The sequence below is a fragment of the Cicer arietinum genome, chromosome 8 (genome assembly GCF_000331145.2).
Source record: "Cicer arietinum cultivar CDC Frontier isolate Library 1 chromosome 8, Cicar.CDCFrontier_v2.0, whole genome shotgun sequence".
Lineage (NCBI taxonomy): Eukaryota > Viridiplantae > Streptophyta > Magnoliopsida > Fabales > Fabaceae > Cicer > Cicer arietinum.
In genome coordinates, this window is record NC_021167.2 from 2,496,908 (window position 1) to 2,637,214 (window position 140,307).

The window sequence follows — 140,307 nt, forward strand, 5'->3', positions numbered from 1 at the left end:
ATTTTGATATATTACTTTTTATCTCTTCGTACTTTCGTTTTTGGAGCTCTGCCCTGCTTTTCCTCCTTTATCATGTACTTTCTTTCCTTTCCTTCTAATAGTACTTTTTTTCATACATTAAATGTTTATTTGTATTTCTTCATTAGGTTTCTTATAGCTACATTATTTCCAATATTGTTTCTCTGAGCAATACACGGGGAACACAATTGCAAACAAAAAATAAAACAGCTTAATGGATATGTGTTAAAGAAGGGTATTCAAAGACTGAGTTGACTTCTTACCATGCTAGTCAAATGTCCCCAGCATCTAGAAATTGATCGTAGCGGCAGTAATCTAAAAAATGAAGCCTAGTTTTGACAAGGACATAACACAAAGGTCTGAATAAGTTTAAAGATAAACACTTTAGGGAGGAGAAATAATTTTGGGGCGAGTAAAAATCATACCTTCACATCAGGTTGGAACTCCAACTCAATTCCTTTTTCCCGCATATCTTCAGTCTGCCACAAAGGATAAACAAGTTTTCTTATAGAGATTATCAAATATTAAAATATAAAGCGGCAATCAAGCAAGAGATAACATGAGAAGGAAATCCAATAAGTGAAGCTAAACACCCTAAAAAATTCCAGAATCATGATTGAAAACACAGTTCAATGTGTAGCACAAAAAGAAGGCCTAGCACATAGCATTTTTGTTTTTCTTAATATATGCTCTAATGTTATAGCGTCCTAGAACAATCTATGTATAAGAAAAAGGAATGACCTAATGGCAATGATTAATCACCGTCATAGAAGACTACAAATCGATAAACCAGCAAATAAAATAAACCTCAAGTAGCATGTGAGACTTGTTTAATTTAAGCATAAAAATAGATATTTTGTAGAAGCTGCACCTTCTTATCATCATACATTCGTCTGGCATGGAGAGCACCAAGCATAAGTATCGTAGCAACTGTTGCACCAGGTAAAAGAAAAGAAGAATCCCCTGCACACACTCACATCAATAAGCTCAAAGCTTCTCAAAATCGATAATACATACATATATATTGCATGTTTGAACTAAGGTGAGTTTGGCAGAATCATAGTATGTAACTTCCACAAGATATCATCGTCACCCTAATTTTGTCAAACTCAAACTCACTGTGAATCGAAACACGCACATAAAATATAAGAATCACAAATTATATATTCCAATCAGGTTTAGTAGTAGTATTTTGAAAATCGAGTTGAATTTGTAGAGTAGAAGATTGGTTGATAATTAATTGTTTAGCATTGAATGGGATTAAGGGAGTGTTGAGTGGAGAAGCAGTGAAGTTAAAATAACTAACCTTGAGAGTTTCCGTTACCGCCATTGATAGAAGGACGAGCTTGAGGGGCTAGAAACTTTTTGGCGAAGGAAGTGAAGGGTTTAGTGTGGGTTAGGAAACGAATTTGGTAACGGAGTATAAGAAACCTGTGCGAAACCCTTGGTTTCATTTTCACAATTTGCAGAGTAAGAGGACAACGCTCAATTGCTTGCGTTGCGATGGTCTGAAACGTATACTATACCTGCTACGCTTCGGCGCTCTCTTCAATTGCAAATCTCAAGTACCTGTAAATTACTGGAGTAGTATTTTTTTTCTTTTTTGGAGATAAATTAGTATGTTTTTTAATCTTTAGATTCATTTTAAGTTTTGTCTAATGTGTAAAAATTTCACACATAAAGTTGACATCTTAATTTATCTAACTAAACAATACCAAAACGTAAAATCTAACAAATTTTGTAATTAGGAAAACTTGATCTAATTTTAAAGAAATCAAAAGCAATAAACTCATAAATAGTATTTCATCACATAAATCCAACATTAAGAGTAATATAATTGACAAGCTGATTAGCACATGCTTTATCCTCCCACTAAATCTGAGAACAATAAAAGTGCATTCGACATGTAAAGAAAACATAATTCAACTATTTATTATGGAATTTTCGAAGAATGAGTTTCACATTAAAAAAATCTATAATAACCAAACAAGAATTACACTGCAGCCAAATACAAAACTTAATAGTTTTTATAGGTGATTTCAGTTGCAATAATAGAAGCATAAGTATCGTAGCAACTGTTGCACCAGGTAAAAGAAAAGAAGAATCCCCTGCACACACTCACATCAATAAGCTCAAAGCTTCTCAAAATCGATAATACATACATATATATTGCATGTTTGAACTAAGGTGAGTTTGGCAGAATCATAGTATGTAACTTCCACAAGATATCATCGTCACCCTAATTTTGTCAAACTCAAACTCACTGTGAATCGAAACACGCACATAAAATATAAGAATCACAAATTATATATTCCAATCAGGTTTAGTAGTAGTATTTTGAAAATCGAGTTGAATTTGTAGAGTAGAAGATTGGTTGATAATTAATTGTTTAGCATTGAATGGGATTAAGGGAGTGTTGAGTGGAGAAGCAGTGAAGTTAAAATAACTAACCTTGAGAGTTTCCGTTACCGCCATTGATAGAAGGACGAGCTTGAGGGGCTAGAAACTTTTTGGCGAAGGAAGTGAAGGGTTTAGTGTGGGTTAGGAAACGAATTTGGTAACGGAGTATAAGAAACCTGTGCGAAACCCTTGGTTTCATTTTCACAATTTGCAGAGTAAGAGGACAACGCTCAATTGCTTGCGTTGCGATGGTCTGAAACGTATACTATACCTGCTACGCTTCGGCGCTCTCTTCAATTGCAAATCTCAAGTACCTGTAAATTACTGGAGTAGTATTTTTTTTCTTTTTTGGAGATAAATTAGTATGTTTTTTAATCTTTAGATTCATTTTAAGTTTTGTCTAATGTGTAAAAATTTCACACATAAAGTTGACATCTTAATTTATCTAACTAAACAATACCAAAACGTAAAATCTAACAAATTTTGTAATTAGGAAAACTTGATCTAATTTTAAAGAAATCAAAAGCAATAAACTCATAAATAGTATTTCATCACATAAATCCAACATTAAGAGTAATATAATTGACAAGCTGATTAGCACATGCTTTATCCTCCCACTAAATCTGAGAACAATAAAAGTGCATTCGACATGTAAAGAAAACATAATTCAACTATTTATTATGGAATTTTCGAAGAATGAGTTTCACATTAAAAAAATCTATAATAACCAAACAAGAATTACACTGCAGCCAAATACAAAACTTAATAGTTTTTATAGGTGATTTCAGTTGCAATAATAGCACCTATAATTTATGCATAAAAAGCATTAGTCATACCAATATGAAGAGAAAAACAAAGTCAAAAGTTGTTGCATTACCGTCACGAAAAATACAATAGAAAACAAACTCAAAGTTGTTGCATTACTATCACTAAAAATACAATAGCAGCAACAATGTGTACTTTAGTGATCCCATCTCACAACTAGTATTTTTAATTTTAATAGTAATTATGGTTAAAGTTAACAAATGTTTTTAATTATCTAATAATTATAATTAACTGTTTTTGTAACAATATGATCCCTGGCTTGATTGTATATGAACATTTACACTGTGTGTGTAAAATAAATCCATCTATATGCATTAAACTTTTAATTTTTTTAGTAAAAGAACTTTTAATTTATATATATATATTCAATCAAGTTATATTGTATTAGAATGATATATAAATTTTAAATATCTTTTAATATTTTTGTTTAATAAATGTTATTTTTTAAAACAAGTTATATTAGAAGGACATCTTATAACATCCCAACTAGACATGTCAAAACGGACTACTCAACCTATTTACTGTCGGTCTTACGAGTTGCAGACTTTTTTGGACCGGATAAAAAAGTCATGTTTTAATATAGGATGTTATTTAAAAATAATAATTATTATTATGCGAGTTATCCGATACTCATACGGACTAACCATAATGGGTAACGGGTTTATTCAGACCGGACTCAAAAGCTCTAAAAAAATTTGGATTGAAATTACTAGACTCAAACCCTGTGTTTTAGCGAGCTGGACGGGCGGATCCATTCGGGCTAGCTCATTTTGAGAGCTCTAATCCCAACAGTAAAAATGATCATTTACAACAATTCAAAATTATTATTGTTATAAAATGACAAAAAGAAAAAAGGGATAAAAGTCAAAATCCTAGAAAAACATAAAAAAATTATGAACTTGATAAACGTCACTCTATTATAAATAAACTTATCACAAATAATATCAGAAATAGTGTAACATTATAAGTCTCTTCGACCCAAATGTGACATTGTTAGCTCCCTTCGACCCACACCCAAAACAAAATTAATTATATATATATATATATATTTTAACGATATTTGTCTTTTAAAAAACATAAATTTTCACTATAACTATATTTAATTACACAAATATATAGTGTTTTAAGATACAACCCAACCCTAAACTATTTCCATACCAACATAATTGGTCTTTGAGCAACTAAAATAAACGAGTATTTTTATTTATTTATTTGATAAAAAACGAGTAGAAATATTTAAAATTCCATTCAAAAGCCTTGTGCAGCGCTGCCTCTCCGTGCGCTCTTGCAAATTGCATTTAGCTAGCTGGTATATCCCGTGCTTCAAATCAACTACGAATAATGTTTTTACTCGAAAACTGTTTTTAGAAATTATTTTTTATTTTACTCTTTTTAAAATAAAAAAATCAAAACAATTCGAAATATATTTTGCTTTTCATTTGTACTCCAAACAATCAATACTAAAAAAAGAGGCGGAAAACATGTCAGCATTCTTTGTAATTATTGTAAAGTTTATTGTATGTTTTTTTCAACCGAATATTTTACATGCATTTCACATTTCACGTTAACCTTCTATTATAATAGATACAAGTGTTTTGGAATAATAATGGGATTTAGTTCAATTTATTTATTTTTTTCCTTTTAAAATCTCATTTGCTTTTTAATTATTAAAACAGTTTTGTTTAAAAAAATTTCAAATATTTAATATAATAATTAACAAGTATACGATTTTTGATAAAATAGTAAAAATATTAAATCTGCGATAGTTGTAATTTATTAGTCAATTAATTTAAAACAAATTAAATTAAAAAAAGAGTTTAGTTAATTTTAATTAGATTATAAAAAACTTATGTTGTAGTGTATTTGCACTGTTTAAACATTTTTTCTCAATGAATCAATTGTGTATTAGTTAAATTATTATATTTCAAAAAATATATCTTTTTTTTTACTTTTTATTGTTAAATATAAAAAATAGATTAGATTCAAATTAGTTTTTTTTTATTCTAATCTTTAAAATTATTTAGTATTTCATCACATAAATCCAACATTAAGAGTAATATAATTGACAAGCTGATTAGCACATGCTTTATCCTCCCACTAAATCTGAGAACAATAAAAGTGCATTCGACATGTAAAGAAAACATAATTCAACTATTTATTATGGAATTTTCGAAGAATGAGTTTCACATTAAAAAAATCTATAATAACCAAACAAGAATTACACTGCAGCCAAATACAAAACTTAATAGTTTTTATAGGTGATTTCAGTTGCAATAATAGCACCTATAATTTATGCATAAAAAGCATTAGTCATACCAATATGAAGAGAAAAACAAAGTCAAAGTTGTTGCATTGCCATCACGAAAAATACAATACAAAACAAACTCAAAGTTGTTGCATTACTATCACGAAAAATACAATAGCAGCACCAATGTGTACTTTAGTCATCCCATCTCACAACTAGTATTTTTAATTTTAATAGTAATTATGGTTAATGTTAACAAATGTTTTTAATTATCTAATAATTATAATTAACTGTTTTTGTAACAATATGATCCCTGGCTTGATTGTATATGAACATTTACACTGTGTGTGTAAAATAAATCCATCTATATGCATTAAACTTTTAATTTTTTTAGTAAAAGAACTTTTAATTTATATATATATATTCAATCAAGTTATATTGTATTAGAATGATATATAAATTTTAAATATCTTTTAATATTTTTGTTTAATAAATGTTATTTTTTAAAGCAAGTTATATTAGAAGGACATCTTATAGCATCCCAACTAGACATGTCAAAACGGACTACTCAACCTATTTACTATCGGTCTTACGGGTTGCAGACTTTTTTGGACCGGATAAAAAAGTCCTGTTTTAATATAAGATGTTAAAATAATATCCGAGTTCGGGTCTAGACAGGCTGTGGGTTTGGCGGGGTAGCTCACATATTTTTTATTTTTTATTTAATTATATTTTTAATTTTTTTGCAACTCTTTTAATTTAAAAATTTTCTTCATGCCCATTTAAAAATAAATTAGTTCAGAATTTCTTCATGTCATATGCTGTGCCCATAGAGTCAGATGAGTGAGACCGTGAGTCTATATGTGAGAGTGCCGTCACATTTCTTTTCAAACTAGGGTTTGTTATGTCTTTGTGAATTCTTTAAAAAAAAATAAAAACTGGATCAAGTTAATTTTTGTTTGATCGAACCTTTTTTTAAGACCAATTTTACTATTTTTTTAGGATTCTACACTGCACCTCCAAGTCTAAATTTGTCACCTCTCAATAAACGTGAAAAGACAATTTTATCCTTTATAAACCTTCAATTTTTTTAACTTCTCATTTTTTCACCCTTCTTTTCAAAATATTCAAAAGTTTCTAAAGTTTCGAAATGACAATTTCCATAATTTTCAAAACTTTCAAACAATTAAAAACTTTCGAAATAGGAAAATTTCGAAACTTTACAAATTTTCGAAATGTAATTCTTGTTTCGAAAATTTCCAAATTTGGAAAATTTCAAAAGTTTCCAGATTTGAAAACATTCGAAACTTTGCAGTTTTGAAATTTTTCGAAACTTTCCAAATTTTTGAAATGTAATCCTTATTTCAAAAATTTTAAACTTCCGAAACTATCATTTTTGAAACTTATTATAAATGGTTAAAAATGTGAAAATGTGTTTTCAGGTGTCTTGAGGGGCGATAGGTTTAGTTGTGGGGGTGCATGGTGTAATCCTTATTTAAAAATAATAATTATTATTATGCGAGTTATCCGATACTCATACGGACTAACCATAATGGGTAACGAGTTTATTCGGACTGGAATCAAAAGCTCTAAAAAAATTTGGATTGAAATTATTAGACCTAAACCCTGTGTTTTAGCGAGCTGGACGGGATGACCCATTCGGGCTAGCCCATTTTGATAGCTCTAATCCCAACAGTAAAAATAATCTTTTACAACAATTCAAAACTATTATTATTATTATTATTATTATTATTATTATTATTATTATTATTATTATTATTATTATTATTATTATTGTTATAAAAGGACAAAAAGAAAAAAAGGGATAAAAGTCGAAATCCTAGAAAAACATAAAAAAAATTATGAACTTGATAAACATCACTCTATTATAAATAAACTTATCACAAATAAGATCAGAAATAGTGTAACACTATAAGTCTCTATTTTACATTACATTTTACACATGTGACATTGTTAGTTCCCTTCAACCCACACCCCAAGCAAAATTAATTATATATATATATATATATATTTTAATTATATATATATTTGTCTTTTAAAAAACATAAATTTTCACTATAACTATATTTAATTACACAATACACAAATATATAGTATTTTAAGATAAGACCCAACCTTGAACTATTTCCATACCAATATAATTGGTCTTTGAGCAACTAAAATAAACTGAGTATTTTTTATTTATTTATTTATTTAATAAAAAATGAGTAAAAATATTTAAAATGACATAAAAAAATGAGTGAAAAATATAAAAGCATTTAACCAATATTATTTATTTTTTAAAAAATTACAGACTGCAGTATATTACTACATAGTATTAATAGGAAAAGTAGGGTTTAATTTTCCATTCGAAACCTTGTGCAGCACTGCCTCTCCGTCCGCCTGCAAATCGCATTTAGCTGGTATATTCCGGACCTCTCTTCTCAACATATTTATAACCTACCTCTCTTTCATCCTCTCTCACTCTTTCGTTTCTCTTTCTGTTTTTCAGATCCCGTGCTTCAAATCAACGACGAAAAATGTCAGGGTATGCTAATTTTTCCTTTCGTTCCTTAACTCACTACTTACACACACAAATTGTTTCACGATTCAATATTAGCAAGATTCCTTAATTATTAAAGTATGTTGAGTATCTAAGGTAGTACGATATTCTATTACAGTTCAGGATAATGTTAAATAACCCATCCATGTAATTTTTTTCCTTCTCTTGCATTTATCGTCGTGCTTAAAATTGATTTTAAACGAATTCGTTTTGTAAATTTTATTCTGACGGTCTTAAATTGTGTTGAATGTAAAGTAATTTATGTTTTAGGAAAATATGAATTGAATGATAAATTTGAGGTTAGAAATCAATTATAGAGGCAAAAACTTTAAATTCTAGAAGTGTTAGAGTTGTTGTGGAGGCAAAATCAATTCTACTTAAACATGTCAAAATCAATTATAGATCTTTAGAATCAATTTTGCTACTCCAAGAGTGAAAGCAAAATAAACTTTATCTCTTAAGCAGTGCTTTTGAAAATAGGGTTAATCAATTTAACTTGATTGTTTTGATAATTGGATCTGATAGCCTCGCATTAGTAATAACTAGATGTAATTAAGAAAACAATTGAACCAAACTTATGTATTAGTACATTTTAGCATGAAAATGATTCTTCTTAAGGTTTAAGCTGCTGATAAAAAGTCTCCATACATTATTCGAGTTCTAAGCTTTTGTCCTTGTGTGTCTCATGAATAGAGTTTCCTTCACAAGTTTAAGAATCTTTGATAAGTTGCTCACTATAGAAAACTCTTTGTTCTGCAGCGAAGAAGAGGTTGTTGCAGTTGAGCCTGTTGCTGCCGCTGCTGCTGTAATTCCAGGTGAACCAATGGACATCATGACTGCTGTACAGCTTGTGCTTAGGAAGTCACGTGCTTATGGAGGTCTTGCACGAGGTCTCCATGAAGGTGCAAAAGTGATTGAGAAGCATGCTGCCCAGCTCTGTGTTCTAGCTGAAGATTGCGACCAACCGGATTATGTAAAACTGGTGAAAGCTCTCTGTGCTGAACACAATGTTAGCCTGTTGACAGTTCCAAGTGCAAAGACCCTTGGAGAGTGGGCTGGTGTAAGTGCCCTTGACCCTTTTAGTGCGTCCATTTGCTCCCAATTCCCAATTTTAGATTTGAATTTTGATTTGCTTATTGTTCTTTATTCATGCTGGCACATTCTTGTTGCATCATTTTATTTTATTGATTTTTGGAAGTTGTTTTGATGCAGTTATGCAAAATTGATTCAGAAGGAAAAGCTAGGAAGGTAACTGGCTGTTCTTGTGTTGTTGTGAAGGTATGTATTACATTTGAAATGCAAATGTTTTTGGAGTCTTGTTTCATCCTATATGTATAATTAACTAAGTATGTGCACCTCTGCAGGATTTTGGGGAGGAACACGAAGCCTATAATGTTGTTCTGCAACATGTGAAAGCTAACTGAGTTGCAATATTCATAGAGTTGTGTGTTTCAATTTGAAGTTTTTTGTATGAGTTTTGAGATTTTTGCCCCTCTTAACTATCTGCCAAGGGATTTTGATGGTTTTATGAATTAGGATGATTTAATACTTTATTCATCTTATTGCTGCTGTTACTCAAATTTGACTACATGCTCTAATTTTTCTCGAATTTGACTACATGCTCTAATTTTTCTTTGTTGTTGAGATTAATCTGCCGAGTGAATTGTCTATGCCAATCAAGTTCCAACCTAGAAGCGTAACGAGTGTACAAAATGTATGCTTAGGGGTCAACTGTTAAGCTACATATATATTGAAATGGAACCCGCACTGTAACAAGTCCAATACCAACTACGGTGGAGTACTACTACTGTTACAGCTTTTAATTGAGGAATACCTCACATTGTCCAATATTTGTGCTATAACATCTTTCTGCCACAGACCTTCAAGAATAACCTAACAGTTTCTATGTTTTAGTAAACGAATTTAACGAGTGTCGAATCTAATCCACTAAAATTTGTAAAAGTTAAACATCCACGGCAAAGTAAAGGTTTTATTATAAAAATAACAGTATGAACTTATTTTCCAAATGATCTATCAACCACTTAGCTGTTTTGTTCTGTTATAAAGTGGCAAATAATATATATAGTTAAGTAAATAATATTTACAATGTCAAGTTTGAGACAATTTAGTCATTTTGGATTTATGAAGTAAAATTTTAGTTTCTTTAGTTGAAAAAGATAAACTAGTTTAGTTCTTCAACCAAAATATTTTGTAACGATGAAAAATATTATTATAGAATAAAATATAAATAAAAAGAGTATTTAAAATTTTGATTTATTAATCTTAATTTTTAATTAGACACATCAGCTATTTTTATATCATTTTTGTTTATATTTTATTTTGAAGATAGTATCCATGAAATAAAATTAATGAAATGTTGTCAATACCCTAAAAAAAGAAAGATTTATGTTTCCTTTTAGTCTCTTGAATTAATGAAATGTTGTCAATACCCTAAAAAAAATTAACTTAAGCTTTTAGTCTCTTAAGTTAATTTTATGTTTCCTTTTAGTCTCTTGAATTTTATTTGTTTAATTTTAATTCCTTAAATTACAAATATTATATCTATTTTAATTTTTTAAGTTACAAAAATAAAATATTTTGGTCTCTTAAATTACATACGTTATGTACTTTGGTAATATATAATAGTATATAACATTATAGCTTAAAAATTCAGGTGTCTAATTTTTATAATTTTAGGGACTAAAATCTTTAATGTTTATAACTTATGAGACTAAAATGAAACACAAACTACTTAAGTTACTAAATTGTCTAATGTTTGTAACTTAAAGGACTTAAAATGAAACAAACAGACTTAAGATATCAAAGTGAAATTTAAAAATAATTTAAATGACTAAAAGTATAATTTAGCCGAAGAAAAATACTCAATAACATTTTCAAAATATATGCCACATCAATTTTCATATTTTTCATTGAAAAATGTCGTAAAGTTTTCTAAAAAGGGTTTAATCACAGTATAACGACTTTTTACAATAATATATAATATTGATAATTAAGCATATAGTTATTGATGGATTAAAATTACAATCATGAGGTAATAAAATCAATAATCTATATTAATCTGATTGTGGTTCTTTTTCTCTTTTTATAAATTATTATTGAAAAATAGTAACAAGTGCTTTCAGAGTACTTGTAAAAAAAAAAGAAAAATATTTGAAAATTAAGTGCCTTAAAATACTTATTAGCATCATTCATTATTATTTTACAAATTTGAAATTATTTACTGGAATCCGGTCTTCATTCACCAAATAACTTTGCTTTTGGAATAGTTGGTTCACGAAATAACCAAATGGTTTGCTTTGGAGTAGGAGTATATATTCTTAAGTTTAACCATCCTCAATCACTTGCTCAAAAGTGCAACCTCGCGCGCGATATAAATTACAGAAGCTCTTATTATAAGTATCACTCAAAGTGGCGCGAAAATCAAAATCTGCTGAAAATTGTAACCACACGACGCAACAATGGAAAATGACGGTGGAGAGGGTTCGAGCTTCATAGTCAGCATCATCGAAAATAGAGCGAAAGAGGTTTCGATCTTTGATTCTTTCACAAACATTCTTCCATGCAATAAAGGAATCTTTATCTTCACGTTATCTTTTTTCTCTCTTCAGTTATTTATCATACTAATTTTGCTTCAAGTTTTCAATTCGATCAAGCAAATTATCAAGTCCTTTTTCATAGTAGTTAATTGTTTGCTTTTTCAAATCTATATGATTCGTGTAGTTGAATGATCGAAACGAAATTCACACAACTTCCAGAATTAAACTGTGGTTTTAATTGTTCTTAATGATCGATATGTCCTCGGAATTTCAATAAGAGTTAGAAATGGGGAAACCTAGATTTGATTTCAAAATTGCAATATCACAAACTTCAGCATAGCTTTTGTAGTAATCTACCAATCAACTAATAATTCTGTAAAGTTAGTTCTTGCCTTGTATCCCTTATACTCTTCTAATAGTCATGAAGAAATTTGAACTGGAATCTAATGCATCCTTTATTACTATTATGATCCTAACTACAAACATGTCAGATGGTAAACCCAACCTAAACAGTGAAAACATGTCTTCCACTAATTTAAGAACATTACAAAGGGACTTTTTTGCTGGTAAGGATTTCAGTGGAGTGCCGAGAAACCTCGTACATGTTCAAAGGAGTATTAAAAGAATTTGGACATCAGTTGAAATTCCCATGTTATTTATATTTGTAACTTGAAAAAGAATGGGTCAGTAAAATTTGTAGAGTTTGAAAACAATTTTTATGACTTCTAACGTATTAAGGAACTGGTTCAAGTTAGATAAATGAAATTTATAGTCTCTAACTAGATCAAATCAATCAATCATCTGACAGGTTGGATTAGCTGCTTTTGATTTGAGGTCTGCTTCACTACATCTTTCACAATATATTGAAACCAGCAGTTCATATCAAAACACAAAGACATTGCTTCATTTCTATGATCCTATTGTGATAATTGTTCCTCCAAACAAGTCAGCCTCCAATTCTACAAGTACAGTTGCAGAATTGGTTGATAGATTTTATGGATCGGTCAAGAAGGTAAAGTCACCATGTCTCTTTGTCTTTACATCCCTTCTCATGGTTGTGTTTTTGAGTGCAAAACTCTTGTGCACGATGTCTGTTAATGAAGTACATTTCATGTGGAGTCCTTTTATACGCAGGCAGTGTTGGCCCGCGGTTGTTTTGATGACACAAAGGTTTTATCACATGTTCTTTGTCTTTCAATTGATTTCAAGGTCTATGATGCTATAACAATTTTTTTCCTCAAAAGTGCACTGAAGTTTGGTGCTTTAGGGTGCTATCTTAATAAAAAACCTAGCTGCTAAGGATCCTTCAGCGCTTGGTTTGGACACTTACTACAAGCAGTATTATCTGTGCTTGGCTGCTGCTGCTGCTGCTTTAAAGTGGTACTACCTCCGTCTCAATTTATTTGTCCTTTAAGGTAATGCACATATCTTAAGAAAATCATTAATTACAATTAGATTGGTAGAAGGACTAACTAATAGTACAACATAGATTGAGTTACCAATAAATAAGGATATTATTGAAAACAAGTAGTTAATACTCTATTGATATTTTAGAATGAAAAATAATTTTTGACACATCAATATTCCAAATAGGTCAGATAAAATGAGATGGAGAAAGCATTTCTAATGCCCAATTACATGTCAAGAATATCTTGAGTGTTTAACTTTGATTTATTCCATTACAGTATCTGATGCAGTTAATAGTGGATTATATCTCTCTGATTATACCAATTACATCCGAAACTAATAAATAGATATCTCTTCATTTAACTGCAATGTTGTCTTTTCCATGTGTGTTTGTGTTTGTATTTGTATTTTATATATTAGGATCTGCTCCAAATGACATGACCTTCCTCATTAAGTAACCAAACAGTCGAATGGCATGTTCTATTTCATTCAATTCCATTATGAGGCCTTTCTTCCATCCAAAGATACCTTAAGGTATCTTATTAATAAGGGTCTTGCCAGTCAATTCCCTAAAAGTACTGGTTAAGGATATAAATATTTAGAAAGTTTTTATTGGAAATCACAAATTGAATACACTAGTAATTTCAAAAGATGGGCAGTTGAATTGTTTATACTGTTCTATTGCATCAAAACATGGTGATTTTGATACTCATTTTCTTACAATTCTATTCCCTAAAATTAATTTTTGACTGTGCTTGCCAGGACAGAAGCAGAAAAAGGGGTTGTTGTTACCAATCACTCATTGTCGGTATGTGCTGCATAATTGTTCCTTCGTTGATTTTTTTTGAAGTTATATTAGCTAGCTGTAATTTTAAGTCAATATTGCTTATCTTGTCAGCATCCCACGTATCTTAATGAAAATAAGGTTGTATATACAAGAAACCTTTCACAACTTCTGTATTTACAACTCTGCACAACATATATGTGGCTCCATTTTAGCTTTAAGTGTGGAAAGCTTTTGTGAAGTTGTGCTATCTTATGACTGTAAGAATCATGCAAGTAGCATTATAGGATTGTATGCAGGAGCGTCATGCATACCTCCACACATTTCCATGGATACAAATGCAAATTTTAAAATAGTAAATGAAATAATCTCTTTCTTGGGTATTGGGGATTACTTATGACACAAACATACTGTGATGCTATATTAGAAATAGATAGCATTGTTATTATATGTTAGTAGTAAGAGTATTTTAGAATTTTCTATTCTCTAGTATATATACCTTTGTAACACTACAAACACAAGCTTTGTTCATTTGTTTATGAAACCCTAACCAATGGTTCCTTCTTTTCTCTCTCTCTCTCTCTCTTCTTCCTCTCCTATGTTTATGTAAGATTATCATTGTTAACAAGAAAAAACCCAAGATGCACTATATCTTTTTCGAATGTGCAAACAATTTGAAGTTGAAGAAGGGAGTTAAAAATTTACTTTTTGCACGATTCATTATGCAAATCAAAATAAGCTTTAGGGTGCTTACTGCTTAGTAGTTTACAAACAATGTCCATATGCAGTATACTCTCCCATCCCGTTGCCATATCTTTCAAATTTTTCAGTACAAAACTTCAAATATATTGTTTTGTGCAAGTAAACTTGAAGTATTCCCTCCAGATATTTACCATTCACTGGGTTATTAATGTTCTTTAGGAGTTAGGATAGTGGTCCTTGGACAATGCCCAGACTCTGTGTACTTTTAAGTCTTATATTGGACATTGCTTCACTACATCTCTCATGTCTATTCTTATATGAAGTTCAATCTGCACTTAGTGTACGTAAGATTGAATTCCTCATTTTTGCGGTGCATTACTTTATTTCAGGTCACCTTTAATGGATCATTTGATCACATGAATATTGATGCAACCAGGTAAGCTTTCTTGGTTTTTTGAGCTGAAAGCCGTTCTTTACGGGTGACACATTCTCTAACCTTTTACCGATTTAATCTCTCCTGATTCCCTAACCTTACTATTGTGGTACATTCTTAGTAATAAAATTTGGATACTAAGTTCATTTTACATTTCATGTACCATCTGTTTAGTCTAGATAATGGATTTCGATGTTCAATTTTAAATGCAGCGTCCAAAATTTGGAAATTATTGAGCCATTTCATTCTGCCCTACTGGGAACAAGCAACAAAAAGAGAAGTCTGTTTCACATGCTCAAGACAACTAAAACTATTGGAGGGTATGTGATGATTCACATGAGTTTCCAGACGCAGCATTAGTTGATTGACATTTTATTTGTTTCCTCCAGGACTAGGCTCCTTCGTGCCAATTTATTGCAGCCTCTAAAAGACATTGAAACAATCAATGCTCGTCTTGATTGCCTAGTCAGTGTCATTCACATATACTCAAGTTTGACTTTATTTTCTTTGTTTTGCAACCTTTCAATTTTACTATTTCCACCTTTTTTTACAAGTCTACTCTTATTATCGAGTTTAGTCCTGGTGTACTCTATAAACTTTAGAGCTCTGGTCTGAAACTCCACTCATAATTGTGGTTTGAATTTTTTAAGCTCGTTTGACTTCCTGACAGAGGTTTTACTTTATTCCTTTATTTATCATGACATGTCCTCTAATATTTCATTATAGGATGAACTGACGAACAATGAACAGCTATTTTTTGCCCTGTGTCAGGTTTTGCGTAAATTTCCAAAAGAGACTGGTAACTAAGAGCAGTAATTGAACTGACATTAGTCTGTAAGAAGTTTATACACCTTTGGTAGTAATACATACAGACTGTATGGTTTCAGATAGAGTATTATGCCACTTCTGCTTTAAGTCAAAGAAAGTTAAGATTGAGGCCTTGTCGGCTGATCGTGCTAAAAAGAGTCAAGTGCTAGTATCAAGTGTAATCCTCCTTAAAACTGCTTTAGATGCCCTTCCATTACTGTCTAAGGTACCTCTCTGTCTCTCTTTCTCACCCACCCACCCACCGTCATTAGAGTCAGGTATTCCTGAGTTATCAGATATTGAAAATTTGTTACAGATCATTTCTTCTGATAAACATAACAGGCGCTTAAGGATGCAAAAAGCTCACTTCTTTCAAATATCTACAAGTCTGTTTGTGAAAATGAAAAATATGATCTTATTAAGAAAAGGTATGCTAAAGTTTTCTTGCGCCAATGGGTACATGCAACTGTTACATGTATAAGATAATGAAAACATTATTACTTGAGTTAGTAAAGTTTTGAAGCTATAATGAGGGAAAAACTGACTAGAATATTCGGAGCCAAATATTTCTTAATCAATAATCAACAAATCTCTGGTTGCCATATCACAAGTGCATGGCAAAGTTAATATATGTGATGTAGTTCTTGATTAATACGAATGGCTCCATCCTAGTTCACTGTATTCACACAGCGCACAATAGGTTAAACCTTATCCATAGGATCAAAAAAATTATTTTCCTACCAAGTACCAATTGATAGAAAGCTTCATAGTATAGATGGTCACATTCCACTGCAATGTAAACTATTTGGGAATTATGATAAAAAAAATCTTTAAACTGTTTAATAGTAATAGGACCAACCAGATCACGTCTTTGGGAATTGTGTTACAGGATAGAGGAAATTATTGATGAAGATGTGCTTCATGCGCGGGTTCCTTTTGTTGCATGCACTCAGCAATGCTTTGCTGTTAAGGCTGGAATTGACGGTCTTTTGGATATTTCACGAAGATCATTTTGTGAAACCAGTGAAGGTTTATAAATATGATTGTTTAAGTTTTCTTTCCTGTTAACAGTGTAATACGAGGCTTTCCTAAAGCATTTGGTGTTTCTTGCACAGCTATCCACAATCTTGCAAACAATTATCGAGAGGATTTCAAGTTGCCAAATTTAAAGCTTACATTCAAAAACAGGCAGGGATTCCACTTTGTTATACCACAGAAGAATATTCAAGGAAAGCTTCCAAGCAAGTTCATTCAGGTTAGAGATTTGATTTTTGTTGCTATATTTTTAAGAATATCCTTTTAAAGTTATCTTTTCCTTGAACCTAGTATTTCTTTTGGCTTGTACTAGGTTGTAAAACACGGGAACAGCATTCATTGCTCAACTTTGGAACTAGCATCTGTGAGTAAGTTGATCATTTGGATTTTACAGACATATGATTTCTATTTGACTTGCAACAATACAGATAAATATGACCTATTTAAATACATTAATTATACTTGTTTGACAACACATTTAGTTAGAGTCTACTAACGTAAAGGCTTTAATTTAGTGCATTGAAGTTGAATAAGATCTTTGTCAAGCTAACTTCATTATTCCCAATAATGACATTCAATGGATATATACCACAAAAGGAATTGACCTTCTGTTCCATCTACCTCCTGCTAGTAGCGGAGATTCTTTATAATGTATGATGGACTGATGGCCCATTTGAGAATGACGTTTATATATTAAAAGTCTCACATTTGATTACTAATTAACATTTAGGCTTTTCGGTGGTGAAATTATATTTGTTTTGTAAATTGTTGACCCAATAATACTTTTTAACTTACAAAATGGTAAGCAAAATCCAAGCCTCTGATTTAAAATGACACATAAAATGCCTCTGCATTTGTTTGATTTGTCACCACACTATTAGATGTTTCTTTCCTTAGAAGCATGTTTGGGCTCTTGAAAACTTCAATATTCTTTTAAATTAATGAAACTTGCAGTTGAATGCTAGGAATAAATCGGCAGCTGCAGAATGCTATACAAGAACCGAAGTTTGTCTGGAAGGTACTAGTACTGCCACGTGCCACATGTCAAAACAAACTTACATGGGCTTGGGCATGTTTGCTTTTCTGTTCATTTTTGCATGAGTTACACAACTCGCGTCGACTCGACTTTGGCAAATGCCAAGAAAGGAAACTATTGAAAGATAATTTTGAGTTGGAAAGTTCAGTTACTACATGCAGACAACAAGGTTACACTCAATTGCTATAAGTTTTTGAAAAGAGAATTGACATATTTTAAAGGAATATTGGTTGTGAACTGACAGTGCTTCCAATAAAAGAACATTTGGAAGAGAAGATAGTAAAAAACAATCCATTATTTTTCTTTTCTTCCCTCCATCCCTTTTACTTGCCTTTTTCGTGTTTCACCCTCTTAATTAAATATTTTTAGTATGTGATATGGTGATTTTTTATTGGCAGTACCTAATGCAAGCTTACAAGGCTAAATCGATCTAGTTTAGCTTCCAAATATTGTCCCTCAAATGAATTGTGTTTAATAAATATTAAAACTGTATATATATTAAAGCCATAAATTTAATAATTACAAATTGATATCGTAATACAGATCCTATATTATTACTTCCTTGAGTTTGCAATATCTCATATTTTCAGGTATTGTATTTCCCTGTTATAAATGTATTTATCGTAATAGAAAATAATTACAGAACTGATGGATGCGATTCGTGAGAATGTCTCTGCGTTGACACTGCTAGCTGAGATCTTGTGCTTGTTAGATATGATTGTGAACTCATTTGCTCATATGATTTCAACTAAGCCCGTGGATCAATATACAAGACCAGAATTTACGGGTAAGAAAAGTGGTAATTTCTGTAACATTTTTGTACTGCGATGGACAAAACTCTTGTTGATATTTTATTTTATTTGCTAGAGAATGGGCCGATGGCAATTGATTCTGGTAGACACCCAATCTTGGAGAGCATACACAATGATTTTGTTGTACGTAATGAGCATATCCAGTAACCGTTGTAACTTCCCCAACATTTTGACACTTTTTCATGTTGAAGGATCTCTGCACTTCTTTTATTGAGTAAATTAATCTTTCGCATTTCAGGCCAACAACCTATTTCTGTCTGAAGCCTCAAACATGGTGATTGTGACAGGCCCCAATATGTAAGAAAATATCTGTTTCACATTCAAGGATGACTGTTATATAAAGGAGGATTGGTGACAGTAAAACTCCATAAGAGCTTTAACTGACCTAGACAATGGCTATCCATGAGGCATGACTAAATGCTGTTAGTAAGAATATGGAAGCATGTCTGGCTTATTAGTGATGAGAAAACAAAGTATGGAGGATATAAAACAATTTTTTCAGATATGAGGTTGTCACTTTTAAAATTCCAATAAACAATAAGTGTTGAAATTAGAGTTAGTTAAGCATGTCTGGTGCATTTTCCTTCAAACAATACCTTAAACACCCGACATCAATGTTTAACATTATTATGTGTTCTTACAGTTTAAATCTGAATTATATGTGAACTACACTATGCCATATTTACTTTGTTTAGGTGAAGGATATATTCTTGAGATTTATTTATATATTCCTTTTTCCCAGGAGCGGAAAGAGTACTTACCTTCAACAAGTGTGTCTCATAGTTATTCTTGCTCAAGTTGGGTGTTATGTTCCTGTCCGCTTCTCCACTCTGAGGGTAGTTGATCGTGTTTTCACAAGGATGGGTGCAGTTGATAATCTTGAATCAAACTCAAGCACGGTACAATTTCTAGATGCCTGCATTCTGAAGCTATTTGATCCTGGTCACATGTTTAGAATTATATATGAAGTTATCTGGATGTGTAGTTCATGACAGAGATGAAAGAGACAGCTTTTATCATGCAGAATGTTTCACACAGGTAACTAGCAACTTCCTTTTGATTTTCTTCAATCTTGGTATGCATGACAGCTTTAAATATTTTGTTTTATGCAGGAGTTTGATTGTTATGGATGAACTTGGTAGGGCTACTTCTTCATCTGATGGACTTGCAATTGCATGGAGTTGCTGCGAGCATCTTTTGTCACTTAAAGCGTAACTTTTGCTTATTTTTTGCTGTCATAAAGCATTTTTAGTAAACTCCAATGGCGTTGATTTCTGATAACTAATAAATCAAAGGTCTTGGTTAGCTTTTCGATCTACAAATATTTCATCGTTGTAGTTTTAAAAAAAAGTTGCAAATGCTAAAACCCTTAAAATCTTGGAGCTAAAATTTACTGCTTTGGTATTGAATTGCTTATTGTAAGACAACTGGAGACTGCAAAAAAATTCCCCACCAAGGGAACATATTTATTTGATTGACCTTTCTGTCTTCTGAGTCATATTTTTAATCTTCCTTCAGGTATACCATATTTGCCACTCATATGGAGAACATATCAGAATTAGCAACAATGTATCCCAACGTGAAAATTCTTCACTTTCATGTCGACTTAAAAAACAATCATTTGGAGTTTAAGGTGGTGTCTCTATATATTTTTTTCTCTCGCTGGATAACTATCTGCAAACTAATATTTTGCTTTACTTAGTTTCAACTTAAGGAAGGACCAAAACATATCCCCCATTATGGCCTTCTCTTAGCAGAAGTGGCAGGATTACCAAGTTCGGTTATTGAGACTGCAAGAATGATCACAGCAAGGATTTCGGAAAAGGTGATTATATTAATGCTTGCAAAAAGTGGATGTTAATTTAAATGAGGCACACTTCAATTCTCCATAATAGAAAAGATAATCAAGCTTGATTCCTTAAATAATAAATACACTTACTGGAATTTTCAGTGCAAAGAGCAGATACTCAAGTGCTTAAATTTTTATATGAAAACACACACATGAATGCATGTAAAATGTGTAGTGAAGCACACTGGCAAAGTCATTCTTAAGTAGCATGTCTACTTCTACTAGTTTCATACTAACTGTTGTCTTAACAGAGTAATTGGCTTCTTTTTTTCTTTCTATTTCATTAAGCTGTGATCCCTATGATTGTGCCATCTACGAATACATTTAAATTGCACAAAATTGTGTGCTTCTTGTATGACTTTTATTTCCTTTGACATGCTGAGTAAGTACAAAGAGCAAGTGTTAAAACATAAACTGACACTAAGCACTAACACTAACATGTAATATGGACTCTATTGTCATTAGGAAAAGAAAAGGATGGAAGTCAACTGCTTGCAGAATCACTCAATACAGAGGGCTTATCATGTTGCACAACGGTTGTTATGCCTGAAATATTCCAATCAAGATGAGGATACAATTCGGCAAGCTTTGCAGAATCTCAAGGAATACTGCGTCAAGCAAAAGCTTTAAAAATGGCATATGGACAGTCTTTTCTATAGGCTGATTCTTTTTAGCATATGCAACTGTCATTAGATTGAATAATTTTGGAAAAAACTGTTCAAGTGTAACGTTCTTTTTTCAGGACAAAAATTTATCTATGTTTAGAATTGCAAGCCAGGAATTTGGATTAAACAGATCGATTAAAAATTCCATGTTGTATAATATGAAGTAGTTTTGTGATTAAATATTTAATTTATTACAATTATGAAAATAATTGTTAACCGAAAAACTTAATAGTGATAGATGTCAAACCGAAATGAGAACTTCACTTGGGAACTAGTGCTAAAACAGAGCAGTAGTCAACTTTTATTTTAATCTTTTTTTAATTGTCCAGGTACCAGGAATAAGAAGCTTTATTGATCATCCTTTGAGTACATGTAAGTTCCGAACTAGCATCAGTAATCATTAATAAACTTTTAAAGAACCAAAGGTCAACAATTGTTGGAGGAAATATATTTAAAGCGTTTGAAACTCATTTTCACCCTACTGAATAACTACTTATTTTGTCGTACTATATTTCTTTGACGAATAATAAATAGGACAGACAATAATCTAAGATTTACAAACATATCACTTACGGGATATACTATATAATATCATATTATAATATATACTCTCTTAAATATAACTATAGATGAATGTTAAATGAGTATTAAAAAAAGTTTATGGTTAAAAATTCCCTCTCCCTAAACAAAGTAGCCGTAGTTAATATTCGTCTATTAAAAAAGGAGTCCGTACCAGTGACTGAGTCATGACGTTATTATGCACCAATTTGGGTAGAGGACAAAAATGAATGATATGGGTGGGACTTACTTTTCTCCTAAAGTTGCCAAATCTGAGATGACGAAGGGAGGACACAAATCACGTGGCGCTTAGCTTGTGCACGTAATGCCAATGTCAATAAATAAAAGAGTCATTTAATTTGAGCCATCGGAGTCAGACTCAGACTCATTATTCATCTTCGTAAATAATATAACGGTATGGAGCCAAATTTGGGATGTGCCCACAACTTTTCTCGTTAAACTGTCATTGTAATCTTTCCTAATAAAGTAAAGCGCATAATAATATATTATCATGCACATAAAGATCATCGATTCCTCCAATGGATATCAAATGAGTATTGGGAATTAGATAAATAATTTCATCCTTACTGCTAATATTTTTTCCTCGCCATTAACAAATTAACCAATAATATTCTTCTATAAAAAAACAATTCAATCCGTCCATATTCCATGAAATTTCTACCGTGCACATCATGAAACTCACAGTCACCAATGGTAACAAACATGGAGAGGAATTGGTCAAATCACTAGTTTGAAGCTTGTGACCAATGGGGAGGTTTTCATTAATTACAACTAGAAAGAAATTAAAAATAACATTGACCTTTTAAAAAAAAATTGATAAAACTGATTTTTTTTGGGTAGTTTCATTAAAATTGTAAGTAATTTATCATATGATTTAAATGTTTTCAATAGTTTTTACATTTTCATTTTCTAAGAATTGTTATTTTTTGACGTAAATATTTTTTTTTAATACATCTAAGAATTGTTATTTATTAACAAAAATAATTAAACTGTTTTTTTTTTATCAAACCAAATTAACTCATCAATGTCAATAAAATTCAAAATTCAATCTAATGCCAAATGAAAGTCACTGAGACTAGCATAAGAGATATATAATATTGTCGAGACATAAACATTATTATTTGTTTGTAGCAAGAGACATAAACATTATTATTTGTTTGTAGCAAAAGTAGAAAATCTAAATCCTATTTGATAAAAATTGGATGTAATATTTTTGTTCGAACATGAAATTTCACAATTATGTGAGTTAAATATGATAATATTTATTTCAAAATTATTATTTAATTAAATAATCTTACGATATTCAATAATAGAATATTGTTTGTCTTGTAAAGTTAACTCAATTGACAAATTAAACGACGTACATGAAATTTAAAATATAATGTTTCATTTTCAATCCTAGAAACTAACACAATTTAAATAATAAATATGAATACTTTATCAATAACCATTAGCTTGTTAGCCATCAAATTCAAATATGACGTTTCTAACCAAACGTTAAATTTGATGGATTATTTTGCTTAGAGTTGCATCTACCACCAAATTTATCATTGCCATGACAAATCTCTCTTGTTGGAATGTAGCGCCATTTATGTTACATTTATTGAATCATAATTAAACTTAAAAATTAATAAATATAATATAACATAATATGAAACCCACTCAATTGCTGTAATGGAGAATAGATTTTTATAAGAAACTTGAATTTTTATTTATTAATAAATATAATGAATTTTTTTAGGGGATATTTTTTTGGGAAATAGTGAAGTTGTAATAATAAATAATTTAAACCTTAATCATAAGAAATAATAATAATTTAACCTTTAACAAATTAGTAAGGTTCCCCCGGGAAAGTCTCATTAAGACCAAAACCTGAGTCAGGATGTTCAGCTCCGGCGACGACCCACGGCATGGAGGTAGAGGCGTTATTAAATTCACGTGAACTGTTATTTAAGTCGACTAAGAGATCAGGGAGGTCGAAGAATGTGTCATCCTCGTCACGTAAACATGAATTTGACGTTTTTTTGTTGTCGTGGGCTTGGGCTTGGTAGTAATTTTGAGTTTCATGAAGATAGCCCATTGTAGCTGCCTTGGCGGCGGCGGCTTGAATGTCCTTAGGAGAAGTGGTGGCTGGGCGCGGAAGGTGATCGGCTAATTCGGGGAAATTGAGGTAAGCCGAACTACCTTTGATGGCTTGGGCTGCAACGTCATGAGCTCGAGCTGCCATTTCTGGAGTTGGAAAAGTACCGAGCCAAATTCTGGACTTTTTTTTGGGCTCTCTAATTTCCGAAACCCATTTTCCCCATTGACGCATGCGTACGCCACGATACAATGGATGAATATTCCCATCATTACATGATTTCTTCATGTTTTTCACCTTGTTATTATTACTATTACTATTATTATTATTATTATTATCATGCAACACTTCTTCCCCTTTGGATTTGGAGGAAGAGATTGAAGTGGTTAGTGCAATTTCGTTGTCAAAGGGGACAACAATCTGTTCCATGTCTTTGGATATGAGACAAGAGGGAAATTGAGAGTGATTAGAATAGTATAGTGGATAGAGGGAGTGAATGAAAAGTGTGGTGGGTATGGTGGAGGTTCAAATAGTAGCAGCTTCAGCTATTATGTGATTGTGAGCTACAAAGGTGTGTTGTGTATAACAAATAAGGAAATTAGTATTGGGTCGACACATAATCAAAAGGAAAACGTCATGTATGCAAATCAATTGACTGAGAAATAAATAATAAAAAATTTGTTGATATATTTTTTTTAGAGTAAACGATTAAAAGAATTTGCATTCACTATATATATAACTAATGATGTAATAGGAAGAGAGAGAAATAAAATATTAGATATGAATTAAAAAATTAAAAAAATTCGAATATAAGACTTATGGTGAAAAGAATGTTATTAACAATAATTAAACATAGAATCCTTTAAATTATTCACGCACAAACGAGGTCAGTAAGTCATATACAATCAATCACATTTTTTTTCAATTTCAAAATAATTAAAGATGTATATTATTTTTTATTAAAAAAAACTAGATTAAGGCAAACACACCCTCATGTAAGGTTAAGAAGAATTTAACAAGATTTACATAAACACACCTTCACTTCATACAAGAGTTTCCATTAATCTTTCATATATATTTTTTATATATTTTATTTTAGAGAGAGTATATATATTAACCACTAGAGTAGAAATAGACTAGATTCTTAGATTTTGTAAGACATGAGTGTGTCAAAAAAATATTGATGGAAGTCAATTTAATATGATTTATTAATTTATTTAAAAGTTTATTTATTTGATCACATATATTTTTAAATAGATTAAAGAATTAATATATTGATAAAATTAAATTATAATTTAATATTTAACATACGTTTTAAAGAATTTAACTTTATATGACATCCTACTCATTTCTATTTTATAATAATATATTTAAATATGTTAAAAATAAAATAAGGTTAATATGTATAAATTATTAAATTTTAATATCTAACAAATTAAAATTTAATATAATACTTATAATAACAATAAAAAGTATTATTTATATTTATTTAAATAACTCGATGTAATAAACATAAAAGACAGATAATTTTTTAGAATGCCATATTCCCACCCCTAACATAGCATAGTGGTAATAAATCTTCATTATAATTATTCAATGCTATCATATCATACTTGAAACTAATTTTATCCTAAAAAATATCATAAATGTCTCTTTTATAACCAGAAGTGAAGTTTGGCAAGGAACCATACACGTATTAGAAGGAAACTGACTTATCTACTTTTTTTAATGAAAAACTTGACTTATCTACTTTTTTTTAATGAAAAACTTGACTTATCTACTATAAGAGACATATAATTGCATATTTTCTTTGTTTTATTTGAGAATTTGGATAGTTTTTTTTCTTCATTATTGCAAGGCTAATAATTACCGCTAAATCATAAATAAAATCAAATTATTCTCTTTTTTCTGAATTATTTTTTTGATTATTGCAAGCAATTTGAGAAATACTTGAATATTATACATTTAACAAATAACAATAATAATAACAACTTCAAAATAACATGTTGGAAATAAGTGTAGGTGTGAGCATAAAAGCCTGTGATGTTAGGCTTAATGTAAATGCCACAAGAAACAATATCAATGAAACATAAGGAATCAAGTATCAATAAATAAATAATGATTTTTTTCTAGTTCCATGCCAGATACACCGAATTGTTACTTATTCTCATGAATGCTATTAACCATGAAAATAAACTTATGATCAAAATTCCTCTCGTATGTATTCATCTACATTTATTTATCCATCCATGCAACTTTATTGACAATTTTCAATAAAAATAGTACTACCAGCCGAATTATAAAATACTACTCTAGAGTCTAGCATTACGTATTTGTTGCCTGAGAATTGGTTGAACATACTCTTTAAAGCCATCAGGAACAACTGAATCGTTCAAAGGATCTTTCCAAGCTTCTTCATACAACTTAGGATAAACATTTCCATCATAGCGCCCGAGAACCGAACCAAGCAAGTGATCGGTGTAATTAAATGCATCAACAAGCGCAATCGCATTAGGACGAACCTAATTAACCACACCAAAAATCACGAACCTTAATTACAATACAGTTATATAGAGCAGAAAATGCTTATTACTATATTGTTTAGGACAAACCTGAGAATACAAGGACCTCAATAGGTCATTCGCGAGTGATCCTTGTTTTTGATTGATACAGCCAGTGGAAAGAAAATCTCCCAGATGCTTATGAAGAAGATATAAAGCATAAATGCTGCAAAGAACTTCTAACTGCTGTTTCACTCCCTTTCCAGGTATATCTTGCTGCAACTTCTCTATAAATCTGAAAAGCACAAGGTTTTGATCAACTTAAATGTATAATATTCAAGTATCTTTCAAATTTACCACCAAACCATAAAATCAAATTTTGGCTCTGCATGAAAAGTAATTGAGGAAATTTGACTACTCGCTCTTTCTAGGAGACAATTCAGTATTATGGTAAATCGAGAGATGCAATAATGAAGCTCACAAAGATGACAATTACCAACACAATAATTACAAACAACTGACATGTAAATACAGTAGGAACTTACTTGGAAACAACGATTAACTGACAATGAGCAGCTGCTGCCTCAACTAAATCAGCTGAGAGTTCTTGAAATCCTACAGCCAGAAAAACAATTAGCAAATAACAATAATATCCGGTCATGTTTCACAAATTTCAGTAATTTTTAAAAAATAAGCAAATGTTAGTTGTTAGTAATTTTCACAAAGTTTGAACACTGGTCTCCAATAACACTTCAGTCAAGACATATCAACTACACAGACAGGTTAATATAGCTTGCGATTCAAACAAAATATAAACCATTTACCCTCTTCAGGATTAGCAAACTTGCTAAGATTTTGAGCAACAGCAACAGACATCCTGGCAGCCCTAGCTTCAAATGCTCCAATCACTACATTAGGCTTCAACCAATCCTCAGCTGAAAGGAATAAAAAATAATATATAAAATCAGTAATCAAAGGACACATGAACAATTAGTGATATTAAACAAAACCATATTTGGCTAGGATATCAAAAGATTACAATACCTGTTTTAACATCAGAGCGATATTGTATCAATTGTTCCACTCGACCCAAATAAGCTGTGGTACCAACAGGTTTATTTCCAGATGCCAACTGAGAAATAGTCTTCATAAGAAACCTTGCCACCTACATGAGATTTTCTAGTTGTTAAAAACATCCCCATATAATTCCTATAAAACATCCGAAATCAGACCGCTATAAAATGGGCTAGCTTTCACCACCAAGTACATATCCTAATTAGAGATGAGGCAAGACTTGGTCAAAAGAAGATTAAATAACGGAAAAGGAGTGATGTAAAAGATATTAAAAATTAAAAAACCTGTAAAAGCATCACAGTGTTGTCTCCTTCATATGTGCAGGCAGGAACATAAACTGCAAATAACTCGGGAAGACCACTGCTACAAAGATAACCATGACCGCCGCATAGCTTACGGCATTCTTCAATGCCATCCTACAAATGAAAGTTAATTAGTTTGAAAGTTAATTAGTTTTATTTCGACATAAAAAAAGTTTACAGTTACAAAGTGATGACCACATATATGACACGGTACAATTACAGGGTTTATAACTTACAAGTAAGCTTTTCAAGATGGAAATCCAGACTAGTAAAATAAATACGGTTTATAACTTACAAAATATACAACTCACACCATGCTATGATCTGTAGGGTTGGTTTTTACTATTAATTTCAAACTGACAACAAGAAGAATATGGGATTATATGCTTGTATAATCACATCTATAAACCTGCAGGCAGTGCACATGTTTCAAATAACAAAATGAACTGCATAAGGTGGCACTGGAAATGAGCTTCAACATATAGAGATAGATTAAGGGAGGAGACCTTTCGTTAACATTTGTCGAATCTCACTAAAGGATAACACAGCAAAAACGAAAAAGAAAATCCCACATATATGAATCGGTAGCAGAACAATGTTTTAAATGCTATCTAAAGAAGATAAAAAAAAATTGAACAGCTAAGTCCAACCAGCATAGAATTGAACAAAAGTACTATCAAGTAGTAACATACAGCAGTTGCGGAAGTAGTCAAGGATTTCAACCCTGCAGTGCATGCATGGGCCTCGGGCAATGTTGAAAAATCATTGGCTTGTAATCTTTGAGTTACATCCGTGTAAAGCCATTTCAGCCATTCACCAACAAATCTAAAAGCATAAGCAGAAGCTAGCAATGGAAAGAGTCTAGCCTGTTGTGTTTTGTAATCAATCACCTAGATCAAAACAGATAGAAGAGAGTAAGACACGCATCAAACTTAAAAAGACAACCCTAACCATTGAATTTTATTGGGGCCGGTCAATATTAAAATAAATAATGCAAAGATGAGGAAGAATCCAATCAACCTACTTGCTACAAAATGAATTGCCTTATATTTTATTTGGAATTTGTAATATTAGATTGAACCTTTTTTTTGCCACTTTCCCCAAATTTACTTGTACCAGTAGAAGGTTTTTTCAAAGCTTACCTGTGTTTCCAGACCTCCATTATGAGATCCAAACTGTCTTCGAACAGCGCTATATCTTGTAGCAATGCAAACTGCTCGTGACAAAGCAGTTGATGCATCAGCTACAATTGCCTGTCTCACAAATACCATAGTACCGTAAACTAATTGTCTTGGAACATTGGATTGTACAAATTTTCCTTCTCTTGTGACCTGTGAAACCCTGGTAGATTAAAAAAAATAAACAAAGAGATCGTTACAATAATCTGTTGACAAAACTGAAAAGCAGGCTGATATTGAAAATGATTGGAAAATAAGGGACAATTGAATTACCTCATTAACATTTGATTCCTTGGAATTCGTACGTTGTCAAACCTTAGAACTCCATTATCCATGCTGTTATATGCTGCATTTCCGAATTTCATTCCAATATCTCCAACAGTTATGCCTGGAAGAGGCAAGTGATCGTTCAAGCTCCGCAGCTGGACAATGAAACCTTCAAATTGAACATATTAGTTAATAAATTTATGTCTGTGTCTAACACAAGAAATTTAGATGATTAACTTCAGTAATTACCATGCACTCCATGGTATTGACCGTCAGTAATAAGACGTGCATAAACAACAGCATGTGTCGATATTTTACCCAACCCACCAGGCCACCACTGTTTAAATCAACAATAAGGAGTCATGATATATCCAAATACAGAAAACTATGCTCGGCGAATTCATTAGAGATGCACAACTGTTTTCCCTGATTGTACTTGCTAATACACTTAATAACATCGTAAGATTCTAGAATCTCAAACAAAAAAATATTGTAGAAAGGGCATTTCACTCACTTTGCTGGAAGTCAATGTGGGACTGTGAATAATGAACTCATCTGTTTTGGGATCAAATGTTGCAGTTGTTTCTAGCCCTTGAACATTGGATCCATGACCAAGTTCAGTTTGGGCATAGCAACCAATAATTTGCATCTTATAAGCTAGAGGCAACCACTTTTCTTGTTGCTCATCAGTGCCTTGACCTTTGATAGCAGGCACAAACATTCCCTGCAAAACAATATGAATCCTTAGATTAGTATTGCACACCAAAAATATAGTCCCATTCATCCACATATTTATTTGTTTGTTTGTCTCTTGTTACAATATATTTATTATGTAGGAAACATGACAAAAATTTGAATCATACCCAATGAAGATCAGTAAAAGCAGGCTCATCCACAAAAGATCTAAACTTAGTAGCTTCCTGTTCTGTAAGAATACAACGCACAAGATTATAAAGAGTGAAAAATATCAAATGTATTAGGTAGCTAATTGGGTGCCATAGAAGAAAACAACAATAAACCAAATACAAACTACACTAATTCCAGAAGACTCACCATTAAGACCAAGCTCGTTGATCCTTTTCCATGCATGAGCTGTTTTTCTCAACGTGTTTTTAAATAACTCCTTCCTGTCAAGACTGGTTCTGTTATCCTTTCGGAATTCCTAGAAATGACAAACAACCAAGCAAGGTTTGAAATTATTAAAAAAGCCACGGTCATCATTATCACCAAACTAAAAAGTGAGGTGCCATAAACATAAGCTAGTTACACTACATGTTAAAGTTGAATGGTGACTTGAGAAACATTAACAAATCACAAGGATAAACAACTTGATTGAGTTCTTATAGGATCAAGATAACCTCTTATATATAAGCTATAAAATAAGCTATCATACATAGCTTATCGAAATAGCCAAAAACGCCTTATTGATAGATATGCCATAAGTTGTTTTCACAAGTTCTATCAAACTACTAAGACCTATTTGAATTGCCTTATTTAAATTTATTTATTGGTATAAACAGTTGCGAGACTATTTGAGAGAGCTTATAATAACAGCATATGACATGTCTATAATCCATTTTAGAATTTGAGCTTATTTTCATAAGCTCTCCATTAAAAGAGTTTGATTTTCATTATATAATAATAGCTTATACTAATATATAAACACTTATATAATAAGTGTTAATGATATAATAACTTATTTAAATTATTAATCCATATAAGACACCTTGTAAAGTGATTTTGTCAATAGATAAGTCCATATAATAAACTTTTAATAGATTACAAGTAACAACATCAATTTCACGACGGAAATTTTTTAATATATGATGAAATGAATCACAAAAAATAATAACGAATCACAAAATTATCGCTTCGAATTGTAAAATCTATCAATTTATTTGTCTTTAAAATTAATATTCTAGAATAACATTGAAAGTAAAGTAAAAGTAGCATTGCTGACATATATACGAAAGTGACGGAAGAAAATAAGTTGAAACTTATAGTTAAAAACAGTCCAAATTTATTTATCTTTTCATAAATAAATAAAAACGGTTAAATTTTGAAGAAACCATAATTGCAGGCATATATATATATATAAAAGTATAAAGTGAAGAAAAATTTGGAGAAGTATGAGAGAGAAAATAAACCGGATCGCTAGCAACGAGGCGAGAAATTCGATCGGAAAGCTCGAATTCTTGACGAGAACCAGCCCAAACGATCTTCATGTCTGCCACATCGAATTGCGCTTTGTTCCTCTCGAAATCCAAATGATCAACGCCTGCCATTTCTCTTTTCTGTTTTGGTTGCGACAGGAACTATGTGAGCTCTGATTTTTTATTTTGAAGTATTTAAAGAATAGAGAAAGTGTGTTGTGTTGAACCTCCTTTTGTAAAGTGTGATGACGATGCCAATTTATTTATCGTGTATTTCCCATTCTTTCTTTCTGTTTTCAACGTTTTCTCAAATATGAATATTTATGATATCGTAGACTACTCGAGTATTGGTCGGTGACTTTGGAAATAGCTTCTTTTCATTTTTCTTTTCCTTTTATCGCACGTGTATTACTCTCAATGACATCATTTTTCAAGGAATTCGTTATTACATAACATATACAAAATTATTCTTTATATAACTATTTTTATATTAAGTAAAAATTAATATCTTAAAATAATTAATATAATAATAATTGGATTGTAAAATGGCATCATTATAAAACGGAGTAACTTTTTTTTTCAAATATAAAGAAACACAAGATTTATTCAGAAAAGCTAGTGAACCCACAAAACTCAATTATAGGGACAACATAAAAAAGTGTCAAAAATATATATGTTGTATTTAAAATTTGACTCGTTTATTGGATTGTTATTTTAAGTTTTTTTTTGCTACATTCATCATTTTATTTAGCTTCTATGTTTTTTTTCTCTAGATTCATCATTTAATTTAGCTTATGTGTGCATCATTAATAATTTGTCTCACTTTCAATATCAATAAATGTTAAATATTTCATCATTAAAAATTACCAAATGTTGCAACAATATGTCTAATATTGTAATCTTTTAGAAGATATTATCAAATTTTATAAATAGTCTAAATTTTATGATTTTCTTTACTATTAATTAGATACATGTATACTTTCTAAAAATTTGGTATTATCGATTTATCCACGTAAGCAATATTAATAATTTTCTTCATTTGTAATATCGCTTGAAAAGTTAACTCATTAAGTTATTTGTATTAAATATTACTTTCTCCGTCCTAAAATAATTATCATTTTTGCAAAAGATATTTGTTCCAAACTAATTGTTACTTTCGATTATTAATACAATTTTAATTATTTTATTTCAATTGTACTCTCTAATTAATATTGTATATATCACTTTCAAGTTATAATCATTTGTGTTTATGAAAATAAAAATAAATCAATAGTTGATATGGGTAGTTTGGTAAAATCAATGTATTTATGAGTCATGCTAACAAGTGCCCTAAAGATAGTTGTTAAGGATACAAAATTATAAAATTTGCATTGAAAATAAGAAATTTTGATCTTTTAAAAGTTAAATGTACTATTTCTAATGCACTTTACAATATAGTATTTATATATTTAGATGTTTAATGAATACCTATTTGAGACATTGTTAATATTTTCTTTTATTTATTAATTATATTTTCTTAATCGTGTGAATGATCAACTACGATGATTATATTAAGATTGAAAAAGTAACATATTTTTGAGAAAAAATTTAATATTTTATTACAATAATTTGATAAAATTGTTAGATTTAAAGGACTGTGTACATAATTTAATATTATTTAAAAGATATTAGTGCAAATTAAATATAACATAAGAACCAATTTAAGGGAAAAAAAGAAAGAAGCTTGAAGGAACAATTCAGAATCACATGTTCCAACTATTAACACATACACGTCTATGAATCTTTGAAGAATAAACGTAGCAAACGATAAAAAAAAAAAAAATTAATACATAATACATAAAAATTTACGTGGTTCAGTTATGTAACACCTTAATTTTTAACAGCACAAGTGTATCTTTTTTTTAAAAAAACAAATTCATAAAATACTTTTAGATAAAATATTTAAGTCGCAACACAAAGACAAAAGTCAACAATATTTACAAGTAGCGGAAATAGTTTTTGAAACAAAAATCCAAAGTATCTAAACAGCAAAATACACCGGGGCTATGAAACCTATAAGACATAGCTCATATCCCTGGAGTATTCTCGGCAGACACCTGTACAAAAGCACTGCCTCGAGAATTTTAACTTTCCCACGTCGCATCAAAAAGTGGTACAAGGACCCATCAAAATAAAAGTCAAGCTGACAATATGAGGTATATGTGCAGTTTTCCAAATTGAAATAAATACATCAACAAAAGAAAGACACATAGCCCCTATACAACCATTTATTCTGATCATGCTACAAAAACTGTACAACTCGGGTGATCTCCACGCTCCCCGCAAAATCCTCCTGACACAGCTTTGGTCAGGTATGTATAACTACCTTCCCATCTCCAGGGTACTAACCGGTAGGATGATCCTGATTCTCATATGAGGGCAAAGTACAGATTTCCACAATAATTGTAAAGGGTCACCAATCAAAATTAACAAATATCACATAGCATTTAAATTTCAAATGCACAAAATAACCTTTCAACTTAGCATACTCCTTGAAAGAGTTTTCATATGCCAAACATGCATAATCAAAGTTGAAAAATGAAGTTTTTAACAAAACTGCACTGTCGTATTTGAATACAGCATCCTTGTATTCGAATACTAATTCATAAGTCAGTAGCAAAATCAGCACAAATGTAATCGAATACGAGACAAGATGTAGTCGGATACGAGACAAGGTAAGTCAGTAGCAAAAACAGCACAATTGTATTCGACTACAGCATCCTTGTAGCCGAATACAAGTGTGAAATCAGTGAAAAATCCGGCACAACTGTATTCGACTACCACATGGCGTAGCCGAATACAAGTGTTAAGTCAGTAGCAAAACTCACTTAAATGTATTCGAATACAAACACCTCGTATTCGAATACAACTACGAAATAATGCAGATTTCAGTTTCGAAAATGTTTCGCAATCAATCAACACTTACACACAAATCCAAACAATCAAACTTAGCAATTACGGCACAAAATCACAACAATCGAGTATGTATGTACAATCATCACATTATATCAAACATGACTCACGTGCCAAGCACCCTAATGCAATGCGCATATGCCAAAATGCATGATTCCGGAAATTCCAAACCAAAGCTCTCCTCGAGAGGCATAAATCGTAATTGTACAGTCTCTCACAGACCAGTACTAATTACCAAGGTGCCACTTATCACAGGCTCACACAATTTATTAAAGCGTAGCCTATCACAGGTCTTACACTACAATTCCAAACAAAAACCCTTCGCGAGGGGCGTAAATCCTAAACGTACAGTTCCTCATGAACAAACACGAGTGCAGTCTCTCACATACCATCGCGATTTACAGGAGTGCAGTCTCTCACAAACCAACACGATTTACAAGAGTGCAGTCTCTCACAGACCACCATGATGTAAAAGAGTGCAGTCTCTCACAGACCAACACGATTATCAAGAGTGTAGTCTCTCACAGACCAACATGATTAACAAGAGTGTAGTCTCTCACATACCAGCACGATTTACTAGGGTATAGTCTCTCACGGACAAACACCAGTGCAGTCTCTCACGGACAAACACGATTACTGTGGTGTAGTCTCTCACGGATAAACACCAGTGCAGTCTCTCACGGACAAACACGATTTACTAAGGTGTAGTCTCTCACGGACAAATATGATTTACTATGGTGTAGTCTCTCACAGACAAACACGATTTACTAGGGTATAGTCTCTCACGGACAAGCACCAGTGCAGTCTCTCACGGACAAACACAATTTACTATGGTGTAGTCTCTCACGAACAAACACCAGTTAAATCTTTGTAAGGATAAGATGAACCACTCAACTCATGGAACCATCCTATGGCCCATCGCGATCACCACTTAACATCATGGCCCATCGTGGTCACCACTTAAACACCGTGGCCCATCGCGGTCACCACTTAATCGCACATCAACGCACCTTAAACATACATATAGCAGTTTTGAACACATAATCACATCAAAACTTAATCACCGCAACATCACACATAATCACACCACAATCATTCATAATATTAATTATGAGCACATAATCACATCCAAATTAATCTCTACAAATTCACTCATTAACCACCTCAAATTTAATTCAACAATTCACCCATCAATTTCAATTTTCTCAATTCCCACAAAGTTTAATCCGCAAATCACCCATATTACAACTTCACATATTTCAACCATCATTCACCCATTAATTTCCACAATTTCAAACATAATTTTACACCAAATTAATTTCCACAAATCACCCCCCAAACACATCAAAACAATTTCCTCAACCACACTTAAATCACCTTAAATTCATCTTTCACAAATCAACACATAAAACACATCTCCAAAAATTCATAATATTAATTATGAACACATGAATCACCACAAACCACACCTCAAACACACCAAATTCAAATTCCACTAATCCACTCATAAATCAAATTCAATTCATTTTTCCACAAATATACCTCAAACACATAAAACTTATTTTTCATAAATTCACATATAAGGTCCTAGATGCAAACTAAAAGTTTGGAAGGAACCCTTACCTTAACGGTAGCTTTAACATCCGATTACAACATCGCGATTAATTCCAATAAAATTTTCGCTCACGTCGTCGCTTCAAAAACTAGCTCACTAGCACCGCACCATGGCAAAGAGCAACTTTTCCTTCTGTCACTTCTCGCAAGGGAGCTTAGATCTAGAAGGAAAGTGAGGATTTGTATTTGACGGTTTTCAAAAGAAAACAAACAAAGCTTGATTTTGGAAACAGAGAAGGAAGAAGATGAAACTCGCGAGGTAGGAGAAATGTTTTAATTTCTTTTTTCTTCCAACACTTGATTTTTTTTCTTGAAGAACAAGAAAGCAACAAAGAAGAAGAAAGATGGAGTAGGCGTGAAAAGGGAAACAAGTTTCTAACCTTTCTTTCCAAAAACCTATATATATAATAAATAACAAAAATATCTAAATAAAAATTTAGATATTTTAGAAAAATCATTATTTCACTCATCACCTAACATCACTTCTCAAACCACTTTTTTTTAGAAAAATATCTTCTCTCGCCGCAATTCAATCGACAGATGAATTTTTCTGAAAAACACTGCATCTCAAAAAAAAATTCTTTCGATAAAAGATTCACCGTAAATAAGTAAAATTATTCATCAACGAATAATTTTAATCGGGGCTCCCAAAAAGATATTTTTGACATATAACACACAAAATACCAATAAACTTGGTTAAAAAGCCTCAGAATTTCAACACAAAATTCTCCAAAAATACATAAATTAGAAATTAAAACTCAGGGTCTTACAAGTTACATCTTGCTTACATACACGAAAATATTTCAAAATAATTATAGTTATTATCTCAAATAAAATTATAATAATTTATAACTCAACTCAATATGTATATCACTCTATAATATTATATCACATATGAGAGTTACAAGAAACAATGACACTCACGTCTCATAACAACAAATATTCACCCACACTCTCCTCACACAAGAACATAGTGGGGAAATCTCAATCATAATGTAATTACCTAAAATGGAGATTCTACAACTATTTTTCTGATCACTAAAATTTGAGAATTCTTCACCTCTTTATTAGTCTCATTATTTTTAGGATAGATTATTTGACTTCATCCAAAAAGAGATAATATTTCATAATTCCAATGAGTTTTAGAAACTCGTAATTCATTTTTCTAAGATGAATGTTCAAGTCTTAATGGTCAAATTCAAAGACGTTAAAATATTCATCCCCTTTTTTCACGTATTGAAATTTCACACTTTGAAATTTGAATTAATTCTAAACAAATCTTCTCTCAATTAAAATTTTCAAACTTCTCTATCATCTTTTTTTGTCTTTCATTTTTGCCAACATTATTTGCCCTTCTCATTTCTTGACTATAATGAGTAGCAAATTCTTATCCCATACAAGAATAAGCAATCTTCCGCTTCGACTCCTTGTAAGCTTACTTCAAACAAACTTGAGTGTGTTCTCCACCATAGTTTTTTTTATCTCTACATTCATATGAGTATTGAAAATGGTGATGTTTCATACGTGCTTATACCACCGTTAGTGACAATTAACAAAACATGTCGCTTAAACTCAATTGTTAGAAAAACTTTCGGTATAAGCATCTCACGTGGATCCACTTTCAACTTCATTATGATTCGATACTCGTATGTGCCAACTATATAGTCTTGCTAATGGCTTTGAGCTGGTTTCTGAAAACCATGATACCATTGTTGGGAAAATTCAATTCACACACCTATGATCTTATACATAAATACACACCACAAATAAAGGAACAAAGAAACACACAACAATTTGCGTGGTTTGACACGTTTTGCCTACATCTACGAGAATATCTCAATATAATTATGTTCACCATCTCAAATAAATTTACAACGATTTGTAACTTAACTTTATATGTATATCAATCTACAATACACTCTCACGTCTAAGAATTACAAGGAATGTTAACACTCACATCTCACGACAACAAATAATCACCCACACCCTCTTCTCATCAGGTCATATTTGAGGATACCTCAACTCTCTACATAATCATCCAAAATTGAGATTCTACAATTTTTTTCGTGATCATCCAAATTTGAGAATACTTCACTTCTTTACTAGTCTCTCTATTTATATAACAGAGAATTTAGTTTTATCCAAAAAAGTACTCTACAATTCCAATAAATTCTAAAAACTCTTAATTCATTCTTTTAAGTTGAATGTGAAAGTATCCATTGTTAAATTGAAAAACCTTAAAATATTTATCTATTTTTCAATACATTGAAATTTCACTCATTAAAATTTAAACTAACTCCGAACTGTAAACAATTACAACCTTAATTTGTTACCAATATTTAGTATTGTAATAGTTATTTTTGAATTATTTTATTGACATTGGAAATGATTAATTACTTATTCAATATTGATATGATTATGAATTAAATTTTGTATTATAGATTTATAGTTGGGTTCAAAAAATATTCTAAAAGCTGTAATATATAATCAATTCAAATGAAATTGTGGTGTGATTTAATTCCTTATTTTTTTTATTTTGATATAATTTTTTATTTGAAATTAGGTCATAATTCAAAATTAAAATTATAGAGGCCGACTTTAATGTTAAAATAAATTTTCAAAATAGTTTATTAATATTCTAAAATTTAATATACTCATTTTGTTTATTTATTCAAAAAAAATTTTTTTGATAAAAAAGCAATATCAGAATACATTTTATCAAAAATTTCAATTAATATTTTATGTTTAAATTATTCAGAAATTGCTGTGAAATATCTGTAATTTGCTCAAATTTAATTGTATATGAACTATAAAGTGACAGCAAACACTCATCTATCATTAAGTTAAGCTAGATTTAAGTCATACAAATTAGTTCTGCTTCAAAGTACAAATCGTAATCATCAACAAATATAATAATAATGGTTAATGTCCTACAACAAATATATTAGTCAAAATTTAGTCAGTTAATTTTCTTATAGTCAATGGAAGTATTTCACTTTAATCTGTAAAGTGTAAAAAAAATGTCGATAGACACAATAGCATAAAACTAGCACATTGTCTTATTCTGGCAAATTTCTTACCAAAAAATCAACGAACTAATATTTTTGAGATATATTTATACAAGCCAGATACAATCTATTTAAGCATTTGAGTGTCTGAAGTTAATTATTATTCATCATCAACATCATCGTTACAATATAAAGCTAGCTGCCAAAACTCTTGACCCCAGGAAGTGCGAATTTTTTTATACCAAACTTAGAAACGCCAGCCTGTGAACTCAACCTTCCACGCTTCACAATAGAGAATATCAATACATCAATACATTCCCTACTACTACTACTAGCTGCCTGAAATTTGCTTAAAATCTAATTATGTTTTAAATAAATCTGTCTCCAAGAGAAGAAAATATAACTCGGATAAACAATGAAGGAAAAGGACATAAAAAATACACCTTTCAATTAATATTTTCCTTCGTTAAATATTAGTTGCAATACCGAGACCAGTGTAAATGTGCAAGTAAAAGCTCGAAGTTCCATAAAAGCAAAGCTCTCATCCTAAAAAATTACTGTTTCATATGCACTTTCCCGTTTCTTCTCAAAGAAATTCCCAGAACTGTATTACCAAAAAAGTGGTGCTTCATCTCTTGGCAACTCTGCTTCGTCTAGTTGTCCTGGATGGAGTGGCATGATTAGCAATATCCATCACTTTTTCCAGACCCTGCTCTGCTTCCTCATCACTAGTTTCATCAGATCTCCATCTCAGTCCACCATTGATGTTTCCTTCGTTATTTACTTTCTTCTCCGTATGGCTAAAGAAATGAAGTTCACAGAAGCAATCAGTATACACTATCAATCACTTCTCAATGAATATTAAAAAGCATTATTGTATATAACAGTTGGTATCAAAAAAAAGCGTAGATTCTTACCTCTGAGAAACATCCATTGGATCATTAGTGGACACTATATTCCAATCATTATCATCTTTATGTGATTGTACGTTTCTACTATACATATTTGGGAGGTCATTTGCAAATTCTTTAGGAGAGCTGAGTGTCGATCTAGTAACAGGATTAGCTGTAGTCTTCCAGGAGTACATGGGACTGGTAATTTGATCGTGGCCAAAAAGCAGGTTCCGTTCAAATCCAGGCAATATTTTGTCTTGCACGTTTTCCTGGGAATTGCTTTGTGATCTGCTAAATCCTTTAAGAGGTGGTGAACCATTGGTGAGACGGATCCTATGATTCCTTGGAGTTGGCGTGCTATCATATCTAAGACTTTTGCCAATTTTACCTTTACGACTTGAAACCCTCTCATTATTGGTAAATAACCCCTCGTGGGGATATGATGGGTTAATGAAATTACCAAGATCAGGGCCAGTAGTGGGGAAAGGTGTGCCTATTTTAGTTGAAGTTGTTAAAGTTGATGAACCCAACAATCCGGTAGTATGATCTTTATGCAGCATGGGGGTAGGATTGTCAGATGAAGGAATCAATAAACTGGTTGACGTTGAATCTTGAATCTGATGAACATCAACTTTATTAGGACTTTCAGCTACCCCATGAGAAGTAGCAGCACCCTCTTCCAAGTTTCCATTTCTCAGCTGTTGCTGCTCAACTTCTGGCAACAACTCCAGGCATCTATTCTGTTATATTCAAATGTATAACTATTTCATAAGCTCAATGTAACAATGAAAGAATTGTCTAAACATGATCATTATTTACAGAACGAGCACAAGAAAAATTAACAAATGCCTGTCTCGGTTTGAGGATAAGAAGTCTGGCAGAAAATGTTTGCTTCAAAAAACATATATTTTAAATTACTTACAACCAAATTGGCTCTCCATTGAATAGCTGTTCCTAATCTTGGTAATGATTCTTCACTTATAGAACCTTTTGAAATTAAGCCTTGCTCCACCTTTTCAAGTTTAATATGAACTTGATATGCTTCAGAATATCTGTAGCGCTGAAACACAGATAAATTTATAAGCCATAATTCTGCCTCATGCTAGTCAAAATATTACTGTCAGAGTTATGCTAAAGCAAAACAAAGTTAAACATGTTTATGCCAAGAATTATAACCTTATATCAAAGTTAGGTACATAAAGTCCACATCGATACCGAGGTTAACAGCACACATTATGATCCATGGATCAGGCTTTAAAGAACATGTTTATCAATCATATCCACAAAAGATATCACTTAACTGGCCATAAATAAAATATTAAAGAGGATCACATCAAGAAAATCCGGGAAGCAAGTTGGATATTAAGCCCATACAAGCTACGGATTCGGTGAGGAAAATGCAGACAATTTTGGGAGGCAAAAAACCCTTTCTCTAACAATAATGGATCTGGAAGGACAAGCCAGAGGGAACTATACTAGCACCGGGATGGGATATAGGTAATGCCAAGCAAAGACTTGGTGATAGTAGATACTAAGATATTGTTCTGTTACCAAGAATATGCAAACCCAAATAGGTGCATAATAGTGACATGTGTGATATTGACCATAATTAAACATGGGGATTGGGAAGCAAAGTGACATTCCCGAGATTTCAAAATTACAACTGCAAAAACCACCCAAAGCAACAAGAATGATGGACTAACAAGATCAAAAAATTAATAACACCAATGTTATGAACAAGATCCTGAAGTGGATTACCTGGATATAAAACACAACCAATAGACTTCCAGTTGTCCTTGTGGGGTCTTCAATAGCATAATCCAAAAGACACTTGTGTATATATTTCTCTTCATCAGAATTCCATGGCAATTCTAGCATTCGGTCCACCAAATTTCTCCGAATACAGAGGCAACAAATCTCGGTTACAAGGACGTCCACCCACTCAACCCCATTAATATATTTGCCTTTTTGTTTCTCCTTAGTATCACCAGAAGATCCTTTATTGAAAGTCTTTTCTTTGGCTTTGGTGCAGAGAACTCTCTGATGCATAAATGCCTCGGTCAGAAGCCCACACTCAACCCTTACCCGCACTGCAGTGACAGCATCCCTAAGTGAAGTCATCTGTAGTCCACCATCCCGCCCAGACCATCTCAAAACCATGAGAGCTGTATCAGGACTATCCCTTTCTAACAGTACTTCGGCAATTTTAGGATGGGAAGTTGGGCCAGATATTTCAGGAAGAAGGCGACACGCTTCCTAACAGAATAATAAATCACATTACTACTCTAAATGGAAAATGAACAGGTCCACATTAGGAACTAATATTATGACATGCAACAAATTTTTACACAACTATTCCGAGATCAGTATTTTGGCTTCTTTTAATATTGGGAAGGGTGGATTCAATTTCTGTGATATTATTCGATGCCACTGGTAAACAATGCAACTATATTCTTACCAGCTAGCACTTTATATCAAGCCCAACTACATTTTTACCAGCTCATGCTTTATATTAAGGATCAAATATAAGATTCCAATATGATTGATGGAAATATAGATTCAGTGCCTAGATTATTTTCCCTAGTTGAATATATTGCATATTATAAGTTAGTAGTTGAAAAAAAAATGTAAAGCAATCTTGACACAAATAGTTTATCATTTTTTGTTTTGACTAAGGTAAAGAAGCATGGAAACTCGTCAAGCATAATATTATGTCAAAGTTACCTGTAAAGCCTCCTCCGTGTGATCATCGAGAAGGTAAAAAGTCAAAGACTCAAGTAATGAGTGCCTGCTAACATTAAATGTAGCTGCAAAGTCTTCTAATATGTCTCTCCATTCTTCATCAGGAATAGTCCAGAAGCGATCGTACAAATAATACAGAAACTACAGAAGTTTAGGAAAGAAAGTAATATTGACCAAAATAATAATCATTACCAACAATAACATCCAGAGTTCCAAACCCGCAATAAAAGGTGAGAATAGTAAAAGGATACAATTGCTTGTTTTGCAATCACTACATCAGAACTTCCACGCAAAAACAGTAAGTCTGCAGCTGCTCGAAGATTTTTGAAGGGATAGTAACCCAGAACCTGATTAGTATTAGACCTGAAAATTGATGCTCCATCTTTCTGCAAGGCTGCAACTTCTAATCCATCTCCAATTCCAGGCATCGTCTCCTCCTCCAAATCAAGATTATTCAATGCATCTTCAATAAATAGAGAACCGTCATGTCCTTTTGACTCCACGGATTCATTTGTTGCATCAGGCCAAGCACGTCTAACTGCTTCTGATTTCCGTTTGCGGACAACGGAAGCCCAGGATGAAGTGTCGGAAAAACGAGATCTCACATTCTCCAAAAATTGATGCCTCGTACACCAAATAATAATCTCCATATGCTGGGTAGAACAATCAAATAAATTATTCATCAGAATGAGGATTGCGACGAACTATTTTATACTTTTAACTTATAAGAACTTCATTTGTCTAGGATAGAGCGAGATAGATAGAGATTGAAGTAAGGGTATACAAAGGCCACCAACTGACACTACACACTTTTTAAGATTAGGGTATGAATCACATACAGCAAAAACATTACATCATTTAAACTTAAAACACATAGCATAAAGGAAATAGCTTGAAATGCCATAAAAAATAGATATCTACAAATTTATCAAGGTGATTTTACAGCACATAATCTGAGAAAGAAACATGTCAAATCAAATATCAACGCAAAATTGTAAAATTTATAGGATTCTCCATTGAACACAAAATCTTGCAAAACTAAACCTGCTTTGTCTTTAATATGCTCTCTTGAAGATGGTGTAGATCATGAAGTTGCGCTGAAAGAGTACCCTTAAAAGATGATTCCAAAATGTCTAGCACATTTGATATGCCCTTCAAGTATAATGAAAATTTCAGAAGTAAACTTAATCTCTCTTTCATTCCTAAGATGTCAAGATTATCTAGTAAACAGTGTTAGGAAGGCAAATATATGAACGAGTCCGAAAAATAGGTCATAATACTAGTTAGCTTTAGAAGCCAACAATTAAAAAAGGTTTGAGGATACAAATTCCATGCAGTTCAGTCATGATATTTTTGAATGTCCTCTTGCACCAATCCTTCACTACCACTTCATCCAACAAAAATGCTATGACAGGATCACTGGAAACAGCAGTTTCATCCATACATACATCTGTAATGTCTGTAGAATTACTGGTCAAGAAAATGCAACGTAGAGATAATAGGGGGCATAACAAGAAAATATAACCAAATCGAAACACGGGAAGGGGAGAAGAAAAACAAACATTGAGTTTTACATAGCTCTAATATGTCACACCAAATTTTCTAGCATACATTTCCATACCAATTAGTAGGTGTTTTCATTAAAATTGAAAAAAAAATGTGCCATAAAATGAGTGACTGAAAGGATACAATGGCAAATTAAGGAAACCAAGTTATTCTCAAGTGCGACGTCAAATAAAGAATAAAGGCGTTGGACGTCAGCAGTTAGTTGTTTCTCCCCATCTTCTATTTCTTGAAATCTTTCATCACACCTTTTGGAAATAAGGCCAGCTTCCAAGCACTCGTAATAAAGTCGGTGACGCAGTTTAGTACCACTCTTTGGAATTGGGATTCTACAAATTGGACAGATATCACACCGCTGACTACATTCTTCGCATAATGAGGCATGCCCACATGAATTCAACACATGGTGGACGTAGCGACCACAGCTGCTCAAGTCTCTAGTAGCCCGGCAGCGTTCAACTTTAGCTTCTTTGCACAAGTCAATCAGATCAATGGAAGCCAAGTGCTCCAATGTTTCCTGAAATAAAACATCAAAAGGCCATATTTTTCCTTTTCTTAAAACAGTCATTTTTTTATTTGAAAAATATGAAATGCTAACCTCAAATCTGTATCTTGAACATGAAAATTAACTCATTTACAGAAACATACAATTTTTTTCTGCAGCTAAGTGTGCTTAGTTAAATTTCATTTACAACTAAATTAAGCATTGAACCTGGGTAACAACTATGCACTATCCATAAAAATAAATATTACCAGCTATGTTGTCAATAGCGCACTACAGATTATAGCAGCATAGCGGAGTAGAGCAGCCAGTGGCAGCTGTTCGAAGTATTTAGCAGAGAGGTCTGCTGTAGCACCTGCTACAGCGGCTTTGCAGCCGTGATGGCCTCTAAATGCCACAGAAAATAAAATTTGTTTTATTTGCCATTTTAATTATGATGTTTAGCTATTTTAACCCGTAGATGCTTAAACTTGTCTGCTTACTTGACTTTGATGGTATTTACATTTAGGTTTTTCTCAAGACTTGAGATATTTAATTGTAATTGATGAATATGAATATTTTATGAATTTTGAGTATTATTTTATTAGTTTTTTGGCATTTATATGGTATCAATTATTTAATATGTATACATAAACTCAGATTAGCAGTCAAAGTCATCCCAATTCCCAATAGTGGTTTTTAGGTCTGATATACATGCTTGATAATTATGACGCAGTGATTATAAATATGTTCCACAAATGACATGTGCTCACTTTCTATGATCAATTCATAACTCGTTACCTCAACCTACAAAATTTCTATGCCACAAGACCATGACATATAGCACAGACAAAGTACTAAGAAGCATGAAATTTGTAAAATAATTAATTATTAATATGTTCAAGAATGGACAAGGATTCAATTTCTTCGTAGGTTTAAAGTGCACAAGAACCTCAAATAGTGCTTTAAAACACTTGTTACAGTACTCATCCTAATTTCCAATATAAATTCTACATTTCAAAAATGGCACCAGGGTGTAACCCATTGAGTTGTATTGGAATCCTATGTAACACCAACACTTCTGAACAAGATGTGTCCTATTGTCCGACACCGACACAAAACCGTCACCTTGATTCTATTCAATTAATTCATTTTCTCAAATTATTACGGGTGTCCACGACAGTATCCTGTCAAGTGGATGTGCCAATATTCGTCTTCATAGTTGGAATCATATTTGAGGTAAATTGGATAGCATAACTAAGGAGTTCATGATTCCACTCAGAGAATCAGGCTAATCAAACTTGAATGGTAAGTACACAGATTAGAGCAAACTAATGCAACACACAAATCACCAACAGCGGCAGAAGAACGAGAAGCTTATCATCATCATTCAAATAATTTAAACACTAACAGAACAAGCAGTTATAATGAGAAAGAGAAAAAAAAGTTAGGGTACAAAATTTCGAACCAAACGGTGCGTTAACGATTAGAAGCTAGGGTTTACGAAGGAACTCAATGACGATAAAACGCAGCAACTAAAATTGAGACTGAACTGAGAGTACCTGAACTAATCGGCTACTGTAATTAGGTTGTAGTGTTGGTGAAAAAGATCTTGTAATGGCGGCGCCACCGCTGGAGCTCGACGAAACGGTGGTGCCTCCGTTGAGCTTCCTATCCATTATTACAGCGATGATAAAGAAACGGTGAAGTCCGAGAGATTTTCACGAATGCAAGAATAAGGTGCGAGATTGGAAAATGATGGTGATTACAGTTCACGGAACGAACACATCGATGCTTAGAACGGAATGATTCTCTATTTCGGAGAGGGAAACTTTTCACGGATTGGAGTTGGAGGGTTTTTGAAACACTTTTTTTTTTTCTTGTCAATTGAATTGGGCCTCCTTGTACAACTAATTTGGGCCGAATAGACCAGAAATTACATCAGAAATTAACGTTTTTTAAGAAGTATATGTTTAGAAGGTAAAAATTGTATTATTGTCTGGAATTACACATTTCGACAAAAAAAAAAATGTGTATATATGGATGTATTTCTGAAAAGTATGTAGGGTAAAAAATAAGCTCTCAAATGTAAGGGCTGAGAAAGTACCGCATATTATTTCATAAAATACATACGAATAGCATAAAAATATGTCTTTTTTTTAGAAGTTTACATAGAAAAGTTTATTTTCAATTAGAATGCATCTTTGGCCTAAGTTTCCTATTTTTTTAGGAAAAAAAAGCCTTCTCCAAGTGTTATGTTAATAATGCCACCTTCAATTACACTTTAAGTAGTTAGGATTTAGTAGTATGTTTTATTTAATTTTATATTATCGATGACTAAAATTCAATAAAAAATATAACAAACAAAAAGTTAAATGAATAATTATAAAATGATTAAAATTCAATAAAAAAATAACAAACAAAAAGTTAAATGAACAATTACAAAATTATTTGAACTCAAAAAAATAGTGAAATTCTTAGTAACCTCCTAATATTTACACATGTATCTTTTTAGGGGTACTTTTAAAAAATCATTCAACTCAACGACTTATTTGTATTGCGATTGTTAATATAATATTGGCTGCCATAAATTTTAAGATTCATTTTTTTTTTTTCTCAAAATTTTAAAACTCTTTCTATTATATACTTATAAATATTCTAAATTAACTTTAAGATACTTTAATTTTATATTTTATTGCATTGTTTTTATAACAATGAATGTGTTTAAAAACTTTTTCATTGAAATAGTTTCTTTTAAAATATTTTATCATGCTTGATCAAACTTTTCAGAAATTCGATGATTTTAAGACTTTATATAATCATTGATTTGTTGATATTTTTTACGAATTTGAATTTGATGCACTCAACGTGTCTATAAAATGGTCCAAATATAATATATTTTAATTTTAATTTTATAATTAAAATATCAAATTTAAGTTTGAACTATTCCATATTTGATTAAACGATTATTGATATTTCAAAACGATGTTAAAAACAAATAAGCTCAATATGAATATAATTTAGCCTATATATATTGAATATGATAATTGTTGTAGTCATGCAAAATTTGGTATTTAGTTGACTAACATGTGTTTAGTTAATAAGATCATGATATGTCAAACAACATGCACTTATAACAAAGTTCCTTTTTTGAATTAGACTATTATGTTGAAAGACGAATTTTATTGATCAATTTTAGATCTTTAAATTATTCTAGAGAGTGTTTGTTATAAAAAGATGAACTATTATATAAAATTGCATAAAAAAATAAATTAAAACAATAAAGATAAATAATTTTTAAAATTAATTTTACTTTATTAGTACTTATAAACTATTTTTTAATTAATTTTAAAGAATTATCTATTTTAAAAATTATAATTTAAAATCTCAAGTAATCATATAAATAAAAATATCGTGTGATATTTCAACGTGGTAGCTATTCTTAAAAGAACTCAACACTCTCGCTCTCCATCAAAAGCTTTTATAAAGCGAATAAGAAATTAAGTCTTAATTAATCTATGGCCTGTATTAATACGTTAATGCAAGTAGACCACGTTTTGACCCAACAAAAAGCTTCTCTAATTGCTCATTAGATCTTGACAGTAGGGGACACACCTGTAATTATAGGGTACTTGTCTATACATTTTTTAAAGCAATAAGATGGGCCTTTCATGCTCACAACAAGACACCAATCTTTGTTAATTAATATCGTGTGGGCCTTTCATAATATTTGGGGTCCATGAATCATGGCTGAATTTGAAAAAGAGTGTTCAATGAAGAAAAGAAAGAAAGAAATCTTAGATGGGAAACGAAATTCGAACATAATATAATAATTAAGTTTAGTACTAGTATACTATAATCATTGTTTCATGCTTCATATAATTACATAGAAACCTTTCATCATTTGAAGAATCAACAAGCATAATGATTGGGTTAATGTGAGCCTACGTTGATGCCTATAAATAAAGGAATAAGATACTCTCAACAACATGAAATTTATAAATAATCATTGCACCCATGTGACATTTTATACACAACCTTTACCATCCATCCGAAAGGACTATATGGGCAAAACGTGCATGTTTCTATTCAAAAAATCTTTTCAAATTTTTAATATATATATAAAAAAAAAACATTTTTTAATGAAGAGAGATTAATTAAGCTTAACAAACAATCAAAAGTAAAAGTTCTTATAAAAGTCAGTAGAGCTCTGTTCACCTTATGAAAGCTCCTATTAAGCACAATGAGGTAGAGAAATAATTAAATTTTGAAATAGTCTCAATGATTTAATCTAATCCTAACATGTTAATACTAATAATATTGGAATAAATTTTGTTTTTGAAGGAATAATCTTAGAATAATCAAGCACGGGCATACACTAGTTGTTTGAACTCGAGAAAGAGCCACGAAATCCACCGCACGTGCAAAGCAACAGCAACTGAATCATCCAATAATGATATGATAAATGATACACTTTTTCCCACTAAAAATATTAATAATATTTTTATTATATTAATATCTATAAACATGTATTGAGTATTCAATTCAATAATTACTTTAAACATTTTTATAGATTTTCTTTAGTTATTAAGTGAAATTCATAAATTGTTTAATTTAGTTTCTTGTTTTTAATTTCATTATTAACTTCTGTCCAAAAAAAAACTGCCAAAAGCTAACGGATATGTTGAGGAGAACAATTTAAAATTTATAATAGCAAAATATATACAATATATATTCCTTGTCAAGCTTTTCAATAAATATTTTCTATGTCTCGATTCCTTATGTTTTCAAGACACTTTTAAAAATTTAAAAGTACAAAACTTATTAAAAAAATATTCATTACATAAAAAATTATTTTAATTTTTATCTTTAACACTATCCTTTTAATAATAAAAACCATGCAAATAAAGTAGGGTGAGAGTGTTAACTTTTCTCTTAACGATAACCTAACCAACTAATGATTCGATTAACCGTTTATCACATGACTACCAGCTCAACGGGTCACATAGTCACATGGCCAGATCTTTAAAATGTTAACCTTGCATTAAGAAAATAATAAAAATTAAGGCAAGTTGGTATTGTAACTAATGATTCCATGTAGGTGGTTTGCACATGCACGTGTGAAGAATCACACAATTCGAGTAATATGGCATGGTTAAGAAAGTGGGAGGAAGGTGAGGAATGTGTGAAAAAGGAAGGAGGAAAGAATAGCATTACTAATATGAGAAAAGAAAGATATAATATGAGGATTATGATTAAATGAAAGTGAGGTTTGACCATTGACTAGATCATGCGGCCAAAACAAAAGTAACTTTGACCGCAAGTGCACGTGGGATAGACATTCTACACGTGTGCTTCGCTGTACGTTTGCACCACTTGGGAATGGAAAAATGATGCGCCAAGTAGGATCCATGTGGGAAAGAGAACACTTCTGCAAACCATGCATGCAAATAATCAAGTTTGCTTAATAACAAAGCTTTTTTGTTTTTAGGCCGGTCGCTAATGATACATTTTTTATTTAGGATCTATTCATTTTTCTCCTCTCCAGATTATGATCCATTTTAAGAGATAAATATAGAGAAATTAAAAAGTAAATAAAAATTTACTGACAATGAAAATTATTTAATGCAAGAATTTATTGACTATTTTTTTTTTCGGTTTACATCTCTTCAAATAAATCATAAATAAAATGAGAAAAAATGGAATTGATCTTTATCTCACTTTAAGTATATTATAAAGTATCAAAGAAAAAATAGAATAAGAGAGAATAGGTGTTATTCGGTTTTACTTTTAGAAATTCATGATACAAAATAAAATTTGACTTCTCTAAATTGAGAAGTTAATAAATTAAGTAATTAATGATAAATATTATAACTATATGCAATTGGTCTTATATGTGTATATTATATTATTATACAAATTATTTATTTATTTATTAGTTATTGATATTATTTAATTTATTCTCTAAAATGAGTCGTTTGATTTAGAGGAGTTTAAAATTTTTGTCAACCTCTCGCTAATAAATTCACGTTAGGCTAAATGATATTTTTGGTTTTTTAAGTTAAATTTAAATTTTACTTTGTTTCTTTATCTTTTTCCATTCTAGTTTGATCTTTTTAAGTCATAAATATTGCTCATTTTCATCACTAAAGTTTTCTTTTTATCAGTTTAGTCTCTAAATACTAGATATTTTAGTCTCTTATATTATAAATATTGAATTATTGTATATTATATTTTCAATATATTTGAGTCCCGAAAAATATCGCATTATTGTATTTTATATTCTCATATAAAAAATATATACTAGTTTTTTTCCATTTTTCTTCTACATTATTATCATTTTAAAATATTTTAGAATATACATATAAAAATATTTAAATCCACTAAATATCATATCATTATATATTCATATGCCTAAATTAAATTATAGTAATAAAAAAAATAAAAAATAAAACATAGAGAATCTTAAACTAATTTCATATCTATAATCCGAGTCGAGATTCTCTCCATTACACTAACTCAACTCACATGATAATCCCACCCCACTCCCCCACCCTATAATTAAGCCAATGATTTTAGGGGAACAGGAAGATCTTTTTTATAAGAGGGACATAGAGATGAAAGTAGGGCAATGGTTGGTGTAATTATAATATTATATCAATTGTTGAAGCGTGATCAACTTTTGACAACGAACGAATATAACATTAATAATCAAGTCATATAAACACTTTGTGAAAACCTTAATTAATTGGTGAAAGATGCTGACTAGATTGCGATATTGTTATGAGATGAAAATCATAATTTCTTGGCCCTTCAAGATAAACATTTATGTGAGTAAGAAAAAAAGATAAACGTTTATGAAAGAGTAAGTTGACACTTCCTTGCTATCGTGATTTGGTTGGCCTAATGTCAACATACTAATTTGTTTAACAAATTATTATGCTAAGAACTTCGATATTTGACTAACGTCGCTTATATATTCAAAATTAAAACTCTTACAGTAAAATAGAAAAAATTAATAATTTATTTTATTTTTAAATTTAATTATTTTATACAATTTATCGATAATTTCAAGAGGTGAATAATTTTTATATATAAATAAATTAATATTTCTTTTTTGTGTGTGTGTAGTTTGCTTAAATAAAAAGATTCCTTTCATGTACTTCATCCGTCTCGCGATGAATGTTGTTTAATATTTATGTATATATATTAAGAAATATAATTAATAATTAGAAGAAAGAGGCAAATCATTTTACTAAACTACTCATCTTAAGTATTTGTGGTTTTTCATGATTATCAATACAAAATATAATAATATTTTGAAATTTGTATAATAATTATTAAAGGATAATATAAAAGAAATAATTAAAAATTATAAATAACATTTATTTTGAGACAATTATTTTTTACTAAAGTAACACTCACTATGAAAAGAAGAGAATTTTTTATAAAGAGAGATTAAATAGTTAAATGTTTATTAAATAAATAATATTAAAAATATTTGATATAAAATTGCATAAGAGATAAATATATAGTTAAACAATTGTTTAATTACTTAGACAAAATTATGTTTTTAATGATTAGAAAAATGAAGAAAAAAATTCAAAAATTTGTAAAATATAAAAAAAAAAACCTTAGATAAATTTTAATAAAAATAATATTTGTGTACATCATTATTAATTGGTTGTTGAATAGACCTTAATACTCTATTTTGTGAAATTAGCTTAAGTAGTGATCACCTCACCTCACAATAATTTATGATGGATGTGAGGGGTAAGTAGCACACAAATGGTAGGACAAATAAAATTGTAAGGGGATTCTTACTTACAAACAAAGACATGACTATGAGGTGTGAAGTCTAATCAATTAGGGTGTCTGCGCGTGAGTGAGTGTGGGTGTGGTCCTACTCGTGAGAGAAATAAGGAACTGAAATGGTAGCACTAATTCTCCACAACCAATCATTGAACTCTGGATAATAAACCATTCTTTATAGGGGTAACTTTGTCATTTAACTATATTTGCATATCTCAAAACAGCAAAGCCAATGAATGAACATCATGGTCCAGAGTTCACGTGTGAATCACATGATGTACGGACCCAGGGACGAAATATTTGGGCCCGTATTTGAATTGTCGTTTAACCATGTTCCCATTATTGAGTGTCTCATGATAGGATATGGCATTTCAGCTCAAAAAGCTTCTCCAATTTTTTATTTTTGAAACCTCATAGTAACTCGTGCTTTATGTCCAGATTTAATAAATACCGACTGTAATGATAATCTATCTATTTTTTTAAATAATTTTTAACTTTAAAAAAAATTAAAATTAAAACTCCACATTATTATTATTTTCAGAACATTGTTATTATTTAGTATGAACCTATAATGTTATTAAGTGCATATGAATATGAGAGGAAGTATATTATTATTCCTCAATCCTCATCAACAACAAAAAAGTCGTTTGTTCCTTTTGGAGTTATTTATTTTTGTAAAGTCCCTTCTTTTACGAAAAGGAAAGTTCTTTCTTTTCCTTTACAAGGAAAACGATGTTTATTATAATAATTATTTATTGATGGCACAAAGAATGAACAATTATTCATGCAATAAATATTCAAAATTCAAGATTTATGTTTAATTATGTTATTTATTGGATAGAGTATCAAAATAGTAGTTATAACCACATTTAATATGTTTTTAATTGATAGATTACTAGTAATTTTTTTATAGATGCATCTAATGACATCTTAATTACCACGTAGATTTGTGGTAAATTTTGGTTTTGATGCTTTATAGAATAGTGAATAGATTTTGAAAATTAATATATAGCAAAGATATTTATATAATTATTTATATTAACCGTACACAACAATTAAATCTTATTCATGATGCAAGCATTTATACCATCTATAAAATGATATAAATATTTATTTTATAGGCAACACATATATACTACATTTTTAAATAATAATAAAATATAGAAATATTAAGAATTTTAGTCTAATAAATAAGGTGGTAGTTAATTATCATCTTTATTTATTAAACTATAAAATAAAATATGAATTTAATGAAAATAATATAAAAAAATCAAATGTTTAAAATTTAAAATAGACTATTTTTTTTAAATAATTACCATTCTAATTATTTGTTATCATACACACTATCATAAACGCGTTGGTTTTGATTTTATTTTTTTAGTTTTAAAATCTATTGTAATTATAAAGAAGTCTAAAAAAAATTAAAATTTTCGTTTAAAAAGAATTAGGTTATATGATGAGTTGTTTTTTAAAAATTAGTTACTATCAAATCAATCTTTTAATTGAATTTGATTTGAGTAAAGTAACAATAACAATACTTATTTAATTTTAAAAAAACAGTACTAGTACTAGAAAGGAAAATCTAAAGAAGAAAAAAGAAAGCGCAAAATGCTCTCTTTATATAGATCTTACTTTCCTCCACTCCTCTTTGCCCATCACTATCTTTATGAAGATTATTACTCTCCTCTAGCTAGACGTGGCAATATTTCAAATGTCATCTACACTGTCCCCTCCCCGGTTAAGACTTTAACCATGGATTCATACCAAACTCTAGGCAACCATTAAATAATGAAGACCCATGCATCACATCACACAATGTCACACAACTAACAAAAGTAAAATAATAATTTATGCATATATTGGATGGGTAAAGAATGAAATGTGGAGCGTGTGTGTTACGCGCTATAAGAAAGGGGTAGGGATGATAATACTAGAAGTAAAGAATGAATATGAAGGAGGGAGTTCAAATGATTGTAATGAGGAAGATGTCGGTGCGTGAAGGGACAGGATGACACCCACGAGATTGTCCGGGAATGGTGGGCCCACGTGGTTGGTTGTAGCACGTGTCTTGCAGGAAGGGAGGCATGTTGGTCCACGTGAGTTTGGGTGAGTTTATGCTCCACGCTATCTTCATTTCTCTACCTCTTCATCCCACGTGAACTCCACGCATACTTGTCTCCTCTTTCTTTCTCTCTCCAATCTTTCATGAATCAATTTGCTTTGCCTTTTGCTACGCTATAATATAACCACACTCGCATGCTTCCTTATTTCAAATAATAATGGAAATATGGAAGTAACAAATATTGAGGTTGTAATGTTAGTTAATTTTTTACTCAGTAATTGAAGTTCTAATTAAACATGCTATTTTATTATTTTTGAATTGATAATTTTAGTTAGACCCGCAAAACTCTTGTCTTCGTGAAAATAAATTCCTAGAGCAAATTTTGGTACTATTTCATTCATATTATAAAAGTAGGTTGACGGTCACGATTGAATCCGGTGATTGTTGTTGCAATGATCAAACCTATCTTTTTCAATGTGAGTGTCCATTAAGTAACATAGACAACCACCTTTGACCAATTATTACTAGGCGCAGTAAATCATGGACTTATCATGAATACAGTAAATATTATATTTATAATTATAAGAGAAATTTAAAATGAAAAATAATGCATCATGTTCATTTGAAGTGTTGATTTAGACAACAGTAGATGTTTGTAAATTGTAAAAAACATGGCGTGATGATGGTGTCCCCACCCTTGACATTTGACTACAGCCGTTGATGTAGGCGATGCTTCTCAATTAGAGGAGGTTTTCAGATGCACACTGGCCCACTAGATTAAATGCTCAATATTTCTTGCAATTTGCCATTAGACACCACGAAATGGCACAAACAAGAGGAGTTAATTCAGGTTGGTCGATTGACTCGTCAAATTTTTGAATTCAAATTTTCGCAATTTATTTTTCCATTTTATGTCCAATTTCTTTCGCAGATGGACAATATGTGTCGACTAAAATATTAAATGATTGAGATTAATATAATTCCTGCCATTCCACAAACATGATTCCAATGAATACGTGTCATGCATTTATGAAAGGAATTGGACATGAAGTGGAGGAAACAAGTTATTGCCCTCACCTAAAAATTACATATAAATTTATAAAAACATGTTTAATTAGTAAATTAAGAAGAAAAAAACAAAAATGAAAATGAAGCTTAATTATTGGGTAGAAATTATAGAATTTAAAAGACTTAAGAATGAAGATAAAGAATGACATAAGAAAAATGGTCAAAAAGCAAAAAGGAGTATTATTTGGGGGTATGGGGGGGCAAGAGCCATGATATTCACATAATTTCATAATTGAGATTACTGACCTGACATAAAGTCATGGTTGAACTCACCACTCCCACTACCCCTCATTTTCTCCCCTTTCTATATATTCCCCACCACCCTGCCTCTTCACTTCTTAATTATCATAAAAATCTCTCCCTTCTCTCTTTCTTTCTCCATACAGAAAAGCTTGTTCTCTTTCACTCTTCCTCTCCCCCAATTTTTTAGTTCCCACACAAGTTCCTTAAAATAACAAAAACACTTTAGTTTTGTGTTAATACAACTTACAAGCACAAAAATTAGAGAGATGACAATTGAAAAGGAAGATTTGTTGGGTTTGAGTTTAAGCTTAAGCTTCCCTCAAAATCCCCCAAATCCTCAACCCTCTTCAACTCGTTCCTCTTCACCTTCTGGTTACAATCCACACAAACTCTCTTGGAATGATGCTTTCACTTCTTCAGGTAACCATATCATTCCATTCTCCATATACTTTTCCCACCCCCCACACCACACATACACCCACCCCCTTAGATCCTCAGATCTGGTCCAACAATTAATCTCAACTTTTATTTTCCCTTTTAGTTCTTTAAAAGCTTATCTGTTTGACAGCATAATAATGAATTTATTAAATTGACATGCAGATCGTGATTCGGAAACATGCAGAGGAGAAGGAAGATCTTTAGTACTAGTGGGAGGAATCGATGTGAATCGGTTACCTTCGGGAGGAGATTGTGAAGAAGAAACAGGGGTTTCATCTCCGAACAGCACGGTATCGAGTGTGAGTGGTAAACGTAGTGAAAGGGATGTTACTTGTGAAGATATTGAGATGGAGAGAGATGGTTGTAGAGGAATCAGTGATGAAGAAGACGCTGAAACTTCTAGGAAAAAACTTAGACTCACAAAAGATCAATCAATCATTCTCGAAGAGAGTTTCAAAGAACACAACACCCTCAACCCCGTAAGTATAATCATTTTATTTTTTATTTTCATTTTTTTACCTAATTATTATTTTTCTTATTTAATTCATTTTTTGGCAGAAACAAAAGTTGGCACTAGCAAAACAATTGGGTCTTAGAGCAAGACAAGTTGAGGTGTGGTTTCAGAATCGTAGAGCAAGGTTGGTTGGTTTTTTATATTTAAAAAAATAAAAAATAATTTTTTTTTGTGTTTTGTATGTTATAAATCACTTTTTTAATAGTAAATATTTTATTTATTTACGGTTATTGAAACTGTGATTTCAGGACAAAGCTGAAACAAACGGAGGTGGATTGTGAGTTTTTGAAAAGGTGTTGTGAGAATCTAACGGAGGAAAATAGGCGGTTACAAAAGGAAGTACAAGAGCTAAGAGCACTGAAACTTTCCCCACAATTCTACATGCAAATGACTCCACCTACAACACTTACCATGTGCCCATCTTGTGAGCGTGTAGCTGTTCCACCATCTACCGTTGATGTTGCCACGCGTCGTCATCCTATGGTTCCAACTCATCCTCGGGCTTTTCCTATGGGCCCATGGGCCACAACTGCTCCTATTCAACAACAACACAGGCCCTTTGATACACTCCGTCCTAGATCTTGACGTGTACGTTTTAACAAAGACAAAATTTTAAGAAAAAAGAAAAACGGTTGTAAGTTAAGAATTGGAACAGCGTTTCATGAATTATGTGGATCAAATCAAAGACTGGTCTAAGATACGGTGGTTAGAAGAAATGATTTTGTGGGTCTCTAATGTTTTGTTTATTTGACCCATTGTCTTCTTTAGGTTTTGGGGGGCATGACCTATTCTAGTCTAGTTTATTTAGTTAGGAATTTTAGTTTCTAAATACTGTACTTATCTTTCATCCTATTATTAATCGGAGATTTGTGTAAAGTGAAGTTGATCTAATTAACTTAAGTATAGTTTTCCTATTTTAGAAGATTTTGTTCACGGACCTAAAGTGAAATTTAAATTTTGGCTTATTGCTTTAGGATTACAAATGTTGAGTGAGTGTTCAAAAGATCCTTTTATGACATCGAAGATACGGGAATTCTTGGAAATAATTAAGGGTTATGTGAGAATTTTTTGGCTAAAAGAAAACGGAAATAAAACGTTTTAAAAGGAGATTGTCCCCCAAATGACCAAACATTAGTTCAAGAATTTAGGCGTGTTATGGGTCCCATTGTTGATGTTGTATTCCAATTGTAGAAGGGAGTATAAGGGGGGGTGAACCTACCTTATTTCCATGAATTATGTGAGCATTGACCTATTTGTAAAATTTACATTTTTGTTTTAGAGAATTGCCCCTCCATTTCCAGTTAAATGGATTGCTTTGTTTAAATGCGTGACAGGAGTAGTCAAGACTGGAGACACTAGTATTATTTATCTTACAAAAAATATGGAGATTTTAATTTCGTACCCAACATATTCTAAAATTGTTTTTACTAATTAGTTTATGTTTGTCTTATACTCTTCCTAAATAAATTATAAGTAAAAGGTGTAACTAAAAAATTGATATATCATGTCCGTAAAAAACAAATGGAACTTGTTAAAGTAATAGAAAAGAAAAAAAAATTAAAGTGAAAATATTTAATTTTAAAATATAAAATACACAAATTTTAAGATTTTATTTCTACATTTAGTCTTTTAAAAGTGCTCTCAAGGTGTTTATTAACATTTTTCAATATTTTCATTATGTTTGGGGAGTTTGAAGGGGAGAAGAGAAGAGGGCTTTGTGGGGGAGAGTAGAGTAAAAAATAAAGAAATTTTCCATTTTCTGAGTGAGTGTTTTGCTAGAGATAATAAATAAATGCTTATGGTTCATATATTTTTAATATTAAGAAAATATTATAACAATAAACATTAAATATAAATAATTTATCAAAATCCTTCAAAATTCTACTCTAATACAATTTTTGAATTCTTTTTAAATTAAAAAAAGTTATATTATGAAAGGAAAATAAACTCTCAATCACAATTGAGTTAAAATGAGAGTGTAAGAAAAATTGAAATTGTTAAAAATGATTGTTGGGAGTACCACCCGTAGACAGAGCTGTCAATTTGACAATCCTCCTAATTATTAGCCTCAGTCTACATGTTGGAGGGGCAAAAAAAATTTTATAATTTAAAAGACCCTCAAAAAGTAAGCCCCAGCCTCCTAAAAATTTGGGGGCTTAGTGGGCCTATAGGCCCATGTTTTTTTTAAAAAATCAATATTTTTTTTAATTTTTTTCGATAAAAAAATTTCCATTTTTTTTCGAGAATTTTTTATTTATTTTTCTCACAATTTTTTGAAAAAAAAAATATTTTTTAATTTTTTTCAAAAAAAAAACTAATTTCAAAAAATTTTCAAAAAAAATTCTCAAATATTATCAAAATATAGGGGGTCTATAAGCCCCCTCTCTTAAGCCCCATGAAATAAGGAACAAAATTTAAAAAAAAATATTTTTATACGGGGCCTAATATTAAGAGTTTAATAGAAAAAAATTAAGGAAGCCTAGTAGTAGAGGGTTTTTTTTACAGCTCTACCCGTACTGTGTGTAAGTGTTTAAATTCTAAAGTACCTTATTTGACTCATACTCATAGAAGAAAAAAAATAATGTTGGCTGGTGACATTCGACCCAAGCCTTTCAAAACGAAGTGTTTAGGTCCTTATCAGCTGATGACTAGACTATTATCAAGATGCATCAGTCTTATATATATCACAAGTATATGCAAATAACTCTTTTGATCAGTCCAAACATATGTTCTTCCACAATTTATTAGATAATTGGTTATCTTCCTTCTTTCTTTTTTGAAATTCAAGACATTCTAAAGTAATGGATTATTGTTTACTAATTAAGTATAATATGATAGACTTCAATTTTTGTAGACTTCTCTTCATTAATGCTGCCAATAATTTCACCAATGAAGGCCTTGCATGGTCCTCCGTCCCAAAATATAAGCAAAAAATGTCAACAAAAGTTAATGTATTTGATTCAAAATTTAGACCAAATACATTAATTTTTTTTAACTCATTTTTACTTATATTTTGCAACAAAGTAGTATATATATATATGTAACCTAGATGACAATGATCAATCTAGTAATTTCGTGGCTGGAGCTTGATGATTCTTCCTCCACTGTTTGAGTTTTTACACCATTGCATTGCTTTGAATAAATCTCTGATGAACTCTATGCATCCTCCAAAAATCAGCCTTTGTGGTGCTATCTTTTCTTGATGATTGATCAATCAAATATGGCACTACATGTTTCTTCATATCAGTCTCAGAAATTCCCAGATGTTTTCCTTCAATGCTAACAAAATGGACACGGCCAGCTTCATCTAAAGTTCTTAGGCCAATCCAATCTTCAGTGTAGAGTTTTGTCTGCAAAGCAGATTAAGGGAGTAAGCAAAAATACAATTTAGATCTACTACTACAAGAAATTTTGCACCACTCTATATCATTTAACAGATGGGATAAGAATGGCCGATTATGGCATCGTGTATCACAGGAAGTATGTAGGCAAGTTGAATAAAAAGCTATACCTCTTGCGGCGGTAAAATTGGCTTGAAGTAGCCATCTGGATAATAACCAAACCAGGATGTTTCTTTCGGTATTAAAACCGTGTCTTGCTCAAACTGTTGCAGTATAACATTAGATGACAAATAAACAAGTTTTTTCTCATTAAGTCAGCTTGAAATATTCCTAATATATCAAAGAAAGATACATTAAGAGGACTTACCATGATAAGTACCAAATTCAGCAAGCTACTAAATCTTTCCTTGTAAGTGGAATTCCTCTCAGCAGGTCTTTCATTATTAAGCTTAGGGAGGTACCTACAGCTCTCCAAATATTTAGGTATGGCCTGAAATCAAAATTGGTTTCAATGCAATGGTTTTGAGCATTTTTTTTGGCAAAACAGGCTAAGCAGTGGACTCCATTGTGGGAAAAGAAATTTAAAATTGAAAACTAGATAAAGAAAACCACAAAAAAGTGACATTTCATAAATAAATTTATACTTGTTAGAGAAATAAGCCATCAGTTATGACTTATTAATCAATTTTCTTTTGAATTAGTTAACAAAAAATGATACTCACATTTGGTAATTTAAGATATCCGCTAGGAGCCAAGTGTTCCTGCAATTTTTTCAATTGAGGTATGTTAGAGACTGTAATGAGACGATAAATTATGGGCAAGGCAAATGTGTTATAAAAGAAAACAAAAAAGTTTACAGATCAAAGAAAATAAATAGAAGATAGAGATTAATACTTGAATATAGGTACTGTAAACCTCTCCCTTGATGAGATTGTCTGCAAGGACGCAGAGGATACCTGTCTGTAGAAACAAAATATCATTCAACAATAGCAGAACTCGGAAAAACAAAACTTTGATACAGATTATACTCTTCTGATCTGTCTATTTGTGGACACTGTGACCTCATTTAATGACTTGTTGCAAACATGGCAGCAACAGTGTCGGAAGCAAGTGGGAAAGAAAACCGAAACGGAGGAGAGTGAGATGGGAAAGAACCAGGGTCTTATTTGCTTTAGTTGCTCGAGAGTTAACACACACACTCATCCTTATATGAAGTTACCTCTGCTACTGATATTATCCCATTGCAGTGATTCAAGTTTAGCATCTGATTCTAGTTGTATCATAAATATTAAGTTCTTTATATCTGTTCTGAATGTCTTATTAAATAATCAAAGTGGTGACCGGTTCAATTAAAGAATGTCTTACTAAATAATCAAAGTAGTGACCGGTTCAATTAAAGAATGGCAAGGTGCCAACACCAAGTAAATTGATAACATTGACTGCGGTATTTCCAAAATCAATACCGTAACACAAATAATAAAGGCACCATGCTGGAAAGTAACAGCGATACTCACACCACATAGGGGAACTGAAGCAGTACCAGCATGAGGGCCAGCTAAAGAGATAAAGTTCTTAACCTGTTCCAACAACAATAAGGAAGAATATCTCATGAATAAGTTGATAAGGGTAAGGATCTAGAGAGGCAAAACTACATGGAGAAAAATGAATACGCAAAAGCAAGAAAGATAAGCAGCACAATAAGAAACCAAATCAAAATTTCTTTAAAGTACATGAATAAAGATTATCATTTATCACACTATAATGAGAGAAAAAAAAAAGAAATACAACTAGATAGTTAAAACCAAAATGCTATTCCACCCTATTGTTCTAATACACAATATACTAGAAAGGATTAAACAAAGAGAACAATTTAGAATTTGGTTCCTTCAAAGTGAATTCATTTTAGAGGGAAAAGTGTGGAAGCTCAACAATTGATGAGAAAGTCAATGATTGGTTTATGGAAAATATAAGCACATGAATAATAAAACTATGGACTAATTAGAATCAACTACCTTAATTCACAATTATTGACAAGACTTATCATTAATATTTTATGGAAAACATTATTCTTCTGCATAGTTTGCCATGTAATGGAATATGTAGAAACAAAGACAACACAATAAGTTTAACTATTAAAAAAAATTGTAGTTGTAAAATTACACATTCTTACAGGAGGTCCTCCTTCACAAAACTCGACCACACCTCGACCAATTAAATTTCCCTGTAGGACAACAGAAATTCAATAATGAAGCATAAGAAGACAACAAAACTATAAAAAGAAGCATTTGTGTGATGAATTATGCAATTAAGTAGTTTAACGTTCCTTATAATGAATGAAAGAAGAAAAGGAAAAGAAAAAGAATAAGTGGTGCACGGCCATGAACCACTTCAAATTCAGCGCCAAACTGTGCGAATATCATGCACAGGCGTTCTTAACACATGCACGGCCGTGCAAGTGGAGATAGGTTATCTGCCCCAATATTATATCGATCCCTGATCCAGATTAGAGATTGGTCCAGATCAATCTCTTTTTTCAATAAAATAAGTAACTATATGAATGATATGGAATTTGCAATGAACTGTCACAACTTGCTGGAAAACATGCTTAATAAATGCTAAAAAAGGGAAAAGCGAAGATGTAATCTTCACCAAATACTTTGTCAAAGGGTTGTGGCTTCCGCAAGCCTTCACGGATGGCAATGAACAACATCTTTTCAAAAAACTTAAGTCTAAGAAAAGCAGAGAACAAGATATAATTATATCAAGGACAGCTTTGTTAAAGTGTGACCGACCATGGTGTCATGGATTTTGTGCCAGCCGCCATAGCCTATTTGTGAAGTACCACTTGTCATGGTGAGGCCATGGGTTGCAATCCAACACTTAATGGCAGAATTTTGGCCATCTGCCGTCGACAACATTGATCAAGGATGTAACAACTACAAGAGCTTGAAGCATTGCAGCCACTAAAAGGCAGAAAAGGAATACTAGTAAGTAGTAACTTAGTATTCACCAGAAGGAGATCATTGAAGAAACCGAAACTGAAAGATGAGTTTCAAAATTTTAAAATGCTTAAAATCCTTTATCACAATCTAACAATGATTTAACCACAAATGGACAAAGTTTGACCTACTTTCGTTGTCACCATCTAACAATGATTTAAAACCTTTGCAAAGGTCAACTTTCTAATATAACAATGATTAACATCCATTGACACTCCTCAAAGGAATAAAAATAAGAACAATTTACATCAATTGAAAAAAAACAACAGAAAAAATAATTTAAATCCCAATTCTCATGTTTTACCTGGGAGAGGCCAACAATGTTGTATCCTCCCTTCAATTCATTCATTTCCCTCACCTATATATGATGATAAAAAGAGTATCAACATTAAATTCAAAAGCTCAATAAGAAAAGAAATTTTACCACAATAATGCAAAAGGAATCTCTTTATCACCTTCTGACAAACATAATCTGTCTGCAAACATTTAAACCAAAACAAACTACAAATAGTCAATATTGTCATTAGGCAATAGTAATTTAATACCACAAGTCAACATAATAAATCATTCTTCCCTAATACCTGCTCTTGCAAAGGCATAAACCATGAATCCCATGATCCATTTCCTACCTCACTGTAGAAATTAGGTAAACTTCATTAGTCACAAAACCTAAATTACAGTAGCAACAATCCAAGTATAAATTAAGAATTAAACAAACCACAACAAAATTAGTTCAAAAATGATAATGAAATTGAATTTATGTAAGCATATTATACACGCAATATCCATTAACACCAGAGTAGCTGATCAATTCGTCAGTGAATTTTTTCACTCCATGGTTAGAACACTGATCCCCAATTCCTGCAATTCATCAAGAATCATTCTGATACACACATAATACTGCTTTCATGTTCTGCTAAATTTGTTACTATATACAGAAAATAGTGAAAGTGAAAAAACATGATATTTAATAAAATTATAAGGAAAATAGAAAGAAAAAGAAAAGTAAGAAAACCGTGAATGACAATGAAGGGTAATGAGTGTGATGTTGAGATGAGGAAGGTGAAGATGAAGAGAAAGAGAAAGGACAGAGGAGGAAGTTGCAGAAGAAGCATCATCTGTAACACCAAAGGAAACAACTGCTTCTTGTTGCTGCCTCACAACACAATCAACAGACTTAGATGGGAACTTTATACTGCCACAAAAATTTAAATTTATTAGTAACAATATAAAAAAAATAAAAAATTACTTTTTTTTTTTCAATTAAGTATTAATTTTGCGAAACTAAACAATTAGTAGTTTTAAGTACTTTTCAAAAAACAGAAGACTCAATTATACCTAAACTTGTTTTCCTTAGCTACAAAATTAGTAATTTATAACTAATTAGTATTTGTCTATAAAAAAAAATGTTTTTTTAAATATTATATTTGATTGATGTAAATGAAGAAGGAATGACACCTAGACTGTTTCAAGTAAAGTGACACAATCAATGGATTAGTTATGGTAGATATGATTCATAAATGAAGAACAATCAATGGATTAATTATGGTATAGATAAGATGGGTTGATTGTGGTAGCTATTGATGGTTGAATTATAGATTGTGAAGCCTAGAAGATCATTTAACTCATTTGTTAGGATAGGATTACAATTGATAATTTTTTAACACTTCAAAAAATAATTATTTTTTTTAATAAACAAATCCAAACTTTTGTTAGGTTTTTCAAATACGGAAAAAATATATTAATATTTCAAAAATGTATCAATATTCATTATCAACATTAAAATAAATTTGTTAATAATAATTATATATAGACTTGTCAATCAACATTTTTTTTAATAAACAAATCCAAATTTTTGTTAAGTTTTTTAAATATGAAAAATTATATCAATATTCAAAAGATATATCAATTATTTTCATCATCTTCTCTTACGTTATTTTCATGTTTCATTAATATTAAAGTAAACTTATTAATAATAATTATATATAGACTTGTCGATCAACATTTTATAAATAATAAACAGCAAAAAGTCAGCATTTTTAGCAACTCATTAGCGTTTTAAAATATAATTTTGTAAATATAATAAAAGATAAATAATTTAAAGAAGATAAATAAAATATAAATGACTCAAATATAAAAAAGATAAAAAAAAAACTAAATGTTAGTGCAAATAAAATTATTGATATATAGTGTAATTTTTCTCATTTATATGGAATAGTTCACTTAGAGATAAATATGAATATAAATTTTCTCATTTAATATAGAAATGATATATTAAAATATTAGACCAGATTTCTTTATGAATATTTTTCAATTTTAATTTTCTAAATTTTATATTATTTTTAAATTGCTTATAAAGTGAAGAAATGTTTGTTTAGTAAACAATTGTAATGACGACAAGATAAAAGAAAAACTAAGAGAAATATAGATAATGTGTTCTTTTATGTTTATGAATTGAAATAAAAATGAAAACAGAAAACATGAAACTAAGCAATACCTTAATTAAAAAAAAAAAGTTTAAACAATAACCCCAACTTGATTGCTACGGTTGGCGTGGATGCAATGTCAAAATTTTTGTTTTAAACACTTGATTCTAATATTTTTTTAATAGATAAATGTTAGAAAGTAATTAATAAACTAAAACGACAGAATGGTTTGCAACCATAAAACTCTTGACAAGTGTTAGTAATTAGTTTGTAAGCATACTTAGTTTTGGTACACATTTCTATTATGTTTAAAATTTAATTTTTAAAATTAAATTATTGATTTTATTATTTTATAATTTGTTGAATTTTGTTGGTCTCTTTCAGTATTTTATAATGTAGTATTTTCAATACTAACATGACAATAATGTGACACAGTTAAATTGAATAAAATAGAATTGAATTTGATTTTATTATATTTTTTTCATAAATTTTTCTGTTATTAATAAAGATATTTGTGGAAGTTTGTCAAATAAAAAATAATAAAATAAATATTAATTAATAACATAAATTCAATATTATTTAATTCAATTATATTAAATCACTATAACATTATTAATAAACATACGACTTTTTAAAAATATAGAAGAGGATCAACAAAAAACAAAGAGAATATAAAATAAAGTGAAAAAATATATAAAGATTAAAAGTCGATATCGAACTATAGATATATATGATCAAAAGTGACCGATTTTGATTTCCAACAGAAAAGTAATTAGTTTTTTTTAGTTGGTTAGAGTGGTTGTTAACTACCACTTTGATAGTATATATTTTTCATATTAAATGTGTTGTGACAAGAGTGCTGCCGGAAAATTCATCCTCGTTCAATTAGCATTGTGACACGTATTAGCACTATGAGTTTTGCGTTGCATCAATATAACTTGGCTTCTTTAAAAAATATTAAATAAAATAGTTGACATAAAAAAACATTAAAAATCAATTTAGGAGTATTTGTAATAATAAATTAGTCATTTAGTTGCCTTTTACTTTATTTATTTAATTAGTTGTCATTTATTAAGGATTTAAGGGTAATTTTAGTTCTTATGTTTTTAGCAAATCATAAAGTTGGATTTCCTATTTTAAAATATGATAATTTTGATTTTCTATTATGATTTATTAACTAAAAAAATGGCGATATGACGTGTTTTAAATAATGTAGTATGATAGGATGACATAGGATAATTAACATATATAAAATCACATTAAAATCCTCTAAAAACTTAACTTTTAACTTTAATTTTTTTTAATTTTATAATTTAATTAATGACAAATAAATAATTAATGCATTTTGATAATTCTATATCATGAAATCGTATAATATATCATTTAAAATGTCAATTTGTCATTTTTTTAGTCAAAAAATCTGAGGAGACCAAAACTATCAACTTTTAAAATATGAGACAAATTTCGTGAATTGATAAAAATAGGAGAACAAAAACTAAAATTAAGCATTTACTAGTATACTCATATTTGAGTGCAATAGACATTTTTCTTCACATAATTGCACAATAGTAGAATATTCTTTTAAGTATTTTGTTAACGAGTGTTTTTAGTAAGTTTTTCATTGAAAAAAGAAATAATTTTTAAAACTTTAATATATTTTTAAGAGTAAATTATCAATTTGAGACCTAAAATCGTAAAGGTCGAGAAAAATATGAAGTCAAATTTGTATAATAGTAAAAATCTCCCTCATATTGAAATATGTTAGTCATAGTAAAATCTCGATCAAGTTATTTTATTAAAAGTGATGAGGTGTCATGTTAAGTGACACTAAGCCTACACAATGCCACATGTCTTGCTACGACATAGGAAGACATTTGATATCATGTATAGTTTGTTCCTTTCTAGAAGCTTCAACCATGTTTTTTCAAATCTTCCAAAAAAGTAATTTTAGACACCGAAATCCCCAATTTGTTTAACTTTGAAGAAATCCTCAATTTGTAAAAGGTGAATGGGTTAAAAAGTGATTGATTCTGTAATTAACCATGACTTGTAGTGATTGATTCTCTCAACCGTATTACAAACACCTCCCATAAGTATTTATGGAGAAATTTAAGACTTTGTTATGGTGGATAAACAATGTTATCATTAAGGTGGTGTCACTACATAGGTTTGAAGATAAACACAATGTGAGTGGTGCCAAAAGCCATAATTTGCATGAGAAAATGAGTCAAATAGTGATTGATTATGCAATTAGTCATAAAGAAAACGAAGAACTCAGATCTTTTCTTAAAAATATGTTCATGTGCCTTTCGTGAATATAATGTCACCATGGTCTCATTTTCAAGATTTATGAATTAAGAAAAAATAAATTTGGGGAAGAAGAGACGGTGTTCATGGATTTTGAGATCTTCATAATTAGGAATTTCATACATCGGAGAAGAAGATAAATAGAAAAACTCTAAAATTATAACCGTTGAAATTTTTTTTGGACAAAATGAAATCTCAATTTCGCATGACATCAAATGTCTCTCTATGACATGGTGAGACTTGTGACACAACGTAACTATGGTGTCACTTAAAGCGACACCTTAGAGATCCTATGAATTTTAGTTATTACACAAGTTTGAACCTATTTTGTTTGACATTTACAATTTCATATCTCAATTGGTAGTTTACTCTATTTTTAATTGACTTTTTTTTCTCTATATATAGTGCATGTTTGGTGCTTTTGGACGAGTCAAAACCAATTTTGGAGGTATAGAATTGATTCTTATTTGTTTAGGGTGCTTCCGAGTAAAATTGTTCAATCTCCAGAATTGATTTTAACTTAAAGCTAAAATTTATAATTTCTAAGTTTTAACACGATTTTTACCCACAAAATTTTGTTTAAGTCACTTTTGCATAAAGATATCCAAACATAAATTACTTTATATTTAAGTCACGTTAACTAAAATCAATGTTACAAAATCAATTAATTCAAGATCAATTTTAATTATTGTAGAATTAAATACTCAAAATTATTTAAAAGACATTTGATAGTATTTGTCATGACATAATAAATGGTAAAAAAAGAAATAGCTCACATGACAAGCATTCAATTCAACGGTCTCCTCTACGATTCCTAGAATTTGATCTTATACTATTAGAGAATCCTACACAACATTTCCATTCCCAACCACATACTACACAGAAAACTTAAAAACACCAAATCTAGGCTCACAAATTAATGTGTTCTACAAATCTGCCACGCTATGCAATAACTGTCCTTCTTTCTTTTGGAAATTTCTCCTGGACATATGAACCTTTATCCTTACAACTGTTGCCATCACAAAAACACATATGCTCATGCCAACAACTGCACACGTGTTCAAACATTGTTAAGAAGATTTCATTACCAAACTTTTTTAATAATTTCCTTTATAATAAAAATCTTTTTTTTTTCTTATAAAAATATATTATATTTCGTAATGAATAATAAATAATAGTTTTCAAATCAATCCTACACCAAGACTTGGTAATGGAGTTAATTTACCAGTATTGCGTGCTGTGTGGGAATCTCTTGTCTGGTTTTCTTCTTTGGTTTCTTGAGATTCATGCAAGTTCCACGTTAATCTAAGACCAAGACTGTTGTCTGAAATATAAGGGTTATATTTGAAAGGAATAGCAACGGTTTTGACTTCTTCACATGAACTGGGCATAGGCACTTCAGGGTCAACTGTGTAAACATGATAACTTGAACCACTTAAACATGGAACCTCAATGAAACTTGTTTGTAAAACTCTTGTGGAGCAATTGAGGTATGTGAAGTTTTTAAGAACGTAGTAGTATTGGAAAGGTGTGAGGGTGAGGTTGAGGTTGAGAAAGACTCTGTGAGTGCAGTTCTTTGGATCAAGAAGATCAATCTTTTTTGTGTCATAGGAAATGGAGTTAACTATCAAATCACCATAAGATGGAAAGTGGATGGTTGTGATGTTGTCTTTGAAAAGAAGCTCAAAACCAGACAGGGTTGTATCACACCCTTTTTGTTGTTGACCTTTTATGTGAAATGGATAGTGAATTTCATCATTGCAGTTAACAGAGGTTTGGAATATGAAAACCAAGAAGAGGGTGAGAAAGAAGAGTGAATTCATTACTTGAGAATGGAGAAGATGTTACAGGGTGATCTTTTTCCAAGAATGAACAAGTAAAAGAAATTTCAGCAACCTTGGCTAGAAGCAATTTGCATAAAGAAATGAAAAGTCTTTTTGGTTACTTGTAAGCTTCATTCAATAAGCTTGAGGTCATGTAGACTTTGTTGGTTTGGTGGCCAAAATAACCCATTATGTAAAAGGAACGGCAAAAATAAAATACTTACTTACAAGTTATGCCAAGTGTCTAAACTTCAAGTCTTGACGACTCATGCAGTCCTTAGTAGGAAACTTGTTACCAAGTCTTCCTTCCACTGTCCTAATTAAATATATGACTTATTTGCTTGACTTGATCTAGTCATCTTTGGCAACTTCTTTAGATTTTACATTTTCAATTGTATGAATAATATGAAATTAGAATAAAAATGGTTTCAATAATACTTTTTCAATAGATTTTAACTCGTAATATGAATAAAAAATACATAAAACTTAAAGACATTAGAATGGAAAGAAGTAAAAATTTGATCAAGTCTCTTATGGACAGGGATGTGATTTCCATTTCTATGACGAGTTTATCATTAAAAAAGTTGACAGTACAAAAGCAAACTAGAGCATCCACCTTTGCGTGACACTTAAACTCGATGCTAATGACAAAATCACAACTGCTAATATTTAATTTTGGTTTTAAGAAAAAGTGCAAATGGAAGAGATACATGAATTTGTCATGTCGTAGCAAGAAGTGAATAAAGACAGATTGGCAAAGGAGTTAAGTTAATAAGATTTGTAACAGTATACATGAGCATTTTTTGTTTGTACTTCTACACGTACAGATATACATAATATACAACAGATTGTCCTCTTTGTTCTACTAACTACGAAGCATGCATTTTGAGTCTTTAAATAATCTAGTTGAGAAACTTGTTACACTCAAGTGTAAGATCATAGATAAAGTAGTAGCCAAGAGAACAAAGAAAGAACAAGAAGCAGAAGATAAACCAATATAAATCATAGGTGCTCCCGCGCCAGCCTAACTGGTTTTTCCTTTAAATAGGCAACATCACCATTTGGTGCAGTTAGCAGACGGTGATTGGGCTCCTCCTCTTCACTCTCGACAGACAAATCAGAAAGGCCATCAGAATCTGATCTACCATCACCTGCAAAGACAGAAATAGATCATTCCTCTCATGGTTTTGTTACTATCTAAATACATAGAAATAGAGGTATTATTTAATTGTTTAAAGATCCATTGAATACTACATCAATATAATTTATATTTTACTGAACACTACCAAGAATTATGCAGGAGATCTCTCTTGAAACATTGCAACGATTCAGAACAGATAGTTCAATTAAATAAGGGAACACACAATAAAACACACCGGAAAGAAAGTGATAGAATATACAAGAATTTATATACATGGTTTGACACCTCTTGCCTACATTCACAAAAAAGGTCCAACAAAATGTGCACTTTATCAAATAAGTTATTAATTCTACAGAAACTTGAAAACCCACAATGTTGTGCATCACCCTACAAGTCTGAGTACCACACGTTACAAGGAATGATATACACCCACTCACTCTTAAGAGACTCTCACTGCAACTGATTACTCTTACTTTGGATGCTTCCACTATTCACAAGACCTCTTTATATAGTGGTGGAGTGTGGCTGTTTACAACAATGAGTAAGTGAACATTAACTACTTCTCTCATTTTCAAAACCTCAAAGAAAATCTGTCACCTATTTCAATGAGAGCTTCTCAATAATCAAAATAATAATTTCCAAGAACATAGAAACTTACTATGCATTGGAATCACTAACTTGAATTATGTTTGGAAATTTGAATTGCTTTATCCAATAGAGATAAATCTGTTTGCAACTGAGTGCACTCTTTAACTCATTCCCTTAGTATGTATGGTATTTTTGTAAATAAAAAACAGAACAGGTTTATCATATTCTATTCTATGAGGCCATTCATATTAGATATTGTCTTTCTTGGATTGCCAATAAAAAACATCCAAAAGGAAACATACAAGATTGTGAGCAAATTGGCTAATATTTTAGTCTCTGTATCTTACCAGCAAATGAAAGATGCTCGGGGACATGTCCAACTGCAGAAACCTGGATGCTCTCTGGCAGTAGACAATTGCAAAAAGAACCTAAAAGGTCACACCACACATGATCAGGTGGTAACAAAACTAGTATGTGCTATGACCAGATTCAAAAAATGAAACCTAATCATAAGCATGATTGCATCACTAATCCCGTCAAACTCTTGTACATTCTATTTCAATAGTAATCAGAAATTATATTTGAAGCAAGTCGGACTGTATCTTATGAAACCAAAAAGCTAGAAAAGAATGGTAGGCAGCATAATGTAAATGACACACGATGATTAAAAATATGAAATTTTGACTTATGCAACAAGAATTAGAGAGCAGAATAATTCTCACCTACACGGGCAAGTCGATTTACCCATCCAGGAATAGGATTTCCTGTTAGTTGTTGGCAAACTTCATCCGTAAAATGGTTGCAATTTTTCGCAATCAGATGGTAAGTGTCTCCATGATACTTTGCAGAGAGACGCTCCATAAAAGAACGGAATTCTGATAGAGACATATCAGTGCTGCCCAACAAGACTGATCGTCTGAAGATGAAGCCAGGGCAACTTCTAGGTTCCACTTCAAACACGCCACTTGTCGGGTATTCATGTGCTCCAAAGCCATATTCCATATCATGCACTGTCCATGAAAAAAAATTAAGCAGTAAGTTACTGCAAGGGAAATAATTATGTCCAGTCTATTCATTATATTCAAAATAGAACTTGTAACAAGCTTCAGGTCACTGTATCCAGAGATTTTGTAGTTATGAACAACTGTAAGTAGCCTCTAAACTGCGATAACAGAACACTGTCGGAAAAAAATAAAAAGGTGCTCTATAAAACTATAACAACTATACACATACATGTGTTAAGCCTTTAACAGGCAAACATGACTGAAGATGGTACACATGTCCATACTCAGTAGAATTCATGCATTCCACTGTAAAAATATTTATTACTATATTAATGACCCCAGGAATCGCGAATCAGGCATTGAACAACAACCAAGCCTTATTCCACTATGTTGGGTCGGCTACATGGACTAAATGACGCCATAATGTTCTATCATAGTTCCTCTTATAGTTTTTCTAGGTCTTCATTTGCCTCTAGCAATTTGACTATTCTCGATTTGAACTACTCTCCTTACCACAAAATGTACATCTCTCCTATCTACATACCCAAAACACCTAAGCCGAGTTTCCACGTCTTTTCTACTATAGGTGCTACCCCAACTCTTTCTCTAATATTGTCATTCTTAATACTATTCTGTCTAATCTTCCACACATCCAACAGAAGATTCTCATATCTGCCACGCTTATTTTATCCTTGTGTTGGTTTTTACCGCCCAACATTACAAACATAAACAACCCCTAAAATAGACAAGTTAGTGCAATTGCAAAGCAGACTGCAATTCCTTTAACAGAGAAGAACAAAACAAGAAAAAAGAAAGTAAAAAAAACACAGCAGAGTAGGGAGAGAACATGAGGGCAAAGTGCCAAAGTCACAATAGTTCAATTCGTCAGTGAAAAAAGAAAAGACAAACCAACGACTGCATATTGTATATTTGTATCACCACAAATTCCTAATAAGAGAATGATAAACTGTACTACAATACTGTTCAATGAGGCACTCTGATGCAGGTCTCCTAGCTTATACAATAGACAAACCAATTCCACTCATAGCCATACCATACACCATAACAGCTTTATTCTAAACTGCCCTTTTTTCTCTTATGAATATAAATTATCAAATATAGCGCCATGATATCCTCTAGCAATGGCAATCTTTAAATTGATTGAATTATATGGTCAGTTGAGTTGTAACCTTCAACCTAGTTAATTTTCTCAACATCGTATATGACTATCAAGTTCCACAATAACCAGATACAAGAAAACACAAGAGATAAAAGTTGAAAAATTGACATAAAAAACGAACCTTCAATACCGGAATGAAAGATTCCAAAGCCAAAGAGGTAAAGATAATTATTGATTGGAGTAAGATCATATACATTGAGATACACCATAGAACGAGTCTTGTTCCCACTACTATCACCATGCTCCCTTTCAGAGCTTGTACTCAACTGAAACCACCGCATTGCGGTCTCCCTCCTCCTCCTCCACACTCCTCCAACTATGAATCAAACCCTCATCATCTTCATTCCCTATTACGAGGAAAGAAGAAAAAAAAAACCTGCAAAATTATAAACACCACAACACAAAGAGATTCGAAGTTTCTTCTATAATCATGTTTCCTAAAAAGCTTTGTTGTCTAATACTAGAAATGAATAGAACATAATTGAATATTGATGGAATTACATAGAGATGGAATTAGAATTTGCAATGAAAAAGTGAAGTAGATCTAAGAAAGAACCCCTAGAAAAGGAAGAGAATCTTACGAGAGAGAGTGGAAGAGCAAGGATTGGAAATTGAACGAATATGGATATGAATTGTGAAGTTCGTAAACTGAAATCAAATCATAGTGAATTTGGATACGGATTCGGGTTGTGTGCTTTCGCCGCCATTATTATTTGCCAGCAAATAGCTATATATGTGTCACTGTGTGTTTTTATTACAACCGTTTATGTGCGGTTAAGGTTAACTTTAACGTCAACAACTACATTCATGTGTCCTACTATCTTCATTTTATTTTATTTTTCTTGTGATTTTTTTTTTTTTTTTGTATAATAAAATGGTTTAATGAGTCTGTAACATAAATTATTGATTGAATTGTTCTTTTAAGACTACACTTAATGATCATAAGGTGAGAGAATAGTGTAAAATTAGTTTAAAAAGTTAAACTTTTCTTCTCAAAATTGTATCTTTTGAAATAGTAATATCAATTACAAGAGAACGATGATGTAAGAATTGTGATTCTTTTTGAAAATTTAATTTTTATATTTATTTTTAATTAACTTAAGAATAATTTTGATTGAAATAAGTTAATTTTCAAAATATTTTGTACGTGTTAGTTTAAATAAAACAATTTAATTTATAAGTAAGTGAAATGTAATTAATGACTGCAAGATAAATATAAATAAAAGATTACATAAATTAGAGAAGAATGAACTTGAATTGCAACTATTTAAATTATGTAAAAAAAAAACAACAAAAAAAGTCAGATATAATAACAAAAAATCTCTATTTCTCACCTTAAATTATGAGACTCCTTAATTAAATTATTCACTAACTAACAATTTTGTGGTGAAAGCAATGGGACATGAGAACACGACGTTACTTGCTTTTAGGGAGGCAACATTGTCAACAATTCATTCAATTTAGTTTGAAGTCAATGCAAGATTGAATGCTCGTATAAAAAAATGACAACTATGGCTAGTTCATGCATATATAGAGAAAAATCGATCAGAAGAGAACTCATCTTAAGTGTCTAATAGATTATGCAATAGTGACTAGCGAGGTATATTTTATAACATATATAGTAATTAAAAATCTTAATGATAATTTTGATTCATTTATTTTTATTAATGAAGAGAATTAGTCTCTCTGTTTAAAAATCGGACATTTTTGCTCTTTTAACAATCTCATGATGTAGGACAATTTAGATACATTAATTATTTATATGTTACTAATTAAATTATAAAATGAATAGTTTCAGAAGTTCATACTAAAGTTTTTAGAGGATTTTATTATAATTTCATAAATATTAATCATTATATATCATTGTATTTTGTCACACCGTTTACAATATGTCACATCACCATTTTTGGTTAAAGATTATGAGGGAGAGATCAAAACCGTAGGATTTTAAAATAGGGGGATCGATTTTGCGAATTTGTGAAAATAAGAGAACTAAAACTGCGATTAAGTCTAATATAAATAAGTAGTAAAACATTATTTTAGTATTTGACTGAAAGCATAAGACATATTCATTTTAGTTATCAACTCAACAAAAAACTCAAAGTTCTTAAATAATCAAAATATCAGTCATTTTTGTCTTTCACATTATAACACATAAACAATTTAAATGGTAAATTGTATCTTTAAAAAACTTTTATGATGGTAAGTTATTTTTTATGGATCATTTTGATGATTTGATGACTAATTTTAATTTTTTGTTAAGTGAAATATCAAGATAAAAAAGTTTTATGCTTTTGAAAACTAAAATGATGTTTTATTCTAAACAATAAGCTTAACAACACAATTTTGATGAACTAATAGATCACCAAAATAGACTAATGATGCTAAAAGTTACGAGATCTACATCAAAATCTCAAAATAATAGTTAAAAAAACTCAATATGATATTCAAGATTAAGAGTAGGGTGTAAATAGCAAATATATAGGGAATTCTAAAATCAACTTCTAATTTTAGCTGAATTTTTTATGTTCAAAGTTATCTTTATTAACATAATTTTTTTCTTTTCACATAAAGTAAACAAAACATCAAAAGTAACTCATGTTTTAGTTTGATTCAACTTTTTTCTATACAAATTTATTTTTGTCAATATAGTTTTCATTTTTACTCTTTCACATTTCATTTTTCATACAATATTTTTCTATACAGTTTATTAAAAAATAGAATTCTAGAGAAAGTTAAATTTTTCATGCAGTTTATTAGAGAATAGAATTCTAGAGAAAGTTAAAAGAAGTTAGTTAAGAGGTTAAGAACTTAGTTAGGAAAACAAAAGATATAAATAAGAGTTTCACTATATAATTTACTATTATCTTTTATCAATCATTTAATATATTCAGAAGAAATTTTATTTTTTATAATTAATTAATTAATATGTCTAATAAAAAATTATTAATTTTTTTATTTTCTACATTACTGTATATAATAGTAGATGACGACTAAGTCTTATTTATCAAAAACATGATACATAATGTTAGAATAGGAAATTCTATTTTAAAGACAAAAGATAAATAAAAGCATAACACATCAACAATTGATCATTCGTCGTAAGACTTGATCAATTGTACTACATCAACCAAGAGATCGAACCAATGTTATGTACATGTTCTTTTTAACTACTAAGTAGTCTAACTCTTTTTCTTCTATTTTGTTTTCCTTTTTCTCTTGTAAAAACAAATTGATACTTAATTTTGAACAAAGATTACAATATTTAAATGACATGAACTTTCAGGGCATGAGAATTCAAAATGATGAATTTGTTTTTTTATTTGACAATATGAAATGTTAAAAATAAGTCAAGGTTTATGAATTGTGGTTCTTAGGGATGATTATCACACACCACCTTCCTAGAACTAGCTTATAATGACTTTTCTAAAAGCGACTTATCCACAATATAATGTAATAGCCAAACATGACCAAATCCGAACAAATCCGTTGCATTCGTAAGACCCCCGATCACATCAATTGTTCATGTCAACCCCTCTTGCTACTACTTCATTTTTAAAAGCCCATTTGTTGAGGAAAACAAAAAAGAAACAAAAAAATTGAGTAGAAAATCAGATTTTTACAATTTTAAAATTTGAATTATACAAATTTTAATTTCTTTTTTTATATTGAGATTTTAATAAATATGCTCCAATGACACTTGTTATAATTTTTTTTAAAATAAAAAATAAAAAAATTTACTATTATTTTATTTATAAAACTTAAGCTTTTACTATGATTTCAATTAAAAAAACATCGATATCAATAAAATTATTATTATTTATTATCATTATTATTATTATTATTACTACCTTTTGAATATTTTTAAAAATGTATTATTTATAGAAAAGTACGAGTCATTAAATAAATCCACTAATATTTAAAAGATAAACATTAAATGAAGATTAACAGTTATTTAAACAATAAATATATCTTAACAATCACAAATTTTTTATAAATAAGACTAAGAAAAAAAATAAATTTTTTTCTTATACTTGAGATCAAATATAATACTTTTTAAGCAGTAGTTTAATTTTTGACAATTTAACATGAACGTTAATATTTACTAAAAAAAACATGAACGCTACTGTTTGATAATTTAACATACACGTTAATATTTACTAAAAAAAAACATGAACGTTAATATTGTACAAGTTGGACAAAATAGATTCTTTTAGAGAAAAAAACAACTACTTAGTATTCCCTTCGTCTAATATATATGTAAAAATATGTCAAATAAAGTGAATATTATATTGATAAGAGAAATGTAACTTATATACCCCCAGTGTTTTAAGATTTTAGATTAAGATGTGATGTCGAAGTCTCTTGTGGCTGTAGCATTTCACCCATTGTTGTTCATGTACTTTTGAACTCTTCAACAAGTTGTATTAAAACTAAGATTCGGCTTAATGGAGGAGTTAATGTAAGATCCTAATGTAGCTTAAGTCTAGTGACGTGAATGACTCACACTTGAGGGATATATTGTTAGAATTCAAGTGTGAGTGATAAATCTTACATTGACTAAGAATAGAGAAAATATTACATATATAAGAAAGTTGACTCATATACTAAATATCTTAACGTTTTGAGTTGAGATGTATTGTCAAAATCTTTTGTGAATTCTAAAACATTTGATATGTTGTTGTTCTCGTGCCTCAAACTTTCCAACAAATATGTGGTCCAAATTTAAACTAAATACATTTACTCTGATATACTTTTGTTTATATTATGAATAATTAACTTTTATTTATAATTTTTCGTTATAAAATTCATTTTTAATTTACGACAACTTCAATTTGTCGGATCATGCAAATATTTAGGTTTGATGCACAAAATTGGGTACTAGTAAAAAAAAATTAATTCACATTGAATGTTAAATCCCTAATGATTCAACATAAAAGATAAAGTAAATTAAGACTACAAAATAAAATAAAAAGTCAATGAAAAATGCATTTGACATTCATTTGCCATCAAAGTTTCTTCCTCTATTTATCCTATCTTCGTCACATATAAATCAGAAATATAATTTTGCATCACAAAAGCCATTCTAGTGCCCCTTGTTTATGCCTCTCACTTGAAGATTTGATTGGAATCGCAAATCTAAGAGTTCTGATATGAAGATTTTAGATTTGGGAAAAATAAAACAAAAGGGTTATCAGGTCGATTATGATTACACTAAAACTAAACACATAAGCTTTGATGGGTCAACCTATAGTCAAGCTGCTGGAAGGAAGGTAGGAACTTTCTTAGAGACAAAAGAAAGACAAGACAAGCACGTGCCACTTGTGCACACCCCTATTCTAATGACGTCAAAAACCACATATATTTTATTATTTATATTACAAAATTTGAACATGTGATCATAAAATAAAACCCACCCCCTATAGTCAAGCTGCTGGAAGGAAGGTAGGAACTTTCTTAGAGACAAAAGAAAGACAAGACAAGCACGTGCCACTTGTGCACACCCCTATTCTAATGACGTCAAAAACCACATATATTTTATTATTTATATTACAAAATTTGAACATGTGATCATAAAATAAAACCCACCCACCCACCCAATTAGCTTCTTGCAATTTGCACATCAGAAGTTTCCAAGAACCTAAGGTTCAGAGTTCAGACCAATATACCAAACAAATTAGTATAATAATCAAAACAGAATTAAAGTTAAACCCGAAACCGTCTTTTGTTAATTAATTAATATTCAAAATCTACTTATTCTAAGTTCATGAACCTAATATCCTATAAATACCCGCTTCCTCTTATCTAATTCGAAAGTTAGAATATTAATTCAATTTTTTTCTTTCAAAAATCAATTAAAAAAATTTATAACATTAATTCCACAAACACACACAAATTGAAATAGCCTAAGATACGAAATGTACGGAGAGAGTTGTTACGAATCCGATTTGGCTCTTTTGGACTCCATACGCCGTCACTTGCTCGGAGATTCTGACGTTTTAACATTCGGAGCTCCGAATGTGAATTCGGATAATGCTCCATTTTTATGTCGGAGCTCCAGTTTCAATAACTTGTACCCGTGTCTGAGTGAGAATTGGGGCGAACTTCCACTGAAAGAAGACGATTCAGAAGATATGGTACTTTACAGTGTACTTTGTGATGCTGTTGATTTTGGGTGGGTCCCATCTCTCGACGCAGGCTCACCGGAGAGCTTTTCATCGGATGTCATGACGCCGGTTATGGTTAAATCGGAGCCGGAGGATGTTTTCCCGGTGGTGCAGCGTTTGCCTGAGATGATTGTTTCCGATCCGGTGGTTGTTCCGGCGAAGGGGAAGCATTACCGAGGAGTGCGGCGACGGCCGTGGGGAAAATATGCAGCGGAGATTCGTGACCCGGCTAAAAATGGGGCGCGGGTTTGGCTTGGAACTTTTGAAACGGCTGAGGATGCAGCTTTGGCTTATGATCGAGCCGCGTATAGAATGCGCGGCTCGAGAGCTATGTTGAATTTTCCACTTCGGGTTAATTCGGGTGAGCCTGACCCGGTTAGAGTGCCGGCGAAGAGGTCCTCATCGTCATCGGAGTCTTCTTCATCGTCGGAGAGTGGGTCGGCTGCGAAACGGAGGAAGATGGTGGAGCCGATGGTGACGGCTCAAGTTGAATTGAAAATGGGCCAAGTGGCACAATGCTGACGTGGAATGCATCTTGCTTGAGTTATCATTATTTAAGAGAAATAAATAATTCTAATATGCGTATTGACGTGGCTTTAAGCCACTCAAGCATGAATGACAGAAATAAAAAAAATAAAGAGATAGAAGGGGACTCTAGTGGGAGTGACAAAATCAAAAGCGAGAGAAGAGAAAAAAGAGAAATTGGGGTGATGGTTTTGTTCGGATTTGTGAATATAAAATTTGTTAATTTTTGGCTCTATGAATATATACAAATTGTGCTACATAAAACCTTAGCTTGTTCTCAATTTGGCATGTTATTCCAATTTTCAAATAGTCCATCTATAAAGCTGAGATAAAAGACTTTTTATCGTTGAGTTTTCTATTTACAGAAAAAATTAGGTCAAATAATAAAGAATCTAACGAGAGAATTTCGTCGGAATTCTCGCTATTGCTATTAATGTTAAATTCATATATGAACCATCAATATGAATTTATTGAGATAAGACTTAGGCGCACTCCAAAAAAAAAAATTGGAATCTCGCATTTTTTTCATTTTGAATAATTCAAAATTCTTAATAATATAGTGGAGAAATTATTTTATAATTTCTATAGATTTGTAGAAGTAGGAAGACTAATATTGGAGTCTACAATCAATTATTCAACTTGTTAGTTCCCCTGTGTCACAAGATGTTACTTTAAAAGAAATATATTATTTAAAAATAAATGTAATTCTCATTTTTAAATGCAACTGTAATTATATTTTTTCTATACTATATTTTAATATACACAATTTTTATAATTTTATTATATTTTACATTGATAATAATAAAAATTATATCAATAGTTAAAATGAATAATTTTATAAAATAATTTATCTACTTTTTTATAATTATTATTATATTTTTTAATATATATGTAAAAATATTAAATGATTATATTGAAATACGGTAAAAAGTAATATTTATAGATAAGGATGTAGTCCCAGCTTAAAAGTAAACACCGCGAGGACCAACATGCACGTGCCTAGGATCCGCTAAATTCTTTCGACCCATTAATATGGAAAAGATGAATAATTTTTCCACATTGTTCCCCATAATTAAGGCCGTTAATGGTTGATTTAAAAAAAAAAAAACAAACTATATTTATTTTAAAATTAATATATAGATTTAGATTTATAACTAAATTCATTATTTGGTTTAAAATCGATTATAAAACTAATTGTAAAATTAGTTATGTTTAATAACAAATTTATAATTAAGCAATCGGTTTTGAAAATTTTAATTTTAAAATTGATTTTTTTTAAAATCGGTTAAAATTTGATTATTTAAAAAAAAATTATTTATTCATAGTTTAAAAATCGGTTATTTGAAAAAATCGATTTTTTCTAAAAAATTCTCACCAAATGTTTCGAGAAAAAATTCAATTTAAAATTTTTCTGAAAAAAAAAAAAAAGTTTCTTTTTTGTTTTATTTATTTTTTCCCAATATTTTTTCAAAAAAAAATTCAAATTTTTTTGTAGAAATAAAATCTCAAAATTAACAAAATATTAGTAGTGGATAAAAAATCAGATAAAAACCAAATCTAAATATAAAACATAAGTGGTTATCCAATCAGTTTATAAATAAACCGGATTATAACCATATGATTTTAATCGGATATTTAAAATGAATTTGAATCCGGTTTTAGATTTGAGCCTCATAACCGAATTTTTTGCACAATCCTACCCACAATGCTTTATCTTGGAGGATTGATGGACTTTATCTCGCCATATAAAAATTACTAAAGCTGTTCAATTATTTCATTTTGCTTAAATACTTCTTTTTGCAAGTTTGTAATTGTAGTCTTACTTATATAAGGACTTTTACATTTTGCAAAAATTTGGTATGTTTAATTGGAATTTTGTTAAGAGATAATAAATAGAATGTTCATATATAATGGTACTCTAAAAGACGTCCTATTTAGAGAATGTAAATCTATTTGGAGTATAAGAGTTAGATTTAGTTTGAGGATTGCAAGAGGGTTGAGGGTTAGTGTACTCACACAAAAAGTGTCATTGTGACATAAAATCTCAAAATATATTCATAAACGAGTCTTTTAAATATATTATATTTTGGGTTGATCAAGTTGTTGTCCAATTAAAATAGAACAAATACCATGATACCTTGTATTAAAGGATATTGGTCTCCATATTGAAATTCAAGTGTGAACAATTTAATCTGATATTGATTATAAACAAATGTATCAAAGTTTCATATCACTACTTGTAATATCATAATTGTTTATAAAATATTTCTCATAAATCTATATTTTTTTCCATCAAGTCCAAACTGTAATACTACTTGTTGGCATTCAGAAAAGTCATATTAAAGATGAGGTTCACATGAAGTCTACAATTTCAAGTCTTCTCTGCTTTTTTACGTCCCCTTGTTGTGGAGCCATTAATTTTTTTTCTAGCTTATTTCATATACGTCAACATTGCTATATTAAAGTTGCACATGTTTTATATTAATATGTCCCTAGTAAATATTCTGAATCCATCCAATCAGCAAACTCTTTTGAATTTTCTTCTTGGTCCATCCATGTTTTGGGTCCATCCGGCCATTTTACATTCATTTTTTTCACCAATAAAAATTAACAAATAACCAGACAAACATTATAGTAAATTAATTGCAACATTAATATATATTTTTGATAAAATATTACGGTTAAAATATATTTTCTGATAATATAAAAATATTTTTTTGGTCTTGTTAATATACAACTTTTTAATTTTCATATTTATAAAACAATCTTTAATTAATCTTTGTAAATATATCATATTTTTATTTTAATCTTTATTATTTTATCTTAGTCTCTAAAATATATTTTTAGATTAAAATTAAGCTTTGTATTTTGATTTTAATTGCTTCAATATGGGTTACATAAACATTTAATTTTAATATGAACAAATTTTACATAAACAAAAGTTAAACAAGTAGTTAAAGCAAAATGTTTTATTTTTAAAAGAATTATATTAACAAATAAATATTGCTGCGAAAGAATGTGAAATCAACGTTACATTGGTTTACAACTTTTGTACCACACAAACTATGTACTAAGTTGATGTATTTAATTGAAATATTTTAAACGGATAAAATAATATGTATTAATATGTAATTAGGGTGATAATATGTTAGAACAAATTAAATTTTGGAAGAAATTGTCAAAAAAATTTAAGATCAGAACATATGGTATGTCATGTGTTTTTTTTTTTTAGAATTGAATTTAGCCTTTATAAAAGTGTCTATTAATTTATTTAAAATTCTCTTTTATATTAATATTTTTAAATAAGTAGTTCAACGTATTTTTAAAATAGAGTAACAAGGTAATATGTAATTAAATTAAGTATTTGCTTTTAGATTTAACATCACATTTTTTTAAAAATTGACTTTATGTAACCTCATATTTTAATTCTATTTTATTATAATATATTTAAATATATAAAAAGTTAATGTAGAATAATATGATTAAACTACTAAAAAATTAGTAAATTTATAATTTAACATATAGTTCAAAATATAATAAATAATAATAATAATAATAATAATAATAACAATAATAATAATAATAATAATAATAATAATAATAATAATAATAATAATAATAATAATACAAAGTATTATTCATATTAATTACGTAGGTCGAATCAGTAAACCTAAAAAACATTTTTATGGCCTATAACCTGATTTTTTAGGTAAATAAGCTTCTAAGAAAATATTGACCTTATCTATTTAATTTTTTTTTACCTGATATGAATATGTTATAGACTAAGTTATATATAAAAAAAATAGTTCTTAATAATTATTTACATAAAATCACCACTTCTGATTAGAAATAACTTTTCCTTTAACTAACTCTATGAATCAAAATTTGAACGAGTATTATATTTTGTTATAAGTACCTAAAATTTTAAATATTTATTGCACTAAAAATCTTTTATTTGTACTTAATTAAGGATTTAGTAGTTGGATTTTTATATACCATACATGTTTTTTTTTTTTTTTACTTTTTAGTATTTAATATAATAACATTTAAAAAGAAATAGATTACCAAATCGATATTTTTTATTAATTTCTTAAAAACAGGTTTCAAAAATAGATTACCAAACAATTTTTTTAATTTTCTGTTCTCTAAAACAGTTTCTAAAACTTAGATTGCCAAATAGGTTTTGTTTTTATTGTGTTCTTGAAAATAATTTTTTGAAAACTGAAAATCAAAAGCCATTCGAGCAAGCCCTAAGTCTTCTTCTGTTTTGTTCTATTGATTTTTTTCCTAACTTCTTTTTTACGACAACGCTTTTTCTACTATGTTATTCCTAGTTTCTTTTTTATGACAATACTTTTTTTTTTTTTTTTTATATTTTTTGCCTAGCTTCTTTCTTAGGTCAACACTTTTTCTTATCATTATTTGATATTTTTTTATAGTTGATCTACCGTGAATGAATGTTTGAAAGACACTAAAAAATTTATCAAAAATTGTAGATATTTTTTATAATGATCTCCTTAATTAATCTTTACGATTAGAACAATAATTTAATTGATATTAATCGGATAAAAGTACAGGAAATATATAAAATGTGTTTTATCAGAATTCAACTCATGATACAAATCAAGTCACTTTCTTAGATATAAAAATGGAAAAAATTATTAACTTATATTTCTAAAAAGTGTTGTCGATTATCGTTAGAGTTTGGAATAATTATTAAAGACATAAAATTTACTATTCCTAGTCTTCCCTGATTTTTTCCAAGTCTTCTTGTTTGGAGCTATTAAATTTTTCCTGCTTTTTTCATATTAATCACCTCTCAAATAAAAATTAAAATAAATAAATAAAATAAATATATTTAATATAAATCTTAAATTAAATATATCAATTTTTTTAATCAATTTATATGCAAGACAGTATAGTCACTGACTATAATATTTATCTAGTTGTTTGTCAAGACATGGATGGACCAAGAAGAAAATTCAAAGAGTTTGTTGAGCGGATATATAGAACCCGAATGGTAATTTTTACAGTACCATTAATGTTGTTAATTGCATAATTAATATATATTTTTGATAAAATATTACTATTAAATATATTTTTCTGACAAGGTTAAAATATGTTTTTGGTGTTCTAAATATACAACTTTTTGCTTAATTTTAATATATAAAAAATTAATTAATATTTACAAATATATCATATTTTTATTTTTATTATTTTATTTTAGTCTCTAAAATATTTATCTGGATTCAAATTAATCTTTGTATTTTGATTTTAATCACTCTAATATAATATAGTTTACACAAATACTTGCATACACATAATATAAACTAATTTCAACACAAACAGATTATACATAAGATTAAATTAAACAAGAATTTAAAGAAAAAAAATATTTTTGAAATAATTAATAACAAATAAATGTTTTTGAAAAGTAACGTGAAATTAACATTACATTGTTTTACAATATTAAGTAGATGTATTTAATTTAAATTTGTATTAAAAATAATATTAATAATACACTTTTTAACATACACTACACTTTTAAACAAAGTATTGATTAAAACTTAGATGAATCTTATCAAATTTATTTCGAAAAACACATAATTTAGTAGAACCAATATAAATTTGAAAATTAAAATAAAAAAAGAAAAGGCTTAGCAATGTGTTAGAGGAAGAAAAATTGAAGCCATGCATTGCATTGTGGAAATTTGGACAAGTCACACGTATAGTGGGTAGGGGTGGGCAAAGTTCAGTTCTGCACTAGAACCATTTGAAAATTGAACCGAACTGTTTTTCAGTTTGGAAAAACTGAACTGAACCGGTTTTCAGTTCAAAGAACCGAACCGAACCGGTTTATAAAAGTGGTGCACCGGTTTATTATTTTGAACCAAACCGGTTTAACTTAATTTTTTTCATTCATATAGGCCAAAATTTTCATAATTACCCCTAATTACGACTAAAAAAAATTCGGTTCAAGTTTTTTGAAATAAAAACCGGGTCGGTTTGGTTTTTTTAAACAAAAAACCGGTTCGGTTCGGTTTTTTGAATTGAAAAACCGGTTCGGTTCAGTTCTGGTTTTACAAAATCAGTTCGAAAACAGTTCGGTTCTTAAACCAGTTCAGTTCAAAACCAGTTCGGTTCGGTTCGGTTCGGCAGTTTGGTTCAGTTTTTGGTTTTTTTGAACACCCCTAATAGTGGGACCATATTTCTGTATTTATAGACATAAACTCATACCACAAATTTCCAACCATATTACCTATCATTTCACTTCTCAAATGGCTTCCCCTAACTTTTTTTACATAATTTCTATTCTCTTTCTTCAACTTGTTTTAGTCTTTGGAAATGTTACTCTGAGTTCTACTCTCTCTACCAACAACAACAATTCATGGCTATCACCTTCTGGTGAATTTGCTTTTGGATTTCGTCAACTTAATAAAAACAACACAAACTTCTTCATGCTTGCAATATGGTACAACAAAATATCCGACAAAACCATTGTTTGGACTGCCCAAAACGACAACAACCTCGTACAAGCACCGAAAGGGTCACAAATTCAATTAACATCAGGTGGACTCACGTTAACAACTTCACAAGGTGATTCCCTTTGGACAGCACAACCAAACAATGCTGTTTCCTATGGCACCATGCTTGATACTGGTAACTTTGTTCTTGTTAACAAAACTTCTACTTTTGTTTGGGAAAGTTTCAATTTTCCCACTGATACCTTGTTACCTAAGCAATCTCTTGATTTGAGTGGTACCTTGACTTCTAGATTCTCAGAAACCAATTTTTCAAGTGGAAGGTTCCAACTTTATTTCAATGGTGATAATATTTTGATGAGTCCACTTGCATGGCCTACTCAACTACGTTACGATTCTTATTATAGTAGTAATGTTCCTGAAAACTATAATTCTTCAAGTTTAGTCTTTGATGAATTAGGTGATATTTATGTGGAAACAAATAATATCAATGGGACTAGAGTGAAACCTCCAGGGAAAAACTGGGGTGATTTAGTTCTTGATTCTAAGTTGTATTATTATAGAGCAACACTTGATTATTATGGAGTTTTTACACAATATTCTCATCCAAGGGATATTAATGCAAAACAAGGATGGAGTATTATGAGGTATGTTCCTGATGACATTTGCATTGATATACGCAGTGATTTTGGTAGTGGTACTTGTGGTTATAATAGTTATTGTTCTATAGAAAATCAGAGGCCTAGTTGTAAATGTCCTTATGGATATTCACTGACAGATCAAAGTAATCAATTTGGTGGGTGTCAATTAAATTTCCCACTTGGTTGTGAAGTTGATAATGGTGAAGTATTGAATGTGAAACCAGAAGAAGTGTATGAGTACAGTGTTGTTGAAGGTGTGGATTGGCCTTTATCAGATTATGAAAGGTTGCAGCCTTATTCTCAATAAGATTGTCAACAATCTTGTTTGCATGATTGTATGTGTGCTGTTGCTATTTTCAATAACCAAACTTGTTGGAAGAAAAGATTGCCTCTTGCTAATGGAAGAGAACTATCGGATCACTTAGCACTTGTCAAAACAAGAGTTTCTAATCTTGGTCCTAGTCCTTCTTGCAATACAAATGATTCGAAGAAAGACGATGGAGTTAAGCCGATTGTTCAAGGTTTACTTATTGGCTCAATTGTCATTAATACCATACTCTTGGCTCTTGTTGTTTTTGTGATTCTCTTGAAGCCAAAAAGGGTTGTCCAAGGTGCAACTATCTTGGAAACAAATTTACATTCTTTTAGTTATGATGCATTGAAAGAAGCCACAAGGGATTTTAGTGTCGAAATAGGAAGAGGTTCGTTTGGAATTGTTTACAAAGGTGAATTAAAAGCAGAAGCATCTTGTAATGTTGTTGCTGTTAAGAGATTGGACAGATTAGTGCAAGATCGTGAAAAAGAATTCAAGACCGAGTTGAGAGCCATTGGTAAAACATGCCACAAAAATTTGGTAAGGTTGATTGGATTTTGTGATGAGGGAATGCATAGAATGTTGGTTTATGAGTTCATGAGCAATGGTACTCTTGCAGACATCTTGTTTGGACAAAACAAACCTATTTGGAATCTAAGAGTTGAATTTGCTTTGGGGATTGCAAGAGGGTTGGTGTATTTACATGAAGAATGTGACAGTTCCATCATTCATTGTGACATAAAGCCTCAAAATATACTCATAGATGATTACTTCACAGCCAAGATATCTGACTTTGGGTTGGCCAAATTGTTGCTGGCTGATCAAAGTAGAACGAATACAATGATTCGAGGAACACGAGGATATGTAGCTCCTGAATGGTTTAAGAATGTTCCTGTGACAGCTAAAGTCGATGTTTACAGCTTCGGTGCGATGTTGATGGAAATTGTTTGCTGCCGAAGAAGTGTGATGTTGATGGAGTCAGTGGAGGAAGAAAAGGCAATTTTGACAGATTGGGCTTGTGATTGCTATATGACAGGAAGACTAGATATTCTTGTGGAAAATGATCAAGAAGCTTTAGATGACATTGGCAGGTTAGAAAAGTGGATAAAAATAGCAATTTGGTGTATTCAAGAGCATCCTGAAACGAGGCCAACAATGAGGATGGTCATGCAAATGTTAGAAGGTGTGGTTGAAGTTCCTAACCCGCCATCCCCTTTTTCCTTCAGTTAGATTCCTTGACTTCCAGCCCAAAAAATCAACAAGGAGAGAAGGTGGACCTTAAATTTGTTCTAAATACCAATATCATTTTCTTTATTGAATGTGTGATTATTTTCAGTTAAGATTTTATACTATGTGATTTCCTTTATACAAGGTGATTATTTTCAGTTAAGATTTTATACAATGTTTGTAATTCTTTTCTATTACAATTTCGTTCGTATTTGTAAACGGATATTGTTTAGTAATGGAAAGTTATTCTAGAAATAACCTTCTCAACTAAATTGAACGAGTAATAAAATAGTTTGTCAAATACACTCCTAATGTTTTAGCAATTTTGTTTTCCTTAATGCTGTAATACTACAAATTTCATGGACAACCAATATGCTAGACCATTTTGGAAATGAACCAACTTTGTCAATGAGGTGAGATCTTTTCAACCCTATGAACCCATCTTTCAAGCCTAAGTTGCTTCAAAGGAGGCCCATGATTCGGTTTAAGTTTCTGTGGGCATTGCCATTTCCCTGTAATCTCCATGGCATTGGAATGTTGAAGATTTGTTGCTTCTGTCAATGCCTTTCTCTTTGCTACATTATTCTTTTCACATGCCAAGGAAACTGTTCCTGTACTTGTTGAACACTGCAATGATGTCTTTTCTGGTTTCTTCCAAGAGTTTTCATCATTTGGTCTGGTGCAACTTTTCTTCCTCGTTGAAACAAAACCATCAGTTTCATTATGTCTTGTACAAGTTGAGCTTCTTGTCGAGAGGCTTTTAGCTAAACTTGAGCTAATGTCAGGCTCTTGGATTTCAGCTTTCAAATTCACTTGTTCAGTATCATGCTTTTGTACCAGCTTCCGAGGTCTCATCGCGCTTGGATCCACATCCAATGACATTGAATATGCTTCTCCATTACAACCAGGAGTTTCATGATTCCGGTTCACTGTCTCCTTATGCTTGGTTGAACCAAGACTATGTTGCAGAGCCTTATCTTGTATGCATGGCTGCAAGATCTTTTCCGAATCCAAAGTTTTGGCAATAGTTAATTTTTTCTTCATTCCAGCACTACCATCACCCTGTTATTGTCAACAGCATTCATTCATATCATCAAGTTCAACTAACTAACTTATCCACTTTTAGGTGCAATTGAGCATAATTGTTTATTGCCGCCATATTACAAATAGGCATGATTAGAATTTAGGAAAATTGGTCATTAGCCTAATATGTACTACTATTTATCCAAATAATTCCATAACAGATACTTTTTTTACAAGAGAAATCAGGAACTTTTGTTTTACCTCCATGTTTTTCTCAAAAGAGTTATTGTATTCAACACAAACTTTCGAATGAACATTCCCATATCTCCCTTCATCTTTATTTATGACTTCAAAATCAAACCTCTCGCCGACACACTTATTTCTGTCAGAAACTTCTTCACTGCTTAAAAGACTACTTGTATCAACCACTGAAGACTCATAAATATAGCTTGAGAACCAGTTTTTGATATCTGGAGGCTCTGAATTTATTTAGGGGGCCAAATAACACACACAAAGCAATCACTGTTAGCTAGTTGAAATAACTGAATACATTATACATCACATTTTATAAAGAATTGCAGAGATGTCTTCTTAGCAGACAAATTATAGATACTTTTTAGCGAAAGGAATTCTAAAAGGAAGCAAGGAAAATACAAACCAGAGAAGAGTGAGCATGAACCACAAGGATCCAGATTCTGTAAGGAAAATAAAATCAACAAAAAAAAGTCAGACGTAAAAACAAAAAATCTCTATTTCTCATCTAAAATTCTGAGACCCTAACTTTGATGATACCGAATGTAACTATGACCAATTAACACCCATAACCTGAATTTTCTTTTCTTATTTCTTTAGCCTAGTTTAGATTAGTTTCTGTAGTTAATGAAATACTTTTTTTATCAACTTAAGGTTATGACTCCTTACAAAAGCTTGTATCCTCAAAAGCCTAGAAATCTTGAAGAAATTAAATAAAAGTGCTTTTAAAAATTTAAGATGCTGCAGCTAACCTCAACATATGGCTAAAAACCTAAAGCAATTGTTTTTTTTAAAAAAAGAACAAAAATTGTCAAAAAGAACAACAAAAATTATTATTACAAGATTCATTCAATGCATTAAAATTTCAGATTCAAAAATGAAAAGTTGAGAAAAAATATTTACCTTGGTCAAGCATGGATCTTCACTATGATTATCAACTTTAACACAAGTTCCATTACATTGCACTATCTTCTTTCTAACAACCCCTTCATCTTGAACCCTAACCTTATCAAATCCATCACGCTGCGATTCACGTATTCTGAAATCCGAATCTTCGAGATTAAAATTCGAATCCGGATCGGGTGATCGATAATCATAGCTCGAGAACCAATTTCCAACATCAGGAAGCTCTGTCAAAAAAATAAAATCACAAAACACAGAAACCAAAAGGAACTATTTTTTTAGGTGTTTGTATTTAAAAATTAGAACCCTTGAAATTAATAATTACTAATTACTAATCGCAATTCCCATGTTTGATTTTATTCTATTAAGAAATGGATACAAACCAGAAGGGCATGATGGGGAAGACAACGAACACGGAACCTAAAATAAAGAAAAAAAGAAAAGAAAATATTTATCAACAATTTCTGAGAAAGAAGGCAATGATGAAAAAGTGATTGGAGAAATAGGAAAATAAGCACCTGAGAATTTAAGCTTTGAATGTTTGAGATTGAATCCATCAAAATGAGAGTACAAAAGAAAGAATGTACAAGATAACATTTTACTATTTAACTCTTTTGCTTTCGGAGTTTTTCACGATGTTGTTCAAAGTTTTGAATTTCGCGGTTTGAAATTGGCGCTATTATTTTTTATTTTTTGTGGCGCATTTGGTTTATGCTTGCCGCTAAGTCTTAAGTTGACGTTTATAACCTTTGAAAAATCTGAAAAATGAATTTGGATTTAATGCACTCCAGAAATTGTGTGACAATCTTATTTTCATAAAAAATTATTGAATTGAAGATTTGAACCGTGACTATAAATTGGATAAAAAGTATATCTTTTTAATTTAATTTTTATTATAGTATTTAGATTTAGTACTCTAAATGTTTGTCAAGTACTTTTTCATCCAAATATCTCATCTTTAATAATTAAAAAATTATTTAAAATTAATTTTAATATTTTGTAATTTAATATGTGTGATTTTTAAATTAATGTTAGAAATCATATAATATAACAAATATTTTTTCTACGGAAGATAATTTAAATCCAAAAAATTTAGACCGTTTAATTGTTGTGTAAAAATACTAAAGTGATTTTTAGTTTTATAGTGTAAAAACTTTCAAATAATAAATTTATTTATTTTTCTTAATTAAATTTAAAATAATTCTTTTAAAAATAGACAAAAATTACTATAAATAAAATAAAATAATCATAAATAGTAGGAACAACCACGATAACAACAACAATAACAGTAATAAGTGTAATGTTATATAGTTTGTGTCTAGTTCTTAATTCTTATTGAGTAATCCTTAATGAGGTTGATGATGATGATTCTTAATTATGTCTCTCTTATCTAATTTTTTTATTTATAAAAAAATAGTAAAGACTTATAAACATTTATGCTCACTTGCACCTAAAAGTGGATCAGTTATATGAATGAATACTGTTTACTTTTTCAAAGTTCAAAGGAAGAAAGATTCAATAATACATGACTCTAAATGCATGAATGTATTTCCTAATCAGTTGACCTCACTGTTTTTCTTTGGTGTTGACAATGACAGGATGATGTTAGTATTACACAGACTATCTTATAGTTATTTGTACACTAATTTTTCATTACTAACCAATATCAATTTACAGATAAGAAAGAAATCATCACAACAGAAAATAATCATAAACATTGTATAAAGGTATTGATATTTAGAACAAATGTATAGTCCACCTTCAATCTTTTTGCTGGAAATCAAGGAATGGAATCGAACGAAAAAGGCGATGGCGGGTTAGGAACTTCAACCACACCTTCTAGCATTTGTATAACCATCCTCATTGTTGGCCTCATTTCAGGATGCTCTTGAATGCACCAAATTGCTATTTTTATCCAATTTTCTAACCTGCCAATGTCATCTAAGGCCTCTTGATCATTTTCCACAAGAGTGTCTATTCTCCCTTCCATATAGCAATCACAAGCCCAATCTGTCAAAATTGCCTTCTCTTCCTCCCCTGACTCCATCAGCACCACACTTCTTCTGCAGCAAATGATTTCCAACAACATTGCACCAAAGCTGTAAACATCAACTTTAGCTGTCACAGGAACATTCTTAAACCATTCAGGAGCCACATATCCTCGTGTTCCTCGAATCATCGTATTCGTTCTACTTTGATCAGCTAACAACAATTTGGCCAAACCAAAGTCAGATATCTTGGCTGTGAAGTAATCATCTATGAGTATATTTTGAGGCTTTATGTCACAATGAATGATGGAACTGTCACATTCTTCATGTAAATACACTAACCCTCTTGCAATCCCCAAAGCAAATTCAACTCTTACATTCCAAATAGGTTTGTTTTGTCCAAATAAGATGTCTGCTAGAGTACCATTGCTCATGAACTCATAAACCAACATTCTATGCATTCCTTCATCACAAAATCCAATCAACCTCACCAAGTTTTTGTGGCAGGTTTTACCAATGGCTCTCAACTCGGTCTTAAATTCCTTTTCACGGTCTTCTATTAATCTATCCAATCTCTTGACAGCAACAACATTACAAGATGCTTCTGCTTTTAATTCACCTTTGTAAACAATACCAAAGGAACCTCTACCTAGTTCTTCCCTAAAACCCCATGTGGCTTCTTTCAATGCTTCATAACTAAAAGAATGCAAATTTGTTTCGAAGAGAGTTGCACCTTGGACAACCCTTTTCGGTTTCAAGAGTGTCAGAAAAACAACAACAGCTAAAAGTATGCTATTAATGACAGTTGAACCAATAAGTAAACCTTGAAGAATCGGCTTAACTTGATCGTCTTTTTTTGAATCATTTGCGGCGAAAGAAGGATTAGGACCAAGAGGAGTAACTCTTCCTAGTGGAGTAATTCTTGTTTTGACAAGTACTAATTGGCCACCACTTTGTGCTCTTCCATTAGCAAGAGGCAATCTTTTCTTCCAACAAGTTTGGTTATTGAAAACAGCAATAGCACACATACAATCATGCAAACAAGATTGTTGACAATCTGGTTGAGAATAAGGATGCATCTCTTCATAATCTGATAAAGGCCAATCCACATCTTTAACAACAGTGAACTCATATAAATCTTCTTGCTTCACATTCAATCCTTCACCATTATCAGCTCCACAACCAAGTGTGAAATTTAATTGACACCCACCAAATTGATTACTTTGATCTATCAGTGAATATCCATAAGGACATTTACAACTAGGTCTCTGATTTTCCATGGAACAGTAACTATTATAACCACAAGTACCACTACCCTTTTCATTGAATATAGCAATGCAAATGTTATCAGGAACATATCTTACAATACTCCATCCTTGTGTTGCATTAATATCCCTTGGATGAGAATATTGTGTAAGAACTCCATAATAATCAAGTGTTGCTCTATAATAATACAACTTAGAATCAAGAACTAAATTTTTCCATTTTGTATCTTGAAGTTTAATTCTAGTCCCATTATTATTATTATTTGTTTCCACATAAATATCACCTAATTCATCAAAAACTAAACTTGAAGAATCAAAGTTACTAGGAACAACAATTCTATAGTAAAAATTGTAACGGAATTGAGTAGGCCATGCAAGTGGACTCATCCAAACATTATCACCATTGAAATAAAGTTGGAACCTTCCACTTGAAAAATTGGTTTCTGAGAATCTAGAAGTTAAGGTACCACTTAAATAAAGAGATTGCTTAGGCAACAAGGTATCAGTGGGAAAATTGAAACTTTCCCAAACAAAAGTAGAAGTTTTGTTAACAAGAACAAAGTTACCAGTATCAAGCATGGTGCCATAGGAAACAGCATTGTTTGGTTGTGCTGTCCAAAGGGAATCACCTTGTGAAGTTGTTAACGTGAGTCCACCTGATGTTAATTGAATCTGTGACCCTTTCGGTGCTTGTACGAGGTTGTTGTCGTTTTGGGCAGTCCAAACAATGGTTTTGTCGGATATCTTGTTGTACCATATTGCAAGCATAAAGAAGTTTGTGTTGTTTTTATTAAGTTGACGAAATCCAAAAGCAAACTCACCAGAAAGTGATAACCATGAATTGTTGTTGTTGGTGGAGAGTATAGAACTTAGAGTAACGTTTCCAAAGACTAAAACAAGTTGAAGAAAGAGAATGGAAATTATGTAAAAAAAGACAGGGGAAGCCATTTGAGAAATGATAGATAAATACTTGCTGTTACAAATTTGTGAAATGAGTATGTATATAAATTTTAGCTTCAAGGAAACTTTTTTTTTTTTAAATATAATAAGTTGTACTTGTATATTTACGAAGATAAAAAAAAAACATATTTAATTATTTTGTATCAAATGACAAGACAAGAAGAGTCAATTCAATGGTGCAAGTAATTGACTATTATGTTTATTTAGTTATTTATTAAATTTTTATTAGGTGAAAAAAATGAGTGTAAAGCAACCTGATTGAGCCAAGAAATGGAGAATAAGAAAATTCTAAGAGTTTCTTTGACTTCTTGATGGTTGATGTATATATGAAATGTTTGCAATTGGCGTGCTTGGTACCGTTGGATCATTGAGATTCAAAAGTGTCACACTCACATATGCCTTTAAGAAGACGGTATAAATATTTTATGTTTCTTAACTAAAAAAACATTTACTCTATATATATGAATGAATGGAACATATATTTAAAACTTATTAAAATTAAAAAAATGAATTAACTGAAAACTCGCGACAATAAAATTATAATATAAAACAATAAAATATTTATAAATATGATAAAATATGATAAAATTAAAATGGCTTAAATATTTATATTTTTTGATATATAACAAGCTAATGTATTATTTTTAAGTAAAGGAACACTATTATCAAATAGAAAACAAAATAGTGTTTCTTAAGAGAGGATGAATAAAATAGTATCGCATCGAAATGAAAAAATCACAAAAATAAAAATAAAATTAAAAAGAATAACTAAAATTATGTGTAAATAACTTATTTTAAATAAACATGCCAAAAAAACTATTTAGAGAATTGATCCATGACCATAAATTGGCCTAAACTATTCTTTCTTCTATGGTTGATGAAAAATAAATGAGAAAAGGAAAAAGTGCTAGGAGAGCAGGTAAGACCTGCATATATATTTTATGTTGTTGAAATAAAACGTTGGTAAAATTCAATTTGCAGGATTAAAATATATGCTAATTTAATGGTTATATTAAAGCGGTGAACTGAGAAGCATTCAACAATTCACATAATGACAATTTGTATGATCGTTGTCATCCTATCCTATGGCTGAGATCACAAGATGCTTGCCATCATGTGGCTAATAGTTGAGGTATAGGTGAACTATTATGATCCCTCACCTCAAATTCTCTTTGCTTGTCCTCAGATGTTCTAATTTAAAAACCTTTCGCGTTGCTTCGACAAGGGTCAGGTTGGTCCAAGATCGACCTGTTATAATAATGGAATGGATTAAATTGTCTTGAGTCCAACTTATAACAACTTCCTCCGACTTCAATTATAAGCACATTTAATAAAAAATTATCTTTAAATATAAATTATTTTCAAATTATTGGATATATTTATTTTTTCTAGACATATGTATTATTAATTTATATTGAAAGATAACTGTAAAAATTGTACACATTCATTTGTAAAAATTATTTTAAGACAATATACACATTAATTTACACATCAAATTTACTAGCTGTTCTTTTTTTAAATATATGTAAAATATAAAAAGAGACAAAGCGACTATTGTTTTATTTTATTTTTCAAAATTTTCCATTCCTAAATCAAAATAGAATGGACTACATGAAGGAAAAAGAAAATCACCAATAACCGATACATCCTAGTGAAGACGGCAACATTATAAAAATTTAATGACACTAAAATTAAGAGAAAAATTGCATGATGTAATAATTTTTTTTTAAGCATGGTACATATTTAGTACTTTATACAATTTTTATAATTATATAGTGTTAGTGTTACAACTTAGACGGTACATAATTCAGCAAGACATGACCGAAAGACACCTCCCCCCTCCCCCTATATTTTAATCGCATACATTGGAAATATTATTAATGTTATACAATATCAAAAATTAATAATTATGCAAATACGAGAACCTATACTGGAGAAAAATAAAAGGCAGGGAAGCCTATATATTCATGTGGTTGGTTATGGCTGAGTCAGTTGGCCTTCAATTAGTGCCAGTATCTGATCCTCCGTTTCTGATGCTATCTAAGATTATATTGCAGTTGTTCATTGTGCTTGCATCAAGAAGACCATGATTCCAAAGTTTGATCATGAATAATCTCCAACACCTAATATAAGATGAGATATGCAGCACGGGAAAAATTAAAATAAGATGTACACTTCAAGTGGTTTTCATTGATAATTCATATAACAAGACAGTTATCTGAGCATATGCAATGCATTTGGGTTTTCGTTCACTTAAATGATAAAAATGCCATGTTTTCAGGATCAATGCTTGTTTTGAATAATATTATTTAAAGGTTATAATCGATGCTAATAAGTAATAAATGGTTGTTAGTGGCAATCTTTATCGGGAATCAACTAGGTTGACCTTTTGGGTTTTGAATGGAACAATCAACCTCAGTAAAACTAAAGATGTGAAGAAGTAAAGTCAGCATGTCATGCAGTAGCATGATAGCAATAAGTGGTTTTCCCTATTCAAGCAGCTTTTGACCCCAACATGCAGGCATGCAGCTTATATGTTACTATTAAGATTCATGTTACACCTAGAGAGAGGCACAACTTTTCAGAGCAGTCAGCACAAGTTTTAAAGGAGCATTGCCGCATTTCAGAGAAATTTATATGCATCTCTAGAAAAAATCAATTTCAGCTAATCATAGGGATTTGGGTATAGCCCATAAGTATGGATAATGTATGTTCAACTAGAATGAATAATCACAACTCTTCACTTGCTTATTGTTGCTAGGATACAGTATTTCATTAAGTAATTGGTTAGTACTTGGTAGTTAACTGATGAGTCCAGTCTAGAACTCATCACTCTCATACTGCCAAGGACACTGGATCAAGAATTAATTCTTTTGATCTTTCAGCACAGATCCTTATATTAGGGAAACTACAGGAAATTAGAGAAATATTAGTTGAAGATCGGAGCAGAACGAGTACCAAAATAAAGCTCGGGATGAGATCAGTTCTTTTCCATAAAGCTTGGAAAATGCCTCACAAGCCCATGGAACATGACCATCAGCCAGTACCCTACCACAGTAAAAACACAAGAAATCAACAATAATCATGCATATGATACAGAAATTTGAATTATGTATCCTGCAGGAACCAGCAAGTAAACTAGTATTATTAAGAGGTAAAAGAAACAAAAATAAAATATTAATATGGTAGTCATCAGTGGACACCTTTGTTTCCTCATAAAAGAGTTCCAGAGATGCATGAGCTGCTTTTCATCTTTGGAAACATCCACAAAATCATCAAGCATCTGAAACATTTCAGTTCCACATTGTAGAAAGCTGAGTAATGTAAATTGGTTGCGCTTTAAATATCCAATAGTAAACTGCATGAGATCTTAAGGAATAACTAGAACAGAAAGGGACCAAAAAGAACAGGGAACTTCAAGAAGCAGCATAATTTCAGCAAATTGTAGTTAAGGGTTGAAGAGCTATAACATATGTAATTGTGTTCTTGTTCATTCTACAACATGCGCCCAGCCCAGAGGTCACGATCTACATGCATCATTTTGAAATATGCAAAAGAGGGAAGACAAGAATTTGAATGATATGATAAGCTTACCCTTCTATCTTCGAGGTTAGCAACGCCGTCATCAAGTTCATCTTCACTATCACGGTCTGATAACACTTGTTCCAGTGCCATGGGCTTCAATTAACACACGACAAAATAAGAGATGGACTTAAAAACAAATTAAATATACCATCTTATTAATCCATATATTAAGTGAATAAAAAAAATCAGAGATATAAGAGAATTAATCACCTGAACTCTATGTGAGTGAAAAAACTGCCTCTTCTGCAGGAGGATACGACTGAAGAAACAATTTTGAAAATAATGAATCAAAATGCTTATATCAAGATTTCATAAGATGAAAAAAATGATGGGCACGAGTCAATCCTCTCAAACTGATAATATTTCATGGTGATTACTAATAATAAATAAAAACATATATCTGATGATGCAACAGTAAGAAATTTCAATCACAGAACACAGCTGACAGAAATACAATACAAGAATTGTATAACTCAAACAGGCATTCAGTTTTGTATTATTTTATATTATATACAAATATCAAACATGTATTTAGTATTTAAATCAATACAACTTGATGTTTAAAAAAATACTACATCTATCAGCAACTACACACGTACCCATATGCATGTGATATAGAAACCAAGGTTTAAAAAACTATACTGAATCGGCCGGTTCAGCCAGTTGAACCGGGAACCAGCAAATTCTTCGGTTGGTTCAATCCCATTTGAACCAGTCTAATGGAACCGGATTATCCGCGGATGGTTTCAACTGGTTTATATTTTTTGCTTTCTTTTTAATATTTACTTAATAGCCATCTGGGGTTGAACTGATTTTTCGCGGTTCGATCTCCAGTCCGATTTTTAAAATACTGATCGAAACTAGTTACTTATATTTCATTAAACAGCTAAGCAACAACAGAAATAAATTAAATAAAAGGGAATTTAAAATATAGTCAAGTATGATAAATTCATTTAAAAATTTAAAACTGAAGTTAAGTTTATATCTTCAAAAATACAAGAAAAGAAATAGCAAGACTTTGTGAACATAGTCAACATACTTTCTTGAGTCTGAACGGTCTGTATTTAACTTCTTTGCTTTGGTAGGCTGAGCAGGATCACTTTTATATATTGATTTGCTACATTCAGGGTCCCCAGAAATTTGGGGCATGGCAATTGAAACACCTGGAATGTTAAAACTAGATTCTACATGTTCCTGATAGTCCATGGCACTAGGATGATCAGGACCAAATTTTACCCCACCATTTCCTTCATGCGGCAAATTCTTCTCACTATGAGATGCTCTAGACATATTCTCCCCTTTGCAGGACAGGATATCTAAAAATAAAATTAGAAATTCAGTCAATCTCATAAAGAACTTATGGGAATTGAATTGTATAGACATGACTCTTAATTAACAAACTTGGAAAAAAAAATAGTAGGTATTTCTCCCTCACTTGTATACTACAGTAAAAGAATTACATCAACTAGCACCGTTTTTATTTTATTTTGAAAGGGAGATAAGAAAGATGTTTTTCATTGTGTACTGTAGATAATACCTACGGGCACGAGACAACTCTCTCTAAGGAACTCAACAAAATAGCCCCAAAACTTCAGAAGGGGTGCCTCCTCACAAAGGGGGTCGCAGTGATTAGGCCCGGGTCACTGTTTACCAAAAACACAGGTCTCTGCAAAGTCGTAAGACCATGCATGGGGGCTGACGCCTGCCCAGTGCCAGAAGGTTAAGGAAGTTGGTGACCTGATCACAAGGAAGCCAGCGACCGGTAGACAACTTTTTGCATCTTAATAGAAAGATTGTATGAAGGTATGGAGTTAATCCAGCCAGCTCACACATACCCCTACACAACCAAACCCTCATACCAAACTATTTCTTCTGTAAAAAATCCACCAACAGACTACACACAGCATTTTCCACTTGGTTTTCTTACTGGTTAGAACCAAAATTTATTTCATCTAGTACTCTTCTTTCTTCAATAATTTATTACAGACCACAAAGTCTATTCTAAAAGTATGCTTCCAAAGATAAATCTCAAGGCATTGTATCTTGCCAAATTTTGTGCGCTTTAGGCCCCAAAAAAAGGCCATTAAAATTGTCTCGAAAATTGTTTCTAATTCTACAAATGGCATGCATCAAAATACAAATGATACCTTCGTCTTTCTGTAGAATCCCATTCTGTGTGGCTTCTGGAGAGTCCAACTTCAGGAACTTTACATTGGCATGCTTCGCATTTTGAACAGAGTTTTTTGGTCTACGTTTCCGAGCTTTTGAACTGTACAGTTTGTTAAATATATTAAAGACAAAAATCTCAAAATTATAGAAACTGATCAGTAACTGCTTTAACTAGATATACAGAACCAACCAGAAGAAGAAGGTTTGTGATTGTGGAACGACTCCATCAGCAACATTCTGCATAGATATAGATAGGTCACACGTATCAACAAATTAAAAAATCAACAAAAACAAATCATGCATTTAAAATAAAGAATCCAATCAAGTATTTGTTCAAATAGGAAATTCCCATCATTCAGTATCAGTAACAGGACCGGCACATTTGAGCCACATGTTCTGTTGAATGTCTCTAGGCATGACAGGTTAATGCTAGGTCAACTTGAAACCTGAATGCTCTCTTCGACCTTTTCCCAACACAAATAGGAATACATTGGGCAACTGACACATTTTGCAGCAGCAAAAAAAAAATGAATTAGATAAATATGATCTGCATCAGATTTTGGCATGAGATATAGATCCCATATTAAGGTCAGCGTCACTGCCCTATGGCATTGCAAAAATATACCACATAAAGATGTTCCTTAAATATAGGGTGAGAGAATATCTCAGGTACCGCCTTATGAGGAAAACACAATGTACTGTTAGGCTAGATCTTATAATTTTTTTTAATAATATCAATGACTTACTTCTGAATGTAAACAACAGTAACTTAATACAATTTACAATCCCTATGCAAAATAATAAATTCGCCAACTTTACAATCGCTAAGAAAAATAATTCATTCACCACAAATTCTAATTAAGAAGGTTCTGACCTCTGATCTTAATATGTCAATTTTTACAGAGACATTCACTGCTTGGTAATCATCGGTAACCTAAAAAATAGAACTAGTTTAAAAACCATTCAGAAATAATCAAATATTAAAAAGTTGACTTTATAGGTACAGCTGCAAACCCAGAACTCAAAGTTGAATAGATCATGTGATGAACAAAGATGAAGTCGCAAACCCTGCACAAATTAATCTTGGTTGATAAACTTGTCAAATAAAACGGAGAATGAAACTGGCTATTGATTAGGAAAACATGTGAAACTTAATAGGCAAATTCATATAGCTCTGTAGTAAAAAACTGAACAGAGAAATAGACAAAAGGAAGAGTGTCATGCAAGTCGTCATCAATTGGTCTTGTTAAATTATAGCACAAATTAGGAAACTAATTTTTGAACATAAGATGAGCAGATTAAGATGTACAAAATGTACTGTAATTTCTGTACCCAAACAACATTACCACCATAAAATATTATTAGGTGCATGTTTGACTTCACTTCTATGAGAGGTAAAATTGATTTTAGAAACATAAAATTGATTATGAATCTCTGCTCATTATTTGACATGTTTGGGTGTTCTCGAGTATAACTTTGTATGCCTCCAAAATAGATTCTAACTTGAAGCTGGAAAATAAACACTTTTAGTTCAACTCACTTTTAACCAAAAGCAAAATTACAAAACCAATTTATTCAAAATTAATTATCGTCGTTGTAGAACCAAACACAAACTAAATAGACTCTGTCATTCAAACAAGAGAATGAGTACATAAACTGAAATTCAATACTTTTCCATGGAAAAGAGTTTTAGACATTTTCTCTTAACTTCTAGCAAAGAAAAAAAGGACACAGCCTCCCTAATTATTAAATTATGAATTAGACAAGCAATTACTGCAGTACCACTCACAGCATATACCTTAAAGCTTGCACACTGCATCAAGCAAAATGGACAAGAAAAGTCTTCAGTCACTACATTTGGAAGGAGACAAGAAAGGTATCAGTGCTGTCAAAATCATGTTTTTAAGTAAAATAAATTGTCATGTCTCACAAGAAAAGAGAATAACATGACAGAACACCAAAAACAAATAAAAAAGAGCAATAAAAATGTCAGCTCAAGAGAGTCGCGTTTTCAAAATCTTATTTTGTCCAAATTAAGGTAGATTCAGTTCTGCACTCGAAAACTATCTTCCATAAGCATCTCCGAAAGGAAGTTGGAATCAGTGAATAAAAAGATTGGCAAAATGTTGACTAGTTTGATTGCTCTAAAAAATGCACTTATGCTAGGAAGACAGTAATAAATAAAACGTTGAACATCGTGATAATTTGATACTATGATGTACCTTCAGTCTTTCGAAGCATGTTGTAACAGTCCCTATAGTTGAAAATCACAATTCCTGCTCGCAACCTTTAATGTAGAAAGCCACCAAACATTTGCCACCCAATAAGGTAAAAAAGAAATACAATCAACAAGAAACACAAGGATAAAGCATAGCAGAGCAACTCCTTTTGTTAATTGTTATTCAGGCAAACATGCAAGAGTTATACCTCCTGAATGTAAATTTCACAAAAAGACATGAATGCAGTTTACTTAAACTAGGAATCCGTCCACCCGCCAGAAATATTGAAATATTTAACAAATTACCCAGGGTCTTTCTGGAAATTTTTTTTGTCTACTTTTGATGTTGGCTTAGTGTTTGCCTATAAGAAATACAATTTCTAATACAAATACAGGGTTAACTTAAGTCAACAGTTGCATACTAATCAATGGAGAATGACGTAGAAGGCACCAGAAGGAGCAACTAAGGCAGGAACCACAAGCGACCAGCACCTCTCATTGGTTAAGGAGCTGACCCCTCAGTGAAGTGCATGCATTTGGTACCTTAGGCTTGCCCTTCCCAGGTCAAGTAATGCATGTCATAAGCGCCATAATGATAACTGTAAAAATTCCTACAAAAATAACAGCCTAGATTTCTAATTGTGATACTAATAGGGGTAAAATAGACATCATGTTAAAGAATTACTTGATTCTGTCTTTGGGACTAGGGACAAAATGCAACAAGCTGTCTAGAGGTTTGCAAATTGACCATCTTATTATTTTAATTTTACCATGAATACCATGCTTGAGTTGTTAGTTTACGTAAAAAAATGAAAGCCAAATAGCCAAACAATTTACTGTTTTATCCTTTTACTAATGTTAACACCTTTCTTTAGTGAGGCATATGCTTTTCCGAGCCTGTTGCTTCAACATTTTAATCTATAGTTCCTTAATGAAGCAATGCATGCAGCATAAGATAGATATCTAAAATGGTGAATCTTTATTTCATATGCAAAGGGGCTAGTTTCTCTTTTGAACTAATGAATTATTTAATTAATTACTTTTCTTTTGTTGCTTTTGTTTTACTGACAGAAGGGACTCCCAATCCTCACAAATGAAATTCCTGTTTTACTAACTGGTTTCTCCTTTAACCCAAAATTCCAAATAATTAACGTCCAGCAGCAAATAATGTTGAATCAACAAATTAGCAGTAAAGAAGTGGTATAAATAGTAGTATAACTCAACAAATGGAACGATGAAACTAAAAATAAATGAAATAATACATGTACATAGTAGTTGGAAGCAATATTTACCTCCTTTTCCGTCTTGCTTTTATTTTATAGCGCAAACATCTCCTAAGAAAAGTAGGCTGCAAGAGAAATGAATTCCAAGTAGTATCAGTCAATAGACTTTTTATTAAAAGAATATAGCAGTAACAAATTTTGGCATCCATGTTAATTTTCATTTTTAAGAGCAACATTCAACAAAAACATAAAGTTTAACTATCAGAAAAATCAGCCAACAATATCTAATTTTGGAATTCAGTTCGATTCATAGCAACCTCGCCTCACCAAAATTGCTAAATCCGTTAAGTAAACTCTCTAATTTTCAGTATTTGAAGTACCATAACTAGAAGAAAAAAAATAACACAGAAACAATAAATGGTTTTTATGGTACTTAATAAAAACTTAAATACTGATTAGGAAATAATAAGAATAGGAAAGTAAAATTAAGATTTGATTAGTCTCAACTGGACATAGCAGAAAATCAATAAATTAAGAAAAAAATGCAACTATATTTACATTATGAAGAGAACGACGGTAGAGAATATTGTAGAATTCAACAGGCTTGCAATAAACCAAAAGACTCTCATCAGCTGCAATTTCTTCTTCGCCGGAATGATGCACCGGAGAATTTCGCCGGCACATTTTGTATGTTTCTGAAAAATTTCAACCTACAACACAAAACAAAATCAAACTTAAACACACATTGTTGCACACGCAAGCGCAGTTACTATTTCAAAAAAGCTTAGGTCAAACGAAACGCAACGTTTATCACAAAAGTTATTGCAGCTGAAAACAAAGTAATTGATGAGAGAGAGAGCGAGAGAGAAGCTTACGAAGCTGAGAGAGAGAGAGAGAGAGAGAGAGAGAGAGAGAGAGAGAGAGAGAGAGATCTTCGTCGCCGATAAGGAGATCTGGCGGAGAAGGGATGAGCCTAACACCGTCAACCCAGTCCATCACAGAAGCTATCAATTGGGCTCCAAAAAGAATGGCCCATCTTAATTCATAGCCCAATAATTAAGATTTTAGTATTGAAAAATGGGGCTTGTTACGTACACCCCTCTATTTTACTTCCTTCATTCATATTGACTGCGTAATTCAAACATATGACTTTAATTGAAGATTGATTTTTTGGTTACAAGGACGGAAAATCACCGTATGATACAAACTATATATCTAAATATAAGTTTCATTTAAAATAAAATAAAAAACTCTTAATATAATTTTGTTTTCAAATAAAATTATAAGAAAAAACATAACTATTAGTCACTGACAAAAATAAATTGGGATACATACTTTAGTCCCTAAACCAGAACTCTTTCTTTACTCCTCTAGATCAACTTTGAGTAGTAAAAACGTAATCAAACCTTTGCAACCAAATCAACAAACTATTTTACCTTAAAATAATAACACTTAAATAATAACATGTGATTTTACACCAAAATTTTAACTAGGTGCAATATTAGGTGATATGGAAATAAAGATTTGTGATTTAAAATTACTTATCGTGTTTGAACTAATCATGTTAATATGTTCCTTTAACGAGGTAAAAGAAACCAACAAGGAGGAGGAAAAAAATGATTAAAGGAGTTGGCAATTTTAGAATTCGTTAATGGGACTAAAATGTTTAAATATAAATATATTTTCGTTACATAGACCGGTTTGTCCTTTAGTTCCTTTAATGTATGATATGATTAATATTATGACATGTGAGATAACAAATTATGGGTACCACTATTCAAATTTTTCTAAAATCAATTGTATTGAAAACATGATAGTTGACTAATATGTCTAATTTATTTGTCAAAAGACTACAATTATTTTGTTTCCTTAAAGACTAATCTAGGTTTTGCAATATTTGTTATCATAAACCACAACACATGCAATTAACCAATTGTTTGTTGCTTTTGCTAAACATTCAATTGACTAATTGCAACTAATCTCTTAGACTCATATGCTATAAGAGGAAGTAACAAATACATACAATCGATGAATCCACACAAACAATGATGGAAAGATTATGCTTAGACTAGCAAATGTGAAACAATATGATAAGATATTAGGTAGATTTCCACAAATGGAAGAGATAGAGAATATAAAATCGAAAAAAATTGAATTTGACATTGTATATGATGTCCACTAACATACAAGATAGATTTAATTTATTTATTTAATAGTAAATTATAGATAAAAAAACTAAATGATAGTTTGAGTGTACCTCAAACCTCTCTCATATATGTTATGTACAGAAATAATAAAATATAATATAAAATAAATTAAGGAATCAAAACTTATTTAAATTTAAATAAAAAATAACGTTTTAGTCCTTTATCTTATTTTTTTTTCGATTTGGTAATTTATTTAAATTTTAAGTGACAATGTGATATTTTATGTTTTAAAATGTCAACAATGTTATCTTTTTTTTTTTTACAAAAATTCATCAAAATTTTCGAACAAAATTCATAAAATTAATTATATTATTTAATATAAAATAAATTTCATCAAATTCGTAACTCAAATCTTCAAATAAACTCATATTTGTCATTCTTTATTTGATGTTGTTAGAAATGAAAATATGAATTTATTTAAAGATTTAAGTGATGAAATTGCATTATATTGAGGATGATAATTAATTTTATGAGTTTTGTTTGAAATTTTTTATGAATATTTTGAATTTTTGCAAAAAATAAGGATAACATTGTTGACATTTTAAAACATAAAGGATCAAATTGTCACTTAAAATTTAAATAAAAGATTAAATTGGGGAAAAAAATAAAAGACTAAAACGTTAACTGAAATTAAGTTAAGGGATCGCGTTGTTGAGACAAAATCTCAATTTAAAGTTTTGATGAAAACAAACAAAAAATTAATTAAGAAAGTTAATTATGATTCTAAAATGTTATGTTAATTTAACATGTGCTTTTGAGTGAATTTAATTAAGAACAGAATCAAGCAAAGCAAAGAAAACAGCAACAAGAACATTAAAACAGAGAAAGATCTCCAGCTTCAAAAGTGTTCATCACAGCATGTTAATCAAAAAATTTCTACTTCTTTAACAAAGAGTTTGCCCTGGAAATTTATTCATATAGAATCAGCACATGGCAAGGAATAAATAGGATTCATCTAAGCTCAAAAAGGTTATCTGATCTCTAAAATAAAAGGACTCGAAGTCAGACAAAAATCAAGACAATTTGTAACTCTAAAAATCAAACTGTCAAGAAAGTTTGATCAACCTTGATATAAGATAAGACATTGCAAAAGACATCCAAAATGATTAAAATAGGAACTCCAGATTGATTATTAAATCTCAAGAAAGTTCAAATTGACAGACCCAGATTGATAGTCAATCTCCATTTTATGCATAACTTCAGCAGCTGTGCATTCTCTTATGCAATGGCTTATAATTCTTCTCCAAACTCCTCTGGCTACATTCAAGACTCAAGATCAAGATTGTACCATCCAAGATCAAGGGAGAAACGTCAAAGGCTTTTTAACTAGAAGACAAAAGTGCTTTAATGCTAAACCAGAAAAGTCAAAAAAGAGGGAAAAACAGTTTTTCAAAGCTGGATTATTTTTAATCTGATATATTGCCTTCAGTCAAACTTCAGAGCACTATCAACAGCTCTTTTGACCTTCATTAAAGGCCTCTAATGCCTATAAATAGAAGGCCAATATCCAGGATCAAACAAGAACTTCAAGTGCTATCAAACTCTCATAAATCATTCACATTCACATACTTGAAATTCTCATTTTCACAAAAAGCTAACAGTTCTGATCAATTATATCTCACTGTGATATTGCTACTGATTTCTTTGTTAAGAATCGAATCTCAAACAAGAGTTGAGATATCTTAGATTCTGTCAAAATCAATCTTATTATAAAAACTCAAACTATAAGAGTTTCTTTATAGTTTGTTTAAACTGCATTGAATCCTATCAAAGTTAGATAGGTGATGTTGTTGCTTTCTGGGTGGAAAGTAATAGAGATTAAAACAGATCAAGGTTGATCTAAGCTAGGTGCTGTAAAACCAAAAAGGTTATTTGTTTTAAACACTTAGTGGAAAATCTCACGGTTGTGAGGACTGGACTTAACCCGAGTTGGGTGAACCATGATATATCGTTGTGTGGTATTTCTTCCGTTATCTATTTACTTTCAGTTTGATTGATTATCAAGTTAATTACATAAACTGAATTATTGATTTTAACTAACCAAGAACGTTCTCCGTTTTCTGGTTAAAACCAAGAACGTTCTCCGTTTTCTATTTTCACAATCAAGATCAATCTTGAGTTGTTTTCTTAAGTTTTTAACAGGAATTTTTAAAAAACTGTATTTACAATTCAAACCCCCATTTCTTGTAAATCGACATTGTTACTTCACATGTGTGGTATTTACCCTATTTTTTAAGTAGTTCCAATTAATCAACTTGACTTGTGTGGGCAAAAATAGTTAAAAGAGCAATAAAAGTGTGACTCATATGAAACATATTTAACTTATAAATATTTTGGTACCTAAACTTTTCTTAGATATAGAATTTAGCATTCAGTCATTTAAGATTTTATCTCTACATCTAAAAACTCAAAAGTAAAAAATAATTTAGTTATATTTTTTAAAAAGTATTAATAAGTATTCAAAAAATACTTATTAAATATCTAACATAAAAAATTTACATTAAAGATGTATATTCACCATTTAAAAATTGAAATTGTTATTTTCAATACAAAATATATGTTTTTAATAAGCCATGTTTTTTTATGAGAGAGAACATAAAGTGTGAAGGCATATTCGGGTGTCCACCAAATCTTGAGTATTGTCAATTAAAGGAGCCCACCTTTACTAATAGTACTCGTGTTAGTCGTGTGCATCACCACACTCTTCAACAATTGTTTTCATTAATTTACTCTTTTATTGTTTCTTTTGCAAGTTATTATTTTTTGAGAAGTGTGTTATTTTAACCTTATTATTTTTGTTGTTGAAAATTTAAGGTGTGATAATGGTGCGATTTAAACTATGAAAGGATTCTATTAGTATTTGTAAAATAATTTACATTTTAATTTTTAATGTCACGAAAGCTATATGACCGTTAAAATATATTAAAATAAAAAATAAAACTCATGACAATTGTTGTTGTTGTTGTTATAAATATGTGATTTACTATGAGGGGAAGAAAATAATAACACGCAAAGCAACATAAAAACTCACTTGTGAGTTGTGACACTAATTTCACATGGCCATGATGTGTATTGGTGTGCATGCACCCTCACCCAATCATTCACCTTTTGGAAGTGGAAGGATCACTAAGCTAGCCACTATGTGTCTATGATTGCACTGCAAAAAAAGCATAGCAATGGAAAAAAAGCTTTGAAAAAACGTTTGGTGTTTAAAGTGTATATACACTTTTGATGGTGAAAGAAATAAACAAAATGATAGATGTAATAAATTAGTGATATGATAAAAAAAAAATACAGAGAAAATAAAATATTGGCTAGATGCATGGAAATTTAGATGATGTGTTTTTTTTAATTGTGTTTAGCTAGCATATGTATATTTAAAAAATTATGTAATATCGCTAAGTCTCTAGCAACCGTGGCATTTCAGTTATCATCAATGACAATAAAATTTAAATGTCATATTTGATAATTTTTTAGTATAAATTAACTTTTAAATTGTAAAAGATCAAATGACTATGAATATTTGTTCTCAGTGCATCATTCTAAAAACCGATTGTATACATATATGAACATTGATACCAAAATTATTTATAACTAAATAAAAAAATTATAAATTTCAAGTTTAATTTGGAATCGCAACCTATATTAAACTAATAGACTAAAAGTTTGCTAAGTGGTTAGTTTATGTATGTGTAGAGGATACCTTAGTACTATCTTCAATGCCATTTGCTTATAAAAAAAGTAACTAATAGACAAAAATATCGTGGAATTTATTTTTAAAATCGTGAAAAGCTTCGGCTACCATATTTTATATTATTTATTATAAACACAGATCCAAACTTATATTTATTTTTCCAGTAAAAGACAAAACTTTTGTTTATTTGCATGTAAGAAATCATGTGAATCAAAATCACTTGCTTTATTTGTTGCATAAAAAATTATCAAATAAGTTAAGAATGAAAACTGGAAAATTAAAATTAGTTTCCCTCTAAATTAGTCTTATATTAACTTTTGTGCACACATACAATAATGTTTCTGTCTGTTTGCTGCTATCTATAAAAATATTTTAAATTATAAAACTCTATGTGATTTAAAAATAAAAAAATCAAATAAGTGAAGAAGGATTTGGTAAAAAAAAATTAAAGAATAATATTATTATAAATAAAATAGTTTAAATAGATGTAAAATTGAAAGAAAAACTTAGGGCATGTTTGTTACAACTTATATTAAAAAATAATAAATTTAAAAAAATTATTTTTAAAAATTTTCATTTTGTTTGTCTGACTGTTGAAAAAAATATATATGAATTTACAAATTGCTTCAAATAATAAGTTATTTTGAATAATTCTTTATAAAAATCATTTTGGCTTAATTGTAGTTTTGGTCCCTCTATTTTAGCTGAATCGCGAAAGTAGTCTCTTTATTTTATTTGTCCCCAGTATTGGTCCATCAAACAGAATTTTAGTCCAAAATTTGATGAAATTTTATTTTTTTTGCGATTATTTAAGTCACACCATGCCTCTGCAAGATCTCGTGGTGCAACAATTATACTTGAAATATATGATCATAAATGGTGTAGTGGAGCTTTAAAAAATAACACTTCATCAAATTTTGGACCAAAATTCTGTTTGGAGACCGAAACTGAAGAGAAATAAAATTAGGGGACTGCTTTCGTGATTCAGCTAAAATAAGATGACCAAAACTGCAATTAAGCCAATCAATTTTGATATAAAAAGGAAATTTGATTATGGTGAAGAAACACAAAATAACTTATATATTTTACAAAAAATAAAATAAAATTCAGAAAACATAATCTCAAAATTATAGAATGCCATTTTTTTTATATAATTTGTGACAAATTAGTTCTTAACACAAAAACTTGGTATCAATTTTAATAATAAAATCATAAATAGAATTATTTAAATAAAAGATTTATTTTGAAAGGCAAGAGAATTAATTAAATATGTTGGGCCCAATTGATGCACAAAATAAAGGTACGAAATTGGCCAAAGTAATACAAAAGTTAATAGCAAAATTATAACACACCAAAAAACACAGATCAGAAGAGATAATATACTTTTGTCAAAAATGATTCCATATACTAAAAAAATCACATCAATAATTAACACCAAATATATTTATTAGTTGTAGTTTGTTGATAAATTTGAGTAGTTGAAATATAATAAATAAAAATAAATAAATAAAATAAGTAATTAATATTATAAAATAATAAATAATTTGAAGAAAAAAAATGAGATATTAAACAGAGGCCAAGCCTCTCTTGTTCGTGAGGTAGCTTTCGCTATCACAAATAATATTATTTACAATAAATATATTTTTAGGTTTAACCATCTTAATAATAATATTTAACTATCTAAAGTAAATTTATTAGTAAAAAATTTAAAAAAAAATGTAAAAGTCAAAAAATTATTATATCTATTTATATTATTTTGACACTTTTAATCTCTACTTGAAATTGAAATAAAACATTTTTAATAATAAAAAATGTCAAAACATAACTCATAAAAATGATTGCCTACACTTAAATGTGCATCCGTCCAAAGAAAGAAAGAATATATAGAGAGAGAAAAGATCACAATGCTGACCAAAGATCCATAATAAATTAAATGTTTATCATCTTATCACTAGATTAAATATTGAAGTTTGTTTTAAAGCTTTTAACCTTTGTTGTTTTATGGCTTTTTAAAAATAAAAAACGCGATACGCGCCTAGCTTGTCGAAATGTGTACTCTTAGAGTGTCTCTTGTCCAGGTTTACAGGAATAATAAATTAATAAAGGTATCGAATTTGTCATTTATCAAGGGAAAAATGTATATATTCTTATAGTTTAATATGCAAATACTATAACATTATAAATCTCATGTGAAAGCAAACATTATGTTTTTTATATATGTTTTAATTAATTAAATTGTGAATACCGTGTCTCTGAGTTTTGTTTGAGTTTATGGATTAAAAAAAGTAATAGTTTGATTAAAGAACTAAGGAGTGAAATTAAATAATATAAAAGGAGAGGTACCACCTACCAACTCTATGTTCATTGGTGCAAAGATTAATGTGAAATGGAGAATGAAAGAATAAGATAAGATATAAAAAAGTCAACATAAGGTTTTGAGAGAGATTAAGTGGAAGTGATAGTTTAAGATGTAATCGTGTGTGAGTTTTGACAACGCGGAACAAAGTCGCTTCATCATACAGCCGCGTCATGCTTCATCCTCCGCGGAAACACTTTTTCGAAAAACTATATTCTTCAATGCAATTTATTTTTTATGTATAATATTTTATAATGTTTGAAAGTGTTGAAGAAATTTATTTGAAAAAAATAGTATATAATAGTTTTTAAGTGATAATTATTTTATTTAAATATGATATATATTATATATTAGGCTTAATTGCAGTTTTGGTCCCTATATTTTAGTTGAATCGCAAAAGTAGTCACCTCATTTTGTTTCTCTTCAGTTTTGGCCCTCAAACAAAATTTTGATCCAAAATTTGATGAAGTTTCAGTTTTTTTGCGTTTATTTAAGTCAAATCATGCCTCAAGATCTCATGGTGCAATAATTGTACCTAAAATCTATTATCATTAATGATGTGGTGCGACTTAAAAAAATGAAATTTTATTAATTTTTAGACTAAAATTATGTTTATGAGACCAAAACTGGAGAGAAACAAAATGAAAGGACTACTTTTGCGATTCAGCTAAAATAGAGAAACCAAAATTACAATTAAGCCTATATATTATTTCAAACACATTATTATATATTTATCAAAATTTATATATTATATTTATGATTTTATTATATAAATTACATAATGAAAATATAAATTATGAAGAAAAAAGTGTTCAATATAAAGACTAAAAGACCAAAATTATCTGGCGGCTGTACCAAGATTTCATGAGGTCCAAGTCTTGTTCTTAAACAACATAAATGCTTACCTACAACTACATATGTAATTTCCAAAAACCTACATAATTAATTAATCAATTAATTAACTAATGTTTTTTTTGTAGATTCTCTGAATGGATTTGAATGCAAGAGAATTAGAGAAGGATATTAGGCCTCTAGCATAAAGCTAAATATGGAGTCAAAAAAAAAAAACATAAAGCTAAAAACAAACGTATAAATGTTCAATGCTTTGATGTTTTCACTTGTTAGTTGTGTTTTGGCCTTTGACGCTGGTAATTGACCTGAACAATTCCATTTATTGTTTTTCAATGTTCAAACATTTATACTCCTAAGTTATGGGACTAGGCCTAATCAGAAGCAGACATGTCCAACATGTTGTAGTATGTTGAATGCTTAAGCTCTTAATTTGAAATTTTGTTAAACTTTCAAAGCAATATCAAAGTTCCCTCTTCAATTACACAATTTCGAGGACGAAGCCATTGCGTCACACTACATGAAGTCATTGCTGAATAAAGTATATCAAAATAATTTACCTAAATATTATTGCATATATAATAAGTTATTTTTTATTATGCACTATCTAAGATATTGAAATATAAATAAAAATATAACTGAAAATGAATATATCTGATTTTAAATACATCAACTTTTCAATTATATATCATTAATTTTACTTATATTTCATTGTAAATGGAGTAAATATTAATATCAAATAAATCTACTTTATCAATCTTTGCTGTTCAATTTCACTAAATGTGTTTGTGAGTTTTTTTTTTTTTTAACATGGAAGGAAATGGAGGTGTATATTTTAACAGAAGAGGGAAAAAATAGTGTATAAAATAAGCATATATCAAAAGAGGAGAGTGTAATTTACTATTTTTAAATTGATAAGTTGACAATGACATACATATTCAAAACAAAAATTGTACCAAAGATGGATGGATTTCAGAGTCAAACAATATATAATTCCTAGTTTCGTGCCCAAAAGGGAGATAAAAACTGAAGGATAAATATGTGATTTGAATATTAATGGATGATGAGGTTTCCTTCCAATTTCGTAGGCATAACATAACTTGGCAAAATGGCAAACGCAATAAGAGTTGATTCACATTTCACACTCAACCTATAGAACCGGTCCATATTGAGGAGTATTTTACTTTTAGAAAAACAAAAAACCTTTTTAGATATTTTCTTTCATTAAAAATAAAAATAAAATTCTGACCTCGTACTAAATTTTTATTGTTGACCAAAAAAAACTTATTCAATACAATCTTACCTATCTTTATTATAAATTCATTCTTGACTTTATATTTTAAAAAATAGTATATTTTTTTTACAAGACCATATAAATATTCTTGACATAGCATTTTATATATGAATGTATTTAATATTATCTTTTCATTTCTGAAAATGTTAAATAGTATTAATTATATATATTTTTTTTGTTTGAAAATAAAATGATAAATAAATTTACACATAATTGCGATGTCTCAAGTTCAAACTCAGAATATAATATACAATATAATAATATTGACATTTATCATTGTGTTAGACTTTACATATTAATTATGCTATATTTAAAAGGGAAAAAAATATACTACTTTTAAATTATTTAAAATTTAAACTATATTTATTTCTAAGTAAAGTAGACCTATATTTATTTTTTCTTCAAAAATAACTTTTATTTAACAGGACTAGATTCTTTCATGTGGGGTTTTCGTTGAAAGGAGTTTATGGAAATTTTCACCATTCAAACTCCTTTGATATGATTTTAGTAAATTAGACTTATCAAGTATATATTGGTGTATTTAAGATTATCATAAATATAATAGACGTCGTTAAATTATGAGTGAGGAATATAAGAGTAGTTATACAATACAATTAAAAAACATAATTCATTCACTTTTTTCTAGTTTTGTTAAAAATATTTGTCAATAAAATAGATATAAATTTTATTACTTTCAATGAAATTATACTTTTTTTTCTTTCTAAATCACTCTTAACAACACAGAATTTAGTGCATAAATTGCAGCTTCGCCATGTTGACTTTGAATTAGACACTAAATTAGTTGTTGAGACCTTTAAATCTAATGTCACCGAGTTTGGTGATATTATATTCGATTGTAAGTGTACTTTTTATTCTTCATTTTTTATATAGAAACTCTAAAATTAAATTTGTTAAGAGGTAAATAAGTGAATTGTTCAAATTTTTTTTTGTAGTTATTGCTACAGTTTTAATTAGTTTTCAATTATTGATTGATATATCAATAATTATTGAACAAATTATTAAAAATGAAGTGTTATAAAAAAAAGTCTTCAATAAATGTCTCGAGCATGGTGCAAATCCTTAAAAAATAAAAATAAATAAAATAATGTCCCCTCGTGCTAGTGTGACTACTAAGACCTACGGTGTTTTCATACATACTTACCGGTTCCACACCGCCTTGAATTTCAATTCTTCACATATTAATTAATAGTTTATAGGATCACGTTAATATGTATTTTAAAGATAGTACAACTGAAAAATTATTTAAATTTTAAAAAAATTATTTAAATTTTTAAAAAATAATTTAAATTTTAAAAAAGTTAAAAATAAAAAATTTTAAAATAAAATATTTACATTGAAATTATTAAATATGTGACGAGAAACGTAATAAGAAATAACATATTTATAAAGGAGTTAGTAATAAAAAAAGAATGAACGAGTTAGTAAAAGGTAAACTAGGGGTGGGCAAAGTTCAGTTCTGCACTAGAACCATTTGAAAATTGAACCGAACTGTTTTTCAGTTTAGAAAAACCGAACTGAACCGGTTTTCAGTTCAAAGAACCGAACCGAACCGGTTTATAAAAGTAGTGCACCGGTTTATTATTTTGAACCAAACCGAACTGGTTTAACTTAATTTTTTTCCAAAATTTTCATAATTACCCCTAATTACGACTAAAAAAAATTCGGTTCAAGTTTTGTGAAATAAAAACCGGTTCGGTTTGGTTTTTTTAAACAAAAAACCGGTTCGGTTCGGTTTTTTGAATTGAAAAACCGGTTCGGTTCAGTTCTGGTTTTACAAAATCAGTTCGAAAACAGTTCGGTTCTTAAACCAGTTCAGTTCAAAACCAGTTCGGTTTGGTTCGGTTCGGCAGTTTGGTTCAGTTTTTGGTTTTTTTGAACACCCCTAAGGTAAACTAGGAAATGATGACCCACATGGCAAGTAGCTCTTTAAATACACCCCAAGAGGAATTGATCCATTCAATAACAGCACAAAACACAACACAACACAACTTGTGGATTTATTTGAAGCGCGCACTTCAGAGGATCATAATCTTATTCACGCTTTTTCAACCATGATGCAAATCACCTCCACCGTACCTGCTCACAACCTCCACAAGTTTCAAGCATTAAGATGCCCCAGTTTCAGATGCCATGCTTCTTCTCCTTTAAACCCTTCCGTTAATAAATCCTTTACTTCTCTTCAAACTCACAAACCCTTTGACTCTACTCGTTTACATCTCTCCAATCTTGACAAATTCCTCGATTCCCAAAACCCACTCGAATCAACTACCCAACACCACCACCACCAACAACAACAACAACCCATTCAAAAAAACGATTCAAAGGATAAAAAAGGAAAAAGCTTTCTCGAATGTCTTAACCTTGCTAAGTTATGGCCGGAAATCAAAGCAGCTGATGAAATCTCCCCGCGCCACCTCAAACGCCTTCAGCGTCTCCTTTCCAAGACGGCGGAGTATTCACCAAGAAATATTCTCGGCAGCCGGTGGAAGGAATATCACGGCAGCAACGACTGGAAAGGGATGTTAGATCCTCTCGACGATAATCTCCGCCGAGAAGTTGTTAGATACGGCGATTTAGTTCAAGCCGCGTATCAAGCCTTTCACGCCGATCCTGCCATGTCATCAACCGAACCACCCCAGCATCACCACGTGGCGTTACCTGAAAGATCATACAAAGTTACCAAGAGTCTGTATGCCACATCATCCATTGGATTACCCAAATGGATTGATGACGTGGCTCCAGATCTTGGATGGATGACCCAACATTCTAGTTGGGTCGGATACGTCGCAGTATGCGACGATAGAAGAGAGATTGCTCGAATGGGAAGAAGAGATATCGTGATATCTCTTCGTGGAACTTCCACTTGTCTCGAATGGGCCGAAAATATGAGAGCCCAATTAATCGACTTACCCGTGGATAATAATAATAATAACAACAATGAAAATTCAGAAGCTCGGGCCCAGACCCAAGGAAAGCCCAAAGTTGAGTGCGGGTTTATGAGCTTGTACAAAACAAGAGGGGCCCACGTGCCGAGTCTATCCGAGTCGGTAGTGGAAGAAGTGAAGCGTCTAATGGAACTCTACAAAGGTGAAGAGTTGAGTATAACAATAACGGGCCATAGCCTTGGTGCTACACTAGCACTATTGGTGGCTGAGGAGATAAGCACGTGTGGGCCCAACGTACCACCCGTTGCTGTTTTTTCATTTGGTGGGCCTCGTGTGGGTAACAAAGCCTTTGGGGAACACCTCACACAAAAGAAGGTGAAAGTGCTTAGAATAGTGAACACACAAGATGTGATTACAAGGGTGCCAGGAATATTTTTAAGCGAAGAGCTTGAAGAAAAAATAAAAAATTCAAAGGTAGTTAGTGGAGTGGTTGATATGTTGGAAGAGAACACACCGTTGGGATATTCACACGTTGGAACGGAATTACGTGTTAATACTAAGATGTCACCGTACCTTAAGCCCGATGCTGATATAGCTTGTTGTCATGATTTGGAGGCTTATTTACATTTGGTGGATGGGTTTATTGCATCTAATTGTCCTTTTAGAGCTAATGCAAAGAGAAGTTTGGCTAGATTAATGCAAGATCAAAGTTCTAATGTAAAAAAATTGTATACTAGTAAGGCAAAGGCCTTGACTGTTAATCTTAGTAGACAGAGATCTATGTCTATGTCTACTTGTTTGCCTAGTCCATCATCTTCATGAAACTAATAAAAAAAATTGCATATATACCATTCTTGAGCTTGTCTTTTACTAGTTATTATTATTATTTTTTAATATATGAATGAAGATATATCATGATGCAAAAGGCAGAGTATCCAAAGACTAAAAACAGTGATAATTATATGATCACAGTTACTTGGATCCGAAAGGAAAAATTAAATGATACTGTGATAATTATAAGGAAAAATATAAGAGGTAGTAATCAAAACTAAATTCATGTTGAAAATTTATTCACTTGGCTTGTGGTGGAGCAAATAATCAAAAGCTTTACTTATATAGTTTAATTTGAGATTATTTTGTAAAAAAAGCTTAATGTGAGAATAGAATAACTCTAATATTAGAAAGGCATCATTCAATTACCAAAATCTTACAAATCATTTTGTATTTTTTTAATCTTAATTTTGTATTTTAAATTAGCCCAATAATTTGATTGCCTCCAAATACAACGGGGCCAAACTACTATCCAATTTGAGGTGACTACAAACTATATCATTGAAATGGTATACATCACCACGTTTCATTTATCTGTAAATTCCATCTTTTTCTCCTTCAAACCCAAGTAATCCCCTTACCACGTGTTCTGCGTGAAAGCTACATCCTAACTTAAATTTATTCACAACTTAGCTGGTTTGCTATAAAATCTGATTGAGATACTATTTGGTTCGTATATTGTCCTTGTTATGTTATTCAATTTACTCTACTAAATTTAATTGCGTAATAATGAATTATTATTGTCAAAAAAATACAATGATAGAGTCTAACCTATAAAAAATAGGATTAAATAAACTTTTGATTAGTCCATTTTGGTTCTCATAAATTTTGAGAGATCAATTTTGTTAATAAGAAAAATAAAAATATTTTTGAGTCTATAAAAAAATAAACTTGGTAACATTTATCTCTGAAATTTTTTGAAAGACTTAATAAAGTCTTTAAAAAATAATTAAAAACACATTTTAGTCTTTTAAGAAAAATAAATAAAGACAATTTAGTTCTTCGTTAAATTTAAAGAAAAATAAATCATAGTGTTATTCCATTTTGAGAAACCATATATGATAGAAATCTTTTTGATTTCATAGTGATATGCTATGTTGAATGTGTGACTTCTGCCGTCTTTATTGTTTGTTTCAGAAACTGTATTTTCTTCTTCGTCCTCGCGTTCTTGATGGTGCATTATTGTTCTTCATGCTCACGTTTTTTAAGGTAATACTTGATGTACTGTTCATAAAGAATACCGGTGTAGTTTGATTGAGATATTATTGCGTTGTTTTTTAAATTATATTATAATTTAGTGAATTTTATAAGAATAAAATTGTTCATTTAATTACTGTCAATGACTTAATTGTCTATTTTTTATTATTGTCAAATACTTATTTATCCTTTTTTTTTTTATATAAAATTTACATTTGGGATAATCAAGTTGATAAGTTAGTAAAAATAAACTTAATTTTTTAACAATAGTGACTAATTTGACCTAATTTATTTTTCTTATGGACTAAAAATTATTTTTAATTTTTTTAATGACTAAAATGAGTCTTTAAAATTTCTCAAGTACTAAAATGAGCTTTAACTCTAACTTTTAATCTTTATAAAATTTTCAAATTTTGTTTTTATTTATGGTAAAAAAAAAGTTATATTTTTCAATTCATACATAAAAATGAGTTCAAGTCTATATTTTAAGAACTTTTATCTTGAATATATAACATTTAAAATTTATATTTAATTCGTCAAAAGTTAAAAAATTCTAAATTTATGCGGATAAACTTTTATAATTGTTCTAAACATATTTGTGAAAATATTATTTAAAAATTTAAAAATCAAATAATATTTTGTTCCACTAAGAACCAAAGCAACTTGTAGAATAATTTTATAAAAATTAAAAAAAATTATTTTTTCAAAAACTAAAATAAAAAATTTATTTAACTCTAAAAAATATTTAAAAGACTTAAAAAAAGCGATTGATATTAAAGTAAAAGTAGTATATTCACAAAGATTAAAAACAAAAAGGAAGATACATACACTAAAAACAAAAAAGAATATATTAAGAGGAAAAAAATATAAATTTAAACATATAATTTTTTTTGGAAATGAAATTTTCCCCTTGACTTAACCAAAAAGAAAAAACCCTCCGTTTAAAAAATGAACGAATGTCGGCGCGACCGTAGAAAAAGTCGAAGCGAAAAGAAAATGAAAAAAGGCAGCGAAGAAAGTAAAGTTGGAGTGGTTAGAAGTATTTGGTTTTGATTCAATACTTAATTTGTTATCATATCTCATTCTCATCAAAGAGCCAAAAAAAGTGGAACATGGAGCATGATGAGCAGCAACACCTACCCACATACGATCCTTTCTCCCACGTTGCTAAGAAGGAACTCTTTCGTATCAAATCAGCACACAACGCTGTTCATCTTATTCCTCTTCTCGTTCTTCTCTGCGCTATTATCCTCTGGTTCTTCTCTTCGCCTCACAATTTGTACCATCAACAATTATGATGTCATGTAATCTAGATTATAAATTTTAATTATCACTAGCTTTCATTGATTCTATGTTTCTTGATCCTCCTTTTTTATTATTGTATCATAACTTTATTGATTTTTATATCTCAGAAAGAAAAAAACTCATGTTTTTTGTGTATTTGAATCTATTATTACTGCTTGTCATGGAATGGAACTATTAAATATCCAATCATAGGGAAAAAGTACAGTCATATTCGGTTAGGTTAAATAAAGAGGAAAAATGATATACAAGTACCTTCTGTACTTGTCTATCTCTGCAAAATTCAATACTAGGTTTATGGATCAAGGTCTGTGTTTGTATATGAGATATGAAGTGTATATATATTCAAGTGTACAATAGGGAAATGGATTCAGAAGAAATTAAAATCCTTAACCATTGACATCACACCTTTGTGTTTCACTGTACCAGCATTGCTTTTCATTATTTATAGACTTTCACTAGTAAAATTTGTGTGCTCTAGCAATGGACCAAGTTTTACTAGCTTAGGTATGACAATATTGTTTCTAATAGAACACACCAATGAGTTATCCCACTGCAAAACAGAACCTACAAGGTTTGCGCGAATGGTTAGTGGAAATACTCGCGGCCATCTTTCGCTGCCATACGATTCAAAAGCTTCTTCGACAGAAGTGTCGTTAGAGTTTATGGCTGCTGCAAGCTTTTTAGCAAGAACCACTGAATCCTCAAGTGCACAACAAGCTCCTTGACCAAGATTTGGAGTCATTGGGTGCCAAGCATCTCCAACTAGCACAACTCTACCTGCAGAAACAGAAGGGCTTATCGCAGGCCATAGCCACCGATCCACCAATGGAGTCTTTATTACAGTGTCGTCTGGTGTAGAATCCATTATGTCTAACAGTTCTGGAGGCCAGTTTTCAACTAGCTCCTTAGCTTGCTTCTTTAGCATAGTTGAATCAGTTGTCTTAGGACCTGTCATTGTTGTGGGTCGCAATTTAAAACTATGATAAGAACAATAAACCTAGTCATTTAACGATATATGGAAGAAGTTACTAGTAAGAATAAGCACCTGGTGATGAACTGTTGAAGCAGATAAACCAATAGACCTTGGTAGGAGAAACAGGAACATATCCTGCACGCAACCCTTTTCCATAGATGTAATTCACTCTTGGTTCAAAAGGTTGTCCATTTGAATAGGAGGCAAGGCCACGGAAAGCACAATGACCAACGTACTTGGGCTCAGCAAATCCCATCCACTTAGCTATTGGTGATCGAATTCCATCACACCCTATTACAATCTGTTTAGATATAGAATTGATTTGTTAACACTTTTCAGGTTCAGAGCTTCATAATTGGTCATTATGTTTGTAAGATCATTTTGTGCACTTTGTTTTCAGAGTCATAACCAATCACGTGATAAGCCTAATTTGCTTGATTTTTTCATCAAATTGAGCTTGTCATCAATGATGCTTTGGACAACATAACATGCGTACCTGGTACTCTGATTTCAGATGCTAGATACTTGCTCGGAGCAAACTAACTATGCATTTGAGTCTTTGTGAAACTCACATACTAAATGAAAAGAAGAGGGGTATTGCGGGTTCGAACTTGTGTCGCAACAAATTAAATATCTCAAGTCTTTTACCATTTGAGTTGTACTTACACTAAAAGAAAGTTTGGAGAATAGTTTGCCAACCGTAGTTTTTCTGTTTTCACTACAATGCTAATCGTGATTTGAGTCTAACTATCATGTTTTAATTTAAGCCAATTAATGTAATTTTTTCAAAAATGTTTTTGAACAATATTCAGTTTGCACATTCCTAATTGGGCTTTGGAAGATACAAATCTTAATTCTAACATACACTAAATTTGAAGTGAAATAATTCATATTTAAGTGTTCAACTTCAACCAATTGAATACAATAGCTACATATAAATTGTTTCTATCAGAATCATGTTTAAACACATGTGAAACACAAACCAACTGTTTTTTCAATCAAGTTTGTAAATAATAAAATCATGACATGAATGAGTGAATTTCAACATCAAACACACTATATACATCACAATGACTGACCTGTGCAAGTAGTTTAGACCCATCCTTGAATTCCAGTAAGGTATCCCCATTTGGACTTGCTTCAATCCTGGCCAACCGTGAAGAATATTGAATGGAATCTGGAGGGAGCTGAGCAGCCAAGGTTTCCAAAAGTACCCTCCTCTCCACTGCACGCACTTCTTGGCTGCACAATAAATATTCAACCAACAAGGCAACAATGACAAAACCAATCAGTATTGTCAATCACAGATCGCAAAAAATAGCATTTTGTTCAAATTTCATTTTACTACAGGACTATAATCACAATTTAACAATATTTTGTAGTTTGTACTCAATTGTATAATAAGAAACAATACCATTTTGCTAAAATTGGCTACACTATAGCGGCATTATAGTCATAGCAGCTATTTGATAACACTGAAACCAATGTTGAGAATATCTAAGATAAGAGACTATTATATCCACACACCATTAGGACCATGGGTCCATGACCATATATCACGAACCATATATATTATATACCTTTGATCCTCTTGCTTGAAATTGAAGGCACGTAGTTCTCTCCCATCCTCAGACTTCACCACCATCCTGTAAAACTGATATTATGAACCAGCTCAAGCTCAGCTGATATATGCATTGGACAACAAGGTAAGTGTCATAAAAAAAATGACAAATTAAGTTACCCTTGAATTTCTAAATATTGAGGTCTGAGATAATTTGCTACTCCAATTGAATCAAGTACACTCCACCCGTTCTTGAAAAGGGTAAGTGAAGTTCCACCAGTTCGAAGGGACTCCGATTGCTCCAATACAAGGGATCGAACACCAAGCCTGTCAATTCAATTCAACACGTGTTTGGATAAATAAAAGCATATCATAAGAGTGATGAGCTCTATAACTCCGACACATGTAATCGAATGTGTGTCGCAATATCCACACAGACACCATGATTACATTCAATTAATTTATTTTTTAAAATTATCATCGGTGTCGACGTGTTGATATCAGTGCTTCATAGGTGATGAGAGATTCAAAGGAGAGTTGAAATGAACCTGTGAAGGGATAGAGCAGTTGCAAGACCTGCAATCCCACCACCAACAATGACAACATGTTCCTTTCGGACATCAGATTGAGCCTTGATTAATTTAAAACTTCTGCCAATTCTGGTATGACAAGGTGATGGTGACGAGGTGGGAGATTTAAGAAACATAAAAGACGAGGTTGTTGTAGCCATGGATGTTCAATTAAGTTTGTATTTCATTGTAGCTCTAAGCAATACTACACACATATTACAGGTCGTGTTCAGATTATTTTTGTGTGTGTTCAGGCTTGGGCCATATAGCCATATAAACTAGTGGTTGTGGCTACGCTTTATTGTGAATCTGAAATGGGCTAAGACATCTACGCCTCGGCGAACAGGCCCAACTCCCAAGGCCTAGCAGTTGATATACGAGCCAAATGGACTGGCCCACTAGCCCGAGCCCATTTTGATATTTTTCATGTGGTAACCAATGGTTGCAATTAAAACTTTGTAAAACAAAAAATGATTATTCATCTTTAATATTTATTCAAAATGTACAAAAAATATTAAATTGAAATTTCAAATAACATCGTCAATCTCATTTTTATTATCGAATTTAAATTTTATTTATTCAAAATGTATAAAAAATATTATTAAATTAAAATTTCAAATAACGTTGTTAATCTCATTTTTATTATCAAATTAAAATTATACACTACTGAATTTTGAAATATAGGAAAACACCAAGATTTTTTTGGGAGTCTACCAAGTCCATGAAAAATATTAAAGATTGGAATCCAGCCAGAAATTAATACTCCCAAGTCCAAGAAAAATGTAGTATAATAAATGTAAATTGGAAGATTTTTTTACTAGAAATGTTAATTAGAGGATATTAAATTTAAAATGATCTATATCATATCAATAGAGAAAATGTAGTTAATATATCACTTTAAAAGTTAAAAATGTTAATTATTTTGGGATAGACTTGTGAAAAGAAACAGGTGATTATTGACAATGATATGTCTGGCGGTGGGAGCAATTGGGTGAGCTGGTAGGATGGGATGACATGTAGTATAGTACAATTGATTAAATGCTTTTGATCATGTTCCGTAAAGAAACATCCCTTTCTTAAATTAAGCAATTAATAAGTTTCATGGAATTTCCCTTATTCATGCCCATTAACTAGTTTTTGTCATTAGACTTAGAAAGTTGGGTGTTGTTAAACTTAAAATGAATGAGTTGCATATTATGATGTGGGTCGGAAGAGGTATACTAACATGGATTGAGTAGTTTTCTTTGAAAAATAAAAAGTAAGCAAGTGGAATACTCTATCATTAATAATGAAATCCAATAGTACATATTGGAAATTAATCGTAAGAGCAATGTTATACATCACCAAACATTCTTTGGTGAAATCACGCTATGCTTTGGTTTTTATTTTGTAACAAAAGAAAACCAAAAATACTTTAACTTTCTTATTTAGTGGAAATCATAGTGAGATAAAACATTAACCGGTCAGTAAAAATATTTGTAATATTTAAATATGCACTTGGACATTATAGGTTAACATCTCCATCTAATACTTTTGCATTAAATAATTAAAATGGAAGTGTATGTGTTATCTAGTTGGAGCAATGATAGTTGTACACATAGCACCAACAATGTATGTACAGTGGTCGATGACAAAACTCCGACAATCTCACATTAGTCAACGACCGAACTCCACATTGGTGGATCGCCTCCGACCACCGTTAATATCATTAAATTTTAAATAAATAATTTATAAATTTAAAAAAAGTAATTTTTAAATAATAAATATAATTATTTTCCGTTGTGAAATGGATATTTTCATATATAGATAGGGTGTCCGGAAAAAATTAGGCATATACTGAGTACTCTATTATTAGTTCTGACACACGAAGAAATCAGAATCTACTATACCAATATAAAATACCAACAATTGAAGAACACATTGATGAAGGCGTCGTGAAGCAGTGAAGCACCACATGGGAGTTGTGCATGGTTTATAATGAAATAAAATAATTAATTAAATTGGTTTGAATTTGAATTGATTTTGAGACAGTTTAGTGCACGGTGTCCCACGAAGAGTGGGGTTATGTATTGTATTAAAAGATAGTAGAAATTAATATGATCGTTGGATTATTTATTATCCTCATCACGAACATCATGCACTTTAATTCCTCCAACCGTTTGAGCATTGACGTTTCATTCACAAGACTTTGAGCCCATAAGTCCATAACGTATCATGTTGACCCTTTTATTGAATTCATTCACTGCAACTACACTTCCCCATTCATCACTCCATTTTGTGTTAGGAAATTGCTTAAGTGTTAAGAGAGATATTTACGAGAAAGAATGATACGTGTAAATATCTCACACTTATAAGTTATAATTATATATGCTCTTATGTATGATCAGCTACTTGTTAAATACTATATTTTTGTTGCATTATTTTGTGTGTGTAAATAATTATTTATAAAAATATTACATTTATATGTATACAAAATATCATTAATCAAATCATAAAAATCAAAAAATTGATATCAATTTAAATTTGTTTGATAATTGATATTATTTTTATAATTTTATCTTTTAAGAAAGATAATTAATTAATGTTTCTATTTATTGTTGATTTTAGAAAAAATATGTAAATTAATTAGGGGTATGTTAGTAAATAACTATTTCATAAATAAAGTTAAAAATTCAATTTTTTTTATTTTATAAAAATACATAAATAAATTTCTCAATGTAGTCTTATATTTAGATACATATACAGTAATAAATTCTAAAAAATTAATGAAAAATTGTTGTTGTGTAAGTCGTATAGTGTTTTTTTTTTATAGATTGAGAGTCATTTGGTTAACAAATATCTCACTACTAAAAATTATTGTAAAATTATGGCCTCAATTATAAGCAAAAATCATTAAACTCAACTATATTTAATAGTAACATTGTTTCGAAAGTACTCCTTATAAATTACTGCTATTCTATTTTCTAAAATAAGTGAATAATTCCAATGCAAATATGGTGTGATAATTATTATAGTAAAAATATATATTTTTAAATATAACTAGTTTTCTAATGTGTTTTTATTAATTTAAATTTTAGTTGTATGTGTTTTGAGTTTTGTCTAGGGATATAAAAATCAAACTAATAATTATAAATTAAAAAAAAATCAGTTAAATTGATTTTTATTTTATTTTTATTTCGAGTTCAAATTGAATCGAATAAACTCAATCTATGTTGATTTGAGTATAATTTTATTTTATTTAAAATGAATCATTGTTATGTGAATAAAATCATTGAATTATACTATTAGTGTTATCTTAAATATGTGTTGCATTTAATGATTCTTTTAATCATTTACATATTATTTTCTCCATTGCAGTTTAGAATGTGTTTACGTAATTATTTTAATAGTATAAAAGATTAGTGTTCGAAAAATAAAATTTTATATTTTAAAAATAAATATGTTTATTTTTATTAATGTCTACCTGATTGAACTGCATCAAATCAACATATTATTTATCTTTTTAGATTTAATGTTGTTATAAAAATTATATAAATTCAATCAAACTAACTATATTCTTAGATTTTTTTTCTCTCCAAACATACGAACTAAAGCAATGTGTTATATCCATAACTCTGCTTCTCTTAAATATGTGCAACTTTTTAGTCCAATTCGTCCTCTTTTTACAGTTGTATTTGCAAAAAAATTATGTGTTTGCATCGCAACTTTACGACCTAAAATTTTAAAATACAATAAATTATTAAATTTAATTTATAAATTAAAATTTTAAAAATTAAATACAACGATTTGTTGAAGCTTCGCTACTATTACCAATGATGTGCATTCTCAACTACTAATACCAATACCTTGTTATACAATCACTACTAATACTAATACCAATGATGTGCGTTCTCAACTACTAATACCAATACCTTATTATACAATCACTACTATTACTAATACCAATGATATGCATTCTCTCAACTACTAAAACTAAGTTTATTCATTTATAGCATTTTGAATTAGCATTTGATCGTTACCACTTAAAAGTGGATTCAAGATTCCTCAAATGATGCGTAATTGAAGTAGGTATCCATCACATTCTAAACAATAAATTCATCAACAAGAAAGTCCACTTGAAAGACGTGCAATCGTCAAGTAGTAGTAATTTCTTTTTACCTAAACTATAGTATTATTTTATTCATATAATAATATGCAATTGAGTAGTTTTTTTTATTATAAATACTTCCCCTGCATGTTGTGAGGTAAGTAACTTAATTCGAAGTAGCAAAAATATCAATTTTTTTTTTTAAAAAAAATTATGGGTCATGTGCATTGCAATGGTAGCTTTGAAAGCCAAAGTATAAATTTTTTGCAAATTTTAGGTATGACAAGCGTGTCACCAGCTAAACCTACGGAACCACGACAAGTTTGTAAAATTGTATTGAATGATGAAAAATCAGAGGACAAAAAATTTAATGGTACTAGCAAAATTGATGGATGCTACCAAATAGTAATGTACTATGAGAATGTAGAAGAAGAGGATCATGATTGGTCTATAACTGGTTGGATTGTTGAGTCACTAGCTAGGGCCTTGTTGGATCAACCTTTACTAGCTGGTCGACTCAAAAAAGTTGACAAAAATGGATTTGAAATTGTGTCCAATGATTCTGGCATTAGACTCTTGGAGGCTCAATATTCTACCACTTTGTTTGAGTTTCTTGAGATGAGTAAAATGGAACGTGGTCATCATGAAGCTGAGCTTGTTTTTTGGAATGAAATTGATGCACACTTTCCTCAGTTCTCTCCACTCTTTTATGTTCAGGTAAATGTTACTACTTACTAGTACTTTTGTTTCCAATCGTTATCTTTTTTTTATCTTTCCTTTTTTAGTTAATATTGCCATAAAAACTATTTTTTTATCAAGTTCTTAAATTGCATTAACATTCATTTCGGGTGGCTCTACCCTTACCTAGGGTCTACGCGTGTCTTTGCTTTTGACGTGGTAAAATTTGATTTTGACTAAATTTATTTCGTAAAATTAATTTTAGTTAAAAATAAATTGAATTTAAAATGATTTATGTTTAGTTAAAAGTGAGTTCAACAATAAATTCTAGTGTAAAAATTAAGGTTAAATCAAAAGCTACAAATTTTAGCTTTTAAAATTAATTTCAGAGATATAATCAATTTTATTCGAGAGTATTCAAACATTCCAAAACCAATTTTACCGAAATATGCACTAGTTCTACTCCTAAAGCATGTGTCATGATAGTCCCGTGCTCCTCCAAAGTTGCAACGAAATATGCACTAGTTCTTTAAGTTATTTGAGTTTAACTAGTGATATATTCCTTCCCATCTCATATATATATATATATATATATATATATATATATATATATATATATATATAAGAAAAAATAAATTAATGAAAAAAATTATATTTAGTTAAAAATTTGAATCAAATACTTCAACTTTTGTGACCATATTTTTCAAATGCATTAATTATTTATTTACTGACATATCCCTTATTAATTTAGTCTAATTGAGTTTTGTTTTAGTAAAAAAACAATATATGCACAATTGCTCATACGACCCCTTAACTTAATTTCAGATAACACTCCAGTCCTTTATTTTATTTTTCTTCTTGATTTGGTTATTTATTTAATTTTATTACAAAAATTCAAAAATATAAAGAATAAAAATATGTGTTTATTTTTTGAGTTATAAATTTGATGAAATTTGTATTATATTGAAGATGATAATTAATTTTATGAGTTTTATTTAAAAATTTTGATAAATTTTTGTAAAAAAAGATAATATTGTTAATATTTTAAAACATAAATGGTCAGATTATTTACTTAAAATTATATAAAAGACCAGATAAATAAATAAAAGATTGAGGTATTATCTAAAATTAAGTTAAAGAAAAAAAATATTAAGATTCAATTACCATAAAATGAAAAATATTTCTTATCAAGTTGCCAACAACAAAACATCAAAATTAATTTTAAAGAGTCGTCATCAAATCTAGAATACTAAATTAAAATAAATAACATAGTATTTACAAACAGGACCATACCAATCTATTCAACACAACTATTCCCAAATTATTATTATTTTAAAAAAAACACATCTATTCCCAACTATTGACTTGTCTTAAATATGTCACCGACATCAACTAAATTTCAATCATATAAAAATAGCTTTCAACAAGTTAAATAGTTTTCATATAAAAAAATCATTTCATTTAATTTAACTCACTTTCAATAAAAATTATCAATTTTATTAAATTAAAATAATTCAAAATAAAGATTGCAAAAACATGAAATTTTGAATTAATTTGTTGATGTGGTTTTTTTTCTTCAGGTGACCAACTTTAACTGTGGAGGATACTCAATTGGCATTAGTTGTAGCCTCCTCTTGGCAGATATTTTTGCAATTGAAAAATTCCTTAAGAAATGGGTACAAATACACAACATGTTACCCTCATTAATCTCAAATAAAGAACTTGACACACCCATATTTAACCACCCTCGTATGAAAAAACCCAATAACCCCCCATTTGAGGATTTAATTAGCCACACTAAAAGCAAAAACAAAGTTCAAAGTGTGGCATTCAAAGTCACTACTAAGGATGTAAATTTTAGCAAAAAATTGTGGAGGGAACTAGCCATGCTTTGCATTGAAGAAGTGGAACAAAAGCTAGACACAAAGATGGGCTCTAGTTTTACTTTGGTTGTTAAAGAATCCTTGAAGGTCATTGAGGTAGAAAGTTTTACAAAGAATGGATACATTAGGAAGGAATTGGGCCTTAATAATGAAATCATTTGCACCACATCATGGAACGATTTTGGACTTTATGAGGTTGTTTTTCATGAAAAAAATAAGCCTGTCCATGTTTCTTGTTGGATTGGATCGATTCCTAAAGCATGTGTCATGGTAGTCCCAGAGGAGAATGCATGTGATGTGATCGTAGTTTCACCGAGTTAAAAGGAACTCGTGCTTGCATGTGATTAAATATATGTTTGGATCGATCAACTGAGACATATAAAATATATTTCTCAATCGACCAATTTAAACAAAAATTAATAGCTTTTTGAGAAAACATGAAATAAAAGACAGAACTCACTCAAACGAAATATTTGATCGCGTATTAATAGTGGTTTTAAAGTATCTAAATCGTTTAATAGTTAGATAATATTTTTAAGTATAATAATAAGTTGGTAGTTTCAGTAGGAAAAATTAGTAGCAATATATTTGTAGACTAAATTTTGTGTGTGGAAGGTCTAGTAATATATTTATAACAATATTTTGTCTTTGAGATAAATTTTATTAAGAGAGAAGCCAAAAGTATTGTTCACTCACTTGTTGTAGCATCATAGCATCGTGTTCTTTTATATACACCACCTTGTATTATCAATTTGATTATGAATGAAATGAGTTAAGCTTTTTGAGTAAAAAAAAACAATATTTTGCTAGGGTCATGTTTAACAATTATGTTATTATACAAAATTTATGTTTAACTTAAATATGTTGGTCCAATATTCTTTCAATTCTAGCAGTTAAATGGTTTATTGTAAAACACGAATAGTAAAGGAAAAATAAAATAAAAAAAAAGAGGTTTAAGATATAACAAATTTGTGAGACTTGGTCTCACTTTTGTCATCAATTATTACAATGCGATTGCTTTTGAAACCAATAATTACAATCGTCATAGTTTATTTTCTGATTGTATTTTGGAGGCCTCCTCTTCAATTTGACGTGGTCGTCTATTTTGGAAGTCTCATGTGACTTAGTAAAAAAAAGTCGCATGGGACCATTGTTACAAGAAAAACAAATGCCACAATTATTAACACTAATTCTACTAATGTCTTTTTCCTCTCAAAATGGAATGGTTAAAACTCCAAAGACATTTAAAAGTCACATTCAACAAGACACAAGTTACTTATGCTTATGCACCTCCCTTTTTGTTTTATTTTGTGCACTCCATTCTGTACACACATTAGTTAATTTAAAATAAAATAAAAATTAAGTGTATGGATCTAATCCTATGTTTTTCTCATCCCAACACATTTTATTATAATTTGATTTAAATAAAACAAAACTCTAACCTGAATCATATAAACTTAGATTTTTTTTTTTGCCAAGAGATGACACGTCATACTCTCTTTTAAGAGAATTTAACTTTGAATTTCAAACTCTACACATTCAATATAAATAATAAATCTAAAGAATTCCTCAGTTGCAACTTTCTAATTAGAAATATTTCAATGTCGGATTGATAGAATTTGTTTGCTTATTTTTCTCGTTTTCACTATCTCTTTTTCTCATAATTTCATCTATCTTTCCTCTTTGGATCTTGTAATAGCCCAACCATTTTAACACTTAAAAACCTTATTTTTATCTTGTTTGTGCTCCTTAATTTTTTTAGCAACCGGTCTATTTAATTTGAAATAACAAAATTAAACTAATCTCTTATCCCATCACATTTTATTATAACTAATAACTAAATTTAAATAAAACAAAACTCTATCCCACTCATGTGCGCTTGATTCTTCTCTTCATATGAAGACATCTTAAAATCATACAATAACTTATTAACAAATTTCCTAAAATCATATACAATTTCTTTAGTTCATAAATCTTTCACTTACTTTAAAAAAAAGTATACGGGCTAAAGTTGTATGAATAGGCCCAAAACAAATAGGGCCGAAATGAATAGGCCCAAAACAAATAGGGCCGAAATGAATAGGCCTCATCCAGTGAGAAACGCTCGTGTACAATAAAAAATTCCTAGCCCGTAACTGCCACGTTGGTAGGCGCAAGTTAGCGTGGCTGCTATTCTGCGCACGGAAGCCACACACCTACGATGCTCCCTCTCACTGCAACAGAGGAAGACGACGGAGTGAATAAATTTTGAGAAAGAAAGAGAGAGGGAAGAATCGAAGTAATGACGACAATGGAAAGCAAGAATAATGCAATTGGAATTGGAATTGAGAATCCATTTACTTTGAAAGTAGGTCAAGTATTTACTGGTTTCGGAATCGGTTGTGGAGTTGGAATCGGCGTTGGACGCCCTTTAAATTTAGGTATACTTTCTTTCTCTTCCAAATTCACACACATTATGGACTTCAAAAGCTTCTTCAAACCTAAAACTGACCAAAATGCCCCTACTCATACTTCTCTTCACAAACCATGTATCACTTTTTTTTTATTAAGTCTTAAAATTATTGATTGATTGATTCTGATTGAGCAACATTATTGAAATTATATTATATTAGTGAAATTGTTGTGTTATGATATTTTTGTAGGTGCAATACCTATGTTAAATCAAGTGATGAGTGCTACTAGGGGTGCAACTGATGCATTTTCTGGTGTTAGCAGACATGTCAATACTTCTGTAAGACAATTATCACAATTATGTTTTTCTTGTTTTGTTCCCTTTTTTTATTAAATACTTGTTTCTCATATTATGATTATTATTGGTACAGTTGAGGAAGTTGGGAGCTAGGAATATTGAAGTTGGGGTTGGATGTGGAGTTGGTTTCGGTCATGGTTTTGGAGCTGGTATGCCATATCTGTTCTGCATTTTGTGATTTTTGTATCATTAAATCATACTTACATAGAAATAAATCTCTGCCAGATAGATATCATATTGAATTCCATGATAGGAATTCTTTTCTCTTGTCTTTACTTATTTTGGATAAATATGTCATTAGTTCAATTTTCTCTTGAGGATCTTTTGAATTATTAATCTATCTGTTGTGCCGCTGTTAGCACTGTTTTTAACTCTTTGTATTGTTCAAAATTTTTAGATTATTTTGTCCAAAATAATTCTTTTAGGAAATAGGAACCTGGGCACCTGCCTTTCTAATGTTTAATGTTTTATATGCTCACATGATATTGAAATTCCTCCAAGGAAGCAGCTTTCTATTGTGCATTGATTTTGTAGCTACCCGTCCTATGTATCATATATCATACGTATTACTATTAGTTATGCACTTCATGAAAATGATTTTCAAACAAACTCTGCATTGGAGACTACAATTAGATTAAAATATTTCATAAGCACAAGGGGCTATGTCTCACTGTATGTTTCCATTCTGCTGAACAAATAAATTGTAAACTTATATCTTCGTATGCTTGGTATACTAAAGAATAAAAATGTTGAAGCAGAAGATGTTGCTAGGGTGCTACGAAACGTCTGGATGCTGCAGATGCAAGTGCTGGTCTTCTATGAAAATTTGTTGTCATTTATATATTCCTATCCTATCCATATTTTCTTTATCGCATCATATGGGTGGATTCTGTTTGATTATTTCAGTTTACAAAGACTCTCCATGTCTTGTGTACATTCTTCAGTTGGTAACTGAGTTTTTTTTTTTTTTTTTTTAATTTTTTTTTATTGTGGCAGGACTTGCTGTGAAACCAGGGGTTTTGAATCAAATTCAATCTTGTTTTGTTGTACGTGAAATTTCTCTCATTTGAAAAGTATTCTCATTTATTCTCTGCCTTTTTATGTATCTCATGTTTAAATACTTTAATTTGCTAGGTAACAATGACAAAGATGATGATGAAGTTTGGACTCACTCCCAGTTTACCATTTAGTCAGGGTGCTTTTCCAGCATCCTTACAAAGTGCCACAAGCACAGTCAGTCCAGGAAGCATGATGCAGTTAGCAACTAAATCAGCTGATCAAGCATCCCAAGGTCTAGCAGGGTCTCAACCAATGAATATTGGTTCGGCTTTTGATAAAACTGTAATAAAAGACACTTCAGTTGACACTGCATTTGGCAGCCGAACTGAGCAGGTTCTTAACAACTTTCTTCAGAATCCACTGTTGAAGGGAGAAGGAGGAGCACCCGGTGAAGCAGTATGCTCTCATTTACTTTCATAAATATTGATGCCTTTTCTTCTAATCATTAATTCACAGGGATTTTATTGCAATAGAACTCTGAAAGTGTTCTCTAACTTAGACTTTTTGCATGCACTTTAAGCTTCACATAAATGGATGACTTCAAATAATTTACATTCTGTACTAATACGAACTATTGAAAGAGATATAGACTGCGTGAAGAATTTTTGCATTTGGAATGGGATTCTTTTTAGGGGCACGTGGTCTAAGATGTTAGAGTGTAGATGGGCAAGTGATATTGGAAACTGGTAACAGCAGTGGCCGATGCCACAATGCTGCCATTGTGGTGGTGCTGCTGGTTTGGTGGGTAGTAGAGAGGTGGAGGAGTTAATGACTGGGGTTGGGTAATGATGTTTTTAAAAATGGTATTTATGGGTATTTAAGTAAATCCCAGCTCTTCCTATGAGCTTGGTTTTTGGCCAAAACATGGGAATGTTACACCATTCACTTGAATGGGATAGATATTTTTAAATAGATTCAAACACTCTGCAATCTTGAAAACAATATGTGAACATTTTATATTCATAATGCATCTCTTTCTCTCGTGTTTTAACTGTTACACATGTTACATATTTGTTTTTATACCCTTCACCTTCAGAAAAATTCCGGTACATGGTTAGATTTTAGTAACTGAAGCTGTTTAAATAAACTGCTGAGCCTGGAAAGATATTGTTATGAGTTGAGAGGAATAAGCATCGGTCTTTCAATTCGTATGCCCGTGCTGTCTCCCTTTATGCCTCTGTTTAAACTGTGTGTCTATATCACTTCCTGATTTTAGAAAAATAAACAAGACTAAATACTGTTTGTTTCTTTATAGACTTTTTGGTGATCAACTTTGGTATTTGAATACATAATTTTTATGCAATATGATCTTCTTAGAAGTCTTGTTCTTGTTTATTTAAATATGAAATGATTTTCATAACTATAAAGTGTATTGCACAGCAAAGTAATCACTGTTTTACAAGTAAATATGCTTCTATAGTTTCATTCCTGAGTTTCTCAAATATTATATGATATTCTGATTCTAATATATAAGATTCATTGTAGGCTGGACGCTTGATCACAGAGAACAAAATACTTCAGATGGTAATTTTTTTCGTTTTGTCCAATTAGTATTTGATTTTGTGGCCAAGTTATCAAATCACCTTTTTATAATACAAACACAGATAGACTGAATATTTTAACTAGGATTGCTTGTTGTTGATTTTTTCAATGTTTCAGTCACTTCTAATATTTAATAATTTTTTTACTATGGATTTAGGTTTTGAAACACCAGCAAATCATTGAAGAACTTGTGGAGGAAAATGAGAAGCTTCGGCAGATACTAGTGGAGGAGCTGAAAGTACCATCCAGCAAACTTGAAGCTAGTTCTTCAGGTAGAATTAGAAATAAGTTGCCATGTACTGATTGTTTTGAGTGCCGAAGAAAACAGAGAAGAAAGTAGGTTCATAATAACATATCTTCACCTGGCCCGACACATTAAATGGAATTACTAATTAATTAGCATTAGATGACTGGCATTTAGGAATTGTCATTGTAGCATTTTTTTATTTAGTCTTAAGAAAAATCAAGAAATAATACAGCAAAAGATACACGAGTAAGGCCCCAAGGGGCTTTTATTAGAGTTTGGATCCCCTCAAATACCTTGAGGATTCATATAAGAGAGAGAAAGAGAGAGAAAAATATCTCTGCTAGTTTAAATTTTGTGGGAGAATTGCTATTTACACAACCCATCCTTTTTTGGTTCTAAAACTACCTCTAAGTCAGAAGGATATCAACAGTTTTGGACTTGTAATTCTGAAATACAAAATACACGACTGGAATCTCATTTTTGAAATATAACAAAATATTAAATTTTATCAAATTTTAATGTGGAAATTAAAATTTGGAAATATAAATAGGAGGATACAATTTATATTGATTATGTTTTTGGTTTCAACTCTCCGATTATCAGGGAAATAGAGTCTTGATAATCCGGAATTCAGCCGGAAGATAAGTAAAATATGATCAAAGATTGTTTAAGCTATGATTCGACTTTGAATTATTTGGAACCATTCATTCTTTTCTTTGGTCAAAGAAACTTCACATTAAAACAACATACTAGAGTTCATTAATCATTTGAGTTTAATAAATTGATTTTACAATTACATTGACCTGTTGAGTTCCTAAATCATGTAACTGTTTTTAAAATTAAATTTATACATTTTATAGATTGAAAATTGAAAAAAATCAACTTTTATTTCCTAAAAGGTGGTATTTTGGAAGGAAAAATATGTAATTTTAAAACAAAGAAGGGAGGTGTATTTAGTTCAAAAGGGGTGTGGAAACCAATCTAAGCGAGATCATAATTTTACAAAGATCTGCTTAATACTATCATTTGACCTCAAAAAGTGTCACTCTTTTTGGTATTTTCTTCTTAATCAGTCGGTGAAAGAGAGAGCACTGAGAATCAATTTTAACTTTTTTTGGGTATCACTAATTAATTTGAACATAATGCATTCTGAAATTGGAATATGACTGCTTAAAAGTAAAACACAATTTTTGTATTTATGTTTGCAGATAGTTACACCCAATATATTAAAGAAGAGAATGATAGTCGAAGTGCAAAGAGCGAATAGAAAAATCTTACAACATGATGTGGAATTTATATGCTTAAGTATTAATTTGACAAGTACGTTTTCTTAATGTGTGAATATATTGAGTATTCCATCAATAACTTCACTTAAATCCATTTTTTTTAGTTTTGACCATGATCCATTTGTAAATAGTAATAACAAATTATAAAACAAATGGGAAAATACCCACATACATGGAAAAGTGTAAATTTTTATTTGTTTTAACCCTTTTGTTCTCAAAGAAAACAGTCATTACAATTTAAAATTTAATTAGAACTATGTAAAGTTTGGCCAAATATTATTCTAGATAAAACAATATAATTATTGAGTCATTGTGATAGAATCTAATGCTTTATTTGGTGTGGTACTCCATTCTCTCTGTATGATATGATCATAAATGAATAAATTCTTTTAACTTTTTTCTTTAAAGAAAACATTCGTTTAACTTTTGGCATACACGAATGCTTGTTGTTATAATGAGGAAAATTTCAAATGCTTGTTTGTGGTTTGTGCATAAGGATTCTATTCTGTCAAAAGTGGAGAATGAGGTCAAGAATGTGTCCACCTCCTCTATTCTCCACTATCAATATAGTGCCTTTTAGAGAATTGCAATCAAACAAGATACAATCCACACGTTACACTCCATACGTTCAGCTTGTCATTCAAACCACTCACTCTCCTCCCGAATCTTCTCAAGGTTTTACGAAACACCCTTCATATCTCAAATTAATGAACGAATTATTAAGAGACCACCCATTAAAGATGCTTAAGCTTATATAATCTCTTAATTAACATTGATAGACTTAGACCAATATATAGAAACCATGTGCAAATCACTTTCTATAAGGTTAATTAATTTGGTGCAAGAAAAGATCCCACCAATATCATCCATCATCTTTTATTCTTCCACCATAACTCGTCCGTTTCCTCCTTTTAACCTTTTCTTCTGTACTAATAAAATTCTAAATGCCACCTCACCCTTCTCCAAAAGCAAAGTTACCTTCCACGCATTTTTTCACACATGTTGCTCTCTTTCTTAACAGCTAGCACTTGAGATTCATATGCTTGCTTACCTAACTACCCCATTAATCCCATCTTTTGCAATGCAATTATATATCAAGAAAGGCTTTCTAGCTCAAAAGCAATTATTAACAACAAAAGGAGCTCAAAGATGTAGCCAATTACCAAAAAGTTTTTTTCTTCCTAAATGGGCACTATTGTTGATGTCGAACTCAGGTAGACTTAATCGACAAAGTACCATGACCTAAGTCTCGGGTGTTTACTGAATAGTGACTAAATGTCTTAAAGTTTTAAGTTGAACACATATTTTTTAAGGTTTGACCGAGTAAAGATACATGTGGTTGACATAGACCCTTAATTAGTATTCAGTTTACGAGCCATAATACTCAGTTATTGGTCCTACATGGTCTTTAGTTAACGAGCTGAGGTATCTTAAAAGAGATATGACAATTCACATCCCCTCAAGCATCAAGTCTAACAACGAAATGCTTAAAAGAGATATCACAATCTAGACACAATTACTAAAAAGTTATCGAGTTGATAAGTTAGAATAGAAGCTAGTAGCGTCGATTTTGTCACATAAATTGAAGAGAAGGATAGAAAAGTAGAAGTCACCATGCAAATCTGTTTTATTTAGTAAGCTAGCTACAAAATATGAAGCGGACAAATACATACGCAATGTTTGGTCACAACCGTCAAAATAACAAAGCACGGAAGAATCATACACGAAATATCAAATCAAAACAACAAAAGATGAAAAAGAAAAAACAGAGAAGCTAATAAGGAAATGCATATCTTAGCGAGTTTAAGCAAGAATCAGTACTGCAGCAGCAGCAGCAATGAATGGTAGCATGGTTGTGTGAGCAAACGCGTTGCTTGGGAGGGTCGCTGGATTATCAGTGTATACATCTCCGCTAAGCGGTGATAGTGAAGTATGGGGGGATGCTAGTAGTGATGGGCTTGGACTCATGCTTGGGCTTGGGCTTGGGCTTGGTGGTTGTAGTGGTATTGGGGAGGATGCAAAAGGGGCTATTATTGGTGCAGGGGAGGGAGCTTGTGATAGAGACATTGTGACGAGAGCAAGGGAAATGGTTAGCACGAGTGTGGCACGTGTGAGTGCCATTGTTTCAGAACAGAGCAATGAGGATTTTGTTTTGTGATTGATATATAAAAGGAGACTAGATAGCCTTGTAGCCGTTAAGATAAGAAAGAAAAAAAAAGAGTAAATATGCAAATTCCCTCTATTGAAATATATCCTTCAAATCGTAAAACGGGCCCAACAGCACCAAGGCATCTTTTATCTTTATATGTTGTGTTACGAAAGCTATTACATGAATATTTTAGTAAGTTATGCCACTTTATTATGTATTCATAATGGGATGAATAGATTAGTCAATAAAAATGTGAAAAAATAGAAGAGATCATAGTAGTAATTGTTTTGTTTAGACATGCATTTTCTCTACTTTTTATGGTTTAGGAGTTACTTATACGTCTTGTAAGAGTTTTGCTTCTCCTCTCCTATTGAAAGAGTTTTTATCATGGAGGCATGTCTTTAGCTAGTGTAAGAGAAAAGGACGAGGCTTTTTATTTGATGTGGACACACTTTCATTTGTGTCTAGTTGGC

General features: G+C 30.6%; 20 protein-coding genes across 33 annotated transcripts in view; 9 read left to right on the forward strand and 11 right to left on the reverse strand.

The window, feature by feature from the left end:
• LOC101507245 (phosphatidylserine decarboxylase proenzyme 1, mitochondrial) overlaps window positions 1-1,916 on the reverse strand; it is a 6,636-nt gene extending 4,720 nt beyond the window's left edge. Inside the window, exons 1-4 of the mRNA XM_004511648.4 lie at window positions 1,325-1,916; window positions 890-981; window positions 444-497; window positions 282-347 (exon numbers count right to left, since the gene is read on the reverse strand). Coding sequence (XP_004511705.1) covers window positions 282-347; window positions 444-497; window positions 890-981; window positions 1,325-1,472 — 360 coding nt within the window. The 5' untranslated portion in view covers window positions 1,473-1,916. The remainder of the gene's footprint in view (window positions 1-281; window positions 348-443; window positions 498-889; window positions 982-1,324) is intronic.
• A 5,867-nt stretch (window positions 1,917-7,783) lies between these two features.
• LOC101507989 (small ribosomal subunit protein eS12y-like) lies at window positions 7,784-9,660 on the forward strand. The gene is made up of 5 exons (XM_004511649.4): window positions 7,784-7,911; window positions 8,001-8,036; window positions 8,811-9,111; window positions 9,264-9,329; window positions 9,416-9,660. The coding sequence occupies exons 2-5, from the start codon at window positions 8,029-8,031 to the stop codon at window positions 9,473-9,475; spliced, it is 435 nt and encodes a 144-aa protein (XP_004511706.1). The 5' UTR covers window positions 7,784-7,911; window positions 8,001-8,028; the 3' UTR covers window positions 9,476-9,660.
• A 1,675-nt stretch (window positions 9,661-11,335) lies between these two features.
• On the forward strand, window positions 11,336-21,283 carry LOC101508298 (DNA mismatch repair protein MSH4). Of its 5 annotated transcripts, none has more exons than XM_004511650.4 (24): window positions 11,342-11,596; window positions 12,417-12,620; window positions 12,743-12,778; window positions 12,876-12,988; window positions 13,778-13,823; window positions 14,891-14,937; window positions 15,147-15,254; window positions 15,324-15,399; window positions 15,661-15,733; window positions 15,822-15,967; window positions 16,084-16,169; window positions 16,631-16,770; window positions 16,857-16,996; window positions 17,090-17,140; window positions 17,731-17,794; window positions 18,456-18,599; window positions 18,680-18,747; window positions 18,863-18,921; window positions 19,367-19,523; window positions 19,610-19,662; window positions 19,737-19,835; window positions 20,143-20,257; window positions 20,327-20,449; window positions 20,939-21,283. In XM_004511650.4, the coding sequence occupies exons 1-24, from the start codon at window positions 11,531-11,533 to the stop codon at window positions 21,101-21,103; spliced, it is 2,379 nt and encodes a 792-aa protein (XP_004511707.1). In that variant the 5' UTR covers window positions 11,342-11,530; the 3' UTR covers window positions 21,104-21,283. The 5 variants fall into 5 exon arrangements, 4 of the variants coding, with proteins under 4 accessions (XP_012574402.1, XP_004511707.1, XP_027193469.1 ...); XM_027337668.2 differs by having other exon boundaries at window positions 15,685-15,733; XM_012718947.3 differs by having other exon boundaries at window positions 15,706-15,733.
• A 2,177-nt stretch (window positions 21,284-23,460) lies between these two features.
• Window positions 23,461-24,365, reverse strand: LOC101496929 (ethylene-responsive transcription factor ERF039). Its single transcript, XM_004512143.3, has one exon. It carries the CDS (start codon window positions 24,224-24,226, stop codon window positions 23,549-23,551), a length of 678 nt encoding a protein of 225 aa, XP_004512200.1. The 5' UTR covers window positions 24,227-24,365; the 3' UTR covers window positions 23,461-23,548.
• Window positions 24,366-25,880: 1,515 nt separating this feature from the next.
• Window positions 25,881-31,545, reverse strand: LOC101509146 (peroxisomal acyl-coenzyme A oxidase 1). The gene is made up of 14 exons (XM_004511653.4): window positions 31,267-31,545; window positions 30,173-30,281; window positions 29,983-30,044; window positions 29,634-29,843; window positions 29,369-29,456; window positions 29,126-29,288; window positions 28,817-29,015; window positions 28,367-28,564; window positions 27,657-27,788; window positions 27,343-27,463; window positions 27,123-27,233; window positions 26,844-26,913; window positions 26,410-26,593; window positions 25,881-26,319 (listed from the first exon to the last, which is right to left on the reverse strand). The coding sequence occupies exons 1-14, from the start codon at window positions 31,402-31,404 to the stop codon at window positions 26,110-26,112; spliced, it is 1,995 nt and encodes a 664-aa protein (XP_004511710.1). The 5' UTR covers window positions 31,405-31,545; the 3' UTR covers window positions 25,881-26,109.
• A 7,303-nt stretch (window positions 31,546-38,848) lies between these two features.
• LOC101509472 (E3 ubiquitin-protein ligase HOS1) lies at window positions 38,849-46,377 on the reverse strand. The gene is made up of 10 exons (XM_004511654.4): window positions 46,088-46,377; window positions 44,171-44,561; window positions 43,806-43,940; window positions 43,526-43,701; window positions 42,733-43,134; window positions 42,464-42,622; window positions 41,498-41,995; window positions 40,662-40,799; window positions 39,764-40,479; window positions 38,849-39,646 (listed from the first exon to the last, which is right to left on the reverse strand). Exons 1-10 carry the CDS (start codon window positions 46,202-46,204, stop codon window positions 39,475-39,477), a joined length of 2,904 nt encoding a protein of 967 aa, XP_004511711.1. The 5' UTR covers window positions 46,205-46,377; the 3' UTR covers window positions 38,849-39,474.
• Window positions 46,378-55,723: 9,346 nt separating this feature from the next.
• Window positions 55,724-57,538, forward strand: LOC101509798 (homeobox-leucine zipper protein HAT4-like). Its single transcript, XM_004511655.4, has 4 exons — window positions 55,724-56,130; window positions 56,311-56,627; window positions 56,707-56,786; window positions 56,911-57,538. Exons 1-4 carry the CDS (start codon window positions 55,977-55,979, stop codon window positions 57,245-57,247), a joined length of 888 nt encoding a protein of 295 aa, XP_004511712.1. The 5' UTR covers window positions 55,724-55,976; the 3' UTR covers window positions 57,248-57,538.
• A 1,805-nt stretch (window positions 57,539-59,343) lies between these two features.
• On the reverse strand, window positions 59,344-64,185 carry LOC101510117 (uncharacterized). 4 transcript variants are annotated; one of them, XM_004511656.4, is made up of 12 exons: window positions 64,018-64,185; window positions 63,779-63,863; window positions 63,584-63,635; window positions 63,458-63,478; window positions 63,307-63,360; window positions 62,174-62,224; window positions 61,518-61,580; window positions 60,898-60,963; window positions 60,726-60,764; window positions 60,371-60,493; window positions 60,174-60,266; window positions 59,344-60,012 (listed from the first exon to the last, which is right to left on the reverse strand). In XM_004511656.4, the coding sequence occupies exons 1-12, from the start codon at window positions 64,118-64,120 to the stop codon at window positions 59,779-59,781; spliced, it is 984 nt and encodes a 327-aa protein (XP_004511713.1). In that variant the 5' UTR covers window positions 64,121-64,185; the 3' UTR covers window positions 59,344-59,778. The 4 variants fall into 4 exon arrangements, with proteins under 4 accessions (XP_004511713.1, XP_004511716.1, XP_027193386.1 ...); XM_004511659.4 differs by having other exon boundaries at window positions 63,458-63,503; window positions 64,018-64,178; XM_027337585.2 differs by lacking the exon at window positions 63,779-63,863 and having other exon boundaries at window positions 63,458-63,503; window positions 64,018-64,172.
• Window positions 64,186-68,399: 4,214 nt separating this feature from the next.
• On the reverse strand, window positions 68,400-69,745 carry LOC101511290 (RING-H2 finger protein ATL22-like). Its single transcript, XM_004511661.4, has 2 exons — window positions 68,961-69,745; window positions 68,400-68,783 (listed from the first exon to the last, which is right to left on the reverse strand). The coding sequence occupies exons 1-2, from the start codon at window positions 69,556-69,558 to the stop codon at window positions 68,662-68,664; spliced, it is 720 nt and encodes a 239-aa protein (XP_004511718.1). The 5' UTR covers window positions 69,559-69,745; the 3' UTR covers window positions 68,400-68,661.
• A 564-nt stretch (window positions 69,746-70,309) lies between these two features.
• LOC101511609 (deSI-like protein At4g17486) lies at window positions 70,310-74,229 on the reverse strand. Of its 3 annotated transcripts, none has more exons than XM_004511662.4 (5): window positions 74,053-74,229; window positions 73,593-73,818; window positions 72,010-72,297; window positions 71,635-71,715; window positions 70,310-70,709 (listed from the first exon to the last, which is right to left on the reverse strand). In XM_004511662.4, the coding sequence occupies exons 2-5, from the start codon at window positions 73,750-73,752 to the stop codon at window positions 70,561-70,563; spliced, it is 678 nt and encodes a 225-aa protein (XP_004511719.1). In that variant the 5' UTR covers window positions 73,753-73,818; window positions 74,053-74,229; the 3' UTR covers window positions 70,310-70,560. The 3 variants fall into 3 exon arrangements, with proteins under 3 accessions (XP_004511719.1, XP_073220332.1, XP_073220333.1); XM_073364231.1 differs by having other exon boundaries at window positions 73,593-73,847; window positions 74,053-74,211; XM_073364232.1 differs by lacking the exon at window positions 71,635-71,715 and having other exon boundaries at window positions 74,053-74,191.
• A 5,039-nt stretch (window positions 74,230-79,268) lies between these two features.
• LOC101512146 (ethylene-responsive transcription factor 1A-like) lies at window positions 79,269-80,444 on the forward strand. Its single transcript, XM_004511664.4, has one exon. The coding sequence runs from the start codon at window positions 79,390-79,392 to the stop codon at window positions 80,158-80,160; it is 771 nt and encodes a 256-aa protein (XP_004511721.1). The 5' UTR covers window positions 79,269-79,389; the 3' UTR covers window positions 80,161-80,444.
• A 5,985-nt stretch (window positions 80,445-86,429) lies between these two features.
• LOC113788030 (G-type lectin S-receptor-like serine/threonine-protein kinase LECRK3) lies at window positions 86,430-89,131 on the forward strand. The gene has a single exon (XM_027337351.2). It carries the CDS (start codon window positions 86,442-86,444, stop codon window positions 87,591-87,593), a length of 1,152 nt encoding a protein of 383 aa, XP_027193152.1. The 5' UTR covers window positions 86,430-86,441; the 3' UTR covers window positions 87,594-89,131.
• LOC101497256 (G-type lectin S-receptor-like serine/threonine-protein kinase LECRK1) lies at window positions 87,624-89,131 on the forward strand. Its single transcript, XM_027337350.2, has one exon. The coding sequence runs from the start codon at window positions 87,624-87,626 to the stop codon at window positions 88,827-88,829; it is 1,206 nt and encodes a 401-aa protein (XP_027193151.1). The 3' UTR covers window positions 88,830-89,131.
• LOC101512472 (uncharacterized) lies at window positions 89,099-91,669 on the reverse strand. Its single transcript, XM_004511665.4, has 6 exons — window positions 91,523-91,669; window positions 91,388-91,424; window positions 91,005-91,231; window positions 90,508-90,544; window positions 90,111-90,328; window positions 89,099-89,888 (listed from the first exon to the last, which is right to left on the reverse strand). Exons 1-6 carry the CDS (start codon window positions 91,559-91,561, stop codon window positions 89,232-89,234), a joined length of 1,215 nt encoding a protein of 404 aa, XP_004511722.1. The 5' UTR covers window positions 91,562-91,669; the 3' UTR covers window positions 89,099-89,231.
• A 966-nt stretch (window positions 91,670-92,635) lies between these two features.
• On the reverse strand, window positions 92,636-95,238 carry LOC101512791 (G-type lectin S-receptor-like serine/threonine-protein kinase LECRK1). Its single transcript, XM_004511666.4, has one exon. The coding sequence runs from the start codon at window positions 95,203-95,205 to the stop codon at window positions 92,785-92,787; it is 2,421 nt and encodes an 806-aa protein (XP_004511723.1). The 5' UTR covers window positions 95,206-95,238; the 3' UTR covers window positions 92,636-92,784.
• Window positions 95,239-96,908: 1,670 nt separating this feature from the next.
• On the reverse strand, window positions 96,909-105,434 carry LOC101513120 (polycomb group protein VERNALIZATION 2-like). 2 transcript variants are annotated; one of them, XM_004511667.4, is made up of 15 exons: window positions 105,288-105,434; window positions 104,971-105,122; window positions 104,482-104,537; window positions 103,194-103,258; window positions 102,770-102,822; window positions 101,986-102,039; window positions 101,846-101,905; window positions 101,162-101,208; window positions 100,950-101,071; window positions 99,842-100,118; window positions 99,013-99,061; window positions 98,812-98,895; window positions 98,421-98,500; window positions 98,176-98,265; window positions 96,909-97,340 (listed from the first exon to the last, which is right to left on the reverse strand). In XM_004511667.4, the coding sequence occupies exons 2-15, from the start codon at window positions 105,094-105,096 to the stop codon at window positions 97,217-97,219; spliced, it is 1,287 nt and encodes a 428-aa protein (XP_004511724.1). In that variant the 5' UTR covers window positions 105,097-105,122; window positions 105,288-105,434; the 3' UTR covers window positions 96,909-97,216. The 2 variants fall into 2 exon arrangements, with proteins under 2 accessions (XP_004511724.1, XP_073220645.1); XM_073364544.1 differs by having other exon boundaries at window positions 102,761-102,822.
• An 11,359-nt stretch (window positions 105,435-116,793) lies between these two features.
• Window positions 116,794-118,569, forward strand: LOC101513446 (phospholipase A1-Ibeta2, chloroplastic-like). The gene has a single exon (XM_004511668.4). The coding sequence runs from the start codon at window positions 116,885-116,887 to the stop codon at window positions 118,538-118,540; it is 1,656 nt and encodes a 551-aa protein (XP_004511725.1). The 5' UTR covers window positions 116,794-116,884; the 3' UTR covers window positions 118,541-118,569.
• A 2,773-nt stretch (window positions 118,570-121,342) lies between these two features.
• LOC101514097 (monooxygenase 3) lies at window positions 121,343-124,407 on the reverse strand. 2 transcript variants are annotated; one of them, XM_004511670.4, is made up of 6 exons: window positions 124,134-124,407; window positions 123,766-123,912; window positions 123,605-123,670; window positions 123,104-123,266; window positions 122,097-122,325; window positions 121,343-121,999 (listed from the first exon to the last, which is right to left on the reverse strand). In XM_004511670.4, the coding sequence occupies exons 1-6, from the start codon at window positions 124,313-124,315 to the stop codon at window positions 121,494-121,496; spliced, it is 1,293 nt and encodes a 430-aa protein (XP_004511727.1). In that variant the 5' UTR covers window positions 124,316-124,407; the 3' UTR covers window positions 121,343-121,493. The 2 variants fall into 2 exon arrangements, with proteins under 2 accessions (XP_004511727.1, XP_012574426.1); XM_012718972.3 differs by lacking the exon at window positions 124,134-124,407 and having other exon boundaries at window positions 123,605-123,678; window positions 123,766-123,907.
• Window positions 124,408-128,398: 3,991 nt separating this feature from the next.
• On the forward strand, window positions 128,399-131,601 carry LOC101514421 (anthranilate N-benzoyltransferase protein 1). The gene is made up of 2 exons (XM_004511671.4): window positions 128,399-128,958; window positions 130,500-131,601. The coding sequence occupies exons 1-2, from the start codon at window positions 128,455-128,457 to the stop codon at window positions 131,121-131,123; spliced, it is 1,128 nt and encodes a 375-aa protein (XP_004511728.1). The 5' UTR covers window positions 128,399-128,454; the 3' UTR covers window positions 131,124-131,601.
• A 1,337-nt stretch (window positions 131,602-132,938) lies between these two features.
• LOC101514747 (uncharacterized) lies at window positions 132,939-137,856 on the forward strand. 3 transcript variants are annotated; one of them, XM_073364662.1, is made up of 8 exons: window positions 132,939-133,330; window positions 133,445-133,533; window positions 133,625-133,700; window positions 134,548-134,597; window positions 134,686-135,006; window positions 136,096-136,134; window positions 136,310-136,424; window positions 137,608-137,856. In XM_073364662.1, the coding sequence occupies exons 1-8, from the start codon at window positions 133,084-133,086 to the stop codon at window positions 137,664-137,666; spliced, it is 996 nt and encodes a 331-aa protein (XP_073220763.1). In that variant the 5' UTR covers window positions 132,939-133,083; the 3' UTR covers window positions 137,667-137,856. The 3 variants fall into 3 exon arrangements, with proteins under 3 accessions (XP_073220763.1, XP_012574405.2, XP_004511729.1); XM_012718951.3 differs by lacking the exon at window positions 137,608-137,856 and having other exon boundaries at window positions 136,310-136,557; XM_004511672.4 differs by lacking the exon at window positions 137,608-137,856 and having other exon boundaries at window positions 132,951-133,222; window positions 136,310-136,777.
• Window positions 137,857-140,307: the final 2,451 nt, after the last annotated feature.

Excerpts from the sequence above, each read along its gene's own strand:
- LOC101512791 (XM_004511666.4), bottom strand. The coding sequence starts at position 95,205 with ATGGCTTCCCCTGTCTTTTTTTACATAATTTCCATTCTCTTTCTTCAA.
- LOC101509472 (XM_004511654.4), bottom strand. The coding sequence starts at position 46,204 with ATGGATAGGAAGCTCAACGGAGGCACCACCGTTTCGTCGAGCTCCAGC. Across the intron at positions 43,135-43,525 it reads GCATATTAAAGACAAAGCAG|CATATGGAGATTATTATTTG; the intron begins GTTTAGTTTTGC and ends TGTTCTACCCAG. Across the intron at positions 40,480-40,661 it reads AATGGAGAGCCAATTTGGTT|AATAGATGCCTGGAGTTGTT; the intron begins GTAAGTAATTTA and ends TGAATATAACAG.
- LOC101511290 (XM_004511661.4), bottom strand. The coding sequence starts at position 69,558 with ATGAATTCACTCTTCTTTCTCACCCTCTTCTTGGTTTTCATATTCCAA. Across the intron at positions 68,784-68,960 it reads CCACACAGCACGCAATACTG|TTGTTGGCATGAGCATATGT; the intron begins GTAAATTAACTC and ends ACACGTGTGCAG.
- LOC101513120 (XM_073364544.1), bottom strand. The coding sequence starts at position 105,096 with ATGTGCCGGCGAAATTCTCCGGTGCATCATTCCGGCGAAGAAGAAATT. Across the intron at positions 102,040-102,760 it reads CAAGCTTTAAGGTATATGCT|GGTTTGCGACTTCATCTTTG; the intron begins GTGAGTGGTACT and ends TAATTTGTGCAG. Across the intron at positions 98,501-98,811 it reads CTAACCTCGAAGATAGAAGG|ATGCTTGATGATTTTGTGGA; the intron begins GTAAGCTTATCA and ends GAAATGTTTCAG.
- LOC113788030 (XM_027337351.2), top strand. The coding sequence starts at position 86,442 with ATGGCTTCCCCTAACTTTTTTTACATAATTTCTATTCTCTTTCTTCAA.
- LOC101513446 (XM_004511668.4), top strand. The coding sequence starts at position 116,885 with ATGATGCAAATCACCTCCACCGTACCTGCTCACAACCTCCACAAGTTT.
- LOC101514097 (XM_004511670.4), bottom strand. The coding sequence starts at position 124,315 with ATGGCTACAACAACCTCGTCTTTTATGTTTCTTAAATCTCCCACCTCG. Across the intron at positions 122,326-123,103 it reads GGTCTAAACTACTTGCACAG|ATTGTAATAGGGTGTGATGG; the intron begins GTCAGTCATTGT and ends ATATCTAAACAG. Across the intron at positions 122,000-122,096 it reads CTTCAACAGTTCATCACCAG|GTCCTAAGACAACTGATTCA; the intron begins GTGCTTATTCTT and ends CAACAATGACAG.
- LOC101509146 (XM_004511653.4), bottom strand. The coding sequence starts at position 31,404 with ATGGCAGGCGTTGATCATTTGGATTTCGAGAGGAACAAAGCGCAATTC. Across the intron at positions 27,464-27,656 it reads ACACTGTGATGCTTTTACAG|GTGGCAAGGTTTCTTATGAA; the intron begins GTTTTTTAATTT and ends AATCTCATGTAG. Across the intron at positions 26,320-26,409 it reads TGAGGTCCTTGTATTCTCAG|GTTCGTCCTAATGCGATTGC; the intron begins GTTTGTCCTAAA and ends GTGGTTAATTAG.
- LOC101508298 (XM_004511650.4), top strand. The coding sequence starts at position 11,531 with ATGGAAAATGACGGTGGAGAGGGTTCGAGCTTCATAGTCAGCATCATC. Across the intron at positions 15,255-15,323 it reads ACAACTAAAACTATTGGAGG|GACTAGGCTCCTTCGTGCCA; the intron begins GTATGTGATGAT and ends TGTTTCCTCCAG. Across the intron at positions 15,400-15,660 it reads ATGCTCGTCTTGATTGCCTA|GATGAACTGACGAACAATGA; the intron begins GTCAGTGTCATT and ends ATTTCATTATAG.
- LOC101512472 (XM_004511665.4), bottom strand. The coding sequence starts at position 91,561 with ATGGATTCAATCTCAAACATTCAAAGCTTAAATTCTCAG. Across the intron at positions 91,425-91,522 it reads TTCAAAGCTTAAATTCTCAG|GTTCCGTGTTCGTTGTCTTC; the intron begins GTGCTTATTTTC and ends TCTTTATTTTAG. Across the intron at positions 90,329-90,507 it reads TTCATGCTCACTCTTCTCTG|AGCCTCCAGATATCAAAAAC; the intron begins GTTTGTATTTTC and ends AAATAAATTCAG.
- LOC101507989 (XM_004511649.4), top strand. Across the intron at positions 9,112-9,263 it reads CCCTTGGAGAGTGGGCTGGT|TTATGCAAAATTGATTCAGA; the intron begins GTAAGTGCCCTT and ends GTTTTGATGCAG. Across the intron at positions 9,330-9,415 it reads GTTCTTGTGTTGTTGTGAAG|GATTTTGGGGAGGAACACGA; the intron begins GTATGTATTACA and ends GCACCTCTGCAG.
- LOC101497256 (XM_027337350.2), top strand. The coding sequence starts at position 87,624 with ATGTGTGCTGTTGCTATTTTCAATAACCAAACTTGTTGGAAGAAAAGA.
- LOC101510117 (XM_004511656.4), bottom strand. The coding sequence starts at position 64,120 with ATGATGCTTCTTCTGCAACTTCCTCCTCTGTCCTTTCTCTTTCTCTTC. Across the intron at positions 63,636-63,778 it reads GGTGTTAATGGATATTGCGT|TGAGGTAGGAAATGGATCAT; the intron begins GTATAATATGCT and ends TAATTTCTACAG. Across the intron at positions 62,225-63,306 it reads ACATTGTTGGCCTCTCCCAG|GGAAATTTAATTGGTCGAGG; the intron begins GTAAAACATGAG and ends GTTGTCCTACAG.
- LOC101512146 (XM_004511664.4), top strand. The coding sequence starts at position 79,390 with ATGTACGGAGAGAGTTGTTACGAATCCGATTTGGCTCTTTTGGACTCC.
- LOC101514747 (XM_012718951.3), top strand. The coding sequence starts at position 133,084 with ATGACGACAATGGAAAGCAAGAATAATGCAATTGGAATTGGAATTGAG. Across the intron at positions 133,701-134,547 it reads CGGTCATGGTTTTGGAGCTG|GACTTGCTGTGAAACCAGGG; the intron begins GTATGCCATATC and ends TTATTGTGGCAG. Across the intron at positions 135,007-136,095 it reads GAGGAGCACCCGGTGAAGCA|GCTGGACGCTTGATCACAGA; the intron begins GTATGCTCTCAT and ends GATTCATTGTAG.
- LOC101511609 (XM_004511662.4), bottom strand. The coding sequence starts at position 73,752 with ATGCGGTGGTTTCAGTTGAGTACAAGCTCTGAAAGGGAGCATGGTGAT. Across the intron at positions 72,298-73,592 it reads CTTTCATTCCGGTATTGAAG|TGCATGATATGGAATATGGC; the intron begins GTTCGTTTTTTA and ends TTTCATGGACAG. Across the intron at positions 71,716-72,009 it reads AAATCGACTTGCCCGTGTAG|GTTCTTTTTGCAATTGTCTA; the intron begins GTGAGAATTATT and ends GTGACCTTTTAG.
- LOC101496929 (XM_004512143.3), bottom strand. The coding sequence starts at position 24,226 with ATGGAACAGATTGTTGTCCCCTTTGACAACGAAATTGCACTAACCACT.
- LOC101509798 (XM_004511655.4), top strand. The coding sequence starts at position 55,977 with ATGACAATTGAAAAGGAAGATTTGTTGGGTTTGAGTTTAAGCTTAAGC. Across the intron at positions 56,131-56,310 it reads TGATGCTTTCACTTCTTCAG|ATCGTGATTCGGAAACATGC; the intron begins GTAACCATATCA and ends ATTGACATGCAG. Across the intron at positions 56,628-56,706 it reads AACACAACACCCTCAACCCC|AAACAAAAGTTGGCACTAGC; the intron begins GTAAGTATAATC and ends ATTTTTTGGCAG.
- LOC101514421 (XM_004511671.4), top strand. The coding sequence starts at position 128,455 with ATGGGTCATGTGCATTGCAATGGTAGCTTTGAAAGCCAAAGTATAAAT. Across the intron at positions 128,959-130,499 it reads CTCCACTCTTTTATGTTCAG|GTGACCAACTTTAACTGTGG; the intron begins GTAAATGTTACT and ends TTTTTTCTTCAG.